This window comes from Rattus rattus, chromosome 18 (assembly GCF_011064425.1).
Source record: "Rattus rattus isolate New Zealand chromosome 18, Rrattus_CSIRO_v1, whole genome shotgun sequence".
In the NCBI taxonomy this organism is placed as follows: domain Eukaryota; kingdom Metazoa; phylum Chordata; class Mammalia; order Rodentia; family Muridae; genus Rattus; species Rattus rattus.
Genome location: NC_046171.1, coordinates 6,645,547 through 6,783,892, shown reverse-complemented (window position 1 = coordinate 6,783,892; position 138,346 = coordinate 6,645,547). Strand labels below are relative to the sequence as shown.

At 55.1% G+C, this 138,346-nt stretch overlaps 5 protein-coding genes and 1 long non-coding RNA gene across 8 annotated transcripts in view; 3 read left to right on the top strand and 3 right to left on the bottom strand.

Annotated features, from left to right (window-relative positions):
* Bak1 (BCL2 antagonist/killer 1) overlaps positions 1–3,718 on the bottom strand; it is an 8,528-nt gene extending 4,810 nt beyond the window's left edge. The window contains exons 1-2 of one of the 3 annotated variants that reach the window (XM_032888698.1): positions 3,516–3,718; positions 1,269–1,369 (exon numbers count right to left, since the gene is read on the bottom strand). In XM_032888698.1, the coding sequence (XP_032744589.1) occupies positions 1,269–1,332 (64 nt within the window). In that variant the 5' untranslated portion in view covers positions 1,333–1,369; positions 3,516–3,718. The remainder of the gene's footprint in view (positions 1–1,268; positions 1,370–3,515) is intronic. The other 2 variants (XM_032888699.1, XM_032888700.1) reach the window with 2 other exon arrangements.
* The window catches only part of LOC116887154, a 6,663-nt gene extending 2,464 nt beyond the window's left edge, over positions 1–4,199 (top strand). Inside the window, exon 2 of the long non-coding RNA XR_004386201.1 lies at positions 3,261–4,199. This is a non-coding gene — a long non-coding RNA (uncharacterized LOC116887154). The remainder of the gene's footprint in view (positions 1–3,260) is intronic.
* A 267-nt stretch (positions 4,200–4,466) lies between these two features.
* On the top strand, positions 4,467–10,832 carry LOC116887152 (gametogenetin-binding protein 1). The gene is made up of 6 exons (XM_032888701.1): positions 4,467–5,047; positions 5,811–5,935; positions 7,378–7,472; positions 7,558–7,774; positions 9,264–9,403; positions 10,572–10,832. Exons 1-6 carry the CDS (start codon positions 4,557–4,559, stop codon positions 10,623–10,625), a joined length of 1,122 nt encoding a protein of 373 aa, XP_032744592.1. The 5' UTR covers positions 4,467–4,556; the 3' UTR covers positions 10,626–10,832.
* A 19,655-nt stretch (positions 10,833–30,487) lies between these two features.
* On the top strand, positions 30,488–95,227 carry Itpr3 (inositol 1,4,5-trisphosphate receptor type 3). The gene is given in 59 exon segments (XM_032888344.1): positions 30,488–31,713; positions 46,194–46,264; positions 56,695–56,816; positions 58,094–58,180; positions 59,817–59,975; positions 60,133–60,231; positions 60,494–60,577; positions 62,293–62,439; positions 62,606–62,701; positions 62,924–62,974; positions 63,165–63,307; positions 64,489–64,588; positions 64,690–64,850; positions 65,404–65,545; positions 66,286–66,447; positions 68,475–68,647; positions 69,177–69,296; positions 69,614–69,796; positions 71,407–71,658; positions 71,748–71,892; positions 72,372–72,513; positions 72,904–73,103; positions 75,645–75,774; positions 76,116–76,173; positions 77,420–77,585; positions 78,386–78,550; positions 78,628–78,702; positions 79,143–79,268; positions 80,201–80,323; positions 80,447–80,647; positions 81,407–81,658; positions 81,809–81,934; positions 82,016–82,141; positions 84,185–84,305; positions 84,598–84,788; positions 84,947–85,095; positions 85,213–85,321; positions 85,407–85,497; positions 85,663–85,832; positions 87,443–87,617; positions 87,709–87,890; positions 88,051–88,251; positions 88,370–88,480; positions 88,840–88,918; positions 88,921–88,934; positions 89,028–89,129; positions 89,215–89,301; positions 89,704–89,814; positions 89,897–90,089; positions 90,178–90,303; positions 90,623–90,795; positions 91,170–91,334; positions 91,707–91,899; positions 92,333–92,437; positions 92,521–92,648; positions 93,048–93,213; positions 93,647–93,807; positions 94,661–94,822; positions 95,119–95,227. Coding segments are annotated over 59 exon segments (8,313 nt in total). The 5' UTR covers positions 30,488–31,321; the 3' UTR covers positions 95,188–95,227.
* Positions 95,228–96,331: 1,104 nt separating this feature from the next.
* LOC116887354 (ubiquinol-cytochrome-c reductase complex assembly factor 2) lies at positions 96,332–108,169 on the bottom strand. The gene is made up of 4 exons (XM_032888948.1): positions 107,997–108,169; positions 99,520–99,594; positions 98,801–98,870; positions 96,332–96,507 (listed from the first exon to the last, which is right to left on the bottom strand). The coding sequence occupies exons 1-4, from the start codon at positions 108,132–108,134 to the stop codon at positions 96,380–96,382; spliced, it is 411 nt and encodes a 136-aa protein (XP_032744839.1). The 5' UTR covers positions 108,135–108,169; the 3' UTR covers positions 96,332–96,379.
* Positions 108,170–118,659: 10,490 nt separating this feature from the next.
* Positions 118,660–130,723, bottom strand: Ip6k3 (inositol hexakisphosphate kinase 3). Its single transcript, XM_032888775.1, has 5 exons — positions 130,525–130,723; positions 124,415–124,613; positions 123,307–123,482; positions 121,768–121,943; positions 118,660–119,161 (listed from the first exon to the last, which is right to left on the bottom strand). The coding sequence occupies exons 1-5, from the start codon at positions 130,721–130,723 to the stop codon at positions 118,706–118,708; spliced, it is 1,206 nt and encodes a 401-aa protein (XP_032744666.1). The 3' UTR covers positions 118,660–118,705.
* Between the last annotated feature and the right edge of the window lie 7,623 nt (positions 130,724–138,346).

The window sequence follows — 138,346 nt, the reverse complement described above, 5'->3', positions numbered from 1 at the left end:
GAATACCCAGAAGTCTAACAACAGCAAACATGGCAGCAAGGGGGCAGCCACCCTCTCCGCCACAGGCCCTCGCTCGGAACTCTCCAATTTATAACCTCTCCAGAGTCCCCGGAACTAAAACTATCTGCAGCTGGCAAAAATCACGTCTCCCCAGAGCACGAGACAATCGTAGTTGGCGGCGAGGGACGAGCGAAGCAGCCCCATATCCCACACCTGGGATTAAAATGAAAACATCTTCACACAGCCTATCTTTTAAAAATGAATTTCAAGATTTATGCTCATATAGATGAGTACTTAGTTGTACGTATGCCTTCACAACAGAAGAGGGCATCGGATCCCCTTACAGTTGGTTGTGAGCCACTGTGTGGTTGCTGAGAACTGAACTCAGGACCACTGGAAGAGCAGCCAGTGCTCTAACCGCTGAGCCACCTCTCCAGCCTACATGACTGGGTTTTTAAGGAAGCCAAAATTCTCACTGCAGGGCTCCTGAGCTGTCTTGAGAGGGGACGTGGACCCATGTCCTTGGAGTGTAGGAGACAGGAGGAACCAAGCTAAAACTGGGGAGTCTTTGGCCCAAAAAGATGAAAGGAGAATGATTTGGTTTTCCCTATTTTGAGACAAGGTCTTGCTGCATAGTCTTGGCCAGCCTGGAACTCGATAGGTAGACCAGGCTGGCCTCAAATTCACAGAGATCCTCCTGCCTTTGCCGCCCCGGTGCTGGGAATAAAGGCGTGTGCACTGCTGAGCTCTGAGACAGGGTCTCGGTCTGCCTCGCTGGAGCCCAGGCTGACCTGGAATTCATTCTGTAGGACTGACCGTCCCGAGATTGCAGAGGTGAGCTACCACACCCAGTTCACACAGACCTGCGATGTGAACCCCAAGTCCAGGCACCAGCCTGACCGCCCCGCCCATCCACTCGAGGGAAGAGAAAAGTCAGCCATTTCACTTCCTCTCCCGAGTTCGTGATAATGCTGTTCCTTCATTCACTGTTCACAGACCTGACTGTAGAGCCAGGTCACTTCCTCCTTTCTCTCACTGCAGGGATGCAGCAGCCAGGCCGGGTTCTGCCTCCTCCCTCCTGCCCCTCCCTCCCTCCCTCAGCCTGCCCTTGTGCCCTGAGAAGGTTCAACGCTGCTTGATTGCGTGTGTACACACACACACACACACACACACACACACACACACACACACACACACACACACACACCAGTTCCATGCTCTTCTGAGTCTTGTGCTTACGAGGTGCTGAGTGCCAGGAGGACCCTTACCAGAAGCAGACAGGGCCTCATCGCAGTCCCCCTTGGGAGGACCTGGTCCCTGTCCAGATGCCATTTTTCCGGTCTTGGTGGAGGGTACCCTCACTTGTCACCTGCAGAGACAAGGGAGAGAAAGCAGAGGTGAGGCAGGGCATGGTGACATATGACTTGAATCCCAGCACTCGGTAGGCAGAGGCAGGCAGAACTCTTGAGTTGGAAGCCAGCCTGGTCTACCTAGTGAGTTCCAGAGAGGATAGCCAAGGCTATACAGTGAGACCTAGTCTTAAGGGGACCTCAGAGTGATTGCCCTGGTCACCACAGAGCCTCCTCGATGGCCAGGAAGACCTTGCAATCCTCTGGGACTAAAGTTCTGCCCCCTGGAGGGCCTGTTGGTATCTCTTGGGAGCAATTCGAATTTCAGGGGAAACACGAGAACCACTGAGGCAGCCAGGCAGAGACCAGGCGAGGTCAAGGCCTTGAGGAGGCTGTGGCACAGCCTTGCTCTTTCCAGTCACTCCTGGACAGTGTGAAGCTGCTGTTCAGAGATGAGAGAAGAAGGGGGATTGGGATTTAGCTCAGTGGTAGAGCACTTGCCTAGTGCAAAGCGCAAGGTCCTGGGTTGGGTCCCCAGCTCCGAAAAAAAAACCAAAAACAAAAAACAAAACAAAACAAAAAAAAAAAAAAAAAAAACAGAGATGAGAGAGAGAGAGACAGAGACAGAGAGAGACAGAGGGAGGATGTGTGTGTGTGTGTGTGTGTGTGAAGATCAGGGGGCAGTTGGTCAGTTTTCAGGAGTGGGTTCTCTTCCTCCACCATGTGGGTTCCAGGGATAGAACCTGGGTTGTCACACTTGGCCACAAGCCCCTTCACCTGCTGAGCTATCTCACTGGCCCAATATATATTGTTCTTTTTTTTTTTTTTCTTTTTTTCAGAGCCGGGGACCGAACCCAGGGCCTTGCACTTGCTAGGCAAGCGCTCTACCACTGAGCTAAACCCCCCAACCCCTATATATATATTGTTCTTGCAAGACAAAGTCTCAGGGCTTATTTCATAGTGTCCCCAGGGCATCTCTCCCTCCAATCACTGCTTGGACGTGAGCTGGGGTCCCTCACAGTCTCCCCGTTGTACCTCCTTGCCGCTGCACACCAGACCTTTTGGTGCTGCCGTCTTTTGGTTATTGGCTTATCTATCTCCCTCCCCATTTATTCACTTCAGACAGGTTCTCTCTAGGCAGCCCCAGGAAAGTCTTGTATCCCTGGTCCTCCTGACTCAGACATTGGCTGCCTAGCGTTACATAGGTGTTCTCCGCTGTGCCCCGCCCGAACCCGTTTTCCTCTTTGACCTGTCTCAGAGCGCAGTTAGGCCCTGAGGCAAGACCTTTCGCTTTCGGTTTGCACCCCTTCAAGGAGTCCCACCCCTTTCTGAACGGCCTCCATCTCCTCAGGAAGAGCTGCATCCCAGGGCTGGAGACGGTTTTTAAAAAAGTTACTCAGGTGCTCTCTGAAAAGGGGTGGGAGACCAGGGGGAGCTGGCTCCCCTTCATCAACCGAGACAGGGTGAGCAGACCCTCCTCTTGTCATCCCTGAGAGCCAGGCCTCTGCTTGGCATAGTCTACCCAACAGCTCCTTCCGGGATACCTTGTAATCCCAGGCCAGCAGGGCCAGGGGACACTGACTCCATCCAGATCTCAAACAAACAAACAAACAAACAAACAGAACAAAACCACCACCAACAACAATAACAAAAAAAAAACCCATCCTGGAGGCTACTATTGGCGAGCAGGTAGAGTCTCAGAAGCCTGCTGTCCCCCACAGCCTATGCTGCCCTGGCCCCCATCCCAGTGGCCATTATGTCTACTGGCTGGGCCCAAGATGCATGTTCCTCACGACCAACCACTAGGCTGTACCTAGAATCTTTGTCGGGAAGGGGGTCCTGGGACAGGAGGGGCTATCAACTGTATAATTTCTGTCCCTGTTCATGACCTTGACCGTCCCCTCCTTCCAGATCAGTAAAGTCCCAGTTGCCTGCCATTCAGGGCCACCAGAGCCTGGGCAACAAGGGACGATCTCTGATGTATGACCAGAGGCCCCGTGTGGATAATGCCACCAGCATGGCTTTAAGTCCCACCCAGGGAAGCCACATCAAGACGGGCCTCCCTCCTCACCGGGTTCCCGACAACGAGGAGTGTTCTGCCCCACCCTGGGCCAGAGTTGTCCCGGGTACTAGGAAGATGGGGTTTGGCGCTGGCTGCCGGTGTACCTGCCTGACTGCTCCAGATGTGGAATGGCTCAGCAGTTTGAAGACAAAGATCCGGAAGGGCTCCTGGCTGCTCCCGGGGCCAAGGTTTCAGGCCTGACTGGCAGGAACTGCTATCAGTGAATTCATGGTGCTGGATGCCGCCTTGAGTCGCCTTTTAGCCCGAGAAACCTCGCGACTTTGTGACCATAGAGGAGCTAGCAGCTCCCGGCAAAGATCAGCTCCCTCTAGAGGAAGTCCTTGATGACCGCCGGATGCAGACGCGCACGGAGGGAGGCTGCAGCTGGGAGGAAGGTGGGCCTGGCCTAGAAGTTGCTCCTCCGCAGCCTCCCTTGCTTCCCTACAGAAGGGAAAGAGCTTTCGGTTTTCTTCTTCTCCTGTCTCTGACAGGAGGCCTCCTCTTCCCATCTTCTCCCTCTAGTGAGACTCAAAGCACGACGTCAACGTCCACGACAAAAACCGGGATGGAGCTGAGGGCCTTCAAAGAGGTTGAGGCTGGAGGATCATGAAATAGAGGCCAGCCTGTGCTACATAATACCCTGGAAGAAAGGAGGAGGAGGAGGAGGAGGAAGAGGGGTGTGGGGGGGTGGGGCTCAGGATCTGTGCTTTCCTCGACCCCTGCAAGCTGCCAGGCTTCAGGGACTGATCTCAAACCCAGAATAAACAGGAGTCCGTGGACAGACAGGAGCGTGCGAAGTCCCCGTTCTCAGCGTCTGCAACTCCCCCAGCTCCCCCATCTGCCCTCAGCCGGGCTTCCACAGCCTGTGGGTGCTGCATTTTGGTGTCTCACCATCCCTCAATCTGCAGCCCTGCTGCCTCTGAGACCTGCTGAGCTTGACCCTGGCTGACCCCCCTATATCTGCCCTCCTCCTCCTCCTCCCAGCCCCCCACCCCCATCCCCAGCCTCCGGGCGTTACCCTCCCCCCACCCCCACCTCCTCTTTGCCTTCTAGAACTTCTGGAAGTTTCCAACTGGAGGTCTCTACTAGCAGTTGGTCCCGGGCTGGCTGCCATGACTTCTCCCTGAGTCAGGGTCCTACTCAGGATGGCAGCCCAGGCTCGGACCCCTCGGTCGCGGATCTTAGGCTGTTCCTCCATGCTGCGCTTTCTCAGAAGCCTGGTAGGGAGTAAGGGCAGTTCTAAGAGCTCTAACAGGCCCCTGAACAGGAGCCAGCCCAGCTCCTCACCAGAGCAGGATGTTGTCTCCCCAACGATGGGCCACCAGGGAGGTTGTGGGAGGAAGGAGACCCGGCCCAGGGTCCTCTCTGCAACTTCCTCTAATGGGAAGAGGGAGCCACGGCCCAGGGTCCTCTCTGCAGCTCCCTCCAACCAGAGGCTGCGGGATGCCTCCGGGCTGGGCACTGGGGACACAGGGTCTCAGACCCTCACCTCCAAGGACGTCCTGAAGCTGAGGGCCCAGAGTGTTGAGGTAACATCAGTCCCTACCAGAGGAACCTGGGAGGTTCTGGAGCACCTGCCTGAGAAGAAAGGAGAGGAGGGAGAGCCAGCGGGAGAGGTCTCTGGGGCCTCAGACAGGTGAGGGGCTGGGGCTGGTGGGGTAGCCTGAGCTAGACAGAGCAGAAAGAGGAGAGGGCCACGAGTGGATGCCCACGCTATGAAGGGCTGGGGTAAGGGGTCCTGAACAGTAAAGGCCACAAGGGATAGTTGCCAAGGGAGGGAAGAGTCAGCGGATAGGGCTGGGTGAGGGGTGGCTAAACTGTGGAGTAAGCACCGAACGGGAGCTGAGGTGTGGCTTAGGGGTGGCGCACCATCTGCCTAGCGTGTTCCAGGCCCTGGGTTTAGTCCCTAGCACAACAAAACAACCAACAGGGCAGCGGTGGCATACACCTTTAACCCCAGCACTCAGGAGGCAGAGGCAGGGAGAGCTCTGCATTTAAGGCCACCCTGGTCTACAGAGTTAGTTCTAGGACAGCCAGGATTACACGGGGGGAGGGGGGATTCTGTCTTGAAAAAGCAAACAACAGCAACACAAAGTACAGCTGAGGTGAGGAAGGGGCGCACCGGAGTCCAGACAGAAGGGCGCTGCGGTAGGCTCTGCTCCAGCCTGTACCCCCACTTTCCTGCCTGACTTGCTCTCCCATTGGCCTTGGCAGCCACTCCCTGTGTGGAGGGTGCCTAGCTCCTCACGTCCTACATCCCAAGAGGTGGTAGGAAAGCCCCTCTGTTAGATACTCCAGGGATCCGAGCAGGGGCCTGGTAGAGAATCAAGGTAGAACAGGCTGGACTACATCTGTGGGTGTCCCCTGACTCGCCCACCTGACTGTAGCTTTGGGATTAGGGCGCGCTTTGGCCAGGCCCTGGAGGCAGAACAAGGATGCCTGCAGTGGGTTTCGGGACCAATGGTGCTCACCCCTGAGGCCTTCATCAAGGAGGAAGAGGATGAGCACTGCCTAATTGACTTTGGTAAGGGTACCGGTGGGAGGGGCAGAGGGGAAGGGAGCCGGGGAGCAGAAATGGATGCCTCTCCTCTAGGACTTCCGGGGGTGGGGAGCCCAGCGGGACATGAGACAGAGTTTGAGGTTGGAGCCCCACTTGCTGAGTGTCTCTGCCCACTCTCCTAGCCCGTAAAATGGAAACGGACAACACTGGTCTCTGAAGCGCTTCTCAGTAAGGCGTTAAGGGCTCGATCATGGCTGAGCACACAGCAGGGTCTGACGCACAGTAGGCATCGGGTCAAACAGAGCGGTGCCCGGTACAGTGACTCATTCTAGTCCCAACACTTAAAGGGAGGCACAAGAACTGCTCTGAGTTCAAGGTCAGCCTAGCTTCTTCAAGGTGCTGTGCTGTAGGATATTTTATCACACTGTGAACCCCAAGATTGTGTTATTTCCTGGAGGGGGGGCTGTTTCTCGTTGTGGTGTGGTTCACCTGTAGCTCACACCTTTAATCCCTGTGGCTGGAATCCACACACCCCCTTAATACACACCTGTTTGGGATTACCAAACAGTGAAGGTAGAGTGAGTTTGTAGAAGGAAGCCGCCATGTTTGAAAGTGATGTCTAATTGAGTGGCAGACAAAGTGACGAATTAGAGAAAGATCTGACGGAATAGGATACACCCAACTCAAGAGAAGAGAGAGGAAAGGGAAGCTATTTAAGAGGGGCAGTGGAGAGAGAGGAGGCAGTTTTAACTGGGAGAGTTGTACAGAGACAGGTTGAAGACAGGCGGGTCAGAGAACAGATTGACGAAGTTAGACAGAGGCCAGGCGGAGCAATTCAGTGAGAAGCCGAGAGAGGCCAGATTGCATCAGTCAGCGTGGAGAGGAGTTTGGGCCACAACAGCTGAATTGAACCAGCCAGCCAGAGGGAACTAAAACTAGAAAGAACTAGAAAGGTTGAGCTGATTCAGCAGCACATCTTAGAGGCTGAAAACATTCTAGGCCTAGATTAGATTGCATGGAGGCTAGAAACTTCCAGGACCAGATCTACGTTAGCCTACAGGAGGCAGTAAACCCCAGAGATGACAATTACATCAGGATACATCGGGAGAATAAAAGTTACTTTTACATAGATACACTTCTCTCTACAAGAAAAGTAACAAACCTAAGCACAGCAGTGCACATCTGAGATCCCAGGGGGACAGAGGCAGGAAGGTCAGGAGTTCAAGGCCAGCCTTCACGAGAATACGGAACAACAAAATCACAAAATGTAATAAGACCAGGGGACACCTCGGGTCTTTAGGTAGAGGACACTACTGCGAAGCTTGCTTCCCTAGACTGGAGTGGTGGAGGGTGAGAACCCCCGTACACACACACCCATGCCCTGGTATGTGCCTCTGCCCTCTCCCTCCCTCCGAGTCTGGCGTCCAATACCTTGCCGCCAGCCTCAAAGGTCACTACCTTCACAGGAGACCTTAGACTGTCCTCTTGCAAGGTGGGATCCACCCCGTGGAACTATCTCCTTGGCTTGTACAAACAGCTCCAGAAGTCGGCCATGGCCAAGGTCAGTGGGACCGGGGCCCCGCCTCTTTCCTGGTTTTAGGAGGAGGGGACACAGACCTAGAGTCCTGATTTGCCCCCCTGCACAGGCTCAGAGACCAGACGCAGATGTGCCTCAGTTTGCTCTCAAGGATAGCTCGCCCACCGAGGAGAGAGGGGAGAGAGAAGAAGCGGTGGACGAGAGCAGCCTCAAGTGGTGCGCTCCGCGCGCCTCCAGCGACGACAGCAACCTCAAGTGGTGCGCCCCGCGCAACTCCACCTACCAATCGCCGCTGCAGAAGACGTTTAGGTCCACAGACACAGTGGGTAAGTGCGTCAAGCAGAAACACTTTGGGCAGGAGGCCGGGCTCTGGCCAGTGGCTTAGGGAAGAAATGCGAGCATCGACCACCAGGTGGCAGCAGAAGACATACAATGGCCGGCTTTTGACTAGCTGGTCTGTTGACCTCCGCAACTCGCTAGGACCCAGCTGAGGAAGCTCAGGCACCCCCCCACCCTGACCGCACCCAATTCCAAGCGGAGAACCAAGGCTTCTGACTGCTTGGGGGGGGAAGGAGGGTGCTCTCCCAGACTGGTTTGAATTGTCTGCTCCTTAAGTCTGGAGACCTGGAGATGTGGAGGCGGCGTTTTTTGTCCTTACGGAGGACCCTAGTTCAGTTCCCAGCACCCATGTTGGGTCTCCCCGCCCCCACTGCCTGTGACTCCAGCTTCAAACGATCCGACACCCTCTTCTGGCTTCCACAGGCAGCTGAGCACAGATACACACATTAGGGGAAAAAAAAGTAAAAACAATAATAGCAAAAATACCCCTCCCCCAAAGTGCTGTACACAGCCGTGAGGGGGGGGGGCGGCGGCGGCGGCAGCATCCTTTTAAAAACGTGCATTGACACTTCTAAAGTGGCTGCCATTATAACTCCCTCCAACAGCATGGGAACCGAAGAGTGGAGAAGTTGGGTAACTTGCCCAGATCACACGGCCACTAATGACAGGGCTGGGACCCCGTGTCAGTACCTTGGGGGCAGTACCTTCCCGGGCGTGGTACCCTGTCCAGGAGAAACAAAGTGTGAGAGAGGCTGTGGGTGACTGGCTTCAGGCACCTGAAGGCTTTGCAAGATCTGACCCAGATGGCAGAGCTCGGAAGCGCGTGGCATATGCTAGAGACCTTCCTGGGCTCTGCCTGCCCCACACCCCGGAAATGCTGGGGTCGCAAACTCCATCTCTCCTGAACGCACAGTCTTGTCCAATACTTGGCCTTATTCACCCACACGCCAGCCAGCCGACAGGCAGTGCTGTGGGGTGCCAGAAACTTCTAATTCAACCCGGAAGACACAACTTTACTGGAGATGGCTCCCGGTCCCTGCTGGCTGAGGCCCGGTACGACCACGTTGTCCTGTGGTCTGTGACTTGGGTCTCTGGTCCCAAGCTTAGGGAACTGCCTGTGCTTCTGGGACCCCCTCCTCATGTCCAAATAACTTGTCTGAAAATCTCATGAATCTTAACATTTGAGGGATCCTTTTTTTTTTTTTTTTTTTTTTTTAATAATTGTTTTAAATACCCTCACTCAGTTGTCTGGCTACTCTTGAACTCGTGGTCCTCCTGTCTCAGCCTCTTGAGCTGAAAGTCCCCCATGTTCTGTTCCCATCTTTCTGAGGACCAGCCTCCCCACCCTTGCTGCCTGTAGAGGAGTCGGTTGCTGTAGGCCTTACAGGAAACCCGGTGGTTCCGATGGGCTGCGGGTGCCAGAGACCAAGTACCCAACCCCACGGCCCACGGCCCACCCATCTCTTTGCCTCGAAGGTTTCGTGGAGTCAGAGCTGAAGAAGATTCTAGCAGTGCAACGGGAGGCTCGCCTCTGGAAGGTGGGCAACCCTGAGGGACGGGAGCTGCTGACCCAGCCGGACATCACGCTGGAGGAGGCTGGCATGGTGGATGGTCAGGTATGCCCACACAGACAGACAGACCGACCCAGGAACCAGTATTGCCCCTGGTTTTTTTTGTTTGTTTGTTTGTTTTGTTTTTGTTTGTTGAGATGGGTTCTCTTGTAGCCCAGGCTAGCCTTCACTATGTAGCCCAGGTTAGCCTTGGGCTTCTGTTCCTCCTGTCTCTACCCTCCCCAGTGCTGGAATTACAGATTTGTCAGGATGGGCGAGCCCTTGAAGAATGTGGCTCCTTTTCTGTTCTCCCTCATCTACACCAAAGCCTGCAGACACACAGACAGACACAGGCTCTGGGGAGTGACCCCATACCATCGGCACCAGTTCTGAGGCCATTTCCATTCGTTGATCACTTCTCTATGCCCTGACCTTCCAGAAAGGAAGAGCCAGGGCTCACAAGCAGAGTCCAGTCAGGCCTTCCTGCTGTGTCATCTTGACTTGGGGCTTGGCAGGGCAGCAGGACTCCACAGTGTGGGGACAGTGGCTTGACTCCGCCAGGAATTCACACTGCCGGGCACTGAGGATGAACCAAATCTGACCACACGCCCGGGGAGCCTGATACCACACATCCATAGACACGGAACCCACGTGGGCATTTAATTTCCCCTTCATACCGAGGGGCTCCGATCCTGGGGCCTGTCCTCCTCCAGGACCTTGTGAACCTGCCTGCCCTGGGCTCACAGCTGTGGACTAGCACTGACAGCACCAAAGAGACTGAGGAGTTTCTGGATAGTGCATGTGGGTCCCTCCCACCACGCCAAGGCCTCAACACCTCCTGTAGCCGGTGTTTCAGAGTCCCCCGTCTCCCCACCACTTCCTCCTCCTCCTCAGCCCTTAGGACCATGTGCTAAGGGGGACAGAACTGGCTCTTCAGCTTCTTAGGAAACACCAGGGCCCCGGGGGATGGTCATTAAGGCAGCCTACGCTCCATTCAGCTAGGAGAAAGTACATAGAATCCCCCCAGGACAAGAGGCAAAAGGGAAGAGAGGAACCGGCAGGGTCTGGCGGTTCCTGGCTTCTAAGGAACCCGGAGATTGAAGAAGTCTTTCTATGTTATGGAAGTAGTCAGTGTCCGTGAACCTGGGCCCGCTCTGGGGTGGTGGAAAAGGGGGAGGGGCAGAGATGTGGGGGAGAGGTGGGAATACCGTCTTTCACCCATGTCTGCCCACAGCATCTGCTCCTGGAAGAGATGGACGAGATGGGAAACTGGCCCCCTCCGGAGTGAGGCCCGCGCTGGCAGGAGCCCACCGTGCCCACACCCCTGCGACCCCAGTCCGACGTGTGTCTCTCCTTGGGACACACGGAAGGAGTCCCTGGGGCCCTGGGTTTGGGGGATGAGTAGCATCCTGTGTGTGTGTGCGGTGGGCCTGCCCAGCACCCGTCATTAGACTCCCTCAGATGATGTTATTAATAAAAGCTTATTTAACATGAACCTCCTGGGTTGTCTGTCCCTGGACCCCTGTCCCCTCCCTCCCTGCCTCCCTCCTGGAGTGAGCCGGATTATTAGGGCCTCCAAGTGCCCAATTTGTGCCCACAGAGCAGCTAATGTGGAAGCCACCACTGGGCTCCGGGGCGGGGAAGGAAGGAGGATTTAGGCTAACCTGGGGGTGCTGTCTGCCAGCAAGGAGGAGAGTCCCCAACTTCCCTCTCTCCCAGAGTTCCCAGTCTACACTGCGTCCTCACCGGGAGGATCCGGGAATTCTCCCAGGCCGGAAGCTCCTGCCCAGGCAGCTCAGGGACAAAGCCAGGAAAGAGCCCTGAACTGTGGGGACCCGGGGACCTGCCTCAGGAGAGCCGGCAGGGGCTGGCTGCTGGGGGTGGGGGTGGGGGGTGAGGAAGGGTTCCCCGAAGTCGGTTCGTGGAAAGGGTTTATTCCACCTTACAGCTTACAGTTAGTTCATTGCAGGAGAGAAGTCAGGGCCGGAACTCAAGGACCAAAGCAGAGGCCACGGAGGGAGTGGCATGCACATGTATGTTTGCCTATGTGCACGTTAAGTACAGGTGACTTCAGCATCCAGAAGAGTGTATCAGACTCCTGGAACAGGTGTTACGGACAATTGTAAGCAGCCTGATGCTGGGAACCAAACTGCACAACAGGGGTATGAACTCCCCAGGCCCTCAGCTGCTGCCTTTCAGCTGCTGTCTTTCTGTGTAGTGCAGGCCCACCTGCCCAAGGAGAGCACCGCCCACAATGGGCTGGGACCCCCTGGCATCAATTAGCAATCAAGAGAATGATGAAAAACACACCCACAGGCTAATCTGACGGAGGTAGGGATTCTTGGGTTAACATCCCCTCCCTAGAGGGGGTGACAGTTCCCGTGAACGGCTTCCCAGATGCTGAATCCCTGGTTATGGCTGGGTGTTTCAGAGACCTCAGGTAGGTCAGGTGGTTACAGGGGAGCCACATGGGTGTAGAGGCCTAAATCCAGAGGCAAAGGGAACTTGGGTGTGGAGGGGGGTCTTCAGCCTGGTGTCCAGGGACGCCAGCAAGTGCTGTGGTGGTGGTGGTGGGGTCCTCTCTGCTATCCCAGGAGGGTCTGTTCCTCTCCTGGACCTCGACTCGGAGCCTCCCTGAAGGCGGCGGTGTACAGGGAAGAGCTCATCCTGGGTTACCCACATATCCCACCTTCCGCCGGCCGGTTAGAGAGCTTGCAGGTCAGTATCAGCTAAGATTATCTTCGGGAGGCCCAGTTTCAGTAAGCCATGCCTTCCCCATCTCACTCTGCCGGATTACGGGTGAGTGCCACCCGGTAGCGGCCAATCTTGGTGAGGGTAGCTGATGCCTGGTGAGGGGTCAAAACCTCCTGGGGCATGGACGCTGCAGAACTCCCTAGAGACCAGCCTAGCTCGCCGAAGGTGGGCTCCCCATCTATCCTAGCCCTGTCATTGTGGGGAGATGTAGGGGGTGGTTGGAGACAACTAGGGACACTGGGATTGGGGGGGGGCAGGAGTTCTCCCCAAGGCTTCCTGGCCAGGGCCTGTGGAGGCCTTGACTCAGAGTTTAGAGCTGGAGGCTGGTGTAGGACCAGCTGCACTGAGTCAGCCATGAGGTCCGCCTTGTGACCAGATGACTCACCTGTGCCCAGATTGCTCTGCTAATCACTTCCTTCAAGTCAGGGCGCTGCTGGGAAGGGTGAGGCCCTGGCAGGCGGGCGGCAGGGTTCTTAGGGATGTATAGACAGACCCCGGGGGGCAAAGGCTTGGTTCAGTGTTCGGACCCTGTGTGAACTGGCCTGTTCCTCTCTCCTGTATCTGTGGGCTAGCCTCACGGTTCAATCTACTTCGGGATTCCTGTGCAAAAGACTGAGGGGAAGAGACATGGGTGCTGGTGCTGTCGGGGGAGGGAGGTGTGGAGGGCAGGGAGAGAGAGGGAGCGGGGTGTGTGTGTGCAGGCGTGAGGCCTCTTCCCAACCCTGAGGCGTCCAGAGCTGGCTTCTGAGGGAGGCCTGGCTTGGCAGACGTGATGATGGCTTACATCCTCAACAAAGTGCTTCTGTGGAGGAGGGAGTCCCTGGCAGTGAGTGGAAGCCTGCAGACATCCCTGGGCCCAAACTGGAGACTAGGGGCATCTCAGCGTTCGTTGTGAGAGCCAGGAGGCCGATAGGTATCACTGTGCAGGCTCCCTCCCGTGGTGGCTGAAATCGGAATTCATCAGGTCTGAACTCCCTTCTGCTAGCTCAGCACACCAAGGCAGGGAACAACCCCCAGTTTGCTCACTTAATCCAACGGGGCTGGCCACGGCCCAGGTTTGCAGCATGAGGCTGTTTAGGGGCAGAGAAGTGCTGGGTCCAACAGACTAGGTCTCTCTTATCTCCCTGTGGAGATCCAGGTGTCTGCCTGTGCTTGTCCCTGGCGGGGCACAATGTAGTGCGGCTCACCCAATCACCACATGCTGTGCTGTGGGGGTGGAAGGTAATTAAAGCAGCTCCAGGTCCGCTCCCTGGGTTGATCTGGAACTCAGTGCGGACCTCAGGTGAGGGCACTGAGGAGCTAGGGGCCTGGGGGGGTGGTAGGCAGGACCTCCAGGTGAGCTGCTGGGAAGTGAGCCGCCACCTGCAGAATCCTCTCCAGCTTAGGGGGAGGGGGGAGGAGAAGGGGAGGAGGGGGCATGATGGGGGAGCCGCCTGGACTACAGGACAGGACACATCGTGCTAGAAGCCACTCCCACTGTAAAAGCTCACGTGACTGTAGACCAGCAACCACCCCCCACCCCCTACCCACTACCGAATCCGAGTTGTGTTTGTAGGCGTGAAATGGGAAAACCACAGACTCCTCATGTAGACTGGTGAAAAGCCAAAAAAACAAACCGATCCTGCCATCCTGCCGGCTCCCAGAACTCCCTTAAAGAGGCGAGCTTGCCTCCTATGCGCAGGGCCCTGGGTTCCTCCCCAAGCCCAACTGGTGATGGGACACCCTGGGAGGTGGAAGCGGGAGGGTCAGAAGTTCAAGGTCACCCTTGGATACCTAGCGAGTTGAGGCGGGGGTGGGGTCCCTGAGATCCTGACTTCAAAACACGTATTTCAAAAAAAAAAAAAAAAAAAAAAGGCAGTAAATCCTAGAAGGAACCTCAAAACAAAACCATTAATAATCACCGGCATCCCAGCTCCGTTTAAGCACTGAGAAATGGAACAAGGCACAGCTCAAGGTCTGGGCATGAGGCAGCACACCTGTAATCCCAGGAGCTGGAGGCCAGCCTGGGCTACCCGAGACCCTGTCTGCCCCGCTCCACACAAATGAAATAAGTTTGGTTTCCCTCTGAAGGCGTTTATTCCAAGGGATGCCTGTGCGCTGTACCCCTGTGAAGCGATCTAGTGCCTTGGGTACTGCCCCCCTGCCCCTGCCGAGCATGCAACAACACAAAACTTGGCTCGTGGAGAACCGGAAAGGTTGCACGTGGGCACCCATCGCGGGGGACAGCGTTGGGAGGGCACAGGCCACACAGCAGCTACTGAGAAGCACGTGCACCCACCGGCGCAGCCGAGACCACCCAACCGTGCAAGTTTCTGCTTATAGCTTCCGGTGCCCAAGTTTCTGCTTCCGGTGCTCAAGGTGCAGATGAACATAGCCTGTTAATAGATTGCAGGAGCTCCTGTCTGCAAGTGAAGTCCCCAGAGTCCTGAGCCACACAGACGGGAGCTGGGGGATGGGGATCCCGGAGGAGCTGTATCTGGGAAGGTGGGGAGCACGGCCTATCCATGGGGCCTGAGGGCGGTAGCCTCTGCACCCCAGAGCCACTTTCTCCTCCTTTGGATTTGATGGCCTCCCAAGTGTATATCTTAGGTCTCCTCGTTCAGTTCCCTCAGCTGGCGGTTAGTCCCTTGTATGCATTGGGCCCTAAGTGACTCCAGACTCCTCACCCTACCTATGGAGCTGGCCTGCCCAGCCCAGGATCCTCTGCTCTGGAGCTTCCAGTGAGGTTAGGGTAACACAGGTTCCCCTATTTTTGCTGTACATGAAGTCCCCTGGCTACCAGGCAGGCTCCTGGGCTATCGGGATCCACGGCAATGGAGCCTGGCTGTTGATCTCTGTGGGCGGCATAGGGCTGTTTCTATGGTACCCACAGCAGGGTTGGTGGGTGGTCCTAGGGGGCGCCCTGGGATAGGAGTTAAGTGGGGCAGGGAGCAGAGAGGTAGTCCGTCACGTTAACCACTTGGCAACCTACCCACAACTGCATCCAGATTTTGCAGCGCGGCCCAAGCCAACCTAAGTGACTCAGCTGGTATCTTCCGGGCGGTAGGAGCCATGGAGGGGTGTACGTCAGGGAGACTGGCAGGGTGAGATGCGCAATGCAGCAGGGGTAGCCTGGTGCAGTCTCTTCCCAGCAGCAAGGAGGCGACGGGAGGAGGGTTGAGAGTTCAAGGTCATGAGTCTGAGGGCAGACCCGGCTGAAGGAGACCCTGTCTCAAGGCGCCCTACCGTGTCAAGGAGTTGAAGTTCACCCTGAGCTCTGGGAGGCCGGCTGCCTGGGTGTCATCTGGAGCTCAGCCGTGCTGCAACCCCAGGCAGTCACTTCGCTTGCCCTAGACATCCGGTTTCCTGTCTCTCATAAATTACCAGAGACCTCCACGCATGGCAGAGCAGAGAAGCCGCTAACACACAGGCTCTGTGTAACCGGAGACTACTCTTGTTTGAACAACAACCCTCTGTTCAGAGCCCGTGTCCCTCCTGCCAGAGGCTGGCAAGGCCCCTGGCTCTTCTGTGTCTTCAACCCCACGTTTGGTGGTTTCTCTTGCCCGCTGCTCCATGTACTCGGGATTCTTTGCTGTTCCCTGACCACACTTCGTCCACTCCTGCCCCTACCCCAGGGCCTTTGCACTTGCGGTCCATGCTTCTCCCTTGGAGGCTCTACCTCTAGAGATCTGTGTGACCCCACCCCCCACCATAATGGATATCTCAGGTTTCTGCTCTGTGGCTTCCCTCCCTCCCCCTCTCCCTCTTCTTGGCAGTGCTGGGGAAGGAACCCAGGATCTTACAGATGCTAGACAAGTGGTCAGCCTGAGCTACTCCACCTTGAGGTGGGGGTGTTTTTAAGTTTTATTTTTATTTTTTTCCCCCTTTTAAAACCACTCTATACCAAGGAAAGAAAGCACCCGTGCCTCTCCACATTACATCAGAGGCGGAGTCTCACTCCGTAGCCCAGGCTAGCCTATAACTCACTCTGTAGCCCAGGCTACCCTCGGAGTTGCATCGATCCTCTGCCTCCCGAGTGCAGAGGCAGGCGTCAGGCATGAGCCACCCTGCCGTCTGTTGTTTTTGTTTTTTTTTTGTGTGTGTGTGTTTTGTCTTGACTGGCAGCATACTGTCTCGGTTGGAGCCCCAGCTTCCTGGGATCATATGTTGCCTGTGGCTCCTGAGCCTAGAACCAGACTAGCTGGCACAATGTGGTGTCTGTCTCCCCACCCCCTTCCTCCTCCTCTTTAACTCTGGCTAGCCTGGAACTTGCTCTGTAGACCAGGCTGGCCTCGAATACACAGACATCTGCCTGCCTCTGCCTCCCAAGTGCTGGGATGAAAGACCCACGATACCACACCCAGACAAGGCAGTCTTGAAACTTAGCCCGACTGGATGGATGGATGGTGGGTGGGCCCGTGAGCGGAGGGCGGTTGGTAGAGGGATGGGTGGAACGAGAGAAAAAGTCATGAATGGATAAAGGAAGTGAAACTGCAAGAAGGAAGGAAGGAAGGAAGCCAGAAAGGGTCCATGGCCAGGACCCAGTCATCCCTTTCCCAGGCCCTGATTCTCCAGGTCCCTCCCTGGGCTCTGCCCTGCTTCCCTGGGCCTGGCCATGGCAGCTCCACCCGGGCAGGCAACCAGGCTTGAACAAAGTAGCTTTTCCTTTCGGATATGGAATACACACAGCTCCTGGTCTGCAGCGGAAGAACAGGATGAACCCCCATGTTCAGGAAGTGCCTGAGGGTCTTGGGAGTGGCTACACGACTAGACACTAGGCACTTGTGGCCTGGTCATAACCTGTCTGGAGGTTCTGCACAGATGGAGGGGTGGGGCAGGGCGGGTACAGACTCACCCTGGGCTCCCTACCCCTCACACCTCAGAGCTGGGCCACCACGGGCTTTCCCTCTCCCTACTCCCTGATTCAGAAGGTGTCCTTGTGGCTGGTCGAGTGCCACCAAGAGGCTGTCAGCATCTCTAATGACTCTGGCTCTGAGTCTGAGAGCAGGTGAGAGCATGCCAACACCTCCCCCCACAGGCCTCATTTCTAACTCAGCATCCTCAGGAACCTTCCCTGTGCGGCCCTCATCCTCCCCAGCTCACAGGAGACAGGCCCTGTCCTGTGCTCTCTGGTCTCCCGGTCTTGGAATCTGATTCGGGGCTGTGCCTCAGCAACAGGGGGAAGACCCGTTTGAGATATCGGCCATGATGGTTTTAAAACCCTCAACCCCTAAGTGAGAGGTGGTGACCCACACCTTGTAATCACAGCTCTGGGAGGGGGAGGCTGAGGCAGGAGGAGTTTCAGGCTAGCCTGGGAGTTGTGGGGGGGAGAACACGGGAGCGCGCAAGCACATGCACACGTGTGTGTGTGTGTGTGTATGGATACACACATCCAACCCCCCCACACACACACATCCCCACTCCCCAGCCCCCAGCATCTTTGGCACCCAGAGATTGGGTCTGTGTCCCTGTCTGCTCAGTCAGTAGAGCGCTTGTCTAACTAGCATGCTCAAAGCCCTGGGTTGAATCCACAACCCTCACGGTGGTAGCCTCATGGTGGTCTGGTGCACACCAGCAACTCCAGTGCCCAGGAGGTGGAGGCTGGAGAATCAGGGGTTCACGGCCTACATGAGATCCTGTCTCAAAAGACATCAGCTGTCGCGCACCTCCGAAGCTTTAGGTTCCATTTTAGTGCCCAGCCCTGGCCCGAACCACAAGCCGGCCACAGGCACAGCCACGGTACATACCCAGCCCAACTCTACCTGCAGGCTGGCCCTGGCCTCATTGGCTGCTGATCACGTGACACAGACACCACCACCCCCACCACCCCCAGCAAGAAGCACCTTGGTAGGCCCTTCCGGACTTCCTGATGTACAGAAGTTTGTGCAAAAACGAGTTGGTGGTCTCCCACCATTAAGCTCGGAGTATTTGTTATGCAGCAGTTACCGTGGAAACGTTGCCCCCAAAGCCCTCGGTAGTCCGTCGTTTCTAGCCCACCTTGTCTACTGGTCGGAATCACTCCTTGGCTGGACCTAAAGCCGGGAGAGAGATGGCTTCCTTTGTCCTGAATGTGAAGACCGGGAGCTGGTAGGCATCTCCATCCGGGTAGCAAGACGTTCTGGGCTCACCCTGATGCAGGGGATAAGCCATCTCTGAGCAGCCGGCAACTGTGGGGGCTGCGACTTGGAGGTCGCAAACGAAGCATCCTCCATTCTCTCTCTCTTCCCCATCCATGAGAGCCATTTTTGAAAGGCTTTGTTCTAGCTGTGGCACGGTGGCTGGGCGCAACCATTGGGTTCAGTTTGTGGCGCTAAGGAGAGGTTGAACGCCAGGATAGGGCTCAAGCAGTGACCAATCAGAAGCTGGTGATGCATCCGGGCTTCTTGAAGATCATGGGTGTCTCCTCCTCCTCCTCCCCCCCCTCTTTCCGTGCCTCCTCCCCCTCCTCTGTCTTCCCCGCCCTCTGTATGTGTGTGTGTGTGTGTGTGTTGAGTCAGGGTCTCACGTAGCCCAGGTTGGTCTTCAATTTACTATGTAACCAAGGATGACCTTCACCCTCCGATGCTGGTATCACAGGCATCGATCAACATACCCGGTTTGTATGGTGCTAGGGATGTGGAAAAGCCAAAAGATACAGCCGTAAGGTCCCAAGTTCGAGTTTGCCTTGGCAGCCTGTCACATCCCCCTGGTACCCAGAGAGAAGCGCCTGGATGCAGAGAGGTCCGGAGCTAAGGGTGGTGGACGCCAACTGAGCCCCTGTAAGGAAATGGAGTCAAAGCAGAGATCTAGCTGTTGTGGGAGGCGCCGGGAACCCAGATCTTGATGGGGTTCATGCCCTAGCTTGGGGCTCCTCTCAGCCACCATGAGGACAAAGTCCTCTGTCAGCTGCCCTACCTGGGGCCTGGCCTGGCTAGCCTGGGAGACCCCATAGATCAATGTTTTTCAAGTCGTGGGCTGTGATCTCCTTGGAGGTAAAACAGCCTTTCCATAGAGGTCACCCATCAGACACTCTGCATATCAGATACTTACATTATGATTCATAACGGCAACATTACAGTTGGGAAGTAGCAATGAAAACTTTATAATTGGGGGTCGCCACAACATGAGGTGCTATATCAAAGGGACACAGTATTAGGAAGGTTGAACTCACTGATAATAGTTTGAGGCAAGCATGGGCTATCGGAGACCCTATTTCAAGCCAGGAGCAGACCCTGCTTGTTAGAGGACAGTGTCAGGACAGGGCTATGGCTGAGAGTCACAGCAAACTGGACACTTTAGCTGGGAAGAGAGAATCCAGTCTTGGCTCAGACGGTGGTTCCAATGTCATCTGGGACTGGCTAGCCTCTGAGTGCAGGTTGAGGGGTACAGTGTTCTGTGGAAGCCATCTCTGACCTCTTAAGAGTATACCCTTAATGCCTCAAGGAGGATGGCCATCTTGGATGATCTATTCCGGAGACCCTGAGACCCTGAGACCCTGAGCTATTCTGTTTCCTGTAGCTGGGTGACGCTGCCTGCAAGTCAGGCCGGGCAGAGGGCTGAGGCCCAGCAGACACGTGGGACAAATGACTAATTTGGAGAGTGCTAGAGGAGAAGCCAGAAGACCTGGACTGCCCATTGGCCCAGGGCAACAGTTCCTTCATAGAAACCTTCTAGAATCTTCCCTGCCTCAGGGCTTCCTCACTCTGCACAAGCAGATAGACAGGCTGGGATTAAAGTCCCCAGGCTGGCTCTAACCCAGAGCAGGCAGGTGAGAGAAAAAGGACCTTGCAGGCTTCTCCACCCCTGGGTGGGACAATCAGACTCCTTACAGCCTGAGTGCTGCCAGCCAACAGGGCAAGTCCTGGGGCCCCACTGGGTCTGAGCTTCTCAAGGTCTCCTGCATAAACTGTTCCCCAAGACACAGCCTTAAGGTCAGATTTGGGGGAATTTGAATGAAGTGAGATCCCAGGCCACCGTCTCTCACTCTGAGACTCCAGCAGACTGACCAGCTAACTTCCCCTGCACTGTGTCTCCTCACACGCCAAAAAAAAAAAAAAAAAAAAAAAAAAAATCTCAATGGTGCCTACAGCCAGACACGGATTGGGGAAGTCCTTGTGGATTTGGCACTGAGATTGCTCTCCCAGGGCAGGGGGAACTTCTGTGAGGTACCTCGAGGGTGGACATGTGACCTTGTCAAAAGCCACAGAACTGACCCCACCGTAAGGAAGCATTGCCACAAACGTGAGCTTCAGCTGAGTCATCGGCACTGGCCTGTCAATCACAGTGAGCTGTCAATCAGTCCCAGCGAATGCGTCACAAGGTGGTACAGTAGATCTGACCACGGGGGGGGGGTACCTCGTTACTACCTAACCCCCATCCCCCTGCTGAGATAGTCTCATGTAGCCCAGGCTGGCCTCCAATTCAGTATGTAGCCAAGGATGACCTTGGATTCTGATCCTCCTGCCTTTCTACCTCCCCAGGACTTACAGATACACATGCATCACTGACCCAGTTTAAACAGTGCTGAAGATTGAGCCCGGGGCTTCCTGCATCTTCAGGCACACCAGAAGAGGGCATCAGATCCCATTACAGATGGTCATGAGCCACCATGTGTGGTTGCCGGATTTGAACTCAGGACCTCTGGAAGGGCAGTGTGCTTCTAACCACTGAGCCATCTCCAAGGCTCAGTTTTGAAGGCCTGTGATCCCAGCACATAGAAGGAGGAACCAGAGGACAGAAGAGGCCCTTCTGTGTGGAGGCTGAGTCAAAAAACAAAAAACAAGGAGCAAAACAAATCCTTCTGTGTTTGAGTCCAGCCTGGTCTACAAGGCTAGTTCCAGGATAGCCAGGGCTACATGGTAAGGCCCTGTCTCAAAACAAACCAAACCAAAATTAATGTTTATTGTATGGGTGTGGGATGGGTGTTTGCTTGGCTGTGTACCATGAGCATGCAGTTCACTCAGAGGCCAGAGGAGGGCGCTCTACCTGGAAACCAGCGTTATCGGCAGCCATGAGTCATCATGAGGGTCCGGGGTAGTGAAGCTCCCTCAAGAGCAGCCAGTGATTTTAACTGCTTTGTTGTCTCCCTGGCCCCAGTCCTGCTTGGGCCACAAAGCCTCTCTCGACTCCTCTTGTAGCTCTTGTAGCTCCAATGTTCCTTTTTTTTTTTTTTTTTTTTTTTTTTTTCCCACTCTTCCTTTCCTGCCCCAGATCATTTGCTCTGTCTGACTTGTCCATGAAAGCCCCAGGTTCCCCTGGGAAGCCTCGCCCTCCCTGCCCATCCCCTATAGCTCGGGCCTCTCTGGGAGCTCCAGTCATGTGCTGCCACACCCATACTTCCACAGCACACAGTAAAACTGCATGTAATTTAGGGGAGTGACCCGGATCTGCACCAGAACCCCAATTCCAAGAGGGTGTGTGCTCACAGGATCCCCACGCACTCGGCACTTCCTTGAGTGGCCAGCACACACTGCAGCCCCTGCCCTCCCCCTCCCCCCCTGCCCGTGCCCTGTGCCACCCCACGACTCTCAGCCCTGTAGTCCAAAGTTAGGGGCTGTTTTCTGTGGCCAGAGGGCCCCTTCCCAAGAAGGGTTCACCAACTCTTCAGGCCTGAGGTCTGGCAAGGCAGCCTGTGGCTTGGTGTCACTGCTCCCTGGAGATCTTACAGCTCCCGGTGTCTGGCTGAGGTCAGGCTGCACTTCACCAGACCTTGCAGGGAAGTCTCCTCTGTTCTTCACATGAAGGCCCAGGAGCTGAATGGGGGTGTGGGAGGAAGAGGCCGGCTGTTCTCCATCTGGCCTGAGGCCTCCTCCACTGCCCCAGGACAAGGGCTCCTGTGTCTGCTCAGCTCCTGGACAAACAGCAGGCCTTTCTCTCCCTCTCCATTAAGAGCGCCTGGGCTGTGACCCATTCTTGCCCCCTTAAGAGGACACGGCACACCCTCCTCACTCCCCCCTCCCCCTCACTCATAAAGGATCTAGAAACAGGCCAGTCAACTTGGCGTGGGAGAGGACCTGTTGAGTGGATGGCCACGCATGTTTTAACAGTTTTCAGTTCAGGCCAGGCAGCTTGGGCAAGGCTGGCTTGAAGGCTTCCTTCCTGCCAAGGTAGGTGTGGGCGTGGCTGGAGGCCGGCGCCAATCCCAGGTAGGCTTGGCATCAGTGTTTTGCCTCCTGTCAGTTAAGGCCTGCTCCTGCCCAACCAGGCCAGGGGAAGTTCTCCAGATAGTTTTCCTTCACCACAAACCTCCAAGGCCCAGGATCCTTGCCTTCTGACTCCTGGGCTGTGAGGCACAGAGCCCCGGACATATCTACAGACGCTTGTGTGCCCCTCCCCCTGGGAGCTCCCTCTCAGCCCATCTGGGTACCAGGCTGAGGGTCCAGAACTTCGATCCCCTCCATTCCCCAACTCAGACGTGACTCAAGGTGTCAACATCTCAGCCTCGGTTCCTGACATCCCCGGTACTCATTATTCAGTGATCGAGGGGATTTGGGGCCTGGTCTTGATAAAATTTCCTGTCTTCAAAAGCCCCCATCCTTGGTCATCCATACAACCCAAGTTCCATGGCTAGACGGCATTTTTTAAAATGTGCGTGTTTGTGTGCCTCTGCATGTATGTGTCATTCATGCACACCTGAATCTGAGTACATGTGTGTATTTGTGTGCATGTGCATGTTTTGCATGTACATATGTATTTGTATATATGTGTATTTGTGTGTGTGTATATGTGTGTTCATGTGCATGTGGGTATTTGTGTGCACATGTGTGTATTTGTGTATATATGTGTATATTTGTGTGCACATATGTGTATTTGTGTATATATGTGTATATTTGTGTGCATGTGTGTATTTGTGTATATATGTGTATATTTGTGTGCATGTGTGTATTTGTGTATATATGTGTATATTTGTGTGCACATGTGTGTATTTGTGTATATGTGTGTGTTTGTATGCATGTGTGCATGTTTGTGTATGTGTGTGTTTGTGTGCAGGTGTGTGTTTGTGTGCAGGTGTGTGTACATGTGTTTATGTGTGCACGTGTGTATGTATGCATGTGTGCATGTGTGTTTATTTATATGCATGTACATACCCGAGGCCCAGAGTCAGGTGTCTTCCTGTATTGCTCCCCATCTTACAGAGACAAGATCTTTCACCGAATATGGAGCCAGTTGCCTCAGCTCGATTCCCTGACGAATCTGTGGTACGCCAAGGCCGGGGTTACAGGCTCATACCACCATGCCTGGTTTTACATGGGTGCTAGGACCTAGCATTCACTTCACCCCCTGAGCCCCCTAGCCCCTGGATTGCCGTTTCTTTCTTCCTTCTCTATGCAGCCCTGGCCTGCAGTTAATTACCTCATTTTGTTTATTTACTTATGGGTGTGTACGTGTGGGCACCGGTACGTCACGCCATGTGGAGGTCAGAGGACAACGCACAGGAGCTGATGTCTCTCCTCCCAGCATGTGGGTTCTGGGGATGGGACGCCCGTGGGCAGGCTCGCTGAGCCATCTTGGAGACCTTCTTGTCATTCCTTTGAGACAGGGTCTTGGTGTGTCACCCAGGCTGGGCTCCACCTCGTGGTTCCTCTGCCTCCCACTGCTGTAATTACAGGGGTGTGCCACCACACCCAGCGGAGAGAGTGCAGACAGCCCTGCTCTGCAGAACAATCTAGAACACTAGACTTTATTTGGCTCTCCAGACCCACTGTCCATACCTGCGCACTTCCCTTTACCCTCCTCCTTCTCCCCCCACTGAAGGGGGCTGTGCTGCGGCCTGGAGTTCCCCAGCTCCCCTTATCCTGCAGTGTGTACTCAATGGGAGGGCTGGAAGAGAGAGACGTGGGGGTGTTTGTTCTCTGTCTGCCACACCCAGGTTGGCAGTGCCTCGGCCTGGCTCTTGGAGAGCCTCTTCCTAGGGAGGAGGGCGCGCCGCCATCTTGGTTACCCCTTCACCATGTCCATGTCTCTGAAGGCCTGGCGAGTCCCCTAACCGCTCCTGAATCAGTCCTGGGCATGTGTGACTGCTTTATGTCAGTTTCTGACTAGCAACTGGGACACTATTGTTTTCCCAGCGACCCTGAGACACGGAAAAAGGGCTCTTCTCTGCGACAGTGAGTGGCTGCCGCTGATCCTGTGATCCAACTCCAGGCTTGGCTTTCACTGCGTCCGCGATGGGCCCTGCATGGGAAAGTTCAGAGTCAGGCATTGTGGGGGAAGGCCTGGCAGAGAGGCCATCTGATTTGGGGGGGACTCCAGAGTCAGAGTCTACACTCTAAGAAGACCCCCAGGTGGGGTAGGGTGGGGTGGGAGCTGTCTTCTGTGACCAACAGCGAATCCCAGCCCTGGGGTCTCTTACCTCTTGTGTTCCTGGAACCATAGCATATGGCCCAGTCTCCTGAGTTTCCGTGCATGGTGTAGGTGGTCACCCAGCCTGGAAGAGATAGATACTTCAGTGAGGGCATAGGTTAGGAGAAACGCAAGCCTAGTCTGAGCTCTTGGCTTCCCAAGACACTGAGCGTGGATTTCCGTGTGTGGGTAAGGGTATGAGCGAAAGTGCCCTGAACAAGGGAGTGTACCGGCTCCCAGGGATCCTGCACATCCTCAGCTGTGGCGAGAAGCTCCCTGCTGTGGGTGGGGTGCCCGACCAGGGCAGCTGATGGCATAGGGAAGGAATTCTCTGGGAACCCAGCGGGCCTGGACTGGCACCCCACCCACCCATGGGGGTGACCCAGCTGGTGGCTGACACTTTGAGTCAGCCAGGGCTGGGCCCCGCCCCCTTCCTGGTTTCACCCATCCTGGTCCCGCCCCCTCCAGGCTCCTCCCCGCTCCTGACGCAGCTGTAAGGGATAGAAGAGACCCTTGAGAACTGTCTGTCATCAGTCCGGGACTAAGAGTGTGTGGGTGGTGGTGGTGTGTTCTCAGTCTTTCCAGCTGCAATCAGAGGGGCCCTGAGGGCCAGGCCAGGCCATGGTGACACCTGCAGTGGTGATGGTGACAAACCTGTTTTCGAGGAGGACCCTGGATCCCAGAGCATTCTGCCCTTCTTAGAATACCGCACAGCAGAGCTGGGTCAGGTCTCCGGGAGAGTGTGTGGGTTGAGGGGGCACCGGTTTAGGAAACTTGGGTTCCAGACTGCCCCCTCTATACTACTGTCCTCTTCTGAACTCAGGGACTCTCAGCCTGAATGGACAGCACCGGAGGTGGGCTGTCTGCAGGGGCTGCCTGCGGGCACTCTCTGGTGTGATTTCTGAACACTTTTCCTTCTTTGGTTGCAGCTCTGCACTCATAACGTCTGGAATTAAAAAGATGAGAAAAGAAAGACTATGTGACATCGCCGGGCGTGGGGTTGGGGATTTAGCTCATCGGTAGAGCGCTTGCCTAGCAAGCACAAGGCCCTGTTTGGTCCCCAGCTCGAAAAAAAAAAAAATCGCTGGGTGGGTGGCAACGTCGTAGGCTATCTCTGCAGCTCCAGAATCGGATGTGAGAAGGGTCATGGGTTCAAGACCCATGTAGCCTGGGCTACAGACCAGGTCCTGTCTCATAATATGAGGTTTTACACCGGCTAGGGTGTGCAGAGTATTCGGTTGTCATGCCTAAGGCCGTGGGCTCCATTCTCAGTACAGAAGTCTGGCGTCTGGAAATTCTGTTTGTGCATCCCAACACCGTCGGGATATCATCTGTGGCACCTGGGAGTTGCCCAGCCGTTGAGGATGGGCCCTGACCAGGCTGACTGTTGCTTGGTGTGTGTGGGGGACAATGGTCCCGTCTCTCCTGGCGTCTGAAGTTGGTCCCAGCTTAAAAGGCCACTCAGAAGACTTGGGCCAACATTCCCCCCAACCCCCGCTCCTTCTGGAATCTCTGGCAGTTCCTCCCCCTGCTAGGGCTCTCGGTTCCTGGTGGGGGTTTGGTGTCTGGGCTAATTCATGTCCTTTCTGGTCCAGTGCCACCTACATTCATTAAACCTTTCTGTGTGTCTGGCCCGAGGATACAGTGAAGCAGATAAGCCTACCGCATCCAGGGCCTCAGAGTCTATCTCTGAGAAAGCAGAAAGGAGGCATCACTACAGCCCCCATGGTCTCTGATAGTGGGAGAATGAAGACCGGTAAAAACAGGGGTGGTCACAAATGCTGGCGAGGACCCGTTCTTCAGCAGCCACAGCTCTCTGTGGCCAGCGGGAGTGTCCATTACCCATCACCCATCACCCAAAGTAAATCTTCCTTTGTCCCCCCTTTTCCCCTTTTTTTTTTTTTTTTTTTTTTTTCCACTGGAGAGGTTTAATGAGAGAAGAAGAGTAGAAGAGAGGAAAGGCTGGCCATGGGCACGTGGTGGGAAAGGGGGAGATGGGGAGAGAAGGGACAGGGACAAAAAGGGCACAAGAGCAGACGATTTCTTTCTTTTTTTAAAGATTTATTTGTTCAATGTATATGAGTACACTACACCATCGCTGTCTTCAGACACACCAGAAGAGGCCATCGGATCTCATTACAGATGGTTGTGAGCCACCATGTGGTTGCTGGGAATTGAACTCAGGACCTCTGGAAGAACAGCTAGTGCTTCCCCAGCCCTCTCTCCCTTAATTTCTTTTTAGACTTGTTTATTCTAGTGTATGAGTATTTTGTCCATGTGTATGCATGGATGTGATGTGTGCCATCTGCATGCCTGGGACCTGAGAAGATCAGAATCTGACATCAGATCCCCGAACTATAGTTATGGATGGTGGTGGTTGTACAGGGAGAGCCTCCAAGCAAGCAACCTCTATTATGGGGAGCTCTGCTGGGCCTGTTGACCCTCCAGCTTTCCTCACTGAAGGGAGGGCCACGGCGCCCTCTCTTGAGTGTCCAGCTGCCCTTCCCAATTAGATGGGTGCCGTTGTATCCTGGTTGCCTGTGATTTTGCAGGAGGGTAGGGGGATCTGAGTGGGAAGACTGAGGGGCGGGAACTATGTCACTAACGAGACAGTTCCTCTTGCCGTGGTGACCCCCCCAACTATAAAATTATTTTCACTGCTATTTTTAACTATAATTTTGCTACTCTTATGAACCGTAATGTAAATATCAGATATGCAGGATATCTGATATGACATGTGACCCCCCTAAACAGGTCATAACCCCACAGCTTTGAGAACTGCCGATCTACAAAGTCACAGGAAAGTTATGGACCCTGCTGCGGATAGAGCTTCTGTGGTGCCTGCTTTAAGGTCACCTGTGCTCTGTCCAGAAGGCTGCAAGACTCATTGGTTCCTCTGGGTGAAATTTGGTGGCCTGGAATCTCATTTTGTCTTTGGCACCTTGGGAGGCATAGCGGGCATTGTCTGAAGGTGTTTGTGAGCCACGATATGGGTCCTTTTCCTTCTTTTTTGAGACAGGAACTCACCATGTTGACCAGGGTGGTTTTGAACTCATAGAGCCCTCTGCTTTTGAAATACTAGGGTTAAGGGTAGACACCACCATGGCCAGGGTGTATTGATACTTTTGAGACAGGATCTTCACTCTCTAGCCCAGGCTGGCCTAAAGCTCACAGCCATCCTTGACTTTGTCTCAAGAACGTTGGGTAGAAGTGTGTACTGCATAGCTCTCCTGCACTCTGGAGCTACCCCTCTCTTTAAGACAGTGTCTCTGGAGGCCCCGGCTGTTCTAGGACTTCCTCTGTGGCCAAGGAACTTCTGATCTCCTGCCTCTACCTCCTGTGTGTTGAGATTACACCAAGGCTGATTAATGGGGTGCAGGGAATGGAAACCAGGGCTCCACGGTCTCGATTGATTGAGTCACAACACCAGACTATTATGCACCCCATTGGGCCCCAGCATGCTCCCTCTTCAAGGCCAACCAGACATCTGTAGAGGATACAAGACCCAGGCGGGAGAGACGTTTTGCATCTGGCCCACTGGGCTGGGTTCTGCAGACCCCGTCCTGTGGGCAGCTGGAAGCTCTGGGTTCTTGGCGGGCTGGGGGGCTGGGCTCTCAGATAGTTAGCACACTAGACCACTCAAATGCCCTCTGGCCCTACCATTGGTTGCATTAAAATAAAACTGGCTGAACTTTTCTTTAAATCGGCACCACCTCAGAACTCAGGCAAGAGCTCATGGTGGAGCTGGCTTGGCAGGACCAGGTGACTGGCTTGAGCCCTGGGCACTCCTGTGGAAAGCAGCCTTGTGTTCCAGAATTCCTAGAGGCAGTAGGTGTGGCAGGAGCCTGGCAATGAGTCTCCCTCTTTGCTCTCTACCTCTGAGCTTTTCCTGGTTGACGGGGACATGGGGGCTTAGAGCATCCAGGCCCAGAGTGGAGGATTTCCTCTGCCTGGCTCTGAGACAGTGACTGAGAAGGACCAGGCAGCAGGGAGTCTGGAGTAGTCACCAGTCAGGCTTGATCAGACACCGGTGAGGAGCAGAGGCCCCGCACATAGTATAGGTGTTTTAAACTCTTCTATTACCATGACTAAAACAACTCTTTTCTTTTTTAAAAGATGTATTTATTTATTACATATGAGTCCACTGTCGCTGTCTTCAGACACACCAGAAGAGGGCATCAGATCTCATTACAGATGGTTGTGAGCCACCATGTGGTTGCTAGGATTTGAACTCAGGACCCCTGGAAGAGCAGTCAGTGCTCTTAACCACTGAGCCACCTCTCCAGCCCTCTTTTGCTTTTGGAGACAAGGTTTCTCTGTGTAGCCCTGGCTGTTCTGGAACTCGCTCTGTAGATGAGGCTGGTCTTGAACTCACAGAGATGTGCCTGCCTCTTCCTCCCGAGTGCTGGGATGAATGGTGTGTGCCACCACCACTTAGGAGCTGGATTTTTTTTCTTTTTCTTTTAAACTGTAGTTTGCAACTTATTGGATGCATGTGGCATATATTTTTTTTGACAGCCTGACACGGCCAGGGTCTTCTGGGAATAGGACCCGCCGGTGAGAAAAGGGCTCAATCAGATTGGTCTGTGGGGCCAGCCTGTGGATCACACTCTTGATTAATGATTGATGTGGGAGGTTCCAGAGCGTTGTGGGCGGGGCCATCCCGGGGAAAGTGGGCCTGGCTTGTAAAAGAAAGCAGGCTGACCAACCCAGTAAGCAGTTTCCTCTGTGGTCTTCGCTTCAGTCCTTGCTGCCAGGTTCCTGCCTCGGGGACTCGTGATCAACTGTAACCTTCAAGCCAAAGATCTTCCCTCCCCAAATCGCTTCTTGATGATGGCGTCTTATCCCAGCAATAGAAAACAAACGACGACCATGCGCTTTTCAGGGTTGGGGATATCACTCGGTTGGTAGAGCGCTTGCCTAACATGGATGGAGTCCTGGGTTCCTCTCCCATCAAGGCCTAAATTGGGGACATGGTGGTGCACGCAGAAAGATCAGAGCTGGAGGTCGTTACTACATGGGGCATTGATTTTTTTTTTTCTTTTGTAAAGCAACCTAGTAGGTTAAGACAAACATTCAAAGCATTGTTTGTATAAAAAATACCATTTTGGATATATCTAGATGAAGGTGTGAGGTCTGGGTCAGATGTAGAATTCGTGTGATCGTGGGCACTAGTGAACTGGGACCCCCTGGAGTTCGTCCTTTTATCTACGTTCTTGGAGTCTTTATGGACTTTGGTTTATGTGTTTATCTTCTGTGTATGGTTTTACTTGCTTGTATGTCTTACACCAGGAGTGTCCCTGGTACCAGAAGAGGCCAGAAAAGGTTGCCACATCCCCTTGGACTGGAGCTACAGATGGTTGTGAGCTGCCCCGTGGGTGCTGGGAATCAAATCCTTGTTCTCCGGAAGAGAAGCTGGTGGTCTTTAACTGCCGAGCCATCTCTTCAGACCCCGATTTTCTTTTTTTAAATGTATTTATTTACTTTTAAATGTTCATTGGTGTTTTGCCTGCATGTATTTCTGTGTGAGGGTGTCAGAACCCCGTCCCAGAAATGGAGTTACACACAGGTGTGAACTGCCATGTGGGTGCTCAGAATCGAACCCTGGTCCTCTGGAAGAGCAGGCAGTGCTCTTAACCACTCAGCCATCTGTGCAGCCCATTTTTATTTTTATTTGAGGCAGGCTCTCATGTGCCCTAGGTGAGCCTCGAACTTACTATGTGGCCTTGAACTCCCAGTCTTCCTGCCTCTACTTCCCCATTCAAGGCTTGGATAACTACTACCATCAGCTCTAAGGGTCTTGGTAAAAATCCCATGCACGCAAAAGATTCTTCTCTGTGCAGGTCAGCAGCTGTCTCACGGCTGGCGGCTGTCTCCACCCCTCCTGGGTCTCTTCCTGCTTCTGTCTCCAGTCCCCTCCTTCTTTTCTCCCAGGGACAAACGCCCCCATTCCCGCCCCTCAGGAAATAAGGGGGGGACGGGAGGGGGAGGGAACAAACGTGACCAAAGGAAGGGGTGTTGGTGTTGGTGGTGGGGGCGCGCTCGAGCGCGCGCGGGCACTTGGGGCGGCGTTGGGGGGGGGGTCGGTTGTCATTCTTATCTCAGGAGTTCAAACCAAAGCACTAGGAAGCAAACGCCCAGCCTCCGTGGCGCAGAACAGAAAGTAGGCAACTTGGCGAAGAGTTTGAGGGCTGAACTTTGTGAGCAAGGGCTGGCTACGGGAACTTGTTTCAGTGGGCGCTGGGGTGTACTATTAACTAGGGGAGGTAATGCTCACCCCCTCCCAGTATTTATTTATTTTAAAGCAAAGACAGAAAGAGCCAAGAGAAAATGAAGCCAATTCCTCCTGGAGAGGGAGCGGCTGAACTGATTCGGAAGTTGGATCTCTTTGTACACAGGAATGTAGGGAGAGAGGGAGAGAAAAACAAAACAAAACCAACAACAACAACAACAACAACAATAAAAAACAAAACCCAAACCCACCCCATTGCTTCATCCCCCCTCCAGTCCAAGCACTTTCTATTGTGCAACAAAGACTTTTCATGTTGAGAGAAATGAATCCTGATTTGCAAAGCCAAGGGCTTGAGCGCGCATCCAGGCGCAAGACGGTTCTCAGCTGGGCGCGGTTGCCGCAGGGTGACCGTGGCCAAATTCCCGGTGTGCTCAGCCACGCGTGGGCAGTAGGCTAGGCGGTCTGGGACTCTCCGAGGTTGGAGAGCCCCGAAGTGTACTCTCTGATGGTGGATAGCCATCTAGAGAGCGCGCTAGAACCCGGGGGTCGTCCGTGGCACGCTGGGCGCTTTTGGGGGTGCAGCCGTGCACGCGCACAGTGTAGAAGAGGCCGAGCCCCGGGCGCGGGTGCACGTGGGAGCCGCGGCGGGGGCGGGGCGGGGCGGGGTGTGGCCTCCCCGCCTCCCAGGCGGGATTTGCATGTGTGTGGCGGCCCCAGACTTCCTGCTCCTTCCCGGCTGCAGGTACGCGCGGGCCGGGCCGGGCTGGAGGGCTGCGGGCAGGCAGAGACGCAGGCACCTCCTCACCCGGACCCCGGCCGCGCCGCGCCTCCTAGCTCTCCAGTGGCTGCCAGCCCGCCCGGGCCGTCCCGATCGTCCAAGTCGCCGGGCTGCGAGGTGGCACTGCGCTCCTTTCCGCCCAGCGCGCCTCAATCCTCTGCACCGAGCCTGGCAGCTCGCTTCTGGGCGACTTTGCCGCCTCGAGCCCCGGAGGGCCAAAGCCATGAATGAAATGTCCAGCTTTCTTCACATCGGGGACATTGTGTCCCTGTACGCCGAGGGCTCTGTCAATGGCTTCATCAGCACTTTGGGGTGAGTGAGCCTAGGGCAAAGAGGGGGGCATCGGGGCTACAGTACCAGCTGCTTGTCTCCCAGTGTCCGGTCCCTTGCCCCCTTGATAGAGGGCCCGGACAGCCCAGTCTCCAGAAGCAAGGGGACGCTAGCACCCCTCTCTTAGAGAAAGGAAGTGCGCTGTTTGCTCAGGTAGTAGTCGGGTGCTCTGAGGAGTTCCAGGAGGCATCAGGGCCCATGAAGCCCGCCACTTCTGGCACACTCCTTTTCCGAACTCCTGGCTAGGGGATTTGCGCGTCCTCTGCAAGTGGTCGTGGGGTGGCGCAGGTGCCTGGTGCCTGAGTTGGAGAGGGCCTGGGTGTGCTTGTCTGGGATTGGGGGTGGAGTGCTAGGGTTGGCTCTGCCTGGAGTCTGGCACTCTAGAGCCCCATCTTGATCGGTTTATTTATTCATTTGGAGGGGTAGCACCTTTTCACTCTCCTCGTGCCCCATCCCCTCGTCAGAGTGTCCCCAGTGCAGGCAGCCCCAGGTCTTGGTCCCCCTCTCTCCGCCCCCCCCATCCCCGGTCAATTTCCTGTGTAGCTACTCTGGCGCCCCTGGGTCCCTGGTCCCAGGTTCTCTAAAGCACTTTACAAACATTAATTAATTCTGGCTGTCACCCCCCGGGGTCCAGGCTGGGAATTGAGTCTATCCCAGGCTGGTGCCAGGCCTGAAGCTGGGAGAGGTTAGAAAATCCCTGTATCTTTTTGGAGAGCTCCTGGGCACCTCCTGCTGCAGGGGTGGAGGGAGGGCCTAGGCCAGGATCTGGTCTTTTTGCCCCATTTGCAGGTGGGTAGGGTGGTGGTGGCTAATGTCCTCTGGTCTCAGCTTTCCAGCACCATCCAGTTGCCCAGAGGGTGACTCCTCTGGGGGCAGTGGGGGGGGGCTTTGGAAGTGTGGCAGGAATTCTCACCATTACAAAGTTAGCCCTACAGGTGGGAGGCTCCCAGCTCCCTTACTCTCTCTCCTCTTCGTGGTTGGAATTCAGTGTGCTGAAGGGAGGGGAGACCTCGAGGGCCTCTCTCCTCCCAGCATCCTTCAGGCTCTCCTACCCACCTCCTGGGTCAGATGTAGATTCCTACACACACACACACACACACACCTCCCCATCAGATTTCTCTTCAGAAGTTACCCAGAGAAGAGGGGCGGAGCCACATCTGGGCCAGCATCTTTGCTAGCCTGGCTCAGAGCCTTGCCAGGGCCCTTACTGGGGAGTAACAGGGGAGCTGCTCTGTCAGCATTTCACATGAGGCTGTGGGACAGGGTGTGTGTTGGGGGGAGGGGCAAAGCCAAGGTGGGATCCCCAGTCCCTGCAACTCTGCAGATCCTTGGAAAAACAGTCACATTTTGTCTGACTCCGGGCTGAGCACCTTGAGGACTAACAGAGCCAAGGAAAGGATCTAAGGTCCCCTTCCCTGTCCTCAGGCAGGCAGAGTCTCTCTCTCTCTCTCTCTCTCTCTCTCTCTCTCAAAGTGTTTCATGTGTACGAGTGTTTTGCTGGCGCATATGTCTGTGTACCATGTGGGCGCTCCGTGGCTGGAGAGACCAGAAGAGCGCATTGGATCTCCTGAGACCGCAGTGACAGAGGGGTGTGGGCCACCTCGTGGGTGTTGGGGATGAAGCCAGGTCCTCTGCAAGAGAAACCAGGGCTCTAGAGCACTGAGCCATGTCTCCAACTTCTGCTCCTCTGTTCTCAGGGCATTTTCTTCCTCTCGGTCCTCCCCCCGCCCGTCCCCCAGCTGCTACTTTTACTCCATCCGGATCTCAGGGTAGGTCTCAGGGACATCTGAGAGCCCTTGACCCCAGGGTACCCCTTCCTATGTACTCTCCCCTGAAAAATTGGCGGGTGCTTTCCCAGCCTGGCCCCAGTGTGCAGGCCTCTGCCTCCTCATCTTCTCTCACCTCATCTTCTCATGCACCAGAAGTTCAGGTGCGTTTCCTGGAACCTCCCCCTGGTCTCTTTACCTTTGCTCCCCTGTGACTCCCTGAGTAAATCTGCCCCACCCCCTGAGACCTGGCCCCAAGTGGCCTCTTTTGAAAAGAGCCCAGACCCCACCTTCCAGGGTAGAACTAATCCTGCTTCGGTTTTCGTTTTCTGTGACATTTTCAAACTGCTCCCTGGTGCTCTCCGGGCTCTCTGGTGCTCTCCGGGCTCCCTGGTGCTCTCCGGGCTATGTGGCCTCCCTGTGGCCTCCCTGTGGGCTCAGCTAATGCTGTGCACTTGCAGCGTTGGTGAGCTAGCTGTGCCCATCTTATATTCAGAGCTGACCATGGAGACTTCCTGCTTTCTGGGAGCTTAGAGTCTTCAAAGAAGGGATTGGCAGTACTCTTACCAGTCCTGAGTTGCTGCATTCCTTAGGAACTTTGTAGATCACACTTTGTAGATCACACTTTGTAGATCACACTTTGTAGATCACACTTTGTAGATCACACTTTGTAGATCACACTTCGTAGATCACACTTTGTAGATCGAGTGGGGTCTGTAATCCCAGCGCTCTGGAGGTGGTGGCCGGCAGACCACCAATTGAAGGACAGCCTCTGCTATATATGGAGTTGAAGGCTAGCCTGGGCTACAAAGGTGCTTGTCTTCAAAAACAAAACAAAACAAACAAACAAAAGGCAGAAACAAGGCAGACAAACAAACACCAAAAGGTCAAGTTTGGTAGACACCTAGACTCTTAAGAGTCTGCACGCTCAGTCTGACTGGACCAGAATCTCATGCTTCTTTCTCCTTCCCCACAGAGCTGGGAATGGGACCCTGGTTTGAGGCGTACTAACCGTACGTGTAGGTGCATCTGTCAGACAGGTTCCTGTGCTCTGCCTCTGAGCTAGACCCGCAGCCTTCCATGCCGAGTTATAAACACAGTCCCCAGGGCCAGAAGCCTGGCTCTGTGAGGCAATTTGCTCCTCTTATTCAAGCTTGTCTGCTCCCACCCCTAACTCTGCTCCCACAGCCTTCCCTGGGGCTGTTGGTGCCCAGGGTCATGACCCCTGGGCCTGGTATGATGGAGGGTCCGGGCCGATCTCAGTGCCCAGTGTCTGGCATTCAGTTAGAGAATTTGTCGAAGTCTCAGTGGGCAGAAGGCTGGCCCAGCTGGGGAGGTGGGAGGTGTAGCAGCTTGGGGTTCGGGGCCTGAGCACTTAAGGAGACGGCCAGTCAAAGCCTCCTTGGTAATTAGAGGTCCCGTGAAGATTGTATATTAACTGGGTTGAGAGGCCGGGAGGGGTCTGGGGAGTGGATCCAGCAGGCCCGCACCTGTTCTTGGCAGGGAAATGTGGCCACGGCTGGCCTCGCCCCTCACCCAGGTGGAGGGCTAAGAGCTGGAGCCGCGGGTCACGGAGGAAGAGCGGGGAAGGCTGCTGTGGCTCATGGCCAGCTCTCCCTTACAGGAATGCAGGGTGGGCACATCAGGTCCCATCTGGTCCCCCGGAGACCTTTTTAGTGTTCCCAGAGTGGCTGCAGGCCCCTAGAGATCGAGTTGGGGGCGAGAGTAAACTAAAGTTTTGAAGAGGCATCTGTCAGGGGGACTTTGGCATTAATAGGCCTGGGGTTACATTTGAGGTGTGTGTGTACCCCTAGACCTGGGTCACCCTACCATGGGGTAGCCAGCCTCTGTTAAGAGGTCCCTTCCTTCCTCCGTCTGTCTGTCATTACTTAATGTGTCTTGGGAGGGAGGGCACTGGAGATGAAGACCCTAAGTATGGGGCAAGCGGGAAGCCTCAGGTTCCCAGATGAGGATCCCTGGCCCGGGATCCTCAGGGGCAAACTCCCTGGCTCCTGCTCCATCACCAGCTGAATATTCCCACAACTCTCTCTGCTTCTCAGAGGAACTGCACCCCCTCTCCCCGCTTGCTGGGATCAAATCTAGGGCTCTCTAGTACGCCCTGTGTATTCATATACTCTCTTCTAAAGAAAGATTTAATGCTGGGTGTAGTGACCCATGCCTTTAATCTCAGCACTCAGGAGGCACAGGCAGGCTGATCTCTGAGTTCAAGTCCAGCCTGGTCTACAGAGCAAGGTCCAGGACAGCCAGGGCTACATAGTGAGACCCTGTCTAGGAAAAGAAAAGTTTATCGGGGAGTGTGTGTGTGTGTGTGTGTGTGTGTGTGTGTGTGTGTGTGTGTGTGTGTGTGTGTGTGGCATTTAAGTGCAGATATCCATGGAGGCCAGAAGGGGGCGCTGGATCCTCCAGTGCTGGAGTTAGAGGTGACTCTGGCTCTAATGTGAGGGCTGTGAACTGAACTGGGGTCCTTTGTAAAGAGCTGTACACGGTTTTAACCGCGGAACCCCCTCTTCAGCCTCATCCTGTACATTCTCTAAGGAGCTCAAACTGTACCTGGGAATGTCTTGGATGTAGGGAATCCTAAAAAAAAAAAAAAAAAATAGCTAAGGACTTGCTAAAATAAGCAAACAAAACAAAACCAAATCTAGTTCCCAGTTGGGGGTGTAGCCCAGGTCTGCCATCCCAGCTACTCAGGAGACTGGGACAGGAAGCTTCTAAGGTCAAGAGCTGTCCAGGTTACAGAGTGAGTTCAAGGGCAACCAAGGTTGCTAACTCGGTGATACTCAAAGTGCAGAGAGGGCTGGGGATGCAGCTGGGTGGTGGAGTGTTTGTGGGCTTGCTGAACGCACATAGTGCCCTGAGTCCAGCTCCCAGCCCTGTAGTATGTGTCTCCCAGTTCCAGATACTCAGCTGTGGGAAGCACTGAATATTTTTTTTTTTTTTTTCTTTTTTTTTTTTTTTTTCTTTTTTCGGAGCTGGGGATCGAACCCAGGGCCTTGTGCTTCCTAGGCAAGCGCTCTACCACTGAGCTAAATCCCCAACCCCTGAATATTGTTTTTTAAAGATTTATTTATTTTTTATATATGAGTACACTGTAGCCGTCTTCAGACACACCAGAAGAGGGCATCAGATCCCATTACAGATGGTTGTGAGCCACCATGTGGTTGCTGGGATTTGAACTCAGGACCTCTGGAAGAGCAGTCGGTGCTCTAACCACTGAGCCATCTCTCCAGCCCCAGGTATTGTTTCTGGACTGAGTTCTAGTGTTTTGCACCCGTACAACACGGGAACTCACTGGGTCCCTTTGAGCCTTAATCGAGACCTCATAATTCCTGGAGGAGAAAGGAACGGTCCCTCCCTAGCCCCTGCATTCCCCAGGTGTATTTGAGACCTGCCCTGGCTTCATTGTGACTTCACTGGAAGGAGGTACACTCGAGTTCTTTAGCCTTAGGTAGTGGGCTAGCCTCAGCTAGTCCCGAGCTTGCAGACTCAGGTTTTGAAAACTTGTATTTTTTTTTTCCTGGTTTAAAACAAAAACAAAAACAAGCATGTATCCTGGAAGAAATGTGAAACAGCTCAAGTAATGTACGCGGTGATGCTGCTGTGGCTAACCGCTGTCCCTTCTGGGCCACCGACCTCGTGTAATGGCACAGAAGCCATTACAAACAAACCAAGCTGAGCCCCTGTTGGTATCCTGTCTCCTGGACATGTCTGCCCTCTCCCGAGCTGACACCCTGTTGTTATAGTGGCACAGAATCACATGGCAGCAGGCTCTGTGACTCATGAGAGCTCTCCTGGTACCTGCCCGCTATGTGGGCTGCCTGGCAAACTTCACATTTTGCCCTGAGCATCCCAGAGCTCACAAGTCCGGACACCTGTTCAGGTGTTGGGATGGAGATCAAAGGGGAAGGCCTATGTCTTGTCTATCAGCCGGCTCCTAGGTTCACGCCGTGCTTTTTCGGCTGCTAGTGGAGGGAGGACTGTGCCACCGAGGGTCTGACCCAGTTCGTGTCACATGTCTATGAGTGTGTACGGCTGGTGGTAGTGAAAGCCTCCACCCTCTGGGTTGGGTGCAGGGCCACATGGGTGTGATGTCCCCCATGGGGTGACTCGAACAAGAGAAGGGCCGCATAGGGGTCTGCAGAGGACAAAATCAGTTTCAGTTTCTGCCTGGAGACTTTAGGGTCTCAGGCTGAGTGCAGCAATTTGGCCTTGAAGAATCCTGCGTTTGTCAGCTGCCCACGCTTGCCTTACCCCACATTCTTGACCTCGAGTCCCCTCCCTAGCTTGGCCCGATGGGTGGCGGCTGGGGTTGGGGGTGGGGAGAGAAGCTGGATTGTAGGGTGGGGACACACCAGCTTTCTGCTCTCAGCTCAGGGGCAGGTTTCTGGGTTTCGATAATCTTGTACACACAGCTGGGATCTGTGTGGATGTCCACTTCCAGCCCTGCCCTGTAGACTCACTACATCGATTGTACAGCCGGGGCCCCTCCCTGGAGCAGGGGCTGGGGGGAGGGGGAGGAAGGGGCCGAGGTCTGAGGGAGGGAGAAGAATTTCCTCTGCTTCATCTCTGGAAGGGGTGTGTGAGCTCAGAGACCCCCACCCCTCCCACCCCCCAACCTCCCGCCGAGCGGGCAGGCTGACTAGCCCTGTGCCAGGCCACTAAGCATTGGCACTCGAGCCTCCCAACACCCAAGAGCCTGGGATATGAACCAGATAGGAACCAGACAGAGGAAGCTGCAGGGCCCGCAGGAGAGGAGTTGGTGGGTGCAGAAGTGAGGTCGGCTGTTGCCCCCCCTCCCCCCAGTGGTGGAGTGGTGGAGGGCATTGGCTGAGTATCACCCTCATTACTGAGGCTTGCCCTTGGGGTGACAGGAGGGACAGGAGAGGCTTTCGGCGTGCAGGTGGGCAGAACCGAGGGGGCAGCAAACACAAATCTCGGCCCCAGCTGGAGCAGGTGTTTATTTGATTAGCAAATCTCGTCCCTCATCTCTCTGTCAGCCAGCTGGCCACCGGCCCTTCCTCCTGCCTTTGCGGCAACCGGTCTCCAGGTGTCCAATAGGAGACTCTTGGCGACATGGGTCAGGAGAAGGAGAATCAAATAGGTCTCGGGGTGATGATAGTAGTGACGGGGATGGCTGTGGTCGCAGACCTGTCAATGACTACAGTCTCTGCTGTCCCTTGAAACCCTCACTAGCAGCCGAGGATTACCTACCTTTCAGGAAAAGCCATCTGTATGGCCTGAGTGCTTAGCTGGCATGCATCAAGACCTGCGTCCATCCCCAGCACCCTATAAAATAGGGGGCGGCGGTCCACACCTACAGACCCCGGCACTCGTGAGACAGAGCAGACAGATTATGAGTTCTAGGTCAGCCTCAGCTGCGTGGCTAGTCTGTGTCACAAGAGACCCCATCTCAAACAAGCAAAAACACCCAAATCCATCTGCATGTGTGTTTAATCCCAGCACTCAGGAGGCAGAAGCAGGTGGATCTCTGTGAGTTCCAGGCCAGCCAAGGCTACACGGTGAGACCATTTCTCGAAAGAAAGAAGCAAGCATACGGGCTCCCGCAGTGCTAACAGAGCCCTGACAGCCAGCATCCTACATTCTCAGCCTGTAGTCCAATGGCCTCCTGGTGGTGCCTTGGACTTCACGGTCCCAACATGGCCAGCGTTTGGCCTCTGAAGCCTTGTATTTACTCAAGCCAAGGGCTTGTTCCCTGCTTCTGCTTTCCCACTTGATGGCCAGTCCCCAGCGTCTGTTTCGAGAGCTCCATGTCACTCACTCAGTTTCCGTGAGAATTCTGAGGTACTGTGGAGGTGGGGTGCTGCCCTGCTGAGGCTCCTCGCCCTGGTTACTGTGCTAATGGGGTGAGCGGAGCATTGCGTCTGAGTGACGGGTCGCAGGCTAGGATGGAGGGCTAGGGCCTGAGGTGTGGGCAGTGCACACAGAAGCCCTAACAACAGGCCCTGTGGCTAGCCTGCACTACACAGCACAGGATGGAGGCGGGTTGGGGATCCTAGCAGGAGGAGCTTGCTCTAGAAAACCTTGAAGTCTCCCCTGAAATGCTCAAGGAGTCTATGCCCCAAGACCTTGGTCTAAGAGAGGAAGGCTGCGTCCCAGGCCCTCTCCTGCCCTGTGATTCCTTCTTTCCTGCCTCTCCAACCTCCCCGAACCCCTGTAACTCGTCCCTCTGGCCTTAGAGTGCCTACTGTTGGAGGTGGGCTTCCTCGGGGTCTCTGGCTGTAGAGGGCTAGCCTGGGACCCAGGTTGAGGTCAGGAGACTGGGCTGGGAACCACCACCGTGCGTGTGTGTGTACTCTTGTGTGCAGGACTGGTTATAGTTCTCTTTCCCGGGTCCCCTGTGGATGGAGGGGGACTCTTGGGGGGGGGTTTCCCTTTGTCCTATGCTAGTGGTGGCTGAGCGGGTTGGCGTAGGCTTTAAGTCAGGTTCCTCAGAACTCACTGCCCTGCTTTCTAATCTAGAGCCTTTCCTTCTTATCTAATCTCCTGTGCCAGCTCCAACCTACCCTGTTCGCTGCCTTTCCCATGGCTCTACCTGGGTCTCAAAGTCCACCGTGTGCCAAATGGGCCACGCAGGTCCCAGGACGCAGCCTTCCCCCTCTTAGACCAAGGTCTTGGGGCATAGACTCCTTGAGCACTTCAGGGGAGACTTAATGGCTTTCTAGAGGTTCCTTGCTTGGGCTCCTCCTGCCAGGATCCCCAACCCTCCATCCTGCTGTGTGTAGTTCAGGCCTGTGTGTCCCAGTGGATGGCAGGCTACCCATAGGGCCTGTCGTTAGGGCTTCTGTGTGGCCGGGGCCTGGTGGGCAGGTGTATAAGATCCGGTACCCTGAGCATTCAGCAGGGTGGGTGAGGGCTCCCCGAGGGTAGATCACACCCAGTACGTCACGGATCTCACAGAAGCTTTGTTAGGCCTGACTGTGTGAGGGCCAGCATGTGTCTGACTAGCTGTGGGGCCCGGGTAGCTCCCACCTTTGGGTGAGGCTCCGGAGAGCAGATGAGGGGAACTGACAGTAAAATGAGGCTGCGGGTGGGACCTCGGGCAGAGGGAGCCTTGGCGTTAGTTGGCTTGGGTTCTGATGCTGGGCGTGCACCCGTGGCTGTCCACCTAAGGCAGGAGGGGGATGCTACACCCAGAGATGCAGCACCACCGGGTGGGGAGGAGTAGGGCTGCCTCTGTGGGTTTCCACCCACCCTGGGCATCTGGCCCAGACCCAGTATCCTTGCTGTAGCAGCTGAGGTAGGCTGGGGCGGGCGAGGCTGTGCACACCTTCCTTGGCGATAGTGGGCGGTTGGACGCAGGAGGAGTTTCACTTTGCCGCTGGGTGGGGTCTGTGGAACCAAGGCCCAGCTGGCAATCTGGGGACACTTTTCTAGGCTGTCTGGTGTCTTCAAGGCCTGCTCTGGACCGCAGTTTCCCGGGCAGCCCATCTGATAAGGGCTTACCCATTACCTGCTGATGGCGTCCACCCCCACCCACTCCTACCTACTCAGGTCACACAGCGTGACCTGGGCTGTTTCAGTCGTAATGCTCAGGAACAGTGGAAGGGAGGCTTGAGAGATGTGTTGGGGTACCCCAAATCCTGTAGACACTCTTTAAGTAAGAGGGGCATGGCTAGAGCGGAGAGACTGCTCAGCAGTGGTAAAGAAGGGAGTATTGCTTTTAGGGACAGAGGAGGAGAACTTAGTTTGCAGCATGAGCACAGAGAGGCCATAACCCCTCCAGAGCTTAATGTATCCTATGGGCCCCATGAGCACCTGCACACGGGACATATGCCTACCACACATGGGTTTATTACCCTCCTCCCTCCCTCCTCTCCTCTCCTCCTCTCTCCCTCTCCTCTCTCCTCTCCTCTCTCTCCTCTCTCTGTCTCTTCTCTCCCTCTCTCCTCTCTCTGTCTCCCTCTCCTCTCTCTCCTCCTCCTCTCTCCCTCTCCTCCTCCTCCCCCCCCCCCCTCTCTCTCGGTTTTTTGAGACAGGGTTTCTCTGTGTAGCCCTGACTGTCCTGGAACTCACTACATAGACCAGGCTGACTTCAAACCCAGAGATATGTCTGTGTCTGCCTCCTGAGTGCTGGGATTAAAGACATGCACCACCACTGCCTGACATTTTTATTCTTTTTCCTTACTTACTGTCATGTGGACAGATATTTGCAGATGTATACAGATGTTTGCCCTTGTATGTCTGCGTAGCACTTGCACGCCTGATGCCTGTGGAGGCCAGAAGAGGGCATTGGATACTTTGGGATTGGAGGTACAGATGGTTGTGAGCCACTATGTGGGAGCCGGGAATCAAACCCAGGTCCTCTGGAAGAGCAGCCACTGAGCCATCTCTCCTCTCGGGGGTTATTGGGTAGAACCCAGTGGGGTGGGTTCTTACTCAGGAGCAGCCCCGAAGGTCCCCTTTCCCCTTTTCTGTCTCCGTGGCCTTGGGGGGCAGCTCCTCCAGGGCCCTGTAGTGCTAGGCTGCAGTTCCGGGCTGCTTTTCTCTGCACGTGAGCGGCTCTGGTTCCTCTCTGAGCAGTTTCATGTGACGTCCCTGCTTTGAAGACCCTAGGCTCTGTGTGAGCATGGGTGTCAGAAGCTTACCCAGTGAGGAGGACAGGAACCGATAGAGACCAGGCTGACTGGTGTGGGCCGGACAAACCCATGTGTGTACATGGCCTGTAGGAGTGACCTGGTCTTAGGGGATGCTGGGCAGGGTCCTGGGTTTTACTGAGGAAAGGAACTCCAATCTCTCCTTCCCTCCCTTCCTACAAGGCCTTGTGTACTGGCCAAGAGTAGGCAGTGGGGAATGCTTCTGTATCCTCCTCTGTTCTGTGACTTTCACATTTCCTGAAGGTTCTAGTACCCTTGGCAGGGCCTTTTGAAGCCCTGGTCAGTGTCCCTCCCTCCCCTCCCCCTCCCCTCCCTCCCCCTCCCTCCCTCCCTCCCTCCCTCCCCTCCCTCCCCTCCCTCCCCTCCCGGCCCAATGGCTGTATCCCTTTTGGCTTTGCTGAGAGCCTGCCAGCTGGTCCGATTCATGGATGTCTTGCAGGAAATTCTGTGCATTTATCCAAGACCTCAGCGCCCCCGGGTTCTTGCACACTTGGTCTCTGACCTTTCCCGTCCTAAATCCAGACAAAACCCACCGCCACCGACCACCCGATGGGTGCGCAGTATCTTTCTGCTGTTGCCATTCTCAGCGTGCGAGGTGTCTTTTCAACGGGGCTTTAACTCCCTGAGTCAGGGACCCTGTCTTTCTGTCTCCTGCTTGTCTCTCCACAGCTGGTAGAGCGAATTATTTCACCTGCTCAGTATGCGTTCTGTGCGGCCTGCTCTGCAGGTCCGGGCAAAGCACACACCCCCATCCTTACCGGATCTACACACACGTCTGCCGCTGTAGCGAGCCGGCAGGTCGGAACCAGAACAAAGCAGCCTGCCACAAAGCAGGGCACAGATTATGTTGTTTATTTATGGGGTAGCCCTGTATCGTGTAGCCCAGGCTGGCCTTCAACTTCCTATGTAGTGAGGGATAACCTCGAACTCCTGGCCCTCTGCCTCTATTTCCCAAGAAGTGGAATTTAGAGGTGTATGCCACGAAACCTGGCTAGGGTTCTGTTTTTTGTGTTTTTAAATCTATTTATTCATTTATTATATATAAATACACTGTAGCTGTCTTCAGACACACCAGAAGAGGGCATCGGATCCCATTACAGATGGTTGTGAGCCACCATGTGGTTGCTGGGATTTGAACTCAGGACCTCTGGAAGAGCAGTCAGTGCTCTAACCGCTGAGCCATCTCTCCAGCCTCTGGCTAGAGTTTTAAAAGGAATGGGTCTTCCGTGGGCATGGGTCCTTTGAGCTGAGATTTGCAGTGGTGAGGGTGCCTGGAAACAGAGGAAGAGGGTCCTAGGACAGGAAGAGGCAGGGAGAAAGTCCCTAGGAGCTTCGAGGATGCTGCAGGAGGCTGTGCGGTGGAACCAGAGTGGGCCTGGAGAAAGTCAGAAACTCGCATGTTCCTGCGGAGGTGGGCACAGTTTGAGGAAGCTGATTCTCCTACCATGTTTGTCCTGCGCATCCAACCCGGGCGGTCAAGCGTGGTGGCTGACACCTTTGTGCACTGAGCCATCTTGCTTCCTCTTCCCGTTTACGTGACGGTTCTGGGGACTTCTGAGCAGACAGGACCTCTCTGTGTAGCCCTGACTGTCCTGGAACTCATTCTGTACGCTGGGCTGGTTTCGAACTCAGAGATCTACCTGCCTTTGCCTCTTGGGAGCTGGGACTTTAAGCACGAGTCACCACGCCTAAACTCCGCTTTGCTTTCCTTTGGGGCCAGTTTGTGATGCTGACGATGGGGCCCAGGACCTCTGTATGCTAATTAGGTGCACCCCAAACCTCGATTTCCCTTGGATCTGTAGGGAACAGGCTAACTGGGGAGGAGGCAGGGAGAGGCCACGACGGCGGTTACTGGTGTTCAGTTGAGAGTGGAAGCGCCTGGCCTGGGATGGTGCCAGAAGTGATGAGTGAAGGCTAAATTCTGCTTTCATCATTGTCTGAGGCAGGGTCTCACGTAGCCCAGGCTGACCCAAAATTCACTGCATAGCAGAGGATGACCCAATCCTTATCCCCCTACATCCATGTGTGTGCTGGGATTGCAGACATACACGGCCGTGCCCAGTTGACTTAGTGCCGGGTTGAACCCAGGCATTCGGGGCAAGTACTCTGCCTACTGAGCTACCCTCCCCCAGTCCTCTCCACCCACGGAGACAGGGTCTCTTCTTATGGGCTAGCCTTGACCCTGCCCATAAGAAGGGGGAGGAGGGGACCTGAGGATTAATGTGAAGTTTTAGCCAAAGTGTTTGTAATAGTGGGGTTGTCATGGACCGGGTGGGGACCACATGAGGACCACTCGTGGAAGAGCGGGAAGCCAGCTGTGCTGACACTCCATTAACTTCTGAAGAGCGCATCCTTGGGGTGTAGGAGTTACCTGGGAACATTAGTAGCCCTCTGGGGCTGTGAGTGGCCAGGATGACTCGTGACAGGTGTGCAGATGGGGAGGGAGAGAGCTCAGGAGGCCGGGGGGTTGAGGAGGCTGTGGTCCCTTCTCCGCCTGTCACTGTCCAGGTCTCTGAAGCCCCCTGCTAGCACTCACTGGTCAGCCGGCCTTCGAAGCCCAGCCCTGTGATGTTAACCTTTCCGGGCTCTGGCTCCCTGCTTGCAAAATGGAAAACAATAGCAAAGTGGTTTTAGCAAATTAAATAGTGTCTGCAAACATCAGGCAGCCTTCCAGTTCCTCAGGCCACCAGCGGGGTGGCCTACGTCCCAACTGAGCTCCAATGCCATCTGTGTGGAGTTAGTGCCAGACAACAATGACATAGGCCGAGGGCCCTGCCTCCCACCCTGGGTGCCAGTCACCAGCCTCTGGATTTATTGACTGACAGAAGCTGTGGATTCAGGGACATGAGACACCTGCTACAAACGGCTCAAACAACTCAGCAGGACTAACTACTGTGGCCGGTGAGACGGCTTAACTGGTACACACACACATGCACACACATGCACACACACACACACACACTCACACGCACATGCGCACACACATGTACACACAGGCACACACATGTACACACATACTCACACATGCGCACACACATGCACACACATGTACACACACATACACATGCATGCACACATACACACACACACACTCACATACACATACATGCACGCACACACATACATGCGCGCGCACGCGCGCACACACACACACACACACACACACACACACGTGCATTTGTGGCTTGTGGCCAAGCGGTGTTTTGCAGTCATCAGCGGGTACAGTGACCACACCTAGAGAGATGAGAAGGCCTAGGGATGCTGGGGTCAACTGGAGGCTTCACCAGGATCCTGAGGTCACTGAGAGAGTCGGTGGAGGTCACATGTTAAGACCTTGTTAGCCAACACAAGGAGTGCAGAAGTAGCGTGGGCTTTGATACTTGCTTCGTGAGGCCAGAGAGCCATGTAGGGTTTATATGCAGCCTTCTCCTTGGTGAAATGTCGCCATCGGCCAGTTCTTGGGTTGGGAGGCAGGAATTCAGGAACAGGTGCTGCACAGGGCTGAGCTTAGAGCTGCTTTTGATAGTGGTTCCTGGTCATCGATCCTGGAGACTGGGGTGGAGAGCTTGAAACACGGATGGACGGATGGAGGGATGGATGAGCGGATGGACAGATGGATGTGGGCAGATGGATAGGTGGATGGACCAATGGATGTGGGTGGATGGATGGGTGGGTGCACGGATGAGTAGATGTGTGGATGCAGGGATGGATGCATGGATGGGTAGGTGCAGATATAAAGGATAGATTGATTGATCGATTGATCGATGCCTGGGTGGATGTATGGGCAGGTGGACACTTGAATGGACGGGGAAGGTAAGGATGGGGGACATGGACAGACGCCCTCCAGGGATTCAGTCCCCAGCCATGACTAGAAGGAATTTCAGACCCTAGCTTGGGTCCTGGCCGAGTCTGGGAAGTATGAGGCTTATTATCCCATCCATCAGTTTGTCCATCCGTCTGTCAGTCCGTCTGCCTATAGTCTCTCATCCAATTTGCTGTTCCCTGCCCCGAGGCGTGTGAGTCTCTTCCCGCCCTCTAACCCGGCTGCTCTGTCTCCTAGGCTGGTGGATGACCGTTGTGTGGTGGAGCCTGCAGCTGGGGACCTGGACAACCCCCCCAAGAAGTTCCGAGGTAAGACCTCCACTCAAGCTGTGAGGATCCCTCGTGGGCCGAAGGGTCCTGGACCTGGGTTCTGTTGGCCCCAGTCTGTCTGAGACCACCCCCTGCAGTCTGTGTTGACCTGGGCGCCTACTGCATTGGCTTGGTGTTGGCGGTACATTTCTGCTTTTCCTTCTAAGGCCACACCCCCTTCCCGGGCACACCCACTTCTGGCCAGGGGCCTAATCTTTCCCGAATTCCCTGCCGCTCACACCACTCACAGGGCCTTCTTTGTCTGTATGACTGTCTCTGTCTCTCTGTCTCTTTGTCTCTTTCTCTCTCAAAGGGGAAGCCAGTCGCTCCAAGCATAGCCGCTGCGTCCTGTGACCTGGTCAAGCCTTATCGTCCCTCAAGGGGCCTTCTCTCCTCCATAGTAATGGTCTTCGTAGCCCTGGCAGTGACAGGGTTGGACTCAGGGATAACCTGGTTGTTCTTGGGCCAAGTAGGGGATTACCTACAAGGACTGAGGCTGACATGCGCCAGACAGCTGGTGCCTGGGCGTGGCGGGAGCAGGCAGGAACACGCCAGCGTGACGCCACCGGGTCTGCAGAGTGGTTGCTCTTCTGGGACAGGCTAGGGGAAGACGTCATCAACCTAAATGCAGGGCAGGGGTGGGTTGCACCGTTTGGGGACTTGCAGCTGGGGGCGCCTAGCCCGCAGAGGGCCCTCGGCAGCTCTTCTCCACGAATGCTTCCATCACAGGTCCGCTGTGTCAGGACTCTAAGTCTATGTCATGGGTTGAGGTGTGCCTCAGCGGTGTGGGAGTGAGTGCTGGTCTTTGAGCCCGCCTCACCACCAAATAGCCACCTCTGCTACCACCAGAGTGGTCTAACCCTGTCTCTACATGGGTCCACTCTCCCTCCGGCCACATCGCCAGAGTGACTAGCCAGCCCTCTCCTCCTCATGCTGTCCCCTCTGCCCTGCTTGCCCTCCTCACCTCATGTTCCTGGCTCCGGTGTGGCTTTCCCTGGCTCCCTGGCTTCCCTTCCTTCTCTGTTTAGGTTTCTGCATCAGTTGAGCCCAGCGTGCTCTGTGTTCTGTGTGATTTGCTATTCTCCTCTCTCAAAGCCTCGTCTCTCTCGGGCTCTTGGGTGGGTGGGTTCCGATTTACTGCATAGCCAAGACGGCTCTGAACTTCTGATGCTTCCAAGCGCCGACCTGTTCTTACCGCCGAGTGTGCACGGGTGCCTGCAGGACGTGGTGCACGCGCGGAGGTCTGGGGAGAACTTTGAGGGAATCTTTCCTTCCGGGTCTGGGGATTGAACTGCAATCGGTCACCTGCTGAGCTACCCAGGCCCTGGCATTCTGGTTTGTCATTTGTGTCCCTTACCAGAATGTTGGCTCTGCTGGGGCAGGATTTTAGTCTGGCTTTTTGCGTTTCTGGTTTCATCGGCAATTTCTGCCTCCTAGCTCTTTGGGCAAGGAGGCAGAGGAAAAAGAGAGGGAGGAGGGTGGGAGGGGGCAGAGAAAAGCTAAGGTCCCCTGCCCTCCACCTTCTTTCTGCCAGCCCAGGGAGGAACTGTTGTGACAGGGAGGAAGGCTTAGGTACAGGGACCCCCGGAGATCCTCTCAGTCTCACTGCCTCGGCCTGTACAGTGTGACAGGGATCCAGGCTCCACTTGGTCCTGCTGAAGCCCGAGGGATGCTGGTCTCCAACGTGATGTCTCTGCAGGTGCGAGTTAGGGCAGCAGAACTCGGACCAGACTCAGGGCTCCAACCTCAGAGGCCTGCTGAGGCCTGCCACCTGTGGCTTTCCCGTGTGTGTGTGTGTGTGTGTGTGTGTGTGTGTGTGTGTGTGTGGTCACGAATGGCAGACATTTGGAAGTTGTCATCAGACTGTTCTGGGAACCCCAGGCGTTCTGCCCTCCCACCTCAGGGTGAGACCAGCCACTGCCGAGGACTCTTCTTACCCACAGATCATTGGTCCCCTGTGCCCTTTCAGCCCCTACCCCAGGTACCTGCTGACTCCTAGGTTCTTCAGGCTGGGCCGGTAGAGCCCCATCTGCTTTGGCTTCTTGTGTGTTCTTTCAGCTCCAGCCACCGCTTGCATCACCCCAAGCCTCAGCTTGTCCGGGGAATTCTTTCCGGACTTGGCGAGGGATGCCCAATCTGCTGGAGGTGCAACCCACCAGCTGGGTTCCCCACCCCCAGCCCTCCCCCCAGCCCTCCCCCCAGCCCTCCCCCCCAGCTGCTCTTTAATTGTGGACATAGCTCGGTAGTAGAGCTCCTGCCTAGTATGCAGGGAGCCATGATTCAACTCTCAGCGTCACAAAAACAAACAAAAAATGTACTTCACAGTCAGGTGGAGGTGACTCATGTCTGTCGTTCCAATGGTCAGGTGAAGGCCAGTGGACCATGGGCTCCACACTACCTCAGCACTGAAGGCAGAGGTAGGAGGATCTCTGATTTCCTGGTCTACATAGCAAGTTCCAGACCAGCCAGAGCCGCACAGCGAGACCCTGTCTCAAAAACCAAACCAAAAACCAAAATGGAGAGAGGGATCAAGGAAGACACCAAAGATTAACTTCTGCTGCCCATGTGCAGGTTAAAGCACAGACAGACAGACAGGCAAGCAGATATCACACAGACACACATGCAGACACATAGATACACACACAGAGACACACAGATACATACAGACACATACACATACAGACACACAGACAGATAAATACACAAAGACACACACACAGATACACACAAAGACACACAGAGACATAGACAGACATACAGACACTCATGCAGATACACAGATAGGTAGATACCTAAACACACACAGATACACACAAAGACACACAGATACACACACAGACACACAAAGATACACAGATACACACACAGGCATGCAGACACATAGACATAGAGATACACAAGGACACACAGACACACACACATAGACATACAGACACACATAGAGACACGCATGCAGACACAGAGACACAGATACACACACAGATATACAGAAATGCACACAGACACACAAACAGACATACGCTCACGGATACACACACACAGACACATGTAGACACAGACACACAGACATACATGCAGACAAACACAGACACACACAGAAACAAACATAGACATATACAGACACAGATGTGCACACATGCAGACACACACACACACACATGCAGACATACACAGAAACATAGACATATACAGACGCAGACGTGCACACACACACACACACACACACACACACACACAGAGGAGAAGTTGGTTCTGTCATTCAGGTCTCACTGGGTCTGGAGGTAATCAGTTTGGCTAGTCTGGCTGGACAGCACATCCCAGAGCTCACGTGGTCACCTCCTCTCAGCTGGGGTTATAGGTACCTGAGGCTGCTGTACGCCACTGTGGGTGTGAAGGATTGAACCCACATCCTCACGCTTCTGTCGAGGCCTGGATGCACCGAGTCAGCTCCCAGAATCCCACAGCTGGAAAGTTGCTTGCCTGGCCTTTGTGAGACCCTGGTTTCAATTCCTAAAAGTCCAGTCTCTCTCTTTTTTTTTTTTTTTTTTTTTTTTTTTTCTGGAGCTGGGACCCGAACCCAGGGCCTTGTGCTTGTTAGGCAAGTGCTCTACCACTGAGCTAAATCCCCAACCTCTCATGTTTATTTTATTTTATTTATTTATTTATTTATTTTGGTTCTTTTTTCCGGAGCTGGGGACCAAACCCAGGGCCTTGCGCTTCCTGGGCAAGCGCTCTACCACTGAGCTAAATCCCCAACCCCTAAATGTTTATTTTATTATTACTGTTGTTGGCTTATTTATTTAATTTTTATTGGCTGGCTTGGAACTTTCTATGTAAACCAGGCTGGCTTTAACTCACAGAGATCCACAGGCTTCTGCCTGCCAAGTGCTGGGATTTAAGGCGTGTGCTTCTGATGGATTTGTTTTTGTCTGAGTTTTTTGCCTCCATGCGTGTCTGTGCACTATGTGTGTGCAGTCCCCGTGGCGGCCAGAAGAGGGCGCCAGAGCATCTGGAACTGGAGTTAGTGCGAGCTGCCCTGTGGGTGCTGAGTGAGAATTGATCCTAGACTCTCTGGGAGAGCAGCCAGAGCTCATAACTGCTGAGCCATCGCTCCAGGCCCCATTTTCTCTTTTTCATTAAAAAATTCTTTTTTTTTTTTTTTTTTTGGCCCCATTTCATGGAAAACGATATATTAGTGTTTTTAAATTTCCATGATTTTAATTATTTAGAGAAAAGTACTTTTAATTGTAGTGAAATATACTTAACAAAAAAAAATCCTCCTCACTGGGATTGGAGAGATGGTTCAGCAGTTAAGAGCGCTGCTCTACAAAGGACTGGATTTCGCTTTCCAGCACCCACACTGGGGAGCTTGCATGGTCTGTAATTTCAGCTCCAGGGACCTGCACTCGCTCCTAGCCTCTGTGGGCGCCTGCAGTTATGTGCAGGACCATATAGGTGATTAAAGATAAAACACAAGTCTCTTAAAAAAAAAAAGAAGTTATAGCGTGAAACACACACACACACACACACACACACACACACACACACACACACACACACACACACACAGGGTCAGGGTGGCCTTGAACTCCTGATCTTTTTCTTCCTGCTCTGTCTTAACCGTTATGAAGGCGTTCAGTTCTGTGGTGTTCCACTTAGGGCAGCCATTGCCCTGCAGGCAGCTGCGACCCACCTCCTCCTCCTGCTTTCAGTGTCTGGGACTCTGGCCTTTGAGAGCTTCCTGTTGGTGGAAACAATGTGTCCTTTCTGTATCATTGTGCATCCAAGACGGACCTCCAACTTGGTAGCAATCTTCCTGCCTCGGCCTACCAGCTGTTGGTCGGGCCATGCCCTACTGTTCACAGCTTCAGGGAGTGTGTCCCTCTTCCCTTCCCTTCCTCCCTCCCTCCCCCTCCCTCTGCCCTCCCTCCCCCTCCCTCTCCCCCTCCCTTCCTTCCCTCTCCCTCTCTCCCTCCCTCTCTCTCTCTTACCCTCTCCTCTCTCTCCCTTCCTCCCTCTACCCTATCCTTCTCCCCTTTCCCTCTTTTTCCCTCCCTCCCCCTCCTCCCTCCCTTCCTCCCCCCCCTCCTCCCCCTCCCCCCCCCAGCATGGTTTATTAGATGTGCTTCGAGGAGCGGGTTGGGCAGTAACAGTGCCACCTGCAGCCGTTTCCTTACTGGAGCATGGCTTCCCTGTGCCTTTCTGGCATTTTGGTGTGACATGTTTGGAGGTCACCCTCAGGGACCCCATGCTGAGATGCTGTCAGGGCAGCAGCCCTACAGTGGGACCTCCAGTGACAGACAGAATGGGAACGCGGTGCTTCATCTGCGTGGCCACTTGGTCCCAGTGCTCCCTTCTACACCCCGCCTTTGAGGCAGCCTGAGCTGCCACCTGCCACCCCTTCAGCTCTCGTCAGCTGGCTTTCCCACTGCCACGGGTACCTCATTTCAGTAGCATCTGGGGCCAGCTCCGGTGGATGAGAGTTTAGCTCGTGTGGCCTGCTCCCTGCTGCAGTCCACCCAGCTACACGCAGCAAATTCTCTGTTTGCATCCTGGAATCCCAAGACCCTCCAGCTACAAATGCAATGCATGCATACATACATACATACATACATACATACACACACACACACATGTTTGAGTGTTTTCCTGCATCTGTGCACTGAAAGTGAACCCCCCAAAAGACAGAAGAGGATCTGCTTCTTTTTATTATTATTATTATTAAGATTTATTTTATTATCTATAAGTACACTGTCACTGTCTTCAGACACACCAGAAGGAGGGCATCGGATCCCATTACAGATGGTTGTGAGCCACCATGTGGTTGCTGGGATTTGAACTCAAGACCTCTGGGAGAACAGCCAGTGCTCTTAACCACTGAGCCATCTCTCCATCCCATATTTTATTATTACTATTATTGAATCCCCTGGAACCGGAGTTACCAGTAGTTGTAAGCCACCATGTCACCATGTGGGTGCTGGGAATCGCAACCAGGTCCTCTGCAAGGGCATCAAGTGTTCTCAGCCCCTGAGCCTCCTCTCCAGCCCCAGTTACCCACCTTTAAAAGTACTCATTCCACGGCTACAGAGATGGCTCGGTGGCTAAGGGGACCTTGCTGCCTTTGCAGAGGACCCAAGTTGAGATTCCAGCACCCACTGCCTGTAATCCTGTCACCAGGGTACCCAGTGCTCCAGCTGTGGCCTTCAGAGGCAACCCCCCTACCATGTGGTGCCTCTGTGGCAGCCCTGTGTCCTCAGGGTGTTCCTCAGCCTTTCTTCCTGGTCTGTGATAAAGTGAGTTCTTGGCTTCCTTACCCACTTCCTGTCTCCCTCTGGCCCTGAAGTTTGTTGAGAAAATTCTGGATCCCTCCTGGAGTTGTGAGACAGCTGCCTTTGGGCAAAGCACACTGCCAAGCAGGAGAGACTGTTGTCCCACAGACCGTGTGTGACTAGGACTCCAAGGGGGTCTCTGCAGGGCAGGGGGATGGGTCTGACATGTTCTGGGAATTTACAGAGAAGATTCAGGCCCAGGGCAGAAAGGTGCCTCACATCCTCCTTCTCTCTTGGTTCGAAGATGGCTCCTGTCCACACAGGGTTTGGATCTTCGGTGCCGTGTAATATTCCTTTCATGGGGCCAGCCCGCCTTCCAAACTGAGTGTAAGGGGCCAGGCGATGGCACAGCTCTCTTGCACAGTACCAGGGTTCAGTTCCTGTGACAGGCAGCTCACATTTGCAGGTGACTCCAGCTCTAGGGGGTCCAGCAGCCTCTCCTGACCTCAGGTACCAGCACACACATGTGCACCCCTCCCACATGTAATTTAAAATGAATTCTTACAAGACTAACTTGGGTAGGCAGCAAGCTGCTGCTCCAGGAGGAGAGGTGTTTACCACCAACCCTGACAACAGGGGGCCCCAGGATGAGGTGGAACCTCAGAACCTGGGAAGTAGGAGCACAGACACCAGCCATGTCCTGAGGAATGAACCCTCATGTATGTGGGGGGGAACTTAGAAGAAGATCCGCCTGCATGCTGGGGGGTGGGAGAGGGGTGGGCTTGGCTCAGGGCCCTGGAGGCTTCTCTGCTTAAGGAATCACTGCTTGTTCCTCCCTCCTCCCCTTCCTCCTCTTCTTCCTCCTCCCTCTCCTTCCCTCCCCCTCCCTCTCCCTCCTCCCCTCTTCTCCTCCCTCTCTTCTTCCCTCCCCCCTTCTCCTCTTCTTCCTCCCTCCTCCCTCCTCCCCCCTCCTCCTCCTCTTCCTCCCCTCCTCCTCTTCTTCCTCCCCCTCCTCCTCTTCTTCCTTCTCCTCCCCTCCATGAAACTAGCCTTTTCCAACGTCTCCCCTCAATGGTTCAGGGACCTCTGTACCCCATAGGCTGATGGGAGAGCATATATGTTCTAGATTCCCAGGGCCTTGAGAGCCAGCTCTGACCTCGAGAGGGACCTGACCCTAGGGAGAGCATGATGTGTCTCTAGGAGGAGGATCCTGTCCTGGTACTTCTTCTGTCCCCTCCCCCCATGCCCTGTACTTTCCCCGGTGCAAATCTTCTGTTGCCCCCAGAGTTTGCAGTCTGATGATCAGCGGCTCCCCTGAGGCTGTGACTCTCCCCTGGCTGGGGTGCTCACGGTGAACGGGTTCCTTGCCTGTTCACACCTGCTCACGCGCACAGCCCCTGGAGACCATTCTTCCCCTCCATCAGACCCCTAGGCTTTTCCAACTGAGGCCTCCTGTGGCTAAATAGGAATTCAGGGAGCTGGGGAGCTGGGGAGATAGCTCAGTGGTTAGAGCACCGACTGCTCTTCCAGAGGTCCTGAGTTCAAATCCCAGCAACCACATGGTGGCTCACAACCATCTGTAATGGGATCCGATGCCCTCTTCTGGTGTGTCTGAAGACAGCCACAGTAAAATAAAATATAAAATAAATAAATAAAATAAATCGTTAGAAATTCAGGATACCGCTTCGTGGAGCTTGGGCTTACAAAAGTGACAAGTTTCCTCCCCTCCCATTGTGTCTACATTTAGAGATTTATGTCTGGTATGGCAGCACAGTGGTTTGCACAATCAATTCTCCAACAGGGAAGCTTGCCTATGTGCAGTAGTGGTAGAGTTTAAAGTTACAAACCTATGTTACAATGTCTGTGGCGAGATTCAGAAGTCTAAAGTCAGCTGTATGCTCAAAAAAACAAAAAAACAAAAAACCCCACAAATCGATGAACCTGGTAAAAAGAATAATTTACAGTCTCAGAAAGAAACAAGAAAAATGGAAAATACCAGGACAATACGTAAATATTCCAGTCATTAATCAAACGTCAATGGTTTAAACTCAGAGAGATGTTAATAATTAGCAAAATGGGAAAATTAATAATTAACCAAAATTAATAATTGTTTTTTATGAAGCCCCACCCACTCCCATGATGCAACACATGGTCTTATTTATTTATTTATTTATTTATTTATTTATTTATTAATTATATGTGAGTACACTGTAGCTGTCTTCAGACACACCAGAGGAGGGCATCAGATCCCATTGGAGATGGTCACAAGCCACCATGTGGTTCTGGGATTTGAACTCAGGACCTCTGGAAGAGCATTCAGTGCTCTTAACCACTGAGCCATCTCTCCAGCCCAACACATGTTCTTTACATAAAAGTTGCTTAGTCTATGATAATACGGTTAGGTTTATAGTAAATAACTGGAAATTCTTAGGTTACGAACCCCCTAGAGATTGATGAACATACTTCAGAGTCCGCTTGTATTCCTTCAGTCAATGAATGAGTCTCTCGAGGAATCACGGGGACGTGGCACTAGTAGGGTTGGTGACCATAGGAAAGTTGACTTAGTAAGACTTCTTGTATGAACGACAGGTATCTTCCGCTTCTTGGTCAAAATGAGGATTTCAGCCACAGTTTGTGTTTCTGGACCTTGAGTTTGTCCTGACAGAGTCAAGAGGCTGAGAGGCATAACTTGCTGAGCCTGGGTCCCCAGGGACGGGTAGTGCTTGTGTCTGTCCACAGGGCGGTGGGAGGAATTGAGCAGGCTCTGGTGTTGGGGAAACAGCTTGGGGGAATGATCTAGCCTTACTGTTAGATGTCTGAGTCAGCCGTGAGATGAGGACAAACCAGGGAAGCTGGGGGCGTGTGTGTGTGTGTGTGTGTGTGTGTGTGTGTGTGTGTGTGTGTGTCTGTCTGTCTGTCTGTCTGTCTCTGTCTGTCTGTCTGTCTCTGTCTGCCTGCCTGCCTGCCTGCCTGCCTGCCTGTTAAGGAATAAGGCAGGTGTGAACAACTGTCCATGCCTGTAAAAGCGGGTACAGACAGCACGGAGTGAAGCCAAGTACCTCTGGTGACCTTGCTAGAAGGGAAAGGGTGTCTGTCCTTCCCCAAGTGACACCTTCTCTTCCTACCCAATTTCCTTAGACCCCTGTGTGTGTGTGTGTGTGTGTGTGTGTGTGTGTGTTTGCACATGCATGGAGACCAGAAGGTGGCACCAGGTTGTAAGTTGATGTCTGTATGCAGGTGAGGGCTGGCACCAGTTAGGTCAAGGCCATGATTGGACAGTAAAAAAATAAGGCGAGGACAAAGTTTGGGTAAGGCGGGACAGGAGAAGGAAGGAGGAGAATCAAGATGGAGACGGAGAAGGGTGACCCAGGTCTGGGTGATCTTTTTTTTTTTTTCCTTTTTTCTTTTTTTTCGAGCTGGGGACCGAACCCAGGGCTTTGCTTGCTAGGCAAGCGCTCTACCACTGAGCTAAATCCCCAACCCAGGTCTGGGTGATCTTGAATTGCCAAGGAAGTTGGGATGGACTTCTGTAGGCAAATTTCTCTTATCTCAGTGGGCGGTTTACATCCTTATCAATTGGTTGTGAGTTTATTGCGTGGACTATTGTGGATTGAGAATTTAACATTTAAATCTGATTGTTGGGTTGCAGTTTGTTGAGTCTTGATTTTTAACGGGTCGTTGGGAGTTTATGCCATAACTATTAGGGGGCGGATGTTGGGAACGTAAACAGAGTAGCAGCAGAGAGTTACAAGAGGGTAGCCGCCGCTGGCACCAGGGGGTGGACGCTGGAAATGCGGAGAGTCCACAGTAAGAGCTGCGAGATGGTGGTCTCTGTATGAAACTGGGCGTGGCGTCGGAGAGTACTTGGGGGCAGCGTGAAGCCGCTGAGATAAATTAGCACTGGAGCCAGAACTAGTGGGAGCGCTACAGCCAGGGTACCATGTTCCACCATTTCTTATTTTTACCACAACACCAAGTGTCCTCCCTTATCACCTTCTAATAAGCGCTGAGCCATCTCTTCAGCCCCTACGCGTCAACGATACTCTGTTCTGTCCGGTTCCACCTAGTGGGCAGGAGGCTGGGAGAGGCTGGTGTACACTGGGCTTCTGCCGGGAAGCCCTGAGCTCTGACTAGGCCCTTATCTCTTCCTATCCCACCCAGATTGCCTCTTCAAAGTGTGCCCCATGAATCGCTACTCCGCACAGAAGCAGTACTGGAAAGCCAAGCAGACTAAGCAGGACAAAGAGAAGATCGCCGATGTGGTGTTGCTGCAGAAGCTGCAGGTACTCCGGAGCGCGCGCATGCGCGCAGGAGCCGGGGGTGCACACTGGGGCTTCTGCTCCTCAGCGCTACTGGAGGCCTCAAGCATGTGACGAGGGACTGGGGACTTGAAAACACTAATCGGTGAGGCTGGTGTAAAAGGCCACGAGTCAGGACAAACAGGAAGAGAAGTGCCCATCCAGGAACCCAACGTCTGTACAAATCCTTCCTGCGGGTTACAAGAGGGACAGCATAGCCCTGAGTCAGGGCACATGACTCGACGATTAGATCTGAGCAACCCAAACTGCTCCCCAGACTTTCTAGTCGCTCTTGGAGGTGGGGCTCCAGGGAAACTAGTTTGAAACCTTGGGTCTTGTCTTAGCCCCCATCTGAGACTGCTCAGAGCTCCTAGACAGGACCGGTCTGCCCACACTGGGAGTCTGGAGTCTGGCTAAGGTAGCCCCTAGGTCTTTGACTCCTCTTGTGTTTCTTGGTCACCTGTACACTGCTGAGGTGCTGGGCCTCGCGAGGGGCCACAGGCTCCTGTGAGGTAGACTCAGCTCACATCCTGAGTTTCCCCAACAGCGCTCAGGTCCAGCCCCTAGCCTTGACATTGTAGCTTGAGGGTGAGTTGAGGGCTTGCATATGAGCTACGGGGTCAGAGCCCCACACTGTAGCTTGTGGAGGGTTGTATGGCACATGCATGGCCCTGTGGCAGCCGCTGTAGCCCTCCCTGACTTGATTTACCCTAGGCCTGGTTTCAGCACTGAGGGGGAGGGAGGGCAAGAGGGGCCACTGTCCTCAGGGTGTGCTTGTCTGATGGAGGAGGCCTTTCCTCAGGGAGGTTCTGGATGGATGGCAGATTAAAGAGGATCCCCTAAGAGCTAATAGAGCTCATCCTCGAGCCGGTGCAGCTCAGGAAAGGGGCGGGGACCTCTGCAGTGGGCATGGAAGGAGTGGGAAGTGGTCTTTGCCCAGCTCAGCCTGGAGTAGAGGTATCCTGGAGAACTGGGGGTAAGGGGGGGAGAAGCACGTTCAGGTTTAGGTGGCTGGATGTGTCAGAGATTTCAGGTCCTACGGGAAGGTGCCTGTCAGGTCAGGGTGAGCTGTCACTGGCTACCCTCTGCATTCGAAGTCTCAGGCCATTGCTTTAGCAGGAGGGATGGTGCATGAAGGGCCTCCCGGGGAATGTGAACCTTGGTGTGTGTGTGTGTATGTGCGCACATGTGTGCACATGTGTACATGGCGGCATCTCCATCTGGATCAGCTTCTGAGCCCTCCCTACCCTGTGTGTCTGCAGCATGCAGCCCAGATGGAGCAGAAGCAAAACGACACAGAGAACAAGAAGGTGCACGGGGACGTGGTGAAGTACGGCAGTGTGATTCAGGTGTGGCCTTGGCACAGAGCGCTCCCTGCCTTTTGTGTGTGTGTGTATGTATGCATGTGTGCATGTGTATGTGTGTGCATACACTTGTGCATATATGCCTGTATGCATTTATATGTGTATGTGTGGTATGTTTGTATCTGTGTGTACATGTGTGTATGTATGCATGTGTATCTGTGTGTACATGTATATGTGTGCCACGTATATCTATGTGTGCATGTATGTGTGTACATGTACATGTGTATCTGTGTGTACATGTGTGTACATGTACATGTGTATCTGTGTGTGCATGTATGTGTATATGCATGTATGTATATGTGGTGTGCATATGTGTGTGTCTGTGTATGCCTGCATGTGTGTGGTGTTTGCATCTGTGTGTGTACATGTGTATATGTATATGTGTATATGTATCGGTGTGTGTGCATGTATGTGTGTATGCATTTATGTGTATGGTGTGTGCATATGTGTGTCTGTGTGTCTGGGTATGCCTGCATGTGTGTATGTGTGTGCCTGTGTGTGTGTGTGTGACTGTGTGTGTGCATGTATGTGTGTGTACATTTATGTGTATGTTGTGTACATGTGTGTGTGTGTGTGCATGCCTGTGTGTGCATGTGTGTGTGTGTGATGTTTGCATCTCCAACTGCACTTCTGTACTGTGCCCAGGGGAGTGTTTTTAGCTCAGGGTCATGAGCTCATATGGAGCTAGCTTCTCATCTCAGTGTGGCCCTGCCATTCCTAAAGGCTGTGACCTCAGACAAATTCCTTAACTCCCTGGCCTCGTGTACTCCATGTGTAAGCTGCCCAGAGGGGACTGGGGAGCCGGCTCAGTGGTTAGAGCGCTTGCTGCTCTTGCAGAGGACACAAGTTAGATTCCCAGCAGCTTCCAGAGAACTGCTCACGAGTGTCTGTAGCTCAATTCCTGGGGATCCACTGCCCCCTTCTGGCTGCTCTGGGTACTGCATGCACACAGTGCACATACACATATGCATATAGAATGAAAGTAAATAAACCTTAAAACCGGCCGGTGACCGTGTTTGCTAGATCAGGATGAACGGAGGCAGACAGGCACCTTCAGAAGCACAATTGTTGCTTTAACCAGGACAATCGAAGTCCTCGAGGAAGGAGACTGTGCATGTGGTGGGCTTGGGGCTTTAATGGGTCTGTTCCCCTGCCGCCTCAGAAATACCTCGCTCTCTGATTAGAAGCTTCTGGACCCTAACAGTCTACCAGGATTATCAATGGAGTCTGGGGCTGGGGATGTAGCTGGCCTGGTGTGCACAAAGCACCTCATAAATGGGGCAGGTGGTGCTTGCCTGTGACCCAGCACTGAGGACGTGAGGAGTGCTCAGGTCATCCCAGGCTACCTTTGAGAAAAGATGGATAACTTGTGTCTCTTTGTGGTGGTGCAGGATGGGCCAGGACCTGTGCATGCCTGGCCGGTCGTCTCCCGCTGAGCCGGGCGTGCGCTCGGTGTTGAGAATGACTGCTTCTCTGTGACAAGGTGTGCGTGCTTGTGACCGTTTGGGCCACTGTGCCTCTGCCTGTGAGGATATGTCTGACACCCTGTGTGACCAAGGACCCAGTGTCCCCTCCTCCCCAGGGGCCTGGTGGCCTCACTCCAGCCCCATCTGTGCCTCAGCTTCTGCACATGAAGAGCAACAAATACTTAACGGTGAACAAGCGGCTGCCGGCCCTGCTGGAGAAGAATGCCATGCGGGTGACGCTGGACGCGACGGGCAACGAGGGCTCCTGGCTCTTCATCCAGCCCTTCTGGAAGCTTCGGAGCAATGGGGATAACGTGAGTAAGGGTCTGGGCAGAGGTGTGGGCCACATGCCAGAGGGACTGCATGAGGTTCTAGTCCATCCTCAGAAGGGACACAGAGTCGGGGGGAGGGGACCCTGGTGGGAAATGGGCCTCTGTTCTCACCTCGCCTCACCCTGGCTGTCCCCTGAAGGTGGTCGTGGGGGACAAGGTGATCCTGAACCCTGTCAATGCAGGGCAGCCTCTACACGCCAGCAACTATGAGCTTAGTGATAACGTTGGCTGCAAGGAGGTGAGTGGGGTGGGGGCCGTGTCCTGGGGCTGAGGGTTGGCCCTGGATCCCTGGCTGAGTGTGTACTGTTCCACCCTTCCCTGGCAAGTCTCTGCTTCTGGTGGTGCTGCCCGGGACCCTGGGCCCCATTGTTTCCCCACCCCCACCCCATCTCCGGGAGCTGTCACTGCCATAACAGGAACTGGGATGGCTCCCCCTTCGCCCTTCCCCTACTTGGTCCACCTGTAGGCAACTGTGCCACCAGCCTGCCTGCCCCCCACAGGTCAACTCTGTCAACTGCAACACCAGCTGGAAGATCAACTTATTCATGCAGTTCCGGGACCACCTGGAGGAGGTGTTGAAGGGGGTAGGTGCCCCTCCCCACAGGCCTCTTCCTGCAACCCTTCAGCTTTCACCCCTCCCCCCAGAAAGTCCTCACGTGTCCCGCTACCTCTTCTGCCCTAGAGGTGGTCAGATCCATTGAGCAACAATACCCCCCCCAACATCCCCCCCACCCCCACCCTGTCTCTGTTCTGTGGGCCCCACGTTGCGCCCTGAGCTCTGGCAGGGAAAGGCTGCTCCTGCCTGCTGTCAGGGGTCAGTGCTGCTTCTCTGTCCCGGACAGGCCAGTGTGAACACTGGGACAGGAGGAGGCGGGGCTGAGGGAGAACAGCTTGCTACACCCACAGTGAATAAATCCTGAGGGGAAGGATGTTTGTGAAGCTAAAAACCAAGTGTCTGATGGAGAGGCAGGTTAGGGGTAGGATAGAGCGTGAGGCACTCCAGTTAGAATAGTCTGGGGAACAGTGAGGACGCTAGGCCTCAAAGCAGGTTCCTTGAGGGGGCCACCCTACCCAGAAGCCCCAGGCCCACCATTAGCTTCTAAGCTGTGTTTCCACGGTCTGCCTCCCTCGTCTCTCCGATGGTCCAGCTCTTCCCAGCAGCCTGCGTTGTTGAAGTGCTTTCTCCCTCTGTCCACTAAGCCTTCATGTTGTCCAGGCGTCGGTCAGAGCCCGGCCCGCGGGCCCCTCCCCAAAGCCTCTCTGTGGTGCATTCCAGCACACGTAAAACAAGCCCTCGGGCTCAGCTCTGTGCCTTGCCCACTGCAGCTTCTGCTGGGGCCATCGTGGTGTTGGGGTTTGAGTCCAGGCAAGCTAAGGGAAGGCCTTCTCACTAAAGCCCCTCAGTGTCATACTTTGCATGGGACGCTCAGTGTCCCTGGGTTCCGCTGTAGGGACAGATGCAGTCTGGGTACAGATGCTGGATCCTGTCTACCTCTACCTGACAAGTATGTCTGGAGCCAGGTTCAGGGCAGGAAGACAGTGCTATTAGATGATCGTGGGCTGGGGGCTATGCTCTGAGAACCTGCTGAGTGACAGCCGCAGAGGGAGGAAGTACGCAGGAGGGACTAAGAGGCTGGCCCTGGGATGGAGGCAGGGACGCTCCCACCCATCCTGGCTGTGTGGCTCTTGGCAGGATGCCTCCCTCCTCTGCTGAGGTAGAAAAGTGTATTCTGTCATTAAACCTCCTAAGGTTCTGCCGGAGATAGGGTTCTTTCCGTTTTCTAGAAGAGGCAGCCGGGGCTTAGGAATGTTACGGAACTTTCCCGAGTCTCTTGCTGCTCGTAAGACCAGGGCCAGGAGTCAAATTCGAGGTTTTCTGTCTAAGGCCTGGAGGTGAACAAAAGCCATGGCTACAGCCACCATGGAAAGCAAAAGAAATGGCGTGGGGGGATTTCCAGGGACCAAACAGGACGGGCTAAGGAAGAGGAGGTAGCTCTGGGCTGGGAGACTGAGAAGGGGAGAGTCTGACCTGCCTTCCTAGACTTGGCTGTTAGAGGTGTTTGGACGTAAGGGATGGAGGTGCCAGGCAGGTTGGAATGGGGGAAGCTGAGGTAGAGGACTGTCACCGTACCCTGCTGGCTTGTGGCCCGAGGCTTCTCACTTTCCACTCACCATCCTAAAAAAGCAAGAGGGGTCCTGTAGGCCAGGCCACGTCCGAGGGACCGGGCCCTGCACAGGGTCCCTGAGCCCGAGGGCGTGGCCGTGAACATCTGACTCCACACCCTACCCCCACCCTCAGGGGGACGTGGTGCGGCTGTTCCACGCGGAGCAGGAGAAGTTCCTGACCTGTGACGAGTACCGGGGCAAGCTTCAGGTGTTCCTGAGGACCACGCTGCGTCAGTCCGCCACCTCAGCCACCAGCTCCAACGCGCTCTGGGAGGTGGAGGTGAGAGCCTCACCCCCTGCACTTTACCCCCCACCAGCATCCTAGAGGATGGAGTGGCTGTCCTGTCCCTTCCTTCCCCTGGCCTCTCTATAGCCGCCAGGCCTCCCCAAGGTCTGAACTTTCAGTCCTGGTTCCTCTTCTCCACCTGACCCTTTCGTGCCCCTAGGTGGTCCACCATGACCCCTGCCGCGGCGGAGCGGGACACTGGAATGGTCTGTACAGGTTCAAACACCTGGCCACGGGCAATTATCTGGCGGCTGAGGTGAGTGGAGGGTGTATGTGGCATCTGTGTGTGTGTGTGGGGGGGACACACACAGGTCGCATGTGCGTGCTTGCCCACAATGGACGCCCCTGTATGCCTCTCTGGAGTCCTGTGGACTTTGGGCCTGGGGTAGGCACCTTGTTGGGAAGTATCCTCTAGGGTGATCCGGTGTTTGGTGGGGTGGGGGTCCAGTAACCACCCCCACTTTGTACGTCTCTTTAGGAAAACCCCAGCTACAAGGGTGATGTCTCAGATCCTAAGGCAGCAGGACCGGTAAGGAACGGAACCAACCGAGGGGCTTGGGGGGTGGAGAGGGGTGGGGGAATGGGGAGGTAGCGGTGTGGAGACTGGAAGGGAGGCCAAGGAACCCGGGGAAAAGGTGGTATAGAGAGAGAAGGTAGTCGCTCTGGTGGGGCCTGAAGGGAAACACTGGACTTCGCCTGACATGGTGGCCTCATCCCAGGGGGCCCAGAGCCGCACAGGCCGCAGGAATGCCGGCGAGAAGATCAAGTACCGTCTGGTGGCTGTGCCACATGGCAACGACATCGCGTCTCTCTTCGAGCTGGACCCCACCACGCTGCAGAAAACTGACTCCTTCGTGCCCCGGTGGGTGCACCCCTTGGAGCCCCAGCTCTGAGACCCATTTGCAGCTGGCCTGTATGCAGGACCAGCCCCGCTGGCTGCACCCAGGCTTACTGTGTTTATACAGATGCTTTTCAGCCTTTTGGCCCAGCCCAGCTAGGTGCTCAAGCACGAGGTGTGAAAGTTTGTTCACAGCCTGGAGAACCCAGACACTGGCCGGGGAAGTCAGATTCCCGTGCCTGTGAGGTCACTGACTCTGAGAACGTAGGATGTCACATCCAGAGGTTTCCCGAGGCTATGGCTTGGTTGGTAGAGTGCTTGGCTGGCCTATGTATGTAAGCCAGGAAGATGGCTCATGCCTGCAGTTCCAGCGCCCAGGAGATGGACACGGGAGGTGGAGCACGTCCTCCACTGCGTCGAGAATGTGAAGCCAGCTGGGCCTTCAGGAGACCTTGCCTTGATGTATTAATAAATGAAAGGAAATACAACAGGGTTGCAGAAACAATTCTGCAAACGAACCATTGTCTGTCCAAGGATGAGGACCAGAGTCTGGGTGTTCAGAATCCACTCGAAAGCCAGGTGGGAGGGAGGCCGGCCCCGCAGCATGAGGCAGACTGGGAATCTTTGTGGCCAGCATGGCTTGCTAGACGCTGCAATGTATCGAGTTTCTGGTTCAACAAGAGACCTCCCCTCTAGATAAAAGGTGGAGCACAATGCCAGCCTCCAGCCAGGAGCACACACACATGTGCTCAAACCTCTGTACATCCGTGTGCACGTGAGAACATGCCTATGCACACACATGTCTGTGCATGCCTCAAAACAAAATTCTGTGTCATCCAGGCCTTAGTGCCTTCTAGCTATGAGACCTCAGGTGCCTCCACCCGCCTCAGTCTGTCATCTGTAGATGGGAACATCAAGTGTCTGCCACTAGGATTCCTGGGGAGTTAGTGACCTGTTAGCCCCTTGCCTGACACTCTTGGATGCTTGCTTTGTCCGGGTGAATTCTTGCCCCACGTTCACCAGCAAGCATTAGTTTAAGGGTGCACCAAAGTCTGTGTGCTGAGAGCCTAGCAGCAGGGGTGGGGCCCCTCATTCTGTGGAGGTGTGGGGAGCAGAGGAAGAGGATGCTGATGGGGAGTGGTGAGCAGAGAGCAGCTCGCGGTCTGTGGCACCCTCGCTCACCGGCTCTGTGTCCTCTCGCCCAGGAACTCTTACGTGCGGCTGCGGCACCTCTGTACCAACACCTGGATCCAGAGCACGAACGCGCCCATCGACGTGGAGGAGGAACGGCCTATCCGGCTCATGGTACGGGCTCTTGAGCGTGGGGGTGGAGCTTAGGCTAGAGGTGGGTGGAGTCCAAGGCTGGAGCTTGTCCCCGGGCATCCCACTGACCCTTGTCTCCGCAGTTGGGCACGTGCCCCACCAAGGAGGACAAGGAGGCCTTTGCCATTGTGTCGGTTCCCGTGTCTGAGATCCGCGACCTGGACTTTGCCAACGATGCAAGCTCCATGCTGGCCAGCGCTGTGGAGAAACTCAACGAGGGCTTCATCAGCCAGAACGACCGCAGGTACGCTGTGCCGGGGATGTGGGGGGACAGCGGGAGACTTGGGGGAGCAGAGGACTGAGGTTCTCTCAGAGGTCATAGAGGGGTTGTAAGCCAGAAGCCAGGTGGACAGGGAGGAATCAGGGGACCTGGCTGACCTTGTGCCCCTGAAGTTAGGAGCCAGCCTCTCTGCTGAATTGCAACACCTCACAAGAAAACCTTAGGGAGCCATTGGGGCTCAGGAGTTAGGGAACTTGTTGGGGGCCACATGGCTGTACGCAGATGTAACTCAGATCCCTTTATAACAAGCACTCCCGCCAACAACCCGCCTGCCCGGCCGCTCTTTCTCAGATTACAGTGTTCTGAGCTCTGGAGTCTTAGGTCAGTGTGGGGTTCAGGGAGGGTAGGCTGTGGGGCGTTTTCTAAGAGCAGTGTGGTAGCCTGTGAGGAGGGGACTTAGGCTGGGCTGGCAGCTGTGTCAGGGTGTGAGTCTGTTTGCCTGTGTGAGCACATGTTGGCCAGTCCCCCTGGGACCTGCCCCTCAGTTCACCATGTTTCTGGTGTTGCCCTTCGACAGGTTTGTCATCCAGCTGTTGGAGGACTTGGTGTTTTTTGTCAGCGATGTTCCCAACAATGGGCAGAATGTCCTGGACATCATGGTCACCAAACCCAACCGAGAGCGGCAGAAGCTGATGCGGGAGCAGAACATACTTAAGCAGGTGCGTGTGCTCCTCAGGGGCTCACGGCTCTCCAGTGGAGCTCACGGCTCTCCAGTGGGGCTCACAGCTCTCCATCAGGGCTCAGGCCTCTTACTGAAGGGGTAGTGGAGGGGGTGTGGCTCAGTAGGAGAGCACCTTACTAGAATCCTCCGGGTAGTCTGGGGGCATGGCTAGGTTAGAGTAACTGCCTAGTGAAGAGCTGGGAGCATGGATTCCTGGTAGGTGCCTGCCTAGAATTTTCCAGCAGGGGTCTGGGAATATGGCTCAGTCATAGATTCTATGACTGGTAAGTGAGGGGCTTAGGGTACAGGTCAGGGGTAGAGTCCTTGCCTAGATCCAGCCACTGGTGGAGGTAGGGATTTGACCCACGGTAGAGCACACGACTCCTACCAAGGAGGAGCCAAGGACGTAGATCAGGAGCACAGTGCTCGCTTAGCACATTCAAGGTGGGGGCTGAGGTGCCATCCCTCACATTGGAGGAAAATGTATCTGGACCATGGCTTCCTTAAGCCCCTGAGAGGAATCGCCTCCTTCTGACCTCCTCCTGCAGGAGAACTGTGGTCCTCATTATTGTGACGGGGACCCTGAAGCCCTCAGAGGCTGGAGTCCCTCTGAGCAGGACAGCTCAAGGCTTCTGAGAAGGGGAGCTCTGGGATGGAGTTAGTCAAGGTCAGGGCTCCTGGGATGATGCGGGGTGCAGGCAGGATGGGAGCGTCCCTCTCACGCTCTACACCCCTCAGATCTTTGGCATCCTGAAGGCTCCATTCCGTGACAAGGGGGGTGAAGGGCCATTGGTGCGTCTGGAGGAACTGTCTGACCAGAAGAACGCCCCCTACCAGTACATGTTCCGCCTGTGTTACCGGGTGCTGCGGCACTCGCAGGAGGACTACCGTAAGAACCAGGTGGGCACCGGGCGGTCCCTGCTGTCTTCCCTCTTCTGCAGGGGTCCCTGTGGGCACAGAGGCCGACAGCCAGCCACTGTTAGGCACCTGGGTGCAGGAGGGCCCCAGATGGAGGGGCTGGTTTCTGGGGTGCACAGAGCCTGCCCTAGGCTCTGGTGTTGACATTTTAAAATATGCTTCCTCCTCCTCCTCCTCCTCGTCTTCTTTTGGTTTATGGAGACAGTGTCTCACTATGTAGACCAGGCTGGCCTGGAACTCACTGTGAAACCACAGGGAGATCACCTGCCTCTGCCTTCCGAGTGCTTGGGGCCAAATGTGTGTGCCACCCCCTAGTGTGAGATTCTTCACTTTCGAGCCACGTTTTCACTATTTGTCTTATACCATTTAGCCAGTCTTGCTAAGCAGACAAGGCCCGGGTAGGGCCAGATCACAGCTGAGAAACCATGTGAGGTAAAGACGTCCTGCAGCCCAGGCTGTGTCTCCCCCTGAAACGGGCTTCTCAGAGCTGCTTTCTCTCCAGTGTAGACTTCTCGCCCAGGCCCGCAACATAACTGAACTCAGGACGGAAGCCTGGCCTCACAGGTTTAACTGTGCCCCTCTGGTTGGCTCGGATTCTGTCTGGTTCACCGAGGTTGTAACTGGAGAATTTTAGAAGAGACGCTTGGCTCAGCCACCTATTCCATTATTTTTTTTTTTTTTAAGATTTATTCATTTATTATATCTAAGTACACTGTCGCTGTCTTCAGACACACCAGAAGAGGGCATCGGATCTCTTTACAGATGATTGTGAGCCACCATGTGGTTGCTGGGAATTGAACTCAGGACCTCTGGAAGAGCAGTCGGGTGCTCTAACCGCTGAGCCATCTCTCCAGCCCCACCTATTCCATTATTAAAGATGAAAAACAGTGATGGCGATGGTGAGGAGCAGAGAGACATACATACATACATACATACATACATACATACATACATATGTACATACATACATATACACACACATACATACACAGAGACAGACAGACACAGACAGAGGAAGGAAGGAGAGAGACAGAGACAGAGAGACACACACACACAGAAACAGACACACACAGGGGGAGAGGGAGAGACGGACAGACACACATACACACAGAGAGAGACAGAGACAGAGAGGGAAGAAGAGACGAAGAGGGAAAGAGACAAACAGATGCACACACACATAGAGAGACAGACAGACACACAGACATACAGAGAGGGGGAGGGGGAAAGGGAGAGACAGAAACACACATACACACAAAGACAGACATACGCACACACACACACACAGAGACAGACAGACACAGAAACAGGGAGACAGTGTGGCCTCAGTAGAAAGACAGATAATGGGGTTTATTGACCCCCCCAAGTCTGTCTGTTTTTGGGTGCCCACCTGTGCTCTAGTTTTAAACAGATGAGGGACTGGGACAGGGGACCACAGCTGAAGCATCCTGGGGTCTCAGCCCAGCTCCTACACTAGACCATAAGACCCTCTGGTTTAGGGTATAGCCTTTGCCATTTAGATGATTGTGACATCTTGGGGGTACCCTGTCCTGCAGGCTCACTGTTGCTTGGGGACCCTTTCAGTCCTGTCGCAAAGATGGGTCAGTCCTGGTGTCCCTGAATTGCAGGATGGCTCTAGAGGCTAAGAGGTCAGGTGGGGAGGGGCAAGCAAGGGTCCGAGCCATAGTGGAGGAGACAGACAGACAAGGCTGGCTGGGGACGTGGCACAGTTGGTAGATTGCTAGCCTGGTGTGCACAAACCCCCTGGGTTCACTCCCAGTGTCATAAAAACTGGGCATGGGTGGTAAATGCTTGTAATCCCAGCGTCCTTTAAGTCAAGGGCAGGAGGATCAGATGTCCATAGGAGACAGCGACACCAGGTCCAGTTAGCACAGGTCCCCACCTGTATTGGTCCTGATCTGGGGTCAAGGCTCCACAGCAGAAGCGACCTTGTCCCTTTTCCATGACCCACCCCTGTAATCCCCCCATCCCCGTCTGCCTGCCTCCCCCAGGAGCACATAGCCAAGCAGTTCGGGATGATGCAGTCACAGATTGGCTATGACATCCTGGCCGAAGACACCATCACGGCCCTTCTGCACAACAACCGGAAGCTGCTGGAGAAGCACATCACCAAGACCGAGGTGGAAACCTTCGTGAGCCTCGTGCGCAAGAACAGGGAGCCCAGGTGTCCCACCGCGCGCGCACGCGCCCCGCCTACCCTCCCGCCTTCGGTGCTGGTTTTGTTTTGAGACAGGGTCACTCTGTGCCACCCTGGCTGTCCTGGAACTCACTCTGTAGACCAGGCTGGTCTCGAACTCACAGATTCCCCCCTCCCCCCACACGCCCCCCCCTCCCCAGCGCCTCTGCCTCCCCAGTGCTGGGATTAAAGGCTACTGCGCTGGGTTTCTGATGTTGGTCGTTAACAGCATGGTGCATCGCTTCCTCCCCAGTGCTTGGGGGGAGGAGGGTGTTTCAAATTTAGCTCAATGTAGCTGTAATAGATACAAGTTCCCATACACAGGGAGAACCCCAAACCCTCCTCTGTCCTCTGAGACTGAGCCGGTGCCTGCTCTGACCCCTGACTCTATCCCTTCGCCCTGTCCCATGGAGATGTCACCAACTGCTGCCCTGGGCAGCGGGGAAGGAGGGTGGGTGAGGCTTCTGGCTTTCTGGGCGGCTTCTAAGTCTGTTGCCCGCCCTGTTGACCTACCCAGGTTCCTGGACTACCTCTCCGACCTGTGCGTGTCCAACCGCATTGCCATCCCCGTCACCCAGGAGCTGATTTGCAAATGTGTGCTGGACCCCAAGAACAGTGACATCCTTATCCAGACTGAGTGAGTGGCAGCCTGGGGGTGTCTGGGGTCCGGGTTAGTGCTGGCTCCCTTGTTCTTTGCAGATATGAGCACGGTGGCTGCGGTGCATGGCGTTGGGAGTGGGGTGGGGGTAGGACGGGGTAGGGTGGATGGAGGGCTGGGGGCCACTGAGAGGGAACCAGCCATGGCCTCATCCTGAGAAGTGCTGGGGTAGAGGCAGCGTAGAGACCTGGGCTGTGCTCAACCTACCCGGGGTGGTACCTAGTGAGACCCTGTCTCGAGCTCTGGGGCTCCGCGTGGCCAGAGACCACCACCCCTGACAGTGCTGCTGACTGCAGGCTGCGGCCCGTGAAGGAGATGGCTCAGTCTCACGAGTACCTCAGCATCGAGTACTCGGAGGAGGAGGTGTGGCTCACATGGACGGACAGGAACAACGAGCACCACGAGAAGAGTGTGAGGCAGCTGGCCCAGGAGGCAAGGGCCGGCAACGCACACGACGAGAACGTGCTCAGCTACTACAGGTGCTCCACAGCCCTCCCCGAGAGTCCCAGTGCTCCTTGTCTTCATACTTGCACGTGTGTGTGGTATGTGTGCATACGTGTGTGTGCATGCATGTGTGCGTACATGTGTGTCTCTGTGTGTGTACATGTGTGCATGCATGTGTGCATGTATGCACACATGTGCATTGTGTTATGTGCATGCACGTGTGGGCACACATTGCTCCTTGTCCTCATTTATGCATATGTGTGTCTGCATATGTGCACATGTGTGTGCACATGTGTGCATTGTATTGTATGTGTGCATGTGTGTGTGCATGTGTGTGCACACGTGTGTGCGGGCACACACTGTTCCTTGTTCTCATTATGCATTTGTGTGTGTGTTTGTGTGTATATGTGTGTGTATACACATGTGCATGTGGGTTTAGGTGTATATGTGCCTGCATGCCTGCGTGCATGTGTGTGTGTGCATACACCTGTGTGCATGCATTTGTATGGGCATGTATGTGCCATGACTCAGGGTTGATTTTTTTTCCCCCAACAGTGTGGTTGCCAGGCTTTGGTGACAAGCACCCTTTACTGACTGGGCCATTTGACTAACTCTTGTTTATTTTTTATTTAATTTTTTTCTTTGTGGTTGTTTTACCTGTATACATACATGTGTGCACCATATGCATGCCCACTCCCTTAGAGGGCACCAGATTCCCTGGGACAGGAGTTACAGACAGTTGTGCCATCCACGGGTGCTCGGACTTGAACCTGGGCGCTCTGGAAGAGCAGCTGGTATTCTTAACCACTGAGTCATCTCTCCAGACCCCCGCCCCCCTTTTTTTTTGAGATAAGAGCTCACTGTGTAGACTAGGCCACCCACTAAGTCATAGCAATGCTGGGGCCAGGGATCATCACACCTGGCCTCTTGGTTGTTTGGTGTTTTGTTCTGACTTTTTTTTGGGGGGTGGATTTAGTTTGGTTTTTGAGTTTTTGAGACAGGGTCTCACGGTGTAGCCCTGGCTTTTCTGGAACTCACTCTGTAGACCAGGCTGGCCTTGAACTCACAGAGATCTGCCTGCCTCTGCCTCCCAAGTGCTGGGATTAAAGGAAGATGGCACCACGGCCCAGCCTATTTGTCTTTGAGACAGCATCTCACTCTTTAGCCCAGGCTAGTGTTGAACTCAAGGCCATCCTCCTGCCTCATCCTTCCAAGGGCCGGGATTAGAGGTGTGGCCTAGACAGGTCTTACATGACTTGTGCAAAGGCTCTTGCTAAGGCCAGCTGTGCGGAGTGTTCCCACCCTGGGTGGCCTGGCTCCAGGACCCTGCCGGGTAATGAGGTGTGAGGAGGAGGGAGAGGCATGATGTCACTCACAGCTAAGCTTCTGCTATCTCTCATCTGAACTGCTCACACCTTTCACCAGCGGGCTCTTCCCACTCTCCCAGCCGCCCTGGTTCCTGTAAGGACCTGTCCCAGCTGAGCCAGAAAATACCTGCCCTCCTTTACCAGGAGGGGCCTAAAGGGGCCGTGTCCTCTCTGTGAATCACTAGTCCCCTGCCCCCTGGTGGAGTCCTCTCCAGGCCACCCTGGTTACCCGCTGCCGCTGCCCCTGCTGCCATCCTCTAACCCGGTGCTACCCACAGGTACCAGTTGAAGCTGTTTGCCCGCATGTGCCTGGACCGCCAGTACCTGGCCATCGACGAGATCTCCAAGCAGCTGGGTGTGGAGCTGCTTTTCCTATGCATGGCGGACGAGATGCTGCCCTTTGACCTCCGAGCCTCATTCTGCCACCTGATGCTACATGTGCACGTGGACCGTGACCCCCAGGAGCTGGTGACCCCTGTCAAGTTTGCCCGCCTCTGGACGGAGATCCCCACGGCCATCACCATCAAAGAGTGAGTGTCTGGAGGGAGGCTGGCTACTCAGGGCACGGTGGGGCGGGGAGGGGCGCGGGGACCCTCATGCCTCCTGCTTCTATCCTTAGCTATGATTCCAATCTCAACGCCTCCCGAGATGACAAGAAAAACAAGTTTGCCAGCACCATGGAGTTCGTGGAGGATTACCTTAACAACGTGGTCGGCGAGGCCGTGCCCTTTGCCAACGATGAGAAGAACATACTGACCTTTGAGGTGGGTGGTGGGTCCTCGGGCTGGAGGGAGTGGGGCTGTGGTCGTCCCCTCTCCACCTCCCCACCGGACCTTGGTGATCAGGGATGGATGGTAGGACCCATCATTCCCTTTTTCTGATACCTTCAGCCCAGCTATCCTTCAGATATCTGAGGTCCCCCGACCCCCCCACAATGGACCGCTTCCCCCATATCCCACCCCCGCCGGGTTCTGTGCACTGAATCTACTGAACCCATCCACCGGAGTCCTGTCTTCATCACCCTGGTTTTCTCTGTCCCATTTGGAGCCCAACAGAGCCACAGTCTGGCCCTGAACAGTCACGACCTTAAAAACCAGGACCCCTCCCACCAAGCATGTGGGTCTAACTCCCCATAGCCTCAACTCCACGCGTTGGTCCTGTCCCTGCCGCTCACCCTCATGACCACGCCCCACGCCGCTGCGTGGCTCAGCCCCCGCTCACCTCCTTCCCCCCACCCCCACAGGTGGTCAGCCTGGCGCACAACCTCATCTACTTCGGGTTCTATAGCTTCAGCGAGCTGCTGCGACTCACACGCACGTTGCTGGGCATCATCGACTGCATTCAGGCACCAGCCGCCGTGCTGCAGGCCTATGAGGAGCCTGGCGGTGAGGCTTGGCCCTCTCCTCAGGCCCTTCCTGGTACCCCCAGTGCTACCTGTTTCCCGGCCCTGCCTCAGTCCCCCTCCATCCTGGTAGCTCAGGGGCCGGTGAAGCTCAGGGGTCTGGCTCGGCCTTGAGGAAAGGACAGGGGCTGACAGGCTCCACCCCGGAAGAGGTGGTTATGTAAATTGTGCTGGGGTCTGGCTGCTTCCCAGAGGATTTGCTCATCTCCCCACACTCCCTGCTTGCTTTGCCTTCCCCAGTCGGCATCAAGTTCATCTCCCCCTGCAGACCTGCCTGGGTTAGCCCTGTCCCTTCTTAGCGGTTGCCTCACGGGGTTGGAGATTGGGAACCCCTGCCGCGCACCACCTGGTGACCCACTCCTGTGACCCACAGGCAAGAACGTGCGGAGGTCCATCCAGGGGGTGGGACACATGATGTCCACCATGGTGCTAAGCCGCAAGCAGTCTGTATTTGGTGCCTCCAGCCTGCCTGCTGGAGTGGGTGTCCCCGAGCAGCTGGACAGAAGCAAATTTGAGGACAATGAACACACCGTGGTGATGGAGACCAAGCTGAAGATCCTGGAGATCCTGCAGGTGCTGGGCAGGTGGGTGGGAGGTATGGGGTGGGGGTCACAGGGTCACAGCTGGAGATCCTGGGGGTGCTGGGCAGGTAGGTGGAAGGGCCTGGTATTGGGGAGTCACAGGGTTACAACTGAAGATCTTGGAGACGCTGCAGGTGCTGGACAGGTGGATGGGAGGTTCCAGGGCCGGGGTCACAGGGTCACAGTTCGAGGTCCTGCAGGTGCTAGGCAGGTGGGTGGTAGGTCCTGGGTCTGGGGTCACAGGTTCACAGCTGGAGATACTGGAGATCCTGCAGGTGCTGGGCAGGTGGATGGGAGGTCCCAGGGCCGGGGTCACAGAGTCACAGTTTGAGGTCCTGTAGTTGCTGGGCAGGAGGGTGGGGCTCGGGGCCGGGGTCACAGGGTCACAGTTCGAGGTCCTGCAGGTGCTGGGCAGGTGGGTGATAGGTCCTGGGTCTGGGGTCACAGGTTCACAGCTGGAGATACTGGAGATCCTGCAGGTGCTGGGCAGGTGGATGGGAGGTCCCAGGGCCGGGGTCACAGGGTCACAGTTCGAGGTCCTGCAGGTGCTGGGCAGGTGGGTGGTAGGTCCTGGGTCTGGGGTCACAGGTTCACAGCTGGAGATACTGGAGATCCTGCAGGTGCTGGGCATGTGAGTGGTAGGTCCTGGGTCTGGGGTCACAGGTTCACAGCTGGAGATACTGGAGATCCTGCAGGTGCTGGGCAGGTGGGTGGTAGGTCCTGGGTCTGGGGTCACAGGTTCACAGCTGGAAATACTGGAGATCCTGCAGGTGCTGGGCAGGTGGGTGGTATGTCCTGGGTCTGAGGTCACAGGTTCACAGCTGGAAATACTGGAGATCCTGCAGGTGCTGGGCATGTGGGTGGTATGTCCTGGGTCTGAGGTCACAGGTTCACAGCTGGAGATACTGGAGATCCTGCAGGTGCTGGGCAGGTGGGTGGTATGTCCTGGGTCTGAGGTTACAGGTTCACAGCTGGAGATACTGGAGATCCTGCAGGTGCTGGGCAGGTGGGTGGGAGGTCCTGGGGCCGGGGTCACAGGGTCACAGCTGGAGATCCTGCAGATGCTGGGCAGGTGGGTGGGAGATTCTGGGGTCGGGGTCACAAGGTCACAACTGAAGATCCTGGAGATCCTGCAGGTTCTGGGCAGGTGGCTGGGAGGTCTGGTGTGGGAGGTCACAGGGTCACAGCTGGAAATCCTGCAGGTGCTGGGCAGGTGGGTGGGAGGTCCTAGGTCTGGGGTTACAGGGTCACAGCTCGAGATCCTGCAGATGTTGGGCAGGTGGGAGGGAGGTCCTAGGGTGGGGCTCTCAGGGTCACAGCTGGAAATCCTGCAGGTGCTGGGCAGGTGGGTGGGAGGGTCTGAGGCTGGGGTCACAGGGTCACCGTTCAAGATATTGCAGATGCTGGGCAGGTGAGTGGGAGGTCCAGGGTTGGGGGTCTGAGGATCACAGCTGAAGATCCTGGAGATCCTGCAGGTGCTGGGCAGCTGGGTGGGAGGTCCTGGGTCTGGGGTCTCAGGGTCACAGCTGGAGATCCTGCAGGTGCTAGGCAGATGCGTGGGAGGGTCTGAGGCTGGGGTCACAGGGTCACAGCTGGAGATCCTGCTGGTGCTAGGCAGGTGGGTGGGAGGGTCTGAGGCTGGGGTCACAGGGTCACAGCTGGAGATCCTGCAGGTGCTAGGCAGGTGGGTGGGAGGGTCTGAGGCTGGGGTCACAGGGTCACAGCTTGAGATCTTGTAGGTGCTGGGCAGGTGGGTGGGAGGTCCCAGGGTAGGGGTCCCAGGGTCACAGCTGAAGATCCTGGAGATCCTGCAGATTCTGGGCAGGTGGCTGGGAGGTCTGATGTGGGGGATCTCAGGGTCACAGCTGGAGATCCTGGAGACATTGCAGGTGCTGGACAGGTGGGGGTGGGAGGCATGGAGCAGGTGTCACAAGGTCACAGGGTGTTGCCAGGTTAGCTAGCCCAGCCTTCATGGTTCTTGGACCAGCAGCACTAACATTCTTGGGGGATGCCCTACATAGACATCCTGCTTCCTGGATTAATGGGGGAGCAGGAATCCTGAACAGGAATGTGGCCCCTGGTAACTAGAGGGCATGAGGGTGACAGAGTGACCACAGGGAAGTCAGAGGTGGGGCTTCTGTCCCATAAAGATAGACATTAGAGTTATAGGCGTCCGTATACTCTGTCACGGTACCTCAGGTTTCCCTTTTGGAGAGAGCTGTTGGCAGGGTAGCTAGAGGAACAGCTTGGCTTGTCAATCTGGGAAGTCTGTGTACTTCCTATTGTCTAGCATGGCTGTGTTGGGGGGACAGCCACAGATGTGGGGCTCACTGCCTTCTGTTGAGAAGGAGGCACCAGCCACCATCACTGGGCCAGGAGCTGGGGGGACAGAGGGGACTGACTGTTCCATTTCGATGCCTTGGAGCACCCCAAGGGTGCTAAAGCCCGTTTGGGGGTTCCTTCCTCCATCTTGGAGCAGCAGCAGGGCTCCTGATGGAAACCGGCCTTCACAGCGTCCCCTCTGTTTGCCCAGTTCATCCTCAACGTGCGCCTAGACTACCGCATCTCCTACCTGCTGTCGGTCTTCAAGAAGGAGTTTGTGGAGGTCTTTCCCATGCAGGACAGCGGGGCAGACGGCACAGCCCCCGCCTTCGATTCCTCTAGTGAGTCTTTTTCCCTGGCATCTACTACTGTCGCCGCTCCGCTGCCCCAATCTTTCCTTTCCATGCCTGAAGTACATGTCCATCATCTCCCTGGTCACCGCCATGCGGAGCGGGGGAAGCCAGGACTTGAGGAAGCTCTCACATCCCACCAGGAGCCAGCCAGGGCCTGGCTTCCTGAGCTACTGAGCTTCCTGCTCTGCCGCTCTCACCCTGAAAGCTCTGTGCCCTCACAAAGGCGAGGCCAGGTGGAGGAGCTGCAAGAGCATCTGGGGCTGGCTTGGGCATCCTCTGTGTGAGTTTCTGGCTGCCCCACCTCTCTCTGTCACTTCTGCTTCCCACAGCCGCCAACATGAATCTGGACCGCATCGGGGAGCAGGCAGAGGCCATGTTTGGAGTAGGGTGAGGCTGGGGTTGAGGGGGGGGCTCCTGATCGGGGTTGGAGGTGGGTTACCAACATAAGGCTTATAACCCCCTCTTTGGGCAACTGGGTTTCCTGATGCTGAAGGCTTGACCATTCCCTCCACTGTGTCCCCCAGAAGACCCTCACCCCACCACATGCACTGACGCTCCCTGGTTTGCCCGTCCCTCGTGGTATAGAGTAATCCAGGGAGCTAGTTCTTCTGGTAATTCCCACACCTTCATACAGGGCTGCTGTGCCTCTATGCTCAGCAGAGGTCAGGGCAAGGGCTGTTCCCCTGTCTCACAGCAGGAGAGATGGGGGAGCTGTAGCATGGTACCCCTCCCCCCACCAGCCCTCTGTGCCAGAGTGGAAGAGTCTTCTCAGCCTCTGCTACTGAGTGTCCAGCCTTCCTGGGTGTCTAGCATACCCAGTGGGTCTCTTTTCAGAAATCCATTGTGAATTCATGACCTAGGGGAGGGGCTGGGGATGTAGATCGGTGGGGATGTAGGTCAGTGGGGATATAGGTCAGTTGGTGGAAGACTGCTTATCTAGCATTCATGAGTCCTGGGTTCGATCCCCAGAACCTCAGAAGTCAGATGTGGCTTTGACACCTGTCACTCCAGTCCTCAGCAGGCGGGGGACAGAAAGGTCAGAGTTCAAGGGCGCCTGTCACTACATAGAAAGTTCGAGGCCGACCTGGGCTACGTGAGATATTGTCTCAGAAACAAACCAGAACAGAGAAGTACCAGAATAGATCCCATAAGACAAAAGCCCACAAACTTACAAGGGAAGCAGTGCACTGAAATGATTACTAAACCCCTGAAGAAAATAAATCGGAAGTAACAGCTACAAATGGGGCTCTTGATTAGCGCGTTAGACATCGGCAGCTGCGGGGTGGGCGTAATTAGCACCCCCGACTCCAGCTAGCGTAAATGGTGTCTCACAATTTTCACTAACAAGCTGAGCTGGCGCGAATGTGAAGTCTGGTGACAACCTCCAGGCTCCGTGGTATTCCCTCGCTGCAGGAACAAGTGTCTTCTCATCCCTCAGTGCTGGGGTCCCCACATGAAGGGGTCCTGCATCAGGGGCTCCATTGAGGGTTATCCCCAGGAGGATCCCTGGAGAGCCCGGGGTGGTGGTTCTCTGCACACTCTTGAGCCGGCCGTGCCCCGGGTGTGGTTCTGCCACGAGGGTGGTGGGGGTACATGCCCTCGCTCACTGGCCCGTGCCCACCCATGCCGGCAGGAAGACCAGCAGCATGCTAGAGGTGGATGACGAAGGGGGTCGCATGTTCCTGCGAGTGCTGCTGCACCTCACCATGCACGACTACCCACCTCTGGTCTCCGGCGCCCTGCAGCTGCTCTTCAAACATTTCAGCCAGCGCCAGGAGGCCATGCACACCTTCAAGCAGGTGAGGGGGGGTCACTAGCCTGGCCGTGAGCACGGGGTCTGCCTGGAGCTCTGGGGCACACAGGGATCTAGTTGCTCGCAGATTGACAACAGGGATGTTTGTTGGTCCTCAGTGCACCTTGTTCACCGAGGTGGGGAGTGGGGGGTGAGGAGTTGAGGGGGAATCTAGGCTCAGCCGCCTTTGGCACCTCCTGGCCTGACTTGTTTCTTATCCTGTGGGCAAGGCTCGGGAGTGGTCAGCTATTCCCACCTTTCCTCACCCTTCTGTACTGGGTCTGGCTCACGGGTCCCTCACTGAGTTACCCAGTGTCTTCCCTGTGGCTGTCACATCCCCTTGACCGCTTCCCGTGAGCAAACACTGACAGTGTGCTGGTCCTGACACCAGCCTGCATCGAATTCCCCCAGAATTCCCCCGGCTCCCTCAGTATGTGGCCCTGCTCGCAGCGCCCCTGCCGAGAGGAGGCCCAGGCTGAGAGAGAGAGAGAGAGAGAGAGAGAGAGAGAGAGAGAGAGAGAGAGAGAGAGAGAGAGGAGGCCCTACTCCTTAGAGTTCAGGTCCCTCCTTCACTCAGGGTCCAGTGCCCCTCCCATGCATCTGCTGCCTGGGTAGACCGGTCAGGCCCCAGAGTGTGCCGTGAGTCTGAGACTGTGCCGGGTGACATGTTAGCTCAGGGCTGGAGTCAGAGAGGGCTTCCCGGAGGAAGGAGCTGTGAATAGTGAGTGATACTTGGGTGGGAGTTCTGATCCCCGAATGGTTACAGATCTGGGGAGTGGGTGACCCCGGTACGCCCTCCGTTTGCAGGTGCAGCTGCTCATCTCAGCCCAGGATGTGGAGAACTACAAAGTGATCAAGTCGGAACTGGATCGACTGCGGACGATGGTGGAGAAGTCGGAGCTGTGGGTGGACAAGAAAGGCAGCGTCAAGGGCGAGGAGGGGGAGGCGAGCGCCAGCAAGGATAAGAAGGAGGTGAGGCAGCGTCTGGGAGCCAAACGGGGTGCCCCAAATTGAGGGTGCCTGGGTGACTCTGTCTTCTGCGTCCTCAGCGGCCCTCGGATGAGGAGGGATTTCTGCAGCCACACGGTGAGAAGAGCAGTGAGAACTACCAGATTGTCAAAGGCGTGAGTGGCTGGGCTGGGGTGAGGGAGTCGGGGGGAGGGGGGAGGACATGTCCTGCAGTTGGCCTCGACCTGACTCAGTCCCGCTGGCCTGGCCTCTCCAGCTCCTCCCTCCGGGTTCCGCAGCCAGGCATCTCCCAGTTTTCTGGCACGTTCCAAACAGTCCCACTGAGGCCCTGATAGAGTTATTTTAAAGCTGGAGTTTAATGAGATTCCACTTTACGGCCATGTTGTTTCACACTTTATGGGAGGGGTGGGATTTTCCACCTCCGCTGGTTGGCCAGGATGGCCTGATTCAGCAGCTGCAGCCAGAAAGAGCCCTTTCCCCTCTCCTGTCCCAGTGGGATCTGGGTGTGGCTGCAGCCGGCCAGGAGAGAGCTGCCCAGAGGACCCTGAGGAGGAGGAGGAGGCATAAGCTGTCATCCATCCCCTCTCCCCTGCAGATCCTGGAGAGGCTGAACAAGATGTGTGGGGTCGGGGAGCAGATGCGGAAGAAGCAACAGAGACTGCTGAAGAACATGGACGCCCACAAGGTCATGCTGGACCTGCTGCAGATCCCTTATGACAAGGTGACCTGGCGTCCAACCCAGTTTATGCTGGGCTGGTACCACAGCCCTCGAGGCCAACCTCAGCTGCCCCGGTGCAGATTTAGGTCGTCTGCACCCACCTGCTCTTTCAAGTCTACCTCAATTGCACCCCGATCTTTGACCTCCCCTCTCTTGGTGGCACTGGGCATCAAACCCAGAGCCCTGCTCACGCAAAGCAAGCATTCTTTGCCTGAGCCACACAACCCTTGAGTTGAATTTGACCCAGCTTCAGCCTCCTTAACTAGGACCCCAGCCTCCCTCCTCCTTCCTGGCTGATCTTGCCTGTCAGCTCTGCCTGGACCTGTGGGTCATGACCTCTCTGGAGTCGAGTGACCCTTTCATGGTTCTCCAGGTCATCAGGAAACCCAGATGTTTACATTAAGATTCACAGCTGGCTAAATTGCACTTCCTAAGAATTGGCGATGAAGTCACCACGACTCGAACTGTAGTGCAGGGTGGAAACATTGGGGAAAAGTCTAGATTCTGACCTCTGACCCTGAGCTCCTTATCCCAATGGATCCATGACACCAAGTCCTTTGTCCCCTAGATTCCCTCACTCCAATCAAGTCTCTCTCAACCTTTGACCCTAAGCCCCTCCCCTCCGCTGACCTCTTTTTCTTTATTGACTATTCGTGCCTGTCTGCACACGCACAGAGTTCAGAAGAGGGTGTCAGACGTCTGGAGATAGAATTTGTAGATGTTCGTGAGCCTCCTGGGCAGAGTGTTACGGGTGGACCCTGGGTCCTTTGCAGGGGCAGCACGTACTCTTAGCTGCTTGAAGCCACTTGGATGATTTTCAAAATTAATTTGTGTGTGTGCACCTGTGTGTGTGCGCGCCCATGTGACGCATCAGAGGGGGGAAGGGGCAGAGCCTGCCCCTCCCTGGTGGCCCAGCAGCCTCTCTCTGCACACAGAACGACAACAAGATGATGGAGATCCTGCGCTACACACACCAGTTCCTACAGAAGTTCTGTGCCGGGAACCCTGGCAACCAGGCCCTTCTGCACAAGCACTTGCAGCTCTTCCTCACGCCCGGGGTGAGGCACGCTGGGCCGGGTCCCTGGTGGCTGCCTCTCTGGTGGGCCTACCTTCTCTCTGATGCCCTCCCCTCTCTCTGATGGCCTCCCCTCTCTCTCATGCCCCTCCCTCGCCCACCACAGCTCCTGGAGGCTGAGACCATGCAGCACATTTTCCTCAACAACTATCAGCTGTGCTCCGAGATCAGCGAGCCGGTGCTGCAGCACTTCGTGCACCTGCTGGCCACGCACGGGCGCCACGTGCAGTACCTGGACTTCCTGCACACCGTCATCAAGGCCGAGGGCAAGTACGTGAAGAAGTGTCAGGACATGATCATGACCGAGGTGAGAGCTGCCTGGGCTGCAGGGATCTGTGTGGTGGGGCCCAGGGAGGACTTGGAATGCTGGGCTCATAGAACCAGGGCCGGAGAACCTGGGCACCTGGGCCTGGTATGCAGTGGGAAGGCACAAATGTCACGCAAAACTCTGAGAACGGCGGGTGAGCCTTGGTCACAGTCTGGGAGTTCTGGTCCTGGGAGCGTCTCAGAGGGTTGGGGGAGGGCAGGGGCAGAGGCAGTGATGTCAGCGAGACAGTTCAGCTGTAGCTGTCACTTTGGGCGTGTCACTTCTGACCCGTGTCATTGGCTGGCTATGAGGGAGAGGAGAGAGGTGGGATGCGCCTCAGGGTCAGTGCACACTCTGGACGCTTTCTGGATCCAGCGTCAAGGTCTCACAAATCAGTCAGGGAACCCCAAAACTCAGGCAGGAAGTCAGGCATGAAGGCTCACATCTGTGACCCGTTCATGACTAGCTATAGCTCTAGGTTCAAGGGATCTCTTCTGATGCCCTCTTCTGACCTCTGTGGGTACTGCATACATGTGGTGAACAGACCTGCATGCAAGCAAAATACCCGTACACTTAAAACAGAAAACAATAATTAAACAAAGAGTTCAAGGTTATCCTCAGCTACATAGTAATTTTGAGGCTAGCCTGGGCTATATGCAGCCCTGTTTCAGAAGCCCCAAACAAACCCCAAACTTAGGACAGAGGTGTTGCCTGGGGCTGCTGGACGAAGGTTCTCATCTTGCCTGCCTCCCCTCACAGCTGACCAACGCAGGCGACGACGTGGTGGTGTTCTACAATGACAAGGCCTCTCTGGCCCATCTGCTGGACATGATGAAGGCAGCCCGAGATGGCGTGGAGGACCACAGCCCCCTCATGTACCACATCTCCCTGGTGGACTTGCTGGCTGCCTGTGCAGAAGGCAAGAATGTCTACACAGAGATCAAGTGCACCTCCCTGCTGCCTCTAGAGGACGTGGTGTCGGTGGTGACCCACGAGGACTGCATCACGGAGGTGTGCGGCTCGGGCTGGGAGAAGGCTGTGGCGTTAGCCATGTGGAGGGGACTGGCAGAGGCACGGGACAGTGGGGAAGATGATGGGCAGGTTAAGAGGGGGAAGGCCAGCAGGCCCTGTTGATGAACCTCTTCTGTGCCCGCTGCCCAGGTTAAAATGGCGTATGTGAACTTCGTGAACCACTGCTATGTAGACACGGAGGTGGAGATGAAGGAGATCTATACCAGCAACCACATCTGGACGCTCTTCGAGAACTTCACCCTGGACATGGCTCTGGTCTGTCCTGGGGGCCAGGGTGGGCTTTTGGGGCGGAGGGAGGACCTGCAGATCTCCCCATAGGATTCTCCTCCTCCGTAGGTCTGTAACAAGCGGGAGAAGCGCCTGTCAGACCCCACCCTTGAGAAGTACGTGCTCACCGTGGTGCTGGACACCATCAGCGCCTTCTTCAGTTCCCCATTTTCAGAGAACAGCACGTCCCTACAGGTGAGCAACCCATTTGGTCAAGCATGGCCACTTTAGCTGGCTCGCTCACGGGGCAAACTGCTTACAGCAGCACAGGAAGATGCAGCAGGATTATAGGGTGTTAGTCATTTACTGTGTAACAAACGGCCCCAGATGTGGATCAGAACTATAGTGGGAATGATACAAAGTAACTGACAAGAAACAAGTTAAGGATCTGGGGCGGGGCTCACTGTTTGAGGAGGACAGTCTATCCTGGCATCAGGAGCACCCATGGCTGGTCACATTTCATCCAGTCAGTCACCCAGCAATGCATGCTGGTACTTGGTCCACTCCCTCCTTTTTATCCACGCTGGGGCTCCAGCCCATGGGCAGATACAGCGAATGTTTAAGATGGGTCTTCTGTCTTTCTGGAAACATCCTCATAAACACACCCAACAATGACTTAGGTCCCATAGGATTGACAAGATCAACGAAGGAATCTCTCGGTCCTCTAGTCGGGTGTGCAGGCCCTGGGGTGATGAGGGTGGGTGTGGCTGCTGCCCCGGACAGCAGAGCCATGATGACCGGTATGACCACACACTTTGCAGAGCCTTGCACAGCTCTCAGGTGTTGGGCGGGCAGGCAGCCCCGTGACTCAGTGGTATCACCACAGAGGCATGGCCCGTGTCACTGCCAGCCAGGCCTTGAGATTTTTCAGCCTTAACTAGAGACCCAAGAGACCTGTAGTTATACAGAAAATGGAGAAGAAACCAGCGGAAGTGCTCCCATGGATGCTGGGGCTGAGAAGAGTACATAGGTTAGGCACATCGGGCATGGTAGCATATACCTTGATCCCAGCACTCTGTGAGGTCGAGGCTAGCCTGGTCTGCAAAACCAGAATGAGAGAGTGACGCCCCCGTCTAAAAAAAAAAAAAAAAAAAAACAAAGGGGAAAACAAACAAGGTTAGATCCTGGAAGGATGAATTGTTTTTGTTTTGATAGACATTTGAGACAAGGAGACTCTGAAATTTTTTATCTGTGCCTGGGCATAGTAGTCCCAGCCCTGAAGAGGCAGAGGCAGGTGGATCTCTCTGAGTTTAAGGCCGGCCTGTCTCAAAAAAAAATTTTTTTTATTGCCCCAGCCTCGGACTGGCTGTAGGGTAGGATGAAGTAGAATTTAAAATAAACCTTTGAATTTCATTATTGTATGTGTGTGTGGGACAGATAGGGGGTGAGCAGGTAGGGGTCAGGACGCAATGTTGTAGAGTCAGGTCCTTTGCCTACTGTTCCTTGCGTTTGAATCGAGGTTGTCCGGCTTGTGAGACACACATGTTAGGCTGTCTGACTGGCCTGGAGTCTGCCTTTCCTCTCTTTTTGAAAAAAAAAAAAATTATTTCTTTTTGTATGTGAGTACACTCAGCTGTCTTCAGACACATAGCAGAAGAGGGCATCGGATCCCATTACAGAGGGTCGTGAGCCACCATGTGGTTGCTGGGATTTGAACTCAGGACCTCTGGAAGAGCAGTCGGTGCTCTAACCACTGAGCCACCTCTCCGGCCCTCCTCTCATCTGTTGATTGGTTTTAAATTGTACTTTATGATGTTGATCTTTGGGCCTGGGTCTCACTATGTAGCTCTGGCTGGCCATGGGCCTGGAGCTCACCGAGGTCTGCTTGCCTCTGCTTCCTGAGAGCAGGGACGACGGGGGTGTGCCGCCATGTTCAGCAGGCACGTGGGTGCCTGAGGAGGCAAGGGGAGGGTGTTGGGTCTCCTGCGGCTGGAGTTAAAAGTGTGCATGAGTCACACATGGGTGCTAGGACCTGCATTGGATCCTCACAGGAGCAGCAAGCGCTCTTAGCCTCTGAGCCAGTGTAACCCTCCCTCATATCACTCTGAAGGAAGGAAACGGTGATCGGCGTGGCTGTGAGCCCAGGCTAGAGCTGTGTACAGTCAGAGGAGTTTGTTCATGGCTAAAATTAGTGACTTTCTATCCGGACCAAAGGGGAACTGTGGTAGTGAGGGTCCTGGGCTGGTGCTGCCTGGCTGGGGCGGCTGAGCTCCCTCTGGGGTTCTGTGTCTCCCGCAGACGCATCAGACAATTGTGGTCCAGCTGCTGCAGTCCACCACGCGGCTGCTCGAGTGTCCTTGGTTGCAGCAGCAGCACAAGGGCTCGGTAGAGGCCTGTGTCCGCACCCTCGCCATGGTGGGTGAGTAACCCTGCTGGACTCACCCAGTGCCACCAGCAGGGAGCACCAGTCCCGTAACTACTGCCTTATCCGGAGTCCAAGTGTCTCTCTGGGTTGTCTGTCCATCCTGGTGTCTGTCCAGCAAGTAGTTACATTTCCTTTTGCTGACTGCACGTGATCGGGCAGGAGGGGGTGCTGGGTTCCCTGTGTGCCCAACAGGGCCTCGGGCAGCGCTCAACCCCGTCCCCATTGGTCTGCCTGCCTCTTCCCTGCTCCGTACCTGCCTGCCCTCCAGCGCTGCCCTCTCTTGCAGCCAAGAGTAGAGCCATCTTGCTGCCGATGGATCTGGATGCCCACATGAGCGCTCTGCTCAGCAGTGGGGGCAGCTGCTCAGCCGCGGCCCAACGCAGCGCTGCCAACTACAAGACGGCCACGAGGACCTTCCCTCGGGTCATCCCCACCGCCAACCAGTGGGACTACAAGAACATCATTGAGAAGTTACAGGTAGGCATGGCCGCCCAGCCTCCGGGAAAGGCCCGCTCCAAGGCGGTGGCTGGGCTGGGTTGGGGATCGGGGGAGAGTTGCTGCCCCTCATAGCGGGTAGGATACGGTCACACCCTAGTCACCTCGGGCCAGGTGGTAACCTTGCCCCTCCCTTCCAGGACATCATCACGGCCCTAGAAGAGCGGCTGAAGCCTCTGGTGCAGGCCGAGCTCTCAGTGCTGGTGGACATGCTGCACTGGCCTGAGCTGCTCTTTCTAGAGGGCAGTGAGGCCTACCAGCGCTGCGAGAGTGGCGGCTTCCTGTCCAAGTGAGCTGGGAAGCTGTGGTGACCTGGTTCTGGGCAGGGCACCCAGGGCCAGAGATGGGAGGGGCCGAGGCTGCATCAAGGCAGGCGGCCCCCTAAGTCTGTGTGCTTCTGCCACAGGCTCATCCGTCACACCAAGGGTCTCATGGAGTCGGAGGAGAAGCTGTGCGTGAAGGTGCTGCGGACGCTGCAGCAGATGCTGCAGAAGAAGAGCAAGTATGGGGACCGGGTGAGTGTCACAGCATCACCGGACTGGGCAAGGGCTCAGTAGGCAGGACCTTGGCCACCAAAAGCCCGCATCTCACCTTTTCCAGGGCAACCAGCTAAGGAAGATGCTGCTGCAGAATTACCTCCAGAACCGGAAGTCCGGTCCCCGGGGCGAGCTCACTGACCCCACAGGCTCTGGTCAGTGCCAGGGCCGCGCCCTGCCCTGCCCTGCCCCACCCCGCCCTCCCTGCCCCTCCCCGCCCCGCCCCATCCTTCCCTGCCCCGCCCCACCCCGTCTCACCCCGCCCCGCATGGCCGGCTCTTGCTTCAAACCACTGTCTCTCACAAGAGCTTCTCCCCAAGGCGTGGATCAGGACTGGTCCGCCATCGCAGCCACCCAGTGCCGGCTGGACAAGGAGGGGGCCACCAAGTTGGTGTGTGATCTCATCACCAGCACCAAGAACGAGAAGATCTTCCAGGAGAGCATCGGCCTGGCCATCCGCCTGCTGGACGGGGGCAACACTGAGATCCAGGTGTGGGGATCAGGGCAGAAGCTCCAGCTCTGAGGGAGCTGCCTGCTCGGGAGGAGCTGTGGTGCCGGGAGCGGCCCACAGTGATTGCACATTCTGTACCTATGCCCGTGTCCGTGGCCCTGTGCCTGCCCTGCATCCTCGGTCCTGCTCCCCTAGGTCTACTAGTCTGTCATTTTAGAGTGTGATCTTCCTTGCTTTCTCTCCTCCATTATTCCAAAGCCCCAACTTTTCTAGCCCGCATTCATTCATTCACTCATTCATTCTGTTCACTCATTCATTCATTCACTCATTCATTCACTCATTCACTGTTCATTTATTCACTCATTCACCCACTCATTCTGTTTTCTCTTTCATTCATTCATTCACCCACTCATTCATTCACTCATTAATTCTATTCATTCATTCACTTGTTCATTGTTCATTCATTCACTCATTAATTCTATTTACTCATTCACTCATTCATTGTTCATTTATTTACTCATTCACTCATTCTGTTTCCACTTTCATTCATTCACTCATTCACTCACTCACCCCTCCATTCACGTTTCCCAACCAGCACTCGACACCCAACCATGTCGCTGATGTAAGCAGCAAGCATTCGGCTCTGAAAAAGGAGACATGATCTGTGATCTCTTGATACCTGTGTTTCGTGGGCAGTGTCGGCACACTTTGGAAATCAGGATCCAAGACAGGAGATGAGGAATGCAGGGCACATAAGTTAAAAGGAGCAACAGGCCGGCCTCATGGCTTGGCTTTGCCGGCTCTGTCACTCAAGGTGCTGAGTTGGGCAGGGGGGCTCCCAGGTTGAAGGCTTACCTGGACTACAGAGCAGTTTCAAGGCTGGCCTGGGCACTGTCCCTCAGCCTTGTCTTAGTAAAAAGAGAGACGAGGGGTGGTATAAGAGCCAGAGGCTGGTGGATCTCTCTGAGTTGGAGGCCAGCCTGGCTTTACATAGTGAGTTACAGGGCAGCCAGAGCTACAAAGACTGTCTCAAAACAAACAAAAACAACAGCAAAACAAAAATAACTAAGGAGAGAAAGAAGCCCCATTTAACTGGTGGGCGTTGTGAGGCTCCCCTGGCCTTCCCAATGCCCTAGGCTTCATCCCTGTAGGGACGGAGTGGCAAACATGCAACGGGCAAGCCTAGGTGACAGGGATGTAGACTAGGGTGATGCTGGAGCTGTGGGGAGAGTGTAGTGTGCAGGGCAGCCATGAAGGGGCCAGGGTGGGAGTGCCTGGGGTCTTAGCAGCGCAGCGGGCTCTCAGGTGGCTTCCTGGTGCTGAGGGAGGTGGAGCCACTGAAGCATTCCTGCAGTGGGGAGACGGGATTTAAGTTTCCAAGGGGGATCCCTTTGGCTGCAGTGTGGAGCAGCTCCTGGAGCTGGTGGCCAGCAGGGCCTGGGCAGATGCAGCATGGCCCCCCAACATTGTAGTCCTGACAGGCTGGCCTTCCCCATCAACTGCTGGGCCCTGAAGCCCATCCTTAGCCTGTCTCAGAGCAAGCGTGTCTCCTAGACTTCCTCTGTAGGGCCAGTTTGATGCCTGCTTACCACACCCTGGGGCCAGACTCAGGGCTGACACGGCTCTCCGGCTCCCTTGCCCTTCTCCAGAAGTCTTTCTACAACCTGATGACAAGTGACAAGAAGTCAGAGCGCTTCTTCAAAGTGCTGCATGACCGCATGAAGCGTGCCCAGCAGGAGACCAAGTCCACAGTTGCCGTCAACATGAGTGACCTGGGCAGCCAGCCTCGTGAGGACCGTGAGCCAGCAGACCCTACCACCAAAGGTGGAGCTCCGGGCAGACATGGGGTGTGGGGTCTATCATGGGTGGGGAGAGGCTTCCCATAGCCCCAGTCTTATCAAGGCCTGCCCCACAGGTCGCGTGTCCTCCTTCTCCATGCCCAGCTCCTCCCGATATTCGCTGGGCCCTGGCTTGCACCGGGGGCACGACGTGAGCGAGCGTGCGCAGAACAACGAGATGGGGACCTCCGTGCTCATCATGCGGCCCATCCTGCGCTTCCTGCAGCTGCTGTGTGAGAACCACAACCGGGACCTGCAGGTGAGTGCCTTGCCGGTTCCTGCCTATCCTCCCCACTGCATCCGGGACTGCTACTGGGCACGGGACTGCTACTGGGCACGGCTTGCTGGGACTGGTGTCTTCCGCCTCGCGGGTGTGACCGTGCTGCGTGTGCCACACCCACCCCGCCTGTGCTCCGCAGAACTTCCTGCGCTGTCAGAACAACAAAACCAACTACAACCTGGTGTGTGAGACCCTGCAGTTCCTGGACATCATGTGTGGCAGCACCACAGGGGGCCTGGGGCTGCTGGGGCTCTACATCAACGAGGACAATGTGGGCCTGGTCATCCAGACCTTGGAGACCCTCACAGAGTACTGCCAGGGCCCGTGCCATGAGAACCAGGTGGGCTGCCTCAGCGTGGCCGTGGGCTTTGTGAAGGGGCTGAGCGGGTGGGGGTGGGGCTGCGGGGTCACCATGACTGACAGGTCTGGCGCTCGCATCTCCCACCGTCTCCCGTCAGACCTGCATCGTGACTCACGAGTCCAACGGCATTGACATCATCACGGCGCTGATCCTCAATGACATCAGCCCGCTCTGCAAGTACCGCATGGACCTGGTGCTTCAGCTCAAGGTGGGGCTCCGGCGGTGGGCGTGCGGGCTGTGCCTGTGAGGTGTGTGTTCAAGTGCGAGTGACAAAGGTATTTGGCGTGTGGGGCGCCATGTTGTGCTGTATGCGGTGGTGCCCCTTCTGTGCGTGCATTTGGTGAGGTGCGCTGTTTGCACTGGCTACACAGGAGTACGGGCGTGAAGACATCATGCTCTCCTTGCCCCCCTCCCCCACTTCCTCTGTGTGTTGGCAAGTGGGGTGTGGGGCCTGGAGCTTGAGCGTGTTTACTCAGGAGGGGTGAGGCTGACCTGTAGGGGGCGTAACACACTGGTCACAGTGGGAGCCCTCACACCTGGCTTGCTTCCCGCACCCCCTCCACCCAGGACAATGCCTCCAAGCTGCTCCTGGCTCTGATGGAGAGTCGACATGACAGCGAGAATGCGGGGCGCATCCTCATCAGCCTTGGCCTCAGGAGCTGGTGAGGGAGGACGGCGGACTGGCAGCGGGAGGGACAGAGTGTGGAGGTGGTGGTCAGGGTGTAACAGCAAATGCTCTCCCCGCCGCCCCCTAGGTGGACGTGATCAAGAAGGCCTACCTGCAGGAGGAGGAGCGGGAAAATTCCGAAGTGAGCCCACGTGAAGTGGGCCACAACATCTACATCCTGGCACTGCAGGTACCGAGTCTGCCCGAGGCCCTGCCCCTCTGTGGCCACGCCCCCCGAGGCAGTGCCCATCGTTCTCCTGTCCTGTCTTCTGCAGCTTTCCAGGCACAACAAGCAGCTACAGCACCTGCTGAAGCCGGTGAAGCGCATCCAGGAGGAGGAGGCCGAGGGCATCTCTTCCATGGTGAGAGTTTGGGGGTGGAGTTGGGCGGGGGTGGGGGTGGGGGAGAAGAACTGTGGCCCGAGGGCAGGCACTGGGGCTCTGTGGGAATCAAATGAGCAAGGAGCAGACTGGTGACCGAAAGCTGCTATCCTGTGAGGCCAGCCTGGAACCCAGTGAGCTGGGACCTGAGAGACAAGCTAGGGTCTGGGGTGGGTTTGCAGCAGGACTGGGGTACGGTGGTGTAACCCTGACAGAGAAATGAAAGCAAGACCTCCTTGGATCTGGGGCAGGTCTGGAATATTCTAGCAGGCCCCTGGGCAGGACTGGGAAGGGTGGGCTTAGGCTGGCTCTGGCTGGGGGGCGAGGCTGACCAGGTGGCCCCGCCCCCTGTGGGACTGACCCCCTGTGGCGCCCCACCCCCAGCTCAGCCTCAACAACAAGCAACTATCTCAGATGCTCAAGTCCTCAGCCCCTGCCCAGGAGGAGGAGGAAGACCCGCTGGCCTACTATGAGAACCACACCTCGCAGATTGAGGTGAGGTGGAAGGCACTCGGTGTGCCTGGGAGGTGGTGAGGGCCTCTGCCCCGATGTGACCAAGTGTTGCTGGGCCAATCAGATTGTGCGGCAAGACCGAAGCATGGAGCAGATCGTGTTCCCGGTGCCTGCCATCTGCCAGTTCCTGACAGAGGAGACCAAGCACCGACTCTTCACCACCACGGAGCAGGACGAGCAGGGCAGCAAAGTGAGCGACTTCTTCGACCAGTCCTCCTTCCTGCACAACGAGATGGAGTGGCAGCGCCGGCTTCGCAGTGAGGACCAGCGGGTGCCTCCTCCCCTTCCTGGGGCTCCCCCGGGCAGAGGGGTCGTGGGGACCCACACGCCACGCTGTGTCCTTAGGCATGCCGCTCATCTACTGGTTCTCCCGCCGCATGACGCTGTGGGGTAGCATCTCCTTCAACCTGGCAGTGTTCATCAACATCATCATTGCCTTCTTCTACCCCTACGTGGAGGGCGCGTCCACGGGTGAGGCTGCCCACCCTCCCTGACACACTCCTACACTGCCCTGTGGGGGTCAAGCGACAGACACACTTTCTGGCCTCATGGGAGATAGCCTCTGTGTGTGTGTGTGTGTGTGTGTGTGTGTGTGTGTGTGTGTGTGTATGTATGTGTAGGCATGACAGGGTACAGCAGGTATGATCAGGTCCTTAAGGACCCTGGGAAAGGGAGATGGGGTGGGGGAGGCTCTGGAACTCACACTGGGCCCATTCGGGTTTGAGTCTCCTGCTCACGCCTGTCCCCAGGCGTGCTGGTCTCCCCACTCATGGCTCCCCACTGCCCCCAGGCGTGCTGGGCTCCCCACTCATCTCGCTCCTCTTCTGGATCCTCATCTGCTTCTCCATCGCCGCGCTGTTCACCAAGCACTACAGCGTCCGTCCCCTCATTGTGGCGCTGGTCCTTCGGTCCATCTACTACCTGGGCATTGGGCCCACGCTCAACATCCTGGGTGCTCTCAATGTGAGTGCCGCGGGGCCCTGTGGCCATGGCGCTCACCTGATCCCTCCCACTCTTGGTCCCAGCTCCTGGTAGTCAGAGGGTGAGCCTGGTGTTCTGTGCTCCTCCACAACTGAGGCAGCCAGGACTCAGACAGGGGCTGCCTCAAGGGCAGGGTGCTGCCCCGAGAGATGGGGAAGAAGTCTTTTCCCTAATCAGGGGCCGTAAGGCGGGGGGCTTTTCTGCCCCAGCCTGCTTCACCTGAGACTCCTGGAGCTTCTCTGCCTCTCAGGATGAGTGACAGCAGTACCACTCGTGTCCCTGGGGTGGATTGGCAGGCTGGAGGGTCAGGATGGAAGTTGGGGTGCTGACCTCCACACTCTGCCCTTTCTACCCAGCTGACCAACAAGATCGTGTTCGTGGTGAGCTTCGTGGGCAACCGCGGCACCTTCATCCGTGGCTATAAAGCAATGGTCATGGACATGGAGTTCCTGTATCACGTGGGCTACATCCTGACGAGTGTCCTGGGCCTCTTTGCTCATGAGCTCTTCTACAGTATCCTGGTGAGCCTACAGTGCGCTGTGACGGGGGCTTCCAGCCCTAGTCTCCCGAGAGCCTCCAGCTCTCGGTACAGAGGAGGGATCAGCCAGACCAGGCAACCCAAACACTCGTGTGTAACTGCGAGCGGGTTTCTTATCTGCCATGTCCTTGAAGCACAGGGTGACAGGAGCTAGTATGACAAATGCTTTGCTGGGAGTGGCTGATGTCCGCTCTCCTGGGATACCCCCCTTCCCCCCACCCTCCCACCCCCAGTCTCAGAACCAGATTCTCCTAGAAGCCTCCCTGTTTGCCCCATTGCAGCCTGAGTGCTGGCCCCGTTGGCAGAGCCTGTGGTAGCCATTGGGGCCTGGCTCATGGAGGTGCTGTCCTTGCAGCTCTTTGACCTCATCTACCGAGAGGAGACGCTGTTTAATGTCATCAAGAGTGTGACCCGCAACGGCCGCTCCATCCTGCTAACTGCCCTGCTGGCCCTCATCCTTGTCTACCTCTTCTCCATCGTGGGCTTCCTCTTCCTCAAGGATGACTTCATCCTGGAGGTGGACCGGCTGCCTGGGAACCACTCCAGAGGTCTCGGGGACTTCCTGTCTGGGGTGGGCGTGTGGGGTGACAATGCACATGCATAGGTGGCTGGTGGCAGCACCAGACAGGGCATGCTTGTTCCTCCGGGCTCCCTGCCTTCCTCCTGTTGGATTTTGGGAGGTCTAGCCTATACCAACCTGCACCCCACACATGAATGTTAGCTCACTGCAGTCAGAAGGGTAGGCAGAGCCTTGACAGCCTCTGGCTTGAGCGGAACCCATGTAGATCTGTCATTCATACAGAGCTGGGTGTCTGCAGGGGCTGCTGGGGGCCGGGCCCAGGAGAGACCCTCCTACTGTGTGGTGGTCTCTGTGTGAGCCAGCAGGGCCAGGAGAGGCCTCTCAGGACAGACTAGAGAGACGCTATGGTCAGACAGACAGACATTTGGACCTCCTTGTGACCTTGTTGCTGTCATCTCCAGCCAGCACCCTGGGGATGCCACACGGAGCTGCCACATTTATGGGCACATGTAGTGGGGACAAGATGGATTGTGTCTCTGAGGTCTCAGTGCCTGAGATCCTAGAAGGTAAGAGGACTCTGGCGTCTGCAGGGTGGGGTGGGCGGGGCAAGACGGGCAGCGCCAGGTCCCAACGTACTGACCGCCCACAGAGGACGAGGAGCTGGACAGCACAGAGCGGGCCTGTGATACTCTGCTTATGTGTATTGTCACCGTCATGAACCACGGACTGAGGAACGGTGGCGGCGTGGGCGACATCCTCCGCAAGCCCTCCAAAGACGTATGCACCATCCCACCCATTGGGTGGATGCCCCTGTATCCAGCCGGTTTCTGGGGCACTGTCCAGAGCCGTCAGCTTCCTGCCCCCCAGCACACTGTAGATGCTACGGGGTCACCACAGCAACCAGGCTTGGCTCTGAGGCTTGGGAAGGTGTGAGCCATCAGCAGTCAGTGGCTTCCTCAGCCCAGAGGGGAGGGCAGGGTGGAGCCTCAGGACTTGGACACAGGGCTGCAGGCTGCCCTGTTTTGTAGGACTTGTAAGGGCTTCCTCCTGGTCAGCCGTTTCCCAGTGTTAGCTCATGGCATTGACAGTGGGGTCACGGTTGTCTGTGGGTTCCCACGTTCGCTCTCGGTCGGGGCTCGCAGTGACTCTGCCTTTGTGTGTCCCCTTGCTCTGCAGGAGTCGCTCTTCCCAGCCAGGGTAGTGTACGACCTCCTGTTCTTCTTCATTGTCATCATCATCGTGCTGAACCTCATCTTTGGGGTGATCATCGACACCTTCGCCGACCTGCGCAGCGAGAAGCAGAAGAAAGAGGAAATCCTCAAGACCACGTGCTTCATCTGTGGTGAGGCTCACTTCCTCGATCGGCTGTTTCCGACTGCGCGGCCTGAGGCTTCTAAGCCGTAGCACCCAGTCTTACCCTTGCTGACCTGACCTATGCTGGGATCAGCAGGACCTGGGCAGTCACTGCTTCGTGCCCTGGGGCCTCCAGGAGAGGAACCTGAGGCCACTGTGGCCTCAGACTGTTTTTGGCCCATTTTGCTCCTTCTGAACCTAGTCATGTCCTCACCAGTGGCCCACCTGCAGGACATGCATTGACCCAGCTAGTCCTGTCACCACTGGGCTCAGGCATTCCTGATGTTCCCAGAGTCCCTAGTGCTCTGCAGGAGGGCTGTAGCCAGGTACCACGAAGCAGTGGGAGCTTTTGAATAGCGACCCAAATCGCCCAGGGGAGCTATGAGAAGCAGTCCCCATGGTGGCCCTCCTTCTGCCCCCAGGTCTGGAGAGGGACAAGTTTGACAACAAGACAGTGTCCTTTGAGGAGCACATCAAACTGGAGCACAACATGTGGAACTACCTGTACTTCATCGTGCTGGTCCGTGTCAAGAACAAGACAGACTACACGGGCCCCGAGAGCTACGTGGCTCAGATGATCAAGGTGAGAGTGTACGCCTGACCAGCCTTTCACACCTAGGAGGAGACAACATCTGCCAGCCTTGGCCTGAGGGTTGACTGCGGGGCCAGCCAAGGAGTGAGGAGGGAGCAGCTGGGGCCAGTCCTTGGCTGTGCAGAGCCTGGCTAGTCACTACCCATGGATCCATGCTTCTCCTCTGAGGAGAGAGCAAACTTGCAGTGAATCTGTCAGTCCTGGAGAAGCCTGGTGTACCAAGGACCCCCACCCCAAGGCCCAGCAGCAGGTGGGGGTGAGGGGCAGTGGAGTGGGGAGACCCCGCTGAGGGATGTAGATTCCTCACAGGGCCTCTTTTGGAAGGCACAGCAAAGGAGAACAGCTTCCTAAAGTCAGCTTCATCCCAGTCAGAGAGGAAGCCTGGAAAAGCTTAAAAATACCAGGCTTAGAGGAATTAGATGCAATCCTTCTAATTTCCAGCCATGGCTGCAGTGCGGCCTCAGAATTCATAGCTGTGGCAGGGTACCAGAAAACTGCTTGGCTCACGCCCCTCTCCTGTATCCCGGGAGACATAGCTTCCCTCCTCTGGCACGAGTCAGATGCTCACCCTCCAGGGCTGCTGTCTGTGTGACTCTGATGTTCCCTGAGCGTTGGGCATGTTCGCCCGCAGCAGCGGAGAGGAGGGAGTGTGTCTGGGTCTTGGCCTCCATGCTCCGTGGCTGTGGCAGGGCGTGAGCAGATGGCTCGATGGAGGATAGGGCCACCTCACTGAGGGCAGTTCAGATTTTCCTATGACACACACATTCCTGATGGCCGTCTAGTAAAGGGCATGGCTCTCCCCGAACCACACCTCGTCCTTCCTCACCCCGACACTCTGTTCCAGAACAAGAACCTGGACTGGTTCCCACGGATGCGCGCCATGTCCCTGGTGAGCGGCGAGGGCGAGGGGGAGCAGAACGAGATCCGCATCCTGCAGGAGAAGCTCGGCTCCACCATGAAGCTGGTCTCGCACCTCACCGCCCAGCTCAATGAGCTCAAGGAACAGGTGTGCTCCCAGGCATCGGTGCCATGTGGGGTAGGAGCCATCGAAGTCATGGGGACCCTGCTTCAGGTTGAGACTTGCTTGCCCACGGTCCTTTCTACGGCAGCTCGTGGTTTCCCGACCACAGCACTGATCAAGAGTTTGACTCGCTATCGCTATCGTGAGACAACCTGGGGGTTGGGGCTGACCATCTGCCATCAGGGCCGAGGAGTGGCTGGGCCCTTTGGGGAGGATGCAGACTTTCACGGTGCTGTGGAAAAGAAAGCCAGGCCACCCGACTGACAACTCTTTTAACTCAGATGACGGAGCAGCGGAAGCGGAGGCAACGTCTGGGCTTCGTGGACGTGCAGAACTGCATGAGCCGCTGAGCGGAGCGGAGCCTCGGAGGCCCCCACGGGAGGCCCGCTGGTGCCTGCCCCACCTTCAGCTCTGCTGCCACCCTCCCTCCCCAAGCCAGGCTCTGGCCAGCGGGAGTGCCAGAGCAGAGCACGGTCCTGCTTAGTAAGTACCCTTGAAGAGACTCGGTTTACCTTAGTGCCTTAGGGGATGCTAGGTCCTCCAGACTGCTGTCCTTCGAAGCAGTGACTGGCATTCCTCAGTGGCCCTGGCAGGTGGTTACAAGTGGGCTGCCTCTCACCTCCAAGCACTACATTGTGGCTGTCCCCTGCCTGCCCGCCTGCCTGCCACCCTGGCTCAGGAAGGTGGTAGCCTGCTGTTAGCTTCCTGGGGCTTTGATATTTAACTTATTCCTGGGTGCCATCCCACCCTCCTGTGCCTGCTGGGGACAGTGTGGCCCCGTCCCAGTAGCCTCATGACTCAGGGTGGACCTTGCTCCCAGGACTTTCTCTAGGCTTTGTAGGCAAGCCTCACAAGCCCAGCGACAGGCCTGGGCTGTGTGACAGTGGCTTCTCTCTTTTTGGTGTAATGTTTTACATGTCCTGTGTCCTGGAGACTAATGTGTTAATTGCCTTAAATAAATTAATAGACTCCAAGTCCATCAGTGGGGTCATGCTTCTGCCTCCTAGGCCAACACCCTGCTGGCCTGGCCTCCTCAAGCTCAGGATGCTAAATGCTACCTACTGCACCCCAACACCTGCCAGGGCTCTGGTGCCTTGCTGGGCTCGACCCCTTTGCCCACTTGCAGGACACCTGAGTAGGAGTTGAGCACCTAATGGAAGCGAGGTTCTAAGCAGCTAAGGTGGCCGTGTAACCTCCCAGTGCCCCTGCCACACTCCGGTCAGACACTTGGGCATGCGTTTCTGATGCATGCTGTCTCCTGAGTGGGAGGGCCACGCAGGACGGCCATGCCGCAGCCTCCTGCTCCCTGTTGCTGTTCGCACTGTAACTGCTGCTCCAATGCCGCAGGGGGACTGAGACTCCTCCCTAGGGCTGCAGATAGACCTCAGGCTGGGAGGGGACGCCCTGCATTGTAGCACCCATGCTCGGGCTGAAATGGCCTGGGGTAGCCAGGGCCTCCCTGGTGGCGCAGATGAGCGAGTTCCAAACCAGGAGGGTGGGGAAACTGGGCAGTTTATTGACAGGCATCAGAAGACTGCGCGGTCAGGTCCGTGGGCGGGACAGCACCCGAGTCCAGGCTCTGTGCTTCTCCTCGGGCCTTGTGGGCGCAAACTTCTCCTGCAGTTTCCTCCACACACTCTTATTCATCTCTTGAAACTCCTCCAAAGTGTCTGCACAGGAAAGACAGAACAGACAGATGTCTTCCTACACTTGCCCATGAGGATGGCTCATGGGCTGTCCCCTGAAGGACACGCTTTGCTCTGTGTGTCCCGGGCAGTGGTCTACTGTGAAAAGCGGATCTCTCTGCCGATAGGAGACAGGGCTGGTGGTGAGGGCACAAGGCTGAGGGTTACTGCCCACCTCCTTCAGCACCACGGATGTGCATTCCTGCCCCATGCCACACTATAGCAAGGAAATGGCCGACCTCCTTCCCGACCTGACTGTGCCCTCTCAGCACCTCCGAGGTGTGCTTCCTGCCCAACCCCCAACCCCGCACCAAGAATGGCCCAACTCTCTTTCCAAGCTTGGCCTACTAATGTCTATATCAGCTGCAGGAACCAGGTAGAGGGAGGCAAGGTCCTGGCTATGGAAGCTATAAGGAGCTGTCAGCAGTGTGGGCCCCTGTAGGCTAGGGGGAAGGAGGTGGACACGACATCCCACCCCCACCCAACCCCAAGCAAATCCCTGAACCCTTGCAACCTTAAGTTCAACTGTAAAACCAGTAGACCACAAATTTCCCGTGCTGCCACCTTCACAATGGTGGCAGGTGTCTGTGTTCGTCATGTGTGCAGAGAACCAATTTAAGAACACAGACACACACACACACACAGACACACAGGAGCCAGGTGGTGGTGGCCCGCACCTTTAATTGCAACACTCATGGGGCAGAGGCGGGTCGAACTCTGAGTTCAAGACCTGCCTGGTCTACAGAGTGAGTTCCAAGATGGCCAAGACTAAACAGAGAACCCCTGTCTTGACCCCTCCCCCAGCCCCCTTGCATACATGCAATGACACGGTCAGCCTTTCCCTGTGCTGATAAGGCCAGCATGGCCCTACCGACAACTGTGACAACCATGGCTGCATGTCCATGGAGCACAGGGACGTCTGTCTCCTAGCCGATCTCTCATTCCGTAACCCCTAGGTGTAAGCTCAGACACTACCATACCGTTCACATATTATACCGTTCACACGCTCCCATACCGTTTCGCTTGTAACACAAACGCTAGCTGCAATTACTGGTTTGGGCAGTGGCTCCACACCAGCCTGGAATTCACCGTGTGGCAGCCACAGTAGTGCCTCCCACCCTGGGACTTTCCCAAGCCCAGATTCCCACACAAGGTGCCAAGGGTGACCCTGGGGTGGCTGCTCTCCTACACACTAAGGCCATAGGCAGGGGCCTCACTGCAGGCCCTGCTGCTCCTGTGCGGTGTGGAAGCCTTACTTGGGTGGAAATGGCTCCACACAAGTGCGACAAAACACAAGGCCTGCTGTGCACACATTGTGGGGGTCTCCACACTCCCCTGCTGCCTGCCGAGAGGCTTCCTGAGGTCTGGTAGAAGGGGCACGGACAAGATGGTGGGAAGCACAGTCCGCTGAGTCCACTCTCAGATCCTCACACACGCGCCATCACTGCTGCTGATGCACGCTCGGGTGTGGGATAAATTCTACGTCAGAGAGACGAACACCTCAGATGCCTGGCCACACAGCCAAAGACCTGCCCTCCCAAGAGCCAGCACTGACAGACACAGCAGATGACGTTGCCAGGTTCCCATCTGCCCACAAGGGCAAGACTCTAGAAGGCCGAATCTCCCCAGCCAAGAGGAAGGAGAAATTTCTAGACTACCAGACAGCCAACGTTCAGGGCCCTCCCTCCCAGAAAAGGTTAGCCTATTTTTATAGACAATGTCCCTGGCAATAAGAACAGCACTTTCCCAGGACCCACCCGCCTGCTCGGACTCTTCCAGCGACAATGGAAACGGGGAAGTGAGGAGGGTTGGCTGGCAGGGGCTTCCTTCCCACGAGCTGGGCTCCAGCCATGACTCCCAAACAGACCTCGTTGGACGCATATCAAACCTGCAGACCACATCTCCTGGGGCAGATAACTCAGACGGATATCCCCATACTCGCTCACTGAATGGCTTTTTGTTTTAATTAAAAGCCTCATTGTTTACAAAGCCCCCTTAGGACCATAAAAATAAAATTATTTTCCTTCCAAACTGAATCCAATGACTTCCAATTTGGCTAATATGTTCCCAGCCACCAGCCTTGAATTAAAAGCACTAAAGATGATTTTACTAAGATGAGTAATGCCTTTGACCTCTTCCATGTTCTGTGGCTCAAGCACACGAGCCCTGTAGCTTCAGGATTTCCTCTGCTACTCAAGGCTTCCCATCACGCAAACCTGTCAGCGAGCCTGACCTGGCTGGTTAAAGCCAACCAGGGAGGGCAGTCATGCCTTCATACCTGTGGACAAGATCAGCTTGTACTCTTCCACGGACAGGCCACTGAAGCTGGTGTCTCTGGGGCGAGGGTACTGCAAGGGGCAGGAGAGAAGGGACACTTAGCTCTGCACACTTAGCTCTCCCTCTGGCCGCCTGCAGTTTACCAGGTGCGGAGTGAGGCCCCAGACCCGACAATGGTGGGAACAGCGCCACCTGGAGGCCAGGAGCACAGGGGCCACCCCGTGGAGATTGAGCAGGCCCAGGACTCCTCCAGCTAAGCAGCTCCCAGGTGGAGCCCACCCCAGTGGCTGGTATTTGGAAGGAATCCCTTCGGCACCCAGTTCTTCCACTTGGCCGTGTCTATTTGTGGCGCTCCTGACATATTTTTCAAGTCTGGGAGAACCACACTACGTGGAACTTGACAGTCAGCACGTTAAGGCTGAGGAGTGGGCCTCGCTGTCACAGCATGGTCCTGGCTCTCCATCTTTATCAGCGTGTGACATCTGTTCCATCACCGAGTGAGGAATATGAACGGAGCATGGGCTGGCACACACAGAAGCATGGCTTTTATTCAGAGGACTTTAAGGCCTCTGCCGGGCACGGGCGCCATTGTTGACTTAGCTGAAAGCAGTGGTTACATCTCAAAGTCGCAAACACGATCTTTACAAACGCTGTATAATCAGGTCCCCGTTCTGACTGGTCCTCCCCTCGGGTGGGACACAAAGGCCTGTGCCCACTCACCTTGTGCTTGTAGTAGTTTGAATGCAGTCGTGCTAAGCTCTCGTACATCTGATCACAGGCCTCGGGTTCTGCAACCTGAAAGACAGCGTGCCCCCGGGGAAGTGAGCGGAGGAGCTGGGCCCCCGCACTGCACCCATACCTCGAGGAGGGCTATGTGTACAATAAATTCACAGAGGAGGGCACTGGTGTCCCAGCACGCAGGAAGCAAACCTCCCTGTAGCTCTCGAAAGAAAAGTCACCTCCGTGGATGAAAAGCCCCACCTCGCCCGCCCCAACCTGCAGGATCCCTGAGCCCTCAACAAACAAGAGTGTTGAGCAGCTCTTTGCACCTTGGGAACACCACACCCGGTGTGGGTAGTAAAGAAAGACTGGGGCAGTGTGGGCAGGGAAGGGAGGCCCTTCCAGGGCAAGGGACCCTGTAATGAGGAGGGGATGGTGGGTGCTGCTATGGAGCGGGAGAGCACCTGGGGCCCAGGGGCATGAGAAAGCCTTAAAAAAAGGAGCAGCTTTGTGAGCCAAGATCAGTGTTCCGAGGACGGAATACTCTTGTGAAGACCCAACAACAAACGGACCAAGGAAACCTCCAGCACCTCCAGCTCTGCTAAGCAAGGGGCTGCTAAGACTGCAAGGGGGAGCCAAAAGGGTCAGGGTACACGGGCAATTCCAGGACTTGGGCAGGGCGGAGTGTGAGGTCAGCCTGGGCTACATGGAGAGCCGCAGTAGGCCTATAAAGGAGACAGCTTGGAGAGGAAAGGAGACCATGTTGTAAACAGGTGAACCAAGCAGGATGGAGACCAGGAGAGCCCACAGCAACCCGAGGGAGCCGGGAGGCAGGGGGGGGGGGGGGGGGGGATGTGCCTGTCCCCAGGAAGGAGGCAGGCCTCCTGGAAAGACAGGTTTTCTGTCCTCCAAGCCTTTACTCTTTAACCCTTCCTCTTCTCTGTCCTTGCTGTTGGTCTATGCACCTCATTACATTTCTCTGCCAGTTCTGAAGGCTCCCAGAACAAAACTCTTGTTGATAGCTTTCCCAGAATTCACACGATGGCTTTTTTCCCCTGACTTAAATCCTTTCTTAAGAGTGAGCGTATAAATAAACCAGGAGTTAAGCATTTCAGCGAGGCAGCCCTCTTCTGCCTGTGTGTCAAATGAGGTCCCGCTCTCAGTGACAGCCCCAACCCTGCTTTCCTTTCTGCAGATGTGTCCCCTGCTCAAGGTTGGCAAGGGCTGTCCAGGAGGCCACCAGAGGAGAGGCGTGGGCTGACACCAGAGTGAGCTACATAACTAAGACATTAAAACTGAGGAAGACGTGTGTGGGGCTGGCATCTCCCTGACAAGGGCCAGCAGGACAGAGGCAGCAGCCATGTTCTCCAAGGAGGGAGTGCTCGGCACACCGCTGATGCTGCTTCCTTTGGTGTGTGGGGTGCAGTCAGGGTCTCTGCAGTCCTGGCTGCCCTGGAACTCACTGTGTAGACCAGGCTGGTGCTCAAGTTACAGAGGTCCTCCCGCCCGTCTTCTGAGTGCTGGGGTTAGGGGTGTGCTAACATGCCTGCCAGCATGCTGCTGCTTGAGCAAGAGTGAGTAAAAAGAGCACTGAGGCAGAGCACACGAACCCCAAGTTCTCACCCTTGGACACAGAATGCAGCATCTCTACTCGGAGGTCAGGACTCAGGGGCTCCCACTCCTAACTGCAGTGCTGGGCACAGGGGATAGGTGGATCCTTGGAGCTCAGTGGCTGGTCTGCCTAGCCTACCTAGAGCCTACCGGGCAGAGAGAGCCTGTCTTTAAAGAAAGGGAGGGAGGGGGGGACAAAAGGGCGGAAGGTATTTTAGTACAGCAGAAGCTGTCCTCTGCATGTGCACGTTCAAACGCGCATGCACACACAGCCCCATGTGCATATGCAGCTGCCTCACACAGCAGTCACACAATGTCTACCACCACCAGAGAAGGGCATCTTTTCTGCTGTGCTCTCAATACCTGGGCCGACTGTCGGCTTACAAACCCCACAGCCTGCACAAGGCATCCATCTGCCTTGATGTGAGCAGGGCCTCACACTGTGGCTGCAGGGACAGTGGGACAGCTGCCGGGGAGGGATCCTGGCACCAGCTACGACATGTTGGGTAACTCACGGACCTCTGCCCACTCACTTACGGCTGGCACGACTGCATCACTCTTATGAATGGCTGATTATTTCTAAGGCCCTTTCACCGCCCCAACTCAGGCATGTGTTTGCTGAGATTCTGAGTGTTCTCTCGTGTGACCATTCAGGGCAACTAACACTGACATAATGCCATTGTCTAATAATCTGTGCCCACATTCCAATCCTGGCCACTGTCTGAGAAAACCCTCACAGGACAGAGCACCACCCACTGTGGTGAACTCCACTTTAAGAGTGATAATATGCGGGGCTGGGGATTTAGCTCAGTGGTAGAGCGCTTACCTAGGAAGCGCAAGGCCCTGGGTTCGGTCCCCAGCTCCGGAAAAAAAAAAAAAAAAAAAAAAAAAAAAAAAAGAGTGATAATATGCGGGTTGGGGATTTAGCTCAGGGGTAGAGCACTTGCCTAGCAAGCGCAAGGCCCTGGGTTCGGTCCCCAGCTCTGAAAAAAGAAAAAAAAAAAAAAGAGTGATAATATGCTCCTACCTCTGAGGGCAATGTGAAAGTCGAAGGAGGTGACATGGCTGCCCCTGGCCAGCGTGTGCTGTGATGATTAGCCCAGTGCTGGAGCTTACATTTTAATACAGACAGAGCACACAGGGTATGCAGTGTGCTGTGGCCTGTGCAGGGGGACCAGGGAAGACTGGAGAAACATCCCGGCAGACACTGCTGGGGCATGGCCCAGGGAACACAGCCAGGAAGGGCCAGTGCCACTCAGGTAGGAGTGTTACTGGGTTAGGGGCAAGCCAGTGAGAACTGGACCTGACCTGGACACCTCCGGGCAGCCACTAAGCATGGTCAGGCGGGGGGTGGCCTCTGCCAAAGGCTGTTCTCATGGCTGTTCATCTGCACCTACCCCTCCCACTATTAGGCTGCGACCTAGTGCGCAGCAGGGTGCCTGTACAGCAATCAGACCTGAGCCCCAGCACCCACCCCCAAACCCTGCCAGGGGCTGCCCCACAGGGTGAGCACAGAGGAGAGGGCCACCCTCGCAACCGTAAGACTCGAGAGCAGAACCTCACGGACCCTGGGAACCTCAGCCTCCTCAGTGTTCACAGAGCTTCGTAGGCAGGGATGGTGGCACAGGCCGATCATCTCGGAACTCAGGGTAGGAGTGTGATGAGTTCAAGGCCAGCCTTGGGATCTAGATAACACAATGCAAAATTACCTGCCATCTAATTTCCTACTAAGTCGGTGTTTGCAACAAGCCAATTTCTAGCAAATTCTTACTGCCTAAGGAGAGACAGCAAGCAACAAAGCCATCTGAGGATCTACATGGTGTCCAACTCCAGCTCAGCAGTTAAAACTCAGTCTTGTGTGCATCGTAGCTGCTCCGGGGGACCCCTGCCCTGTCCTGTCCTGTCCCTACCTACACCTTACCCTCCTTCACACACCGGCACAAATACTCTGGAACCCGGGACACCCAGCGTCTCTCATGAAATCTATGGGTGTCAGCAAAGACTCCTACATGCAAACTTTGAATTACCTGGACTTGCATTTGCACCTAATGAGATTAAAAGCATTTTGGGACAAAGAGCCGCACATGGGCAGTATGGGAAATTCCACGCTGTTCCCTGTGAAACGCTGTGAGATGGAGGCTCCGCGAGGGGCGCCCTTCACAGCTCGTCTCGTTCCTCTGTCGTCCCCTGCTCAGCCGCCCTCCTTACCATATTAAACTTTTATACATACAAATCTACACCAGCGCCGCAGGCACAGACTTCGATTTTCAAAATTGAATTTTGGGTGGTGACAGCAATTCGTACAGCGGCCCCACTCCAGTGACACAAGGGAAGCATAGCACACTGGGGAGGTGGCGCAGACTGCTCTGCTAATGAGGGTGGGGCTGATCTGGTCCAGGAGGCTCTCCGAGAAGGTTCCATGACTCAGTAATGAACTTCTGACAGGAACCATGCTGACTGGAGCATATCCCTGTCAATGAAATTGGGTGTCTATTTCCTGAGCACCTACCATGGAGGGTGCACTGCTAGAGAACCAGACCGTGAGGGACACAAAGGAGTAGCCAGCAGTCAAGGAGGGGACAAGAAACGAGGGCACTGAAAACCAACCTGCCCTCAACTGTGTGGGGCTGAGCATGGCAGCACTGCAGAACTCAGCAGGACAGGCGTGGGCGTGAGGGTGGGGAGGCACACAGGGCAGAGCAGTCAGTCCCTAACTGTCTGAGCTTGACCAACACAGAATGGACGGGTGGAGAGAGGGCGCAGGAAAAACGGACCAGCAGGTCAGGTTTCTGGTGTGTGGAGTTCAGCGGTCCAGAGCCACTGGGTCTCAAAGATTAGAAAGACTTAGGTTCTGAAGGCAGAGCAAGGGCCTGAGAGGGCAGGGTACTGAGGCTGGGGCCAGGGTACCTGGACACCAAGGGCCTGAGAGGGCAGGGTACTGAGGCTGGGAAGCCAGGGTACCTGGACACCAAGGGCCTGAGAGGGCAGGGTACTGAGGCTGGGAGGCCAGGACACCTGGACACCAAGAGCTGGCAGGCCCTGAAGGTCCAGAGTTGGCAAAGTGGGGACCACTACTGGATATAGCCATTTACCTCTGAGAGGAGCTGCTGCACTTTTATGCATGCACGCACAGTTCCCTACTCCAAACACCCTGATCGAGGGTAAAAATGACAGTGTACTCAGCCCGTCCTAGACACCGCTTCCCTCACAACCCACCACTGTAGTGTCTGCAACATACAAAGACTACGCGTTGTCCTTAGACCATGTCTCCAAAGTCTGATTCACACTGAGGCTACCTGGATGACTACCCCCATGCCTTGGACCCTCTCTGAGGAGATGCCCAGCACTGTTCCTTGCTAGAAACCCAGCGAGGCTTGGTATCTTCCTCTTTGGACCATCATCTAACCCTCTGCAAGACACAAAGGCCGCAGCCTTCGAGGGCGGGACAGGCAGCAACCCCCAGGTGGCAGCATCTCCAGATCCTTCCCCAGTGGCCTGAGCTGCCTAGGCTGGCCGAGCAGAGCTTCCAGCCAGCCACCCGGCACCTGACAGCTCATTAGCAGGCTCTTTGCCTGCAGTTGAGTCAATAAGCACAGCTGTTGGCCCTCCCCCCACACCGAGATTCTTTTGTGAAGCTCGAGGAGCAGCAGGGAATGAGAACTCTAAGAAAGCGGTATTCAGAGTAGACCAGACCCACAGCCATGAACTTCAAAAGCAACCGCCAGGCACAAGGTGGCAGAGGTGTTCCCTGTGTTCCCTCCGGCTACCCACAGCTCCCCACGGCCACCCACCTCCCGGTGGGGTTAGGGTGGGCCGAGATCCCCCAAGGGCAACCCCTGGCTCATAGGGAGGCAGAGGGCTCTGTGCTCAGGTCTGTAGTCTGAATTATTAATTGGCCTTCCTGCACTGGTGTCCCACTGAGGACCCCCTTTCTTCCTGCTGCACTGGGAGGTGGTGAGTGGGGCACAGAAAAGGAAGCAGGCCTCAAGCGTTTAATTCCTTCCCCCAACTGCTGTGATCCAAAAGGCCTGATCAGTGAAGCGAGGGAGGAAGGACCTGATGCTTACAGAAGAAAGTAACAGGAGGTCTCTCAAGAGGACTGGTAACAGGGAACGTGCTGAGACCTGCTTGGACCAGGGCACAGAGGCTGGGCTGTCCACTTGTCTCTTACTGTCAAGGAACCTGAGTCAATGGTTTTACTTTTCTGATTTGATTTCAATATCTGTAAAAATCAGGAGGGTGATGGCTTCTTCACCTGGTGGCCCAAAGGCTCAAAGACGAGATGTGCCAAGTGCTCTGTGCACCTTCCTTGTACTGCAAGCCGAGAGGCCAGGAGGACGCGGGTCTTAGCAAGGCTGCTCAGCACAGCAACCTCCGCCCCCTCTAATTCCACTTTCTGGACAAGTGGTGGAGAGGTAGGGGTTGGGGGTGGTCACAGCCACCACCCTCCCCTGCCCCCAGGTCTAATCCCACCTTCTACTGTGGGTTTAATGAAGCGTCTCTCAGAGCCGCCTTCCCTTCTCAAGGTCTTTCCTAAGTGATCTGGGGGTGGAGGAGGGAGTGACTCACACACTGCTCTCCAGCCCAGCCCAGCACTGCTCCCTCCAAAAATTATCACCAAGATTTACTAAGCCCAAGCAGGCTCAATTTCAGGTGACATCAGGATGAGCTACGACAGAGGTTCTGAGTAACGTGCCCACGGCCACCAGGACGCCCTGGCTCACTCCACCCAGAACACATCCATCAGCAGCGGCGGAACCTCTGGTGAAGCCGACTTGCATTTTGCTGCTATGACTAAGTCTGTGTGGGCCTCAGCTGATCAGAAGCCGAGTCCCTAGGTGGTGACAAAGGGTGACAGCTCCCAAGGAGAAAGCTCTCCCCTCCCCGCTGTCTGTCTTACCCCAGCAATTAAGTAGGTGATCCCAATCTCTCTTCCTCCAGCCTCTAGGCTCCGGCTGCCCAACTCTAAGTTACTGGGGACGGAGGACCAGACTGCCTGTGTCAGCAGTGCCTGGAGCTGCACATACACAGAGGCCTCGAACCAAGGAGTGCGTGAAGCGACAGGACACAGTCTGCCCTCTCGCCTCACCACTCCACCAGCAACTTCCGCTGCATCTGGAGACCACTAGCCTCAGAAACCACAACTCACCCCTTGCTCTCCTGGATGTTGGCTCAGATGGGATACTTTTGTGTACCAAGAACTACATCAGATATGGTGCATGAGGCGGGATGGGGGCTTCATCTCTATTCACAGGCGCCCCTGATCCGTATAATACAGGTCGGTGAGGACCCTGGGCCAGACCCACCACCCATGTCACAATCGGCGGCCTAGTCATGAGGTGGGCTGGTTTAGCTGGTTGGAACGAGCTACAATACCTGCAGTGTTTCTGCTTTGGCGGTCATGGTCCATCTCATGGGTCATCTATCCGGCCGCCTAAGTGTACTGAGCATCTGACCCCTCACCTCTGACCTCCGTGCTCAAATAACCCCTGCCTGCTTGACATCCCACTTGGAAGTGGGTCTGCTTGGCGTCTCCAGTTTAAAGCCTCTAACGTCAACCGTGCAATGCACTTCCCACACCCCACCTGCTCCTCCTCTAGTCTTTCCCGTCTGAGTAAATGGCACCCAGCTGCTCAAGCCAAAAAAGGAAAAGGGGGAAAAAATCTAGGAGCTGTCCTCAGTTCCTCTCCTTCACCCCACTCCAGGACCTCCATGCTGCTAATGTGACCCCCACATTACAGGCTGCTATCTGTTACTTCTGCCTCCTGTGCCACCACCACCGCCACCCGCAGCATCTCTCTCTTCCAGCACTACCACCGCAGGCTTCTCTGCGGCTTGTTTCCATTGGCCGCAGCGCCTTTGGAAATTAGGGCACATCAGTCTCCTGACTAAACGTCCCCGGTGGCTTCTCACTGGCTTCCTGGTAAGATCTGACTCCTAACGCAGGGCACAGGACCTAAGTTCGATTCTTAGTGGCCACACGGTGGCTCACAACCACTTCTAACTTCAGTTCTAGGGGATCCAGCGCCCTCTTTTGGCCTCAGTGGGCACTGCACAAACATTTGTAGGTTAAACAAACAAACAAACCCTCCTGCCTTCCTTCAGCTTCAACTCTTAGCTGTGGGCATGCCACTCCCTAACCGTAGGCTTGCTTTCTTTTCTGTAATGTGCCAGTCTGGTTTGCTCTGCGGTGCTTGGCCGCCCTTCCGGAAATGCAGTGTTCACTCACTGTCTTCCCGCCTTGAGTGCTACCTGTGTGTAACTTCCTCAGGCAAGCCTCAGGAACCCGACTAACGCTACATTTACCATGATCAGATACTCACTAGGACTGTCTTCTGCGTCTGTCTGTTCCTCGTGTACCGAATGAGAATTCAAAGCCACAAGGGGCAGGACCCCATCTAACTCACTGCTGTTTCCCTGGAAATCTAACAGAATTCTCCCTCCGCACACGGCCGTGCTTGAGAAGGGTTAGCCTAAACCAGAGTGGAGGGAGAAGGCCTGCTACTCACACAAGGGACCTGTGTGGAAGACCCAAACAGTTTCACAGTGACAGAGGGTAGTGAGGCTTGGCTGGAGGTTTCTGGGGACAGGCTGGGCTCACAAACACATGAACGGATGTCATGAAAGAAACAACCCTGCCTTACAACTGGATTGCTTAATGGCAACTGGACCTCAGGGGCGCTTCACTGGGCACTACACGGTGCAGACAAGGAAGAAAACTGAGCAGAAGGCGTCGCACGTCGCAGCTAGCTGGAAGATGGGTACCTCGCACACGTGCAGCCTGTCAGGGAGGCCGACGCATGCGCAGAACCCCCACCCTTGCCTCCCCTCGTTCCGACGTCCCCAACCTCCTTCCCTCCGGTCACCTGGGTGTTCTCTCCCTCCCGAAAGGCCTGTGCTACCCGCTGCCGCAGGTAAGCGCCCAAGTCCCGGCCCCGTTTGGTCTCGTCCACTGGCCATTCCTCACAGAGCTTAAGGAAACGCCGGTAGCGGAGAGCGGCCATCTTGGGCCCCGCTTGCCCCGCCCCTGGGGGAGGAGTCAAAACTGCAGAGAGCGCGTGCGCACTAAGGCGCGCTGGCCTCCCCGCGGACATGCGCAGTTCCGCCAACGGCCTGCCGCCCTCCAGGCAGCGGCGCTGCTCACCTTTGAGAGTGAGGTCTGAGCTCTTCGGATTTTCCGTCCTGGAACTCGCCCAGCTCCCAGGGGCAAAGCAGACTCGATGTACCCTAGGGACAGCTTTGCTCTTCGTTTTCAATGACTTCACAAGCTCGAGACTAAAAAAGCTTCCCCGGAGACGTCTACTGTTTTGCATAAGCGAAACATTTGCATGTAAATACAGGCTGTTATTGGATGGAGATGTGTTTGATCTTAATGTCTGGCAGGCACTCGTGTACACGCACACAAGCACACACACAGCTGCCCCATTCCCACACTCATCACCCTGTACTTATCTTTACCACATAAACCTCTGTTACAGTTCTCTCTCCAGCCTCCCGACTACATTGCTCACCACATGTGCAGGTTTCCCATGAAATCCAAAAAGGTTGCTGCAGCCTGGAAGCGTTTTAAAAAAATGTTTTTTAGTGTGTTTTCTTTATTTTTATGTATATGAGTGTTTACCTGCATCCACATACACGTGTCAGTTCTGGGGACCGAACCTGATTCTCTCCAAGAGCAATAAACGTATTTAATAGCCCCGCTGTTCCTCCAGCCCCAAGAATGAATATTTTTATTGTGGCAAAATACAACATAAGATATACCGTCTTTTACAATTTTTTATATCTTGTGTGTATGAATGTCTGACTATGTGTGTATGTGCCTGCCTGGCCAAAAACAAACAAACACAACAACAAACAAACCACCAGATCCCCCGGAACTGGAATCACAAACAGTTGTGAGCCACCATGTGGGCATTGGAAAGCAAGAGAGGGAGGGTCTTCTGCAAGGACAGCCATAGCCCTTAACCACTGAGTCATCTCTTTAGAACCGAATGTACCATTTTAAGCAAAAGGGTGCTTGTTAGGTGGTCCAGGTTGGCCTAGAATTTGAGATCCTCCAACCTCAACAGCCTCCTAGGAATGAATGAATGAATATATACATACATATATATATATATACCTCACCAGTGCCTTTACCTGTGAGCCATCTCACAAGGGGTGCTGGGTGACCCCCTTCCTCATGATATGTGTGTGTGTGTGTGTGTGTGTGTGTATAAAATCTCACATGAGTGTGTGTGTGTATGTGTGTTATGGTTTTCCCTTTTGAGATAGGGTTTATCTGTGTAGCCCCACGTGCCCGGAACTCACTCTGTAAATTAGTGCTGAATGAATGAATGAATGAATGAATGAATGATCAAAGCCACATTCCAACCCTAGGTCTGAGCCTCTCAGCATTCACAACATAGGGAGCAACTCTAGGTGAGGGGCAGGACTGACTGCCCGCCCAGCCCCTGCTGTGTAGCAGGCAGAGGAAGGAAGACCACAGAAGGAGGCGGTAGGCACGTACTTTCCCTGGCACCTTTCTCAACCTACCGCACTTGTACCTCAGCGGGGAGGAAAAAACATTCACTGTCAAGTTACTCCCCCTACAGCCTAAGACGGGCAAGGGGTCTTGCCTGCCACCCCTGACTCCCAGCTTCGCTGTAGCAGGCCAAGTACTCTTTAAAGCCATACCTGGGGGTGCCCTCGTGGATTCCAGCCCACCCCGGCCGTCAGTGCCTGGAAGTAGGGAATAAACGGACATCAGGAAACCACCCAACTTCATGGCTAACAAGAGCTAAGACGAGGCTGGGATGGGGCTTGGGACACAATGGGGTGATCGGGGAAGTTTTCTAGAGGCACCTCACCTTGGCACCCCAACCAAGATTCCCTAACTTCTGGAGCCGTGGAGACTGTTCCCGGTTTGAACCACCTACCGATCTGCTCAGATTAAACCCCTCCCTCTGCCTCCTTCCCACCTCCGCCCAAGGCGTGCCTCCTACGCTGCTGAGCCGCCCCTGACCTTCCTCCCCCATTTCCCTCCAGGGCTGGGTAATATTTCTTCCTCTGCGTTTCACAGCACTGCCTAGCACAGCTGAGCTCTGCTCCGTGATGGGGAAAATGAGAAGAGAGAACGTCGGAGATCACACACTGGCACGCGTGTGGCACGGGCGGGTGGGTAGGCGGTCTCTGGAGCTGCCCTCTCCTTCCGTGGTTTTATTTCGGCTTTATTAATCCGTCCTTATTTATCAGTAGCAGGTATAACGTGTGTGCCTGGTGCATCAGATCCCTTAGTTACAGATGGTTGTGAGCGGCCATGTGAATGCTAGGGAATCAAATGCGGGTTTGGTTTTGGTGGCAGTGGTAGGGGAGGTTGAAACAGGGTCTCCGTATAGCCTTGCTGTCCTGGGACTTGCTTTGTAAACCCAGCTGGCTTGGAACTCACAGAGATCTGCCTGCTCTTGCCTCCCGAGGGCTGGGTATTGTATTAAAGGCGTGGGCTGCCACGCCCAACTCCGTCTCCTTTCCGGTTCCCATGTTTTTGTTATATGGCCCAAGCTGGCCTCAAACGTGAGAACCCCGTGCTTCTGCCTCTGTCTCCCCAGTACAGCAATATGTGCAGCTGCTGGGGTGCACAGTACAGATTGCTAAAAAAAAAATATATGGAGGCTGGCAAGCGAGGTCCATAGGTAAAGGTGCTTACCGCCAAACTCGATAACCTGCCTCTGCCTGGCGGAGGAGAGAACTGGCTCTGTGAGTTAGCTAAAGCAGGTAAAAGCTTTCCTGCCAAGCCTAATGACCTGAGAGAGTTTCATCCCTGGAACCTACATGGCAGATGACAGGCCCTCCTCACAAGCTATGGCTCAAGTGTGCCCACTCCTATATACACAGAGAATAAATAAATAAGTGTAACTTTATTATTCAGACAGGGTCCCACTATCCCTGGCAGGCTGGTACTCACTAAGTAGACCCAGGCTGCCCTCGAACTCATAAAGATATGGCTACCTCTGCCTCCTGAATGCTGGGGGCTAAACTCACAGGATACCCTGCCTAGCTAAATGTAATAGACGTGTGTGTGTGTGTGTGTGTGTGTGTGTGTGTGTGTGTGTGTGTGTGTGTGTGTGTGTGTGTGTCAAGGATTTAAAAATAGTTAACAGGCCAGGCAGTGGTGGCACACACCTTTCATTCCAGAGCTCAGGAGGCAGAGGGAGGTAGATCTCTGAGTTCAAGACCAGCCTGGGGTTGGGGATTTAGCTCAGTGGTAGAGCGCTTGCCTAGCAAGCACAAGGCCCTGGGTCCGGTCCCCAGCTCTGAAAAAAAAAAAAAAAAAAAAAAAAAAAGGCCAGCCTGGTCTACAAAGTGAGTTCCGGGATAGCCAGGGCTACATGGAGAAACCCTGCCTTGAAAAATAAAATAAAGGGCTGGAGAGATGGTGGCTCAGCGGTTAAGAGCACTGACTGCTCTTCCAAAGGTCCTGAGTTCAATTCCCAGCAACCACATGGTGGCTCACGACCATCTGTGATGGGATCTGATGCCCTCTTCTGGCAGGCGGATGTATACGCAGCAGAGCACTCAGACATTAAATAAAATAAAACGAGAATTATTGGGAAGAGTGAGCCAGGAGAATTGGGGGGCTCAAGACCAATCTTTGCTGTACCGTGTTTGAGGTCAGCGTGGCTGAGGGTGCAGCTAAGTTGGCAGAGGCCCTGAGTTCCATCTTTAGCACAACATAAACTATGCCTGGAAACCCATACCTTTAATCCCAGTATCTGGGAGGCAGAGGAAGGCCGATCTCTGTGAGTTCGAGGCCAGTCTGGTCCACATAGTGAGTTCCAGACAGCCACAGCTAGGTAGTGATATCCTGGCTCAAAATAAGTAAATTAAGCTCGGTGGTAGTGGCGCGTGCCTTTAATCCCAGCACTTGGAAGGCAGAGGCAGGCAGATCTCCGTGAGCTTGAGGCCAGCCTGATCTCAGAGCAAGATCCAGGACGGGCAGGCTATACAGAGAAGCCCTGTCTCAAAATCAAACCAAACCAAACCAAAAAGAGAGAGAGAGAGACCAAAAATGGAAATTAATCAATACATAAAATAAACCCAACATAAATAAAGAAAATGGTAATTACATGGTAAACTAATGTACCATCTGCACCAGCCTCTGCACCAAACATTGCACACAGATTTTTTTTTTTTTTTCTGGAGCTGGGGACCGAACCCAGGGCCTTGAGCTTGCTAGGCAAGTGCTCTACCACTGAGCTAAATCCCCAATCCCGATATGGTTTTTTTTAAGATTTATTATATATATATATATATATATATATATATATATATATGTACACTGTAGCTATCTTCAGACACACCAGAAGAGGGCATCAGATCTCATTATGGATGGTTGTGAGCCACCATGTGGTTGTTGGGAATTGAACTCAGGACCTCTGGAAGAGCAGTCAGTGCTCTTAACCACTGAGCCATCTCTCCAGCCCTCCCCAGACCCTCTTAACCTTGCCTTTCCTAGGGTCCTTTCCCTTCCCCTCTGTGGGTGGTTTGAACCAGATTCTGGGCTCAGTAGCTTGTCAATCACCCAGCGCCATTCTGGGCACATTAATGGGCGCTGCCTGGGGTGCATCTCAGTGGCACCAGCCTCATGGGGAGTTGATGACCATTTTAACACCCACCTGCTGGCTGTCACTCATTTCCCAGCTAGCGCAGCCTCCTGGCTCAGTGGAAAGCCCCACTGGGGCCACTCCTCCCCAGCCTCTCGGAATGGGCACTCTGTATAGAAACCAGGCATTAGCAAGGGAGGAGGTTCGCGAGAGGGAGCGCGGCTTGCGATTGCCAAATTATAACGATCCCGGTAATCTAGTCGTTGAATCGCACATTTACATCGCACGAAAGTAAAAAATATCGTTTTGTAACGCTGGTGTTAATAATGTAAACATTAAAAGGAAATTAAATGCTTAGTTGCGATTTCCTCTCTCAGCCTAACCCACTGCAGGAGAGGGTTGGCTCCAACACACAGATGTATTACCCAGACCCTGCAGAGATCTCAAAATAGTCCCCTCGTGTCCCTGAGGAAAATGTGGTTGACAGTGAAGAGGCATCCTTAAACACACTCGGGTGGTCCGGGTAGGTTGGAGAGTCTGGGCATCCAGAGGTCCTAAACTCTGCCGAGATATCTTCTCATCTGCCCAAGCCCCCTGACGGTGTCACCAAAGCAATACCCATCATCTGTCCCCTTGGGCTTCACAGAATGGGTCACTGTCTGACAGGAGGCCTGGCACGAAGTAAGTAGCCCCTCACTGGAGCTGAGACTGCACTGGCACAATGGAGCGCAGGTGCCCTTGCCAGGAGAGCAGAGGCCAAGGAGTCCCAGGAGTAGGAGCTTCAGGCAGTTGTGAGCCGTGCGTAAGGCCCTAGGAATCAAACGTGGGTCCTCCCGCAAGTCCACACACACAATCTTCGAGGCTGAGCTGCCTCTCCAGCTTCTGGGATGAATTACTCTAGACTGACACTCCTCCCCTCCCTTTGGCAGACAGACGATTCAGACAATCTGCCCCAAGGAACAGGAGATTTTCCCCCAGAGTGTCGTGTTGAGAGGAGGAAGAGGCTGAGGCCCGGACAGACACTACTCGGAGGGGGAGCGTGTCTCCTGGAAAGAGATTTCACACGGCTTGTCAGATCACCTCGTAGGAGAGCCTGGAGCTGAGGCAATGATAGTTGGTGACGGGCAGGACCACACCGTGGCCAGGACTGCTTGGGTGCACGATTCTCCTTGCAATCCGTTCAAACCTAAACTTCGTGCCAGGACCCCAGAGGTGACGGGAGGGAGGGGAGGCCTCTGGGTCTCTTCATTTGATCTGCTTCCCGATGGGGCCATTTTGAATAAATCTCTTTCTCCTGCTTCTCACTGTTACACGTCTGTTTAATTGGCCTGTTGAGGGGGAGTGGCAGAGTGTGGGACAGACAGACGTAAGGGCTGCTAGGGCGCAGGCTCTGCCCCCTAACAACTCTGGTAATGAAGCATGGGGAGTAAACGGTACTGAAGAGAAACTGTGGGTCAGCATCTCCTGTTCACCATCCCTGCTGCCTCTAAGATGCTGGGAGAGCCTCATTTCAGGACGGCCTAGCCAGGGAGGAAGAGGCTAGAGGTGCGGTGCAGTGGGGAGCTGGGGTATGGCTGGAGCCAGCATCCTGACAGCTCATTCAATAATCCCAGAGCACCCCTCCAGCCACCCCCTCCATTCTCCTTGGCACCCCAGCACACTCATTTTAGCATTTTAGTTCTCTCTCTCTCTCTCTCTCTCATCTGCTTTCTGTGGCTGGCCACTGAGGACGCAGATTTAAATCAGAAGTAAGAGGTTTAGATCATTCTGAAGAGAGGGTGATGAGCTGTCGCGCCTGGACATTCTTTTCATCAGACAGTAGCCTGCCCTTCCCTGAGTAGCCCAGGAGCCCCGGCAGCCTGGGAGAGCGATGAGGCTGCCAGCACACTGCCCAGAGGCCCAGAGCTTGCTGATAACATTGCATTATGAAAAAGCTGTAATAACGTTCCTCTCCTCGGCCTCCTCTTTAATCACCCAGGGGACGGAGTTGGGGGATGGCTGTCTCTGAGGCCGCCCCGCTCCCTTGTTGGCAAAGCCGGAGAGGGAGGGGGAGAAGCCAGGCCAGAGGCAGGTTGCTCCATGAGTCGGGGTGACCTAGGTCTGCTCTTTGTGGCAACATTTGATCCTTCATGTTTAAGCAGCCATGACTGCTTACAAGAGATCACCTGGAGTGGCCCTGAGCCCTCACCTAGGCTTCCAAGGCTCCCATGCCTCCTCCTGACAACCATTTGCAAACAATTCTTCCCTCAGGGTCTCAGGATGCTAGAGTACACAGGCTATGGAAAGTTAACTGGGGGGAAATGCAGAGTCATCCACACTGGGTTAACACTTTCCAGTGTGGCTGCTTGGGGGTCACCCACACTCTATAAAGAAGCCCAGTAAAGTCCTACGTGCCCTAGGGTGAACTCCGGGGGAATCTCAACTTGGTTTATTGTCGGGACCTTACAGGGAGGAGTGGATGTTGATGGCTCCCAGAAGAGATATCTTTGGGGCCATGTTAGGTAGGGTCTTCCAGAAATGGGTGGCTCTCAGCATGTCTCCCAGTCTCGGAGGACTCAGAGGAAGGGCCCGCTCTCCCTCCTGCATCCCCTTCCCCGTGTCAGCTATCCTCTCCATATGATAGTGATGGAGGGAGAAGCTATTGTAAAGATGGGCTAGGCTCTCACCAAATCCATTTCTACTTTGGATAATTTTTTCCTCGTAGATAGAAATTTATTGCTCATAACTCTAGAGACTGGAAGTCCAAGATCAAAGCGCTATCAGATTCTGTCTGGTGAAAGCCAGTTCTTCATAAATGATGTAATGTGGCCTCACGGGGAGGAGGGGCTGGCAAGCCCCCACCCAGGCTTCTCTCTGTGTAGCCAAGGATGACCTAAAACATCTGCTCTTCCCGCCTGTCCCCTCCAGATGCTGAGATGCGAGACAGGCCACCAGCCCTTTTGTGTGACTGTGGCTCAGGATGTAGGAGTCTGACATGATGGGCCTGGAGGTCAAAGGATGATTCTGTAGAGCCTGTTTTTCTCCTTCCAGTTTTATGCACCATGTGGGAATTGAACTCGGGTCACCAGACTTGCGTGGCAAGCCCACTGAGCCATCCCATCGCACCCCTGTGACAGACAGCCCTTTAAAGGTTTTGAGACCCGTGGCTCCGGGAATCATGCTGCAACCCATGAATTTGGAGAGAAGACACTCAGACCCGAGGAGCCAGCGGAAGGACATAAATAAGAAATGAAAAGGCAGGATTCGTAGACCAGAGAAAAAGAGGAGAGGAGAAGGAAAAGGAGGAGGAGGGGAAGAACAGAGGAAAAACACAAGTTGGAAAGCCTCGATGGAAAAGTCAGGGGCAGAGCCTGTGAATCACCTCTGCCTGCCCGGCTAGTGTCAGCTCCTTGGCATCCAGGCAGGGCCTCATGACCAGTTCCTGCCCGTGGGGTGTGGGCGTGCCTGTGTCCTTCCTTCTGCAGCCTCCCTTGCACCTGTCTACGGCAGCCGTCTGGACCGCATGTGGAAGACCACAGCGGCTCAGCTTAGGAGGAGCCTGGGTCCTAGATGACCAAGCAGGGGCTCTCCACTGACCGTCCCGAACTGGAAAGTTCCCCTTCTGACTGGCTCTGTGAATTGCAATCTACTCTGACTAGAACCTGTGTGTTTCTCAACTCAGAGAGAGGAGAGCCACTGGTGTGGGGGAGAGGGAGCTAGCTTTGGGCTCTTCCCTTGTGCTCCCCAGTGTTCTTGGCACCCCTGGCTTCGTTTCCCCATCACATGCTTGCCAGTCAACCTGGGTGGAACACCTACCCTGTTTGCCACCTTTTAGACCCCACTCTTTCTCCAGGCACATCTTAGGGGCTGCCTCCCCAGGACAATTCCAGCCCTGCCCCACTCCAGCCCCCACCCCCAAACAGGAGTGCATCTCAACTGCCCTATGACCTCATCAAGCTCTTAGGGATGCTCAGTGAGCTCACACGTCCTTGTCTGGGTTTCTAAAACCAAACCCAGCTCTGTTCCTTTTTGTTTTCTTTTTATTGTGAACTACTTTTCGCTGGGGAATGGAACTTGGTCTGGGTCTTGAACATGGGCAGAGGAGAGAGGGAGGGAGGAGGAGGGGGGAGGAGGAGGAGGAAGGGAGAGGAGGAGGTAGGGGAAGGAGGGAAAGGAGGAGAGGGAAGGAGGAGGGGGAGGGGAGGAGGGGGAGTGGGGGAGAGGAGGGGGAGGAGGAAGGGCACAGTGGGAAGTTGTAGGAGGAGAGCACTGGGGGGGCAGTGTCCCAGGTTGCAGCAGGTCAGTCCCTCAGCTGAGAGAGTTGGAGGGGAGAGCTGATGTGGCAGCAGAGAAAGCAGCCTTCAGGGATCTAACTGTCATTGGCGAATAGAGTCATTCCAGGTTGGATCCCATTTTCCTGCCGCAGGCAAGTGCATGCAAATTAATGACATCATTACCTTGGCTAGCGCGTCATTTGGAAGAGCTAACCTGCTTTGAAATTCAGGTTCTTTCCTTTTTCCTTTCTCTTTGGAGACTGACTCACTAGGTAGTCTTTGGCTGGCCTAGAACTTTGGCTGTAGATCAGGCCAGTCCGACTTCACAGAGATCCACCTGCCTCTGTCTCCCCAGTTCACTGTGCCCAACTAAACAAAAGTTTCCTTCTTCCCTTCTGTCATAGTGGGTTCTCGGGAATATCATCCTTATCATTAGATTCCACCGGTGCCTAATGCTGTGCTCTAGGGGTTTCAGATGCTAGGCCCCTTCCTTCCCAGGCTTGCTTGTAGACACGTGCAATTTTGTTTTGTTTTGTTTTTTCCTGAGACAGGGTCCCATATAACCCAAACTGGCCTGAAGCATTCTGTAGCCAAAGAATGTCGAATCCTCCGGCCTCAATCTCCCAAGTGCGGGGACTACAAGCATGTATCACCAGCTGTGCACCCCCCTGCAAATATTTTCTCAGGCCCATCGCTACCGGGTTTCCTGAGGGAACATGGGAGGGAACTGGCGAGCTGTTCTTACTGAACACACCAGTTTCTCATAAATTGGCTGCACCGGGCAGCACGCTGCTCAGAATAAACAAACAGAAAGGATATTAAGGCGTACCAGTAATCACTGGTGACCTCAGCAATTTTATTAACAAATTTATTTCCCTAATTGGGGAGCATAGCGCAGCACCGGGCTCCAGGGCATTGTAACAAGTTTCAATGCTGCAGAAGAAGGAATTCATTAGACCCGTTCGCTCTGGTTTCCTATTCACTTGTGTCCACCACGCTTGTAAACATCATCAGGGGGTTCCTGGTCTTCTAGGTTCTCTGCTTCCAACCCCGACCCACCCACCCACCCACGCACCCACAATAATAAATAAATAGAAACGGGGAATAGGACCGAAAGCAATTGGCTTCTCTGTGGGTGCACTCTGCCGCCACTGGGAGCTGCGTTTCCAGGTCAGGGACATCATGTGGCCACAAGTGTGGAAGACTTGCTAGTTCCACCGTGCCCCCCCCCCGCCCCCAGAAGTCTGCAGAGACCCTTCCTCTCACATTTAACTTGGGATCACCCGTGCCTGTCCCACCTATGACTCATCAAAGGAGGTAGGCGGCATAGCTCTGCCTGGGAAGGGGCTGATCCTCGCAAGCAGAATATTCTTCGAGGCTTCTTCCAGGGTTTTCTCCCCGTGGGGGTTGTGGGGGTTGAGGACTGCGGCCTGACAACAGAGAAGTGGTCTGGAATGCAGGCACCCTGCAGCACCACAGCGTGGGCCTCTGACCCAGGCTACACCCTCCTGTGCACTTGACGTTGGTGCCTTTCACCAGCTGCTCCAAGAGGAGCTGCGAGCTGCCCGGTGGGGGGTGGCTGACTGCAGAGCAGATTTCTGTAGCAATTGTCAACATCGCCTGGCTTCTGAAGGTAGATATGGTTATTACAGAGACACCTACGGGGGACTCTAGACTACCCTAGCTTGGGTCCCTTTGCAAAATTCTGCAGCCCAGAAAAATCCCAGAAAGTTCCAAGAAGCTTCACTCTCCCTCTTGGATATCCCGCAGAATCCCGATGAGGTTTTCCAGGCCGAAGATATAGCCAGGATCTGGTCCCTCGTAGGTGGTGCGCTCGTTCCAGGAGCCCTTGTATGTCGTGTGAGCGAAGTCAATCATCCGGACATCGACTTTGGCGGGGTCACCGGAAGTGCTACCGGAAGTGCTGCCTTGGGTGGTCTGGGGAGCGGGAGCCGTCTGGGGAGGCTCCCCGTCATAGATTATGAGGAGGGAGCTGGAGTAGAAGCGGTAAGAACTCTGGCTCCTGATGACAGTGAGCAGCGCCTGCAGCCTACGCAGGATGGGCTCCAAGAGCTCGGTGCGGAGGCGGATTCCATCATGGAGGAACTGAGAAAGGGCTTGCCTGAATCCCTCCACAGAGAGCTTCCTTCCATAGTACTTATCTTTGCAGAGAAAACTCTTCTTATCGGTTTGATAAACCTTAGGTTGGAAGAGAGAGAGGGGAAAAAAATATATGAAGGATTGTAAACTAAAAAAAAAAAAAAGAAGAAGAGAAAAGCGCGGTGGGGGCTGGGGACATGGCTCAGTTGACAGAGCGCTTGTCTAGCAAGATCAAATCTCTGTGTGCAATCCTTAGTACTGTATAAGCTGGGCTCGGTGAAAGGCAGAGGCAGGGGAATCACAAGTTCAAGGTCATCCTCAGCTACAGGTTGAGTTCAAGGCCAACCTGTGTTATGTGAGAGAGACCCTCTCTCAAACCAAACCAAGCCTGCCTTTTCTATAGGAGCAGCATAACCAGCTCCCATAACCTATGCGGTGATTTCCAGGCGATTTGGGAAACAGCGGTTGAGATGCACAGGAGACAGTCTCTATTGTGCTCCCGTGTGGAGTGTATATTTTAAAGTCTTTTCTTTGCAGGTCTAGTCCCAGAGATCCTTCACCCGCAGAGGTGACCCTCAGCGCACCACTCTGAGGTCTGGATCTCCTCTCCCGTGAATTTCCGCCATCAACTTCCAAGTCGTGATTTAAATCTTGGCTTCTGGCCGTCTTCGGTTCAGATATTAGCAAAACCCAAGCTTGAAAGCCGCAGCAGGAATCTGAAATCAGGCCGACGGACTTGGAGAGCTGGGTCGATTAAGTTCTTCTTCCACAAAGTTGCCGAGTCCTTTCTCACGGAGTTCAAGCATTCGGGGATAGCTCTTCCAGACGGTCAAGGTGAATTGTTCCCAGGTCAAGTGAACAGAAGGCTAGCTTGGATCTAGGTAGGGCCTGCAGGCAGCAGCCTGGGAAGCAGAGAGGCCCTCAGCCTCCCTGTCCAGCAAATGGTCCTTTTCTTCAGTGTCTTTATTTCCTGCCCTTGCCCTGGCATTTGAAGGGAGCAGGCAGAAGAGAGATGCTGATGAGGACACCGTGGTGGTCATATCCAGTCCAGACAGCTCGGGGCAGCAGAGACGAAGTCACAGCCTGCTGCTGCAAGAGCCACAGGGGGACTTGGCACCCATGCACAGGGCTGCCTGTAACTGGCTAGTCCTCTTTGGAAGCCTGTCTTGCCTTCGTGTTACATAATGTGCTTTGCTTTGTTTTTAATCAGAAAGCTATGATAGGCTGAAGACGGGCTGCTAAATTAGCCTCTGCAAACGCACGAGAGGCATCACTTTTCAGATAAATCAGATCACTTGCAGAAGGCTGCAGGTCCGCAGAGAGATTCCTTTCACTCCACAAATCATCCCCATTCTGTTCTCTCGAGGGTTGCATTCCGAGTCTTCCCAGGGACATCTGTGCGATGAATTTATGGACTCGACTCTCAGCTTTGAGGGGGGGCAGTTTCAATTAAGGAAAGTCATAACGTTTACGGGCAAAGCAGAGCCCGGTTTTGTATGGAGTAGTCAGGCTGTTGGGGGATGGGGTGGGCTGGAGTCCTGCCGGTTTCCCTACAGCCCAGCCTGTCTTATAAGAACAAAGGTAGGGGGTGGGGTGAAAAAAAAAAAAAGAACAAAGGTAGGGGGCAGGAGAGATGGTTCAGTGGTTAAGAGCACCGACTGCTCCTTCAGAAGTCCTGAGTTCAGGGGCTGGGGATTTAGCTCAGTGGTAGAGCGGCTTACCTAGGAAGCGCCAAGGCCCTGGGTTCGGTCCCCAGTCTCCAAAAAAAGAACCAAAAAAAAAAAAAAAAAAAAGTCCTGAGTTCAAATCCCAGCAACCCATGGTGGCTCACAACCATCTGGAATGGGATCCGGCGCCCTCTTCTGGCGTGTCTGAGGACAGCGACAGTGCACCCACATACATAAAATAAATACATAAATGTTAAATTATGTAGGGAGGTGTGGGAGCCAGGCAGTAAGGGAAGAAGCCACCCCTGTGACTGGGTTCAGTGGCTTCTGATCTTCCCATTGGTTAACCCGGCCATGCAGCAAAAAGAAGCAGAAAGGCTGATTGTAGAAGGGAGAACGGCTAACGGAGTTCCAAAGAACGGGTTGCTGCACCACCTCCGAAGGGGACGGGGCGCTGAGCCCTGTCACGCATGTGGCATAAGTAAACCATCAGATGTGTCTTCTCAGCTCTTCTCCAACTCCTGCCTGGCACTGTCATTAAAAGTCCCGCCCAGCGAGGGGAGGAGTCTCAGGACTGCTGCACAAAGTTTTAACTGCCCCGAACGGTAAAGACCAGTGTGTGGGTCGGGGCTGCAGCTCAGTGGTAAGCATGCTTGCCTCCTCTGCCAAGGCTCTGGGGTCCATCCCAGCACCACAGAACACAGCAAGAGTAACATCGACACGGGGGACCTCAAGCCTCGGGAGGTAGGAGCAGAAGATCAGGAGTCCAAGGTCCGCTTTGGCCACATAAGGAGTTTGAAGTCAACCTGAGATGCTCAAAATCCCACCCTAAAACAAAGTACCACCGACCAGCACCGCCTAGCATCTCAGACCAGAATACATATTTCCTTGCTTGAAAAGCATCCTTCAACCCTCTCTGTTACTTCCTTACCATATGAGCTCTGAAGGGGTTTGGGGGGGGGTAGGGGTGGCAGGCACCCAGACCTGTTGGGGCGAGATGCCAGCCTCTGACCCCTGCAGCCAGCCCTCGGCACCTACCTGCATGCCACAGATTCGCACGCCCAGGCAGGCGGAAGTACTCTGCGCGCACTTCTTCATGTGACGGGCCTTCTTCTCCTCCGACGCGTCGTCCCCGTGCTGCCGGGTCCCCATCTTTAGATCCAAGATGCAGGGCTGCTTGTACTGGGACACCACGTTTTCCAACAGCAAGAACCCTGGGCGGGCTGAGTCAAGGGGGACTCTGAGGTCATCAGGGAAGGCAGCCCAGGCTGCTGGAGCCGGTCCACGTCCATTCTTCCCTCTTGCTTCCTCCCCCTTGCCCCTGAGCCTGGCTATTAGGAATGCAAGATATTCTCCGGCATCTGCTTTAATAAGTCCATTTATTTAGGGGGAGTTTATGAGATACCTTCTTTCCATTTTGCTCTGAGGTTGAAATTTAAACGCAGGCATGAAATTCCTGGCAGGCCATGCCCAATTTACATTTTACGGCAGGAAAATCACAGGGCTGAGACCTCCAGACGCTGAATGGGCCTGCGCCTTCTGGGACAAGGGGCTAGTGCTTGCCTTGGAGAAAAGTTGCAGGAATATTAATTTCAGCGGAGTAATTATCCTTCAAAAGCTTCTCAGGGATTAGGGCGGCAGATGTGTCATAGTAAATACTGCAAGAGCAGCCACCAGGTTTTTTTGTTTTGTTTTGTTTTTTTCAGTGAGTGCTCAGAGGATAGATGGGCTTAAGCTACCTGGTGGGGGGTGGGGGTAGGGGAGAGTGGGGGAGTGGGGAGGGATGTGGGGTGCGGGGCATTTTGTTGTAGGGAAGGTCTGCCTCCCCTGAGGGTTTCTCCACAGCCCATGGGCTGCAGGCAACGACCTGAAGGGAAGAGATGTTGCAATGGAATGGGGCACAGAGAGGCGTCCTTCTGTCCCTACCTAGTCCTAGCAAGGGATTCTCTTCTCTGTCCCTAAGTAACCCAGCCCCATCTCTCCTATGCTGTTGAAGTGCCAGAGACAGACATGCCAGGGGCCAGCTCAGCCACTAGTGGGATGTCCCTGCTCTCGCATTCTCTCTCTCTGTCTCTGTCTCTCTGCCTCCCTCCCTCTCGGAGTTTTCTTTTGAAGGGAATCTGATTTCTTTGGGACCCTGGTCTTGTGGGTTCAAATCTTCTGAACGCCCCTGAATCTGTTTCTTTCTCCCCATCTGTCTCCTTGAGTGTTTGCGTGTGCATGTATGTGCCTGTGCATGTGTGTATGCCTGTGTGTACATGTGTGCATGTGTGTGTATGCGTGTGTGTGGATATGTGTGCATGTATGTGTATGCCTGTGTGTATGTGCATGCATGTGTGTGTATACCTGTGTGTGTGCATGTGTGTGCATGTGTGTGCATTGGTGTGAGTATATGTGCATGGGTGTGTGTGTGTGCATGCCTGTGTGTGTGTCTGTGTGTGTGTGCATGCATGTGTGTGCATGCGTGTGTGTGTGTGTGTGTGTGTGTGTGCGTGCGCCCATCTATTTCTCCCTCTGTCCTCCTCTGCTCACACCTGCCCTAGGGGTTGTGTGCAGGTCCTCAGGTGGTAAGGATACGGTGCCGCTTGTCCTCCGGGTACTGGGAGCACAGGCGACTCAGGTGGGCTTGGTGACAGTGCAGGCCCCACGGGTTGAAGCCCTTTCTCTCCACCTGGCTCCCATCTGCACTTTCCACCAGCGGGGAGGCCTGGGTACTGAGGTGGCAGTCGGACCTCAGGAGCGCCTTGGCTGCACTGTAGAGGAGAGAAATGTTTGAAGACAGCTCGGCAGCAGTGGCCAGAGGTAAGAAGGACAGCTGTGGTTGACAAAAGCCACCCGGACCACTGCACAGGACTCTCACCAAGTCACTAGGGACACCACAGGGTCCAGATCACGCCAGGTCCAGGTCCCTTCAGGGCTTTTCTGAGATGTGCTACCCCCCCAAGGGCTGGAGTGATTCAGATCCACTCTTGCTACCAAGATGATAAAGGGAACCCCACCTGGAACCTCAAGGGTCTGGGGTCTGGATTCAGGCCCTGGCGTGTGATATGTCCTTGAGATCTCACCAGTGCCTTACAAAGTGTGCTCTGAATCTTGGCCCCAGCTGTGAAGGGACGGCCCTGCTGCTGAGCCAAGAGCTTAATTAGATCTGAGACTCCCTGGGGAAGAGCAACATTGTTACTGTATCAGCTCCTGCCCCCAGGGACTCTGAGAAAGGTCAGCGGACAGTATCAGAGGCTCCCCAAGATCTCTCTAAGGTCCTTAGGCCCCTGGGGCTGTTTTGTCTCCTGGGACTCACTCTCCCAGACTCTGCCTCTCGATCTGCTAAAAGTTGACTTCCATGAGAAATTAGGCACACTTCCTCTCGGTAAACTATTCCAAGGTTTCTGTCTGCATGCTCTCCCCCAGAGACCTGCATGGTCTCAGTGAAGCAGGTATTTAATTAAACAAGCAGGTACCAGAGATCTGCTCTGGAGCACACGCCCTGCCTGTGTGTTAGCTCCAACTCCATCCTCCCCCAAGAAGGGACAGAGGAGTCGATCCAGCCCTTTCTTTGCCACAGTTCTTTATCTGAATTTCTCAGTTTCTAGACACTAACACTCACATGGAGTGGTTGGCCTTGGGCGTGCTGAGGGACAATCCCCCAGCTTTCTGTCCTCTCCCCCTTCCCCCCAGTGAGCCTCACCTCTCCTTCAGTGAGTGAGCCATCTGGGCAAGGGGGCAGGGGCTGCCCTCACTGCTGGTGGTCTGCTGAAGTGTCTGCCAGAGAGCTACCGCTCTGGACTCTGGGGAGACCTGGAAAGGCTCCAGGTTCTCCTTCAACGGGTTGGCAACCAGGCCGAGATGGCCTCTGCTGTCTCTCCGGAGATGCACCGTGATGGTACCTGCAGGACACAGGAGGGAGGGGAGAGCACACTGGGTCAATGGGTCATAGGTCAGGGGTCATAACTGTTGAGTTTGGTGACCCTGGGCAGCTTCCTTCTCTCCCTTGCTCCTCCTTCAAGGAAGAGCCAAGATTGATCCTGGTCCTGAATGTGTCCCCAGTGCCTACCCTGGAGCTTGCAGAAAGTAGCCTTGGGGTGACCTCACCCCACTTCTCACTCTTTCTACATTGTTCTAGAATTAAGACTACCACCATTGCGGTCACTCCTGCCTTCCAGGTCATACCAGGGCCAACAACAATCCATCCCTGGACAACCTGGGATACCTCAGAGCGCCTCCCCACCTCCCTGCCTCCAGGGGGCGCCACCTAAGGGAAGCCTGGCCATTCCTCTCTGCCTCCTCAGCCATCTCTATCCTCTCATTTGCCTTCAGCCAGCCAGCTTCTTCTAGCAAGCCTTCGTGATGCAGCTGCTGGACTCAGGCTTCTGCCCTACACATCACACAGTCTTTCTGCCTTTCCCACTGCGACCCGGCCATCACCGCTGGCTGTGTATTTTAGCATATGGAGATTTGGGGCGTGTGTAGTTCTTAGGGAGAATTCTAGAGCAGCGGTTCTCAACCTACAGGTTGTGACCCCTTGGGGGGGTCACAAATCAGATATCCTGCATATCAGATACTGCTATGATTCATAACAGTAGCAAAATCACAGCTATGAAGTGGCAACGAAATAACTTCATGGTTTGGGGGGGTCACCCCAGCGTGGGGAACTGTATTAAAGGGGCGCAGCATCTGGAAGGTTGAGATCCTAGAGCCTTCGAGGTTTCCCTACCACGTGGTACCTGACAATGACCTCCCCTGAGCTCACCTAACCTGCTTTTATTATTCTCCTCGGATACTTTGGTGGGACAGGAAGCTACATATGAGGGGCAGTTAGCGTGGTCACCTCGTGGAGTCCTTGTCAGAGTGCAGGAGCCCGGCGTCCGTCCCTCTGCGGTGCCTGGCCTTGCCCTGCCCCCTCACAGACAGCCTTGTACTCTTTGAGAACAGGGCATGTGGTGGTCCTGTCCTCCTCCCTTCCCGGCTTCACCCTCTCCTCAGCTTCTCCGTCTGCCTGGTGCTAAGGAGCTGACCGCGTGCACTGCTGCCATGCCTTCCTGCACTCTGCCTGCTTCCCAGTGGCTCTGGCCAGCGAGACCCTCATGGAGGTGGGAGGGGAAGGGAAGGGAAGGGAAGGCTGTCTGCGCCCCTGCCCTGTTGCTGCGGGTCGGTCACATCCCAGCGGGATCTCTTCCTCCTTCCTACCCTGCATGCTCCGAGCAGTTGCAGTTTCCAGTGCACACTCCAGCCTGCATGGACTTCTGCCAAGAGTCCCTTACAAAAACTCTCCTGAACACGGTTTGTTTCCTACTGGAGAGGAGGTGGGGTGGGGTGTTTGATGTGCTCTATGCTGGTTTTCTTCCCAGGCTCCTTGGTTACCTCCCCAGTAGGAGCGGCTACTCTGCAGAGCAGACAGAGGAAGGCTGCAGATTTCCCTGCCTGAATCCCTGCTCGCCCCCTGGGGGCTGTCATCCTGGACCCTCTCTTCCCAAGGTGGCTCTCCAGAGTCGGCTATACCTAGCCCAGTGGAGTCCTGGAGCAAGTTCTGTCATCTCAGATTCCTGGTGGCCTAATTCCGCAGCCGGGGAGGGACATTGAGTTCTCTCAGACTCCTGAAGAGTGGGCTCCCCCCCCCCCGCCCCATCCTGAAGCTACCACAGCAGTAATAAATAATGCTGTTAGTGTCTGCGTTTATCTGACACCAGCGTTCATCCTGAACCACACCACGGGTCAAGCATGATCATTCTGTGCCTGGGGGTGACCAGCTAGGGACATTTCCTCATCACTCCTAGATGGTGGCGTCTGAGCCAAGGTCACATATCCAGCCTTCGATGGAGCCACCAAGCACGCGGCCGCAAAGGAAAGGGCACGCCGTAACACATTTCCCAGGACTCCAGGGGATAGTCTGACACAATCAGGCTGTGTTTACCCACGTATGCACGCAGGACACTCCTGCTGTGTTCCCAGAAACAGGTTCTGGCCGTTCTGTCCTGTGGAGGGGACACAGAAGTCCTGGGTGAAGCCCTTAGGAGAGCACCGTCATCTCAGAAGGCCAGGGCATAGTCTTTGCATTCCCAGCCCTGAGTCCTTGGGCCCAAGGTGCTTGTTCAAGGGAGAAGGACCTTCCGGCTCTCAACATGAGTCCTCTATGACAAAGGGAGAGCCCTAGCTACCCCCGCGCCTGTCCTGGAGGGAGTTTGTGCCCTTCTAGCTGCTTAGCAGGGCCAGGAAGCTCCATCAGCCAAAAGCAATGTCTTTTAGGGTCTTTTAAAGTTCACATTCCCATCTGGCGGCCCACGGCCTTTTCTACTCGAGGGCCTACGGTGACATGGCTGCCAGCAAACACAGTTCTTGGCAGCTTGTGCCCAGGAGGCCTCCCTGGAGAGACAAGAAATGTGACCTTCCCCACCGCTCCAGGCTCTGTTCCTGTCTGAGTGCCCACGTAAAGGCCAGCGAGGGGAGGTGGAGAAACCACAACTAATAGGACCCAAAAGCCATCTCCATTCCTCATATAGCCAGAGCTTCCAGCTCAGTGTCCCTGTGGCTGTCTCTCTGCCTCTGGTAGGCTCATCATCCGGCTGTCTCCTAGCTCCCGTGACCTCTCTCAGGGGCTCAGCACAGCCCTTCCCTGGAGCTGGCCCATTGAGATCTCCCCTGTGAACTGTGCTGCCTGCCTGCCCTTGACCCGGGAGAAGGCAGACTTTCTGGTGCTTGGGTTAGGTATGCTATACGATCAGGAGCCATTGTGTCTATGGGTCTGAGACCTAGAGGCCTGAGGTCTGTTGCTGAGGCCCTACTGGGAGCCTCAGGGCTTGCCACAACCTGTCCTATGCATCTCAGCCCAAGAGCGTGCCAGCCAGGCAGACAGAGCGCTTACTGCTATGACTGGCATGCCCGGGGCATCTCAGCAATTTTGGTTTGACCAAAGAGCTTCCTGAGCCTTGGCAGAAATCGTACCATGAGTTTATTTTAAGCTTGTGAGAACATTCACCGCCGCCATCTGTAATACGAATCTGGCCAAACCCTCCACCAACTGAGCCCGGGTTCCTGTCCTCATTCACCCAAGGCTGACGGAGAAGCAAGGGGCCCGGCCTCAGGATGGCCATACTAGGAATCCAGCTAAGGTCTAGAGCAAGCTGCACGTACACGGCACTCTCCTTCAGAATGCCACCCTAGCCCAAATTCTCCCTGATGTCTTTGTCGGGGGAAGGCATCGGGATGGACTCTGGGGCATGTAGTAGCCACTTCGGAAATGGCCTCACCTCTCTGAGGAAGCTTATTTTTACGCAGAGGCAGAAAGCTGACATGATGGGTTTTTTGGTTTTTGTTTTTTGCCTGAGTGCTCTGAGAGAGTCTGTCTCCTCCCTCCTGGGGCTAGATGGACCCTGAAATGGACACTCCAGGTATCTCAGTGGAGTGGGTGACTGGGGCCAAGAACCCACTGAGCTCCACATCAGGGCTTCACATCCCGGGCTCGCCTCTCTCGTGTGCAGCCTCAGGCAAGCTGGCTTTCCTGGACCAACCATGTCTCTGGGCTTAGGAGGGTGCTGAGGAGTTAGGAGGTTTATGTAAACTGGGGTGTGGCCCAGAGCAAGCACAGGGACTAAACCACTACACCTTCTTATTGGTTAAAACCAGCCACCCCCATTACTGGTCCCCGGTTCTACTCTGAGTACCCAAGAACAAGTGGGAGTGCCCTGCTGGGTTCTGGGCCTTCTCTAGGGTCTCCTCACACTGCCTGGATCACGCTCCAGCTCTGCCTTATCAAAACCTGGCTTTGGGGTGCCACCAAGCCCCGTCAGGCCAGCCGTCCATTATCCCAGGGAGTCAGGAGGTTCCTGGCCCCAGCTGCTCCCCGCCGTGTTTAGAAACACCGTTCGTGAGACATCTCAGAGGCAAGGCTGAGCTAGACACCGTGGCGTGGACCGTCCACTTAGCTACGGCCTTCGGCTTGAGGTACAGGCGGCATCCCTCAGCGCAGGAGGGTCTGACCTACGACTTTGCTGCTCTGTGGGCGTGAGATGTATCCAGGAGAAAACATTCTTTGATTTTCCAGTTTTGATCTTTCCCTGGACCAGTGATGCAGGCCTCTTGGGACACCAGGCAGAGGCTGTCACACCCCCACCCCCGCACCAGCGATTCCATGGCGTACCGCGGGCTAAGCTAGGGCATGAGGTAGACTCTGTCTATTAAATGCACTTTTAAATTTATGATATTTTTAGCTTACAATGATTATTTGTGGCTGGAAGCCTTTTCTAAGAAGGGAGCATCTATAAGTGGAGTTAGAGGACCCCAAAGAGGCATCCCTAGGAAGCAGGGGTCTGTCTGGAGAGGTGTCCAGTGCCTGTGGGTGTCCTGCCATCCCCAGCAGATAGTAGGTCTGTGTAGACAGGACATAGAGTCTGGGTGACGTGAGGGTCTCCTAAAGACCCAAACAATCTCTCCCCTTTGCCTGGCACAAAACCCCATGGTCTTTTTCAGGTCTAAAGCTCTGTGTGAAATGCTGCCAGCCAGACCCAGCCTCACGGAAGGACCTGCCACCCTTGCTATGCTGAGTTCAGTTATGGAGGGACAGACATTATCTTGTGCTCTGACAAGATAAACAATGACCAGCCAGGCAGCCCTGGCCTGTGACTTCGGAAGACTGTGTGGGAAGGCCCGGGCGTGTAAGAGTGGAGCCCCACAGGTGGTCAAGCTCTCCTGCCTCCCAGGCCATCGTAGAGGCCCAGTAGTCACATCCACGCCCAGGGTGTGGCCATGCCTAGCAGCCCTCGTTCACATCCATGATGGATGTGGAGCCTGAGCCTGGCTCATGACCCTGGGTGAGGATTGACAGGTCCAGAATGGAGCCCAGGAGCTCTGATGAAACTCACGCTCAGAAACACCAGCTCAGACGCATCTGGCCTTCCCTTTGCCACGTAGCCAAGGATGACCTTGAACTTCTGGTCCTCCTGCCTCTACCTCGTGAGAAAGTGTGATGCGGACACGGACTAGGGATGGAAACCAGGGTGCCCTGCTTCATGAATGCTAGGCAGGCACTCTCCTGAGGACCAAGGCATATCCCTAGCTCCCCACAGTGGGTTTCCGATGGGCTTACTTGAGTGTCATAATTGCTGTCCCTGCAGACCCTTTAGCAGAGGGCGGCAGCCCTCAGCCATGAGAAACTAAGGTTCTTTACAGAGGACCTGACCTCTGGGAGGCCACTCAGCTCTGGGCTGGCACCAGGCTGTCAACTCTGTAGGACTTCCCTCATGTACCAACCCCAGACTCTTACCTCAGATCTGGACAGGGGTTATCAGATAAGAAAGCCAAGAGGCTCAGCCCTTCTAACTGAGCTCTCTTCCCGCCGCTGCCCCCTTGGCTCCAGAACACACCCCGCTCGCCTTATAGCCTTCCCAGATGCACAGACCTAAGGGCAGCCTGGTCTTTTCTCCCTTCCTGTATGGAGTGGGTATTCTGGACTCCTAACGGAGTCCTGTCCCAGATTCCCCATGTCCTGTCTGTCCTGGGTCTCCAGACGGAGGCCCAGGAAGCCTCACTTGGCCCCACGGTTAGCCGCAGCCACACCCATAATTCCCCCAAAGCACAGAGTAGAATAACCATCTCTTCGGGACCCTGTAGGACTAGGCGTCCCTTGACGCCATTGCCAAATCTTTGACGCTGAGTGTCTTGACCTATCTCCAAAGCCATGACCGGGAAGCCTGGAGAGACTCAGAGATGTACCAGCACAGTGATACTGTCTCCACACAGCCCTGACACCCCATGCCCAGCGCCAGCAGCCTCGAGTGCAGCTGAGCCCGCTCCGCCCACACTCACCTTTGTACTGCGGAGTGAAGCGTCTCATGGCCAGTGGCAGGGACTCGTAGAACTTCTGTTCCTGAGAGATAAGGGGCTTGCATACCGTGTAGGCGTCGTACCGCAGCACGCTCAGGTGGCCCCCGACCTGGTGCAGGAAGGGCTCCAACGGCACGCCTACCCCGGCCTTCCCCTTGTCCGAGCCGTGCCGCACCACCATGTCACCTCCCGAGGAAGGCAAGAGGGGAGAAGCTGGCGTCCACCACCAGGTGGGCTGTCCGTGGTCTCTGGCTCTCTATCTCTCTCTCTCTCTTTTGGCCTTCACAACTGTCCCAACACAAGTGATTGCTGGCAGCCAACTTCTCTGGAGAACAAAAACAAAAGCAAAGGAAAAGAGAAATTATATGAAGAAGGCTGCAGGCTGGGTACGGGCTGGGTGTGTTCCCCGTGGGCTCTAAAACAAGACGGTAACAGGTGCGTTTTGCTTCCGAAGTGAGTAACTGGCCATGGTCTGCTTCCATGACTCAAGGGCGAGGAGAGACTCTAAATAATGCCTTGCATCTTTTGGATTTACGTATTAAAACGTTTTAAACCCTCAAACAAGAGCATGGGGTCTAGTCCTGACTTCTCCTGCCGTGCTGTCTCTTTCTCCTTCTGGAAACATCTATCTCTAACCAGGGAGAAGCAAGCAGAGCCGTCCTACAGGGTTGTTTTCTTTCTGTAGAGCACAGCTGTGTTCCAGTAATTTGTGATATTTTTATGACTATCATAGGCGGCTGCTGTGTGACCTTGGGCAGGTTACTCAGGCTGCCTGGGCCTCAGTTTCTCTATGCAGTAGACCAGGATGTAGAGTCAGGCACAGACTTAAGACAAGGGTCCAGAAAGTCCCTTGAGCCCAGTGTCACCACCGCCTCCTCTGAGCTCCCTAAGGTGGGCTTGCCTGACCAAACCCTGCAACTCTGGAAAACCAGTTCCTGAAGTCATTCGGACTCTCTCGGAAGAGTGTCAAGGAGTCGGTGAGGGAGGCTCTTCTGCCGAGTGTTTGTCCCATCTGAGAGGACGTCCCCACAGCAGGGCCCCCACCACAAGTTATTAATACCTCTCCCTCTGCTGGACTCCTGGCCACCACGTGACTGGGCAGCTCTGGGCATCATTAACCCTCTAAGTGACCTTCACTGCAGGGCCCGGGCATGGCTGGCTGGCTCTACACACAGCAGTGCCTATCACTTTGTCCGGGACCTAGGCTTACAGAGGCTCTACCATCTGCCTGGACTGCCAGCATGCCACAGTATGGAAAGTCCAAGGCCTGTCCTCACACAGGGTCCCCAAACCAGCCCATGTCCTTCAGGCCACTGAGTGTACCCATTAGAGAGGGAAGGGACACAGGCCCTGCCTGGCACCTGCCCATTTGCTGAGGATACTGGGGTGGCCCATGAGGTATTGGGGGAGGGAAGGGCAAAAGCCTGAAACGAGAGGTTGGGCCAGGAAACCCAGAGGGCCTTTTCTGAACCTGTGTCCTGAGGTGGAGAGAAATCACTGGTGTGTATGAGGGGGTGTGGGTGGGGCCTTGGGAGGTGGGCAGGGGCAGGGCGGCTTTCAAGATCCTTGAGAATCTGGGAATATGTGTGGACAGATAAGGAAATGGAACCCAGACCACATGGCCCAAGGTAGTTCAGCCCCATAACCTGCAAGCCAGCCCGCTGGAGGTTCACCCTGTCCCCAGTGGCACTTGTGGTAACTAGAGGAATGGCTGATGTGTAGAGTTCATTTATAGCCACTCCCGGAAGGAGGCTAGCCTCCTGCCTCACACTGGTCTCCCTGGGGCCAGCCCCACACTTGCCAGGCGTGGCTCTCAGGTGTCAGTTCGAGCCTGCCAACACGCACCGCCTCATTCCACACGTAGCTGTATGTCACATAACATTTTGGAGGCTTTAGGTAGACAGTTTAAGCCCTACCTTATGAGGTCACTGGGGCTGTCAGCCCACTTTCCGGGCTGAGGAAACAGAATAGAGAGGGTCAAAAGGGCTTCCTGTGTATGCCAGCTGGTATGAGAAGGACGGGGATTTGAACCCAGGCCTGTTAGGTTAGTCTGTATTCAGCAGCTCCCTGATCGTTATCCACCTTAAAAGTCAGGAAACAGCCCCAAAGAGAGACTGGGACTTGGTCAGAGTCACCTACCTGTGAGACACAGGTAGTTCTGGGACAAGTTTACTGTCCCCCAATCCTAGACGGTTCCTGCTTCTCACTGAGTGAATATGTCTGTCCTGGTAGGGGGCAGGGGGGCTTGGAAAGAGGGGAGGGCCATTGGTCACCAGAGAACAGGCAGGGGCTATGGAGAGCTTCCTGGCTAGGCCGCCTGCACCGTCCGAGGAGTGTGTACCTGTCAGGAGTGATTCTTTCCTCCCTGCTGATAGCTGGAGCCTGGTCCTCCTTTCCTGTCCTCTCAGAGGTCAGGCGCTGAGGCCTGGCTACACGTACTCTGGGAGTCTTTTCCAAGAGTGGTCCCTGCACTTCGGAGCAGAGCTCCAGCCCTGAATCTGGGCTTGAGGGCAGCGATGCAGTGCCTTTCCTTAAGAACACCGGGCTTGGGGTTGGGGATTTAGCTCAGTGGTAGAGCGCTTGCCTAGGAAGCCCAAGGCCCTGGGTTCGGTCTCCAGCTCCGAAAAAAAGAACCAAAAAAAAAAAGAAAAAAACCACCGGGCTTGACGGTTGGGTAAACTGAGGCACCTGCCCTCGCAGGCCTTAGGTTCTAGGTCGGGTGGCCTCTGAGGGTCTTTCTGTCCCTGGGTTGCACAGTCTGCAGTTCTGAGGCAGATGGGGAGAATGGAGGTTGGGCGGGGGGAGGGGGAGGGGAGAGGAGGTCAGATGCAGAATGGACTCAGGAATGGAACTGTGGCTTTCTGCACTGACCTTGGGTTCTGGGGGAGCCTGAGGTGTTTTCCTTTCACTCCCTTTGTATGTGGCCTGCAACTCTGTGTGTCTATCTGAGGTGAAGGTAGCGGTGGCTTCCATTCTCCCAGAAGTCCCAGATCAACAGCCCTAGCTGCCTGGGCCTTGCATTCAGGCCCACAGTCCCTACTCTTCCTGTGAGTCAGGAGCCTCAGATCTGTCAGGAGCACAAGCTGCCCTCCCCCAACGCCAGCTCAACTGAGGGTGAGGCTGAGCTGGTCACAGAAGTTTGTTTTTCTGTCCACTGTGGTGGCCTTGTCACAGGTTCAGGGGACAGTGCACATACGCAAGACCCCACCCCCACCCCCAACGTGGGCATCAGTGCATGAGTGACTCTCCGGATGACTGGTCAGCTGGGGTTCTAGAAAGGCAAGTGAGGTGCCTGCCTGAGGGGACACCCCCATTCTGACACTTTCACAGGAGACCCTAAGCTGCTTTGGAAAGTGTTTCTCTAGCCCACACCTCTTCCTCAAGCCCCTAGGAGTTGTGGAAATGCCCCTCAGCAAGAAGGGGTTCAGCCAAGAGCTGCCCCTTCCCCCAGGAAGTGGACAGGAGCCCCCCCCATCCCTGCTCCCTCCTTCCCTGTGGCTGGGTCATGTCCTCAATGCAGTAGCACTGGGCCTCACTCCAGCAGCCTCTGGGGCTAACTTGGGCCTCTGGGGTGTGGCTGTGGGGCCGGTAGTGAGTAAGGCCATGAGCTGGCCACATCAGGACAGACCTTTCCCTGAAGGTTTATGAGGCCTGAGTGGCAGCCGGCCTGGCTCGGTTGGATTGGGGGACACTCCCTGTTCTGAAAGGAGGGGAACCCGGCCATTTCCCAAGCATGGCTGAGCATTGTAGGGGCAAACTCATTCAAAGGCATTTATGGGACTCCTAGAGGTTTTTGTTACCTCCTTTTTTCTCAATCAACAGATACTAATAGTCTAATGAGCACTGTAGGCTTACTGGTAAGGGGGAAACTATGCTGAAAAGTGAGTCCCCTGGGAGAGAGGAGGGGGTATAGCCCAGGAATGATAGGTTCAAGTCCCAGCACCACAGATAGACATAGAAACCGAAAAGAAGAAAACTGACTGGGAAGTACAGAAGCCGCGGCTGGGACAAGATGGGTGGGAGTGAATCCGGCCCTCCACGCGCACACACCGGGATATCACAGCAAATCCGACTTATCTGTGCAGTTAGTAACGAGGGTCCTTATGGAAGGGCTGGGGGGAGTCTGCCTTGGGCTGAGGCTGAGGTGCCCTAAGAAGTGACCAGGAGCAGGGGGGAAGATGGCTTAGCCTTGGAGAGCCTGGAGAAGACCTGCTCAGGGCCTGTATGTAAAAGAAGCAGAAGATGGGGCAGGAAAGGGAGAAGTGGGTGACTAGAGGGGGGTAAGAGCCCAGCCTTTGAAGCTGGGGGAGGGGGGGGGGGGGGGGAGGGGGGGGGGGGGGGGGGGGGGGGAGAGGGGGGAGGGGGGGAGGGAGGGGGGGGGATTGGAGGGAGGGGGAGGGAGGGATTAGAGGGAGGAGGGAGGGGGGAGGGGGGGATTGGAGGGGGGGAGGGATTGGAGGGAGGGGAGGGAGGGATTGGAGGGAGGGGAGGGGGGGATTGGAGGGGAGGGTGGGCTCAGTTAGTGAAGCTTGAGCATCTGACTTTAGATCTCAGCACCCAAGGGAAGCACAGACATGCTATAGTGATAAGAGCCCTGTAAACCCCAGCCTCAGGAGGTGGGGGGAGGGTGGGGGGAGGTCCTGGGGCTTAGCCAAACTGGATATCTGAGGGAGATCTTGTCTCAAAAAAAATAAAGAAGCTGCTAGCCACAGTCACGCACATCTTTAGTCCCCAACACGGAGGAGACAGAGGCAGTGCATCTCTGAGTTCAAGGACAGACTATCCTACAGACTGAGTTCTAGGTCAGCCGGGGCTGTAGAGAGACCCTGTCTCAAAAGGAAGAAGTGGGAGCTGGAAGGATAGTTCAGTGGTTAGAAACTCCTGTTGCTCTTGTAGAGGACCGGGGTTCGGCTCCCGGCACCTACACGGTGGCGCCCAAACATCTATAACTCTGGTTCTGAGGCTCGGGTGATCTTTTCTGAACTCTGCAGGCACCAGGGACCCACACAACAGTACACATATGCACACACAAGGTACACACATTTCAAATAAAAAACATAAGGTGGAAAGGTAACACACACACACACACACACGTACAGAAGCTCGCTGGGCCTCCGTGCAGCCTGGGAAGGGACAGTCCCCACTCAAATTACAGAGGTACAGAAGCCTTCAGAGAGAACAGATCCTGAAAACCTCAGGTGTTTGGGGAAGGGCATTCTGGGAAGGACATTATTAAGAAAGAGACTGCGGCAAGGCACAGCAGGCCACACAATTCAAAAGCTGAGTGGTTTATGGTCTGCCCTCTCGTCTCCAGAGCTCTCAGGTACATTTCACAGGCCTCTCTGAGCCAGCGATCGGGGACAAGTACCATTCAATGTGCTTGTGATGCCTGAGGGAGAATCTTTTTAATCTATTAGAGATGAGAGGACCCGAAACCCATTTAAAACCGCTTAGGTGGTAATGGGCAGGGGACTTTCAGAGTTCCCCACGCGGCCAAGGGCCGTGCATTATCTGGGCCCATCCAGGCTGCAAAGCTGAGGTTTACGTTTCCAGAAGGAGTTAATGGCATCTGTAAGTCCATTCTAGAACAACCCAGGAGCCCCAGGCCCGCCTCTCCTGCTTGGCTCTCTGGCTAGGTGGGATCAATATGGAGTGAGCTCTCGGGGACGGCACACATCACCTTCCTGGCTGTGGCTGATATATGTGTCTTCAGAGAACATCTATTTCCCAGGAAGGCACGATTTCCAGGCTCTTGGGGCCACGCTCCACACCCCTCAGCCCAGAAACTTATTTCCATACCCATTTCTTCCTTTGAGAGGGGATTTCCCCTTCTTCTCCTCTTAATGTTTAAAATCTCCCAACATTCCTTCAGCTTGAGAACCAAATACAATTTTAATACCGTGATTATTAGTTCGGGAGCCCTTCAGCCACTGACAAATGTACCCAGCAGCTCACGACGCGATGTTCTGAGCTTGCTGCCGAGGCAGGGGGAAGCGTTGGGAAGGCTGACTGTTGGAGGCAAGCACCCCAGAAGGGCTGCTCTGCAGAAGGGAGGCTGGGGCACTGTCCCTTGCTGGCTCCCTTCCCAGCAGGCTGTGCTGCCCCATGGCCTCCAAGCCACACCCAGGACCTCAGAGGACATTGTTAACTAAGACCTCTGGGGTAGGCTCTCCACAGGCTGCAGTCCCTTCCCCATGCCTGGTGCCTTTCTTTGCATGACAGGATTGGTTCCTGACCTTGGACAAGAGGTCTGTGTGATGGAGACATGGGTTTGCTAGTCACTAGCACACCGCTAGTTAGGAGACAGCAACGGACTCCCTTTCTGCTATTGTTGGGTTTGTCTGGTTTCAGTTTTGAGGCAGGGTCTCTAGGCCAGGCTGGTTTTGAACCCACGATCTTCTGATCTCTTTTCATTTTCCCCGCTTTCGAGACAAGCACGGTTCAATGTCCTTGTGATGCCTGAGGGAGAATCTTTTCGATCTGTTAGAGATGAGAGGACCCGGAACCATTTAAAAGGGCGTAGGTGGTAACAGGCAGGGGACAGGACTCTAGGCTTCGTGAATATCAGACAAGCTCTCCGTCAATCGAGCCACACTTCCCAGTCTCCAGCAATGGTTTTAAAGGTGAGAGCACAAGAATTAGGCTGTGTGTGTGTGTGTGTGTGTGTGTGTGTGTGTGTGCATACTTGGTGTTCTTGTGCTCCTTCCCACCAGAGCCCCCTGCACTGCCCGTTTCTGGAGTGACTCTCTCAGGGAGATGTGCCAGCATACCCTTCCCCGGCAGAGGGCAGCAGTACACGTGTGGACGCCAGGAATATCCAGGAGGGATTAACACTGTCTGAAGACTGGAGCCAGCAGCCCCTCCACACCTAACAAGCAGCGGGCATATGCAGAACACCCCAAGTTTGTCCAGACCCGTTCCTAAGTGCAGGGCCCATAGCTGAAGTCCTCCTGCCCCACCAGGAACGTCTTTATAAAGCTCTGAAGTCATCCAGACTGGGTTCCGTCTCCTCTTAGGGCTGCTTCAGCAGGGACAGGGGCCGACGGAGGCTGAGAAATGGCTGCCCACACAGGCAGGTGTCCCGGGACCACACGGGAGCAGAATGCCATCGGGCAATGCAGGCCAACGGAATGCCCACGCAGATGTACGCCTCACGCTCCCACCTCCCTCAGCAGCCTGCAGGTTTCCTCCCGTAACAACCGATCTTCATAAAGTTTATTGCCGTTCCCCGGAGCTGATAGTGAACAAGACGGCAACCCATAAGGATTTCTGCCTGACAGGATTTAGTCGAGTGCCTGTGCAGAGTGCGAGGGGCTGCTGCCAGCCCCAGAGTGCAGCCAAGAAGAGGAAAGAGGATACCAGAGCCAGAGTGCACCGGGGGCAGAGGAGGGTTTCTTGGGTTCCTGATAGAGCATGGTGGGCTTAGATTCAGGGAACCCCCCGACAGGAGGCACTCCAGCCTCAGACTCCCCATCTGTACCAAGAAAGATCTGCCCCAGCCACGTCCTTTCTGCCCTGTGGGCCAACAGTAAGTACCTTCAGCTCAATGGATGAGCGGTGGAGAATCAGAGGGTGCAAGCGGGCCCTTTGGAGACCGAGGGGGAATCTTAAAGGTGGGGTTGGCTCTCGAATCAAATTGCCTGAGTCAAGCGCAGATGCGGCTCGCGTCAGGACACGGTCATGAGCCTGGGGTTCTGTCAGAACCTGGTGAGGTGTGCAGTGAAGGGAAGAGGTCCGGGCTGCTCATGAACGACTTCAGCTTCCTCCGACGTGTAGTTTCTGAAGGAAGTGTGTCAAGGCGCAG

Coding starts and splice junctions, on each gene's coding strand:
- LOC116887354 (XM_032888948.1), bottom strand. CDS start 108,134: ATGGCCGCTCTCCGCTACCGGCGTTTCCTTAAGCTCTGTGAGGAATGG. Junction 99,595..107,996: donor GGGAGGGAGAGAACACCCAG/GTGACCGGAGGG, acceptor GCTGTCTTTCAG/GTTGCAGAACCCGAGGCCTG. Junction 98,871..99,519: donor CAAACTACTACAAGCACAAG/GTGAGTGGGCAC, acceptor TGCCCCTTGCAG/TACCCTCGCCCCAGAGACAC.
- Ip6k3 (XM_032888775.1), bottom strand. CDS start 130,723: ATGGTGGTGCGGCACGGCTCGGACAAGGGGAAGGCCGGGGTAGGCGTG. Junction 124,614..130,524: donor CTTCACTCCGCAGTACAAAG/GTGAGTGTGGGC, acceptor TGTGTCCTGCAG/GTACCATCACGGTGCATCTC. Junction 121,944..123,306: donor CCCGGAGGACAAGCGGCACC/GTATCCTTACCA, acceptor CAGCCCGCCCAG/GGTTCTTGCTGTTGGAAAAC.
- LOC116887152 (XM_032888701.1), top strand. CDS start 4,557: ATGGCAGCCCAGGCTCGGACCCCTCGGTCGCGGATCTTAGGCTGTTCC. Junction 5,936..7,377: donor GCACTGCCTAATTGACTTTG/GTAAGGGTACCG, acceptor CTACCTTCACAG/GAGACCTTAGACTGTCCTCT. Junction 9,404..10,571: donor CTGGCATGGTGGATGGTCAG/GTATGCCCACAC, acceptor GTCTGCCCACAG/CATCTGCTCCTGGAAGAGAT.